The 132619-nt window shown below is 43.9% G+C and overlaps 12 protein-coding genes across 26 annotated transcripts; 2 read left to right on the top strand and 10 right to left on the bottom strand.

The window, feature by feature from the left end:
- Window positions 1-32196: 32196 nt before the first annotated feature.
- foxd7 (forkhead box D7) lies at window positions 32197-37058 on the top strand. The gene has a single exon (XM_067478369.1). The coding sequence runs from the start codon at window positions 32389-32391 to the stop codon at window positions 33403-33405; it is 1017 nt and encodes a 338-aa protein (XP_067334470.1). The 5' UTR covers window positions 32197-32388; the 3' UTR covers window positions 33406-37058.
- Window positions 37059-57336: 20278 nt separating this feature from the next.
- Window positions 57337-60097, bottom strand: si:dkeyp-69e1.8 (uncharacterized protein LOC100001340 homolog). The gene is made up of 3 exons (XM_067476703.1): window positions 59939-60097; window positions 59522-59670; window positions 57337-58742 (listed from the first exon to the last, which is right to left on the bottom strand). The coding sequence occupies exons 1-3, from the start codon at window positions 59961-59963 to the stop codon at window positions 57924-57926; spliced, it is 993 nt and encodes a 330-aa protein (XP_067332804.1). The 5' UTR covers window positions 59964-60097; the 3' UTR covers window positions 57337-57923.
- Window positions 60098-61157: 1060 nt separating this feature from the next.
- hmgxb4a (HMG box domain containing 4a) lies at window positions 61158-66771 on the bottom strand. 3 transcript variants are annotated; one of them, XM_067476690.1, is made up of 13 exons: window positions 66701-66771; window positions 65938-66043; window positions 65563-65699; window positions 65403-65478; window positions 64712-65311; window positions 64269-64472; window positions 63156-63334; window positions 62957-63038; window positions 62807-62871; window positions 62574-62670; window positions 62327-62490; window positions 62060-62182; window positions 61158-61843 (listed from the first exon to the last, which is right to left on the bottom strand). In XM_067476690.1, the coding sequence occupies exons 2-13, from the start codon at window positions 65972-65974 to the stop codon at window positions 61799-61801; spliced, it is 1809 nt and encodes a 602-aa protein (XP_067332791.1). In that variant the 5' UTR covers window positions 65975-66043; window positions 66701-66771; the 3' UTR covers window positions 61158-61798. The 3 variants fall into 3 exon arrangements, with proteins under 3 accessions (XP_067332791.1, XP_067332790.1, XP_067332792.1); XM_067476689.1 differs by lacking the exon at window positions 65938-66043 and having other exon boundaries at window positions 66701-66766; XM_067476691.1 differs by lacking the exon at window positions 66701-66771 and having other exon boundaries at window positions 65938-66687.
- Window positions 66772-67650: 879 nt separating this feature from the next.
- ankrd54 (ankyrin repeat domain 54) lies at window positions 67651-73198 on the bottom strand. Of its 2 annotated transcripts, none has more exons than XM_067476700.1 (8): window positions 72511-73198; window positions 72010-72057; window positions 71805-71936; window positions 71343-71414; window positions 71074-71121; window positions 70610-70734; window positions 70008-70115; window positions 67651-69819 (listed from the first exon to the last, which is right to left on the bottom strand). In XM_067476700.1, the coding sequence occupies exons 1-8, from the start codon at window positions 72899-72901 to the stop codon at window positions 69745-69747; spliced, it is 999 nt and encodes a 332-aa protein (XP_067332801.1). In that variant the 5' UTR covers window positions 72902-73198; the 3' UTR covers window positions 67651-69744. The 2 variants fall into 2 exon arrangements, with proteins under 2 accessions (XP_067332801.1, XP_067332803.1); XM_067476702.1 differs by having other exon boundaries at window positions 71838-71936; window positions 72511-73190.
- A 712-nt stretch (window positions 73199-73910) lies between these two features.
- Window positions 73911-81965, bottom strand: foxred2 (FAD-dependent oxidoreductase domain containing 2). 2 transcript variants are annotated; one of them, XM_067476688.1, is made up of 10 exons: window positions 81772-81965; window positions 80432-80625; window positions 80038-80343; window positions 79708-79959; window positions 78520-78840; window positions 78092-78258; window positions 77711-77876; window positions 77094-77320; window positions 76247-76417; window positions 73911-75326 (listed from the first exon to the last, which is right to left on the bottom strand). In XM_067476688.1, exons 2-10 carry the CDS (start codon window positions 80620-80622, stop codon window positions 75094-75096), a joined length of 2034 nt encoding a protein of 677 aa, XP_067332789.1. In that variant the 5' UTR covers window positions 80623-80625; window positions 81772-81965; the 3' UTR covers window positions 73911-75093. The 2 variants fall into 2 exon arrangements, with proteins under 2 accessions (XP_067332789.1, XP_067332788.1); XM_067476687.1 differs by having other exon boundaries at window positions 80432-80628; window positions 81772-81964.
- Window positions 81966-82942: 977 nt separating this feature from the next.
- On the top strand, window positions 82943-86265 carry hmox1a (heme oxygenase 1a). 2 transcript variants are annotated; one of them, XM_067476705.1, is made up of 7 exons: window positions 82943-83040; window positions 83135-83272; window positions 83370-83419; window positions 83499-83610; window positions 83741-83956; window positions 84906-85178; window positions 85367-86265. In XM_067476705.1, the coding sequence occupies exons 3-7, from the start codon at window positions 83370-83372 to the stop codon at window positions 85523-85525; spliced, it is 810 nt and encodes a 269-aa protein (XP_067332806.1). In that variant the 5' UTR covers window positions 82943-83040; window positions 83135-83272; the 3' UTR covers window positions 85526-86265. The 2 variants fall into 2 exon arrangements, with proteins under 2 accessions (XP_067332806.1, XP_067332805.1); XM_067476704.1 differs by having other exon boundaries at window positions 83360-83419.
- Window positions 85745-90906, bottom strand: mcm5 (minichromosome maintenance complex component 5). The gene is made up of 16 exons (XM_067476681.1): window positions 90557-90906; window positions 89836-89962; window positions 89630-89758; window positions 89121-89293; window positions 88878-89033; window positions 88600-88769; window positions 88347-88518; window positions 88145-88256; window positions 87900-88043; window positions 87749-87814; window positions 87490-87666; window positions 87290-87402; window positions 87058-87186; window positions 86817-86959; window positions 86403-86530; window positions 85745-86084 (listed from the first exon to the last, which is right to left on the bottom strand). The coding sequence occupies exons 1-16, from the start codon at window positions 90727-90729 to the stop codon at window positions 85983-85985; spliced, it is 2214 nt and encodes a 737-aa protein (XP_067332782.1). The 5' UTR covers window positions 90730-90906; the 3' UTR covers window positions 85745-85982.
- A 778-nt stretch (window positions 90907-91684) lies between these two features.
- gcat (glycine C-acetyltransferase) lies at window positions 91685-97482 on the bottom strand. Its single transcript, XM_067476699.1, has 9 exons — window positions 97216-97482; window positions 95645-95775; window positions 95451-95552; window positions 94271-94417; window positions 93697-93851; window positions 93507-93589; window positions 92900-93071; window positions 92598-92719; window positions 91685-92034 (listed from the first exon to the last, which is right to left on the bottom strand). Exons 1-9 carry the CDS (start codon window positions 97433-97435, stop codon window positions 91883-91885), a joined length of 1284 nt encoding a protein of 427 aa, XP_067332800.1. The 5' UTR covers window positions 97436-97482; the 3' UTR covers window positions 91685-91882.
- Window positions 97483-98216: 734 nt separating this feature from the next.
- tom1 (target of myb1 membrane trafficking protein) lies at window positions 98217-107055 on the bottom strand. 6 transcript variants are annotated; one of them, XM_067476695.1, is made up of 16 exons: window positions 106168-107052; window positions 104400-104484; window positions 104239-104317; window positions 104010-104159; window positions 103804-103938; window positions 103582-103716; window positions 102604-102690; window positions 102261-102394; window positions 102112-102154; window positions 101881-102019; window positions 101517-101568; window positions 100790-100859; window positions 100574-100639; window positions 100175-100237; window positions 99642-99681; window positions 98217-98882 (listed from the first exon to the last, which is right to left on the bottom strand). In XM_067476695.1, exons 1-16 carry the CDS (start codon window positions 106217-106219, stop codon window positions 98788-98790), a joined length of 1425 nt encoding a protein of 474 aa, XP_067332796.1. In that variant the 5' UTR covers window positions 106220-107052; the 3' UTR covers window positions 98217-98787. The 6 variants fall into 6 exon arrangements, with proteins under 6 accessions (XP_067332796.1, XP_067332795.1, XP_067332794.1 ...); XM_067476694.1 differs by having other exon boundaries at window positions 102261-102391; window positions 102574-102690; window positions 106168-107051; XM_067476693.1 differs by having other exon boundaries at window positions 102574-102690; window positions 106168-107048.
- A 311-nt stretch (window positions 107056-107366) lies between these two features.
- On the bottom strand, window positions 107367-112200 carry mfsd6l (major facilitator superfamily domain containing 6-like). Its single transcript, XM_067476692.1, has 2 exons — window positions 111754-112200; window positions 107367-111120 (listed from the first exon to the last, which is right to left on the bottom strand). Exon 2 carries the CDS (start codon window positions 111102-111104, stop codon window positions 109395-109397), a length of 1710 nt encoding a protein of 569 aa, XP_067332793.1. The 5' UTR covers window positions 111105-111120; window positions 111754-112200; the 3' UTR covers window positions 107367-109394.
- A 138-nt stretch (window positions 112201-112338) lies between these two features.
- pik3r6b (phosphoinositide-3-kinase, regulatory subunit 6b) lies at window positions 112339-120590 on the bottom strand. Of its 5 annotated transcripts, none has more exons than XM_067476682.1 (19): window positions 120392-120588; window positions 118984-119079; window positions 118607-118719; window positions 118406-118474; window positions 118160-118295; window positions 118007-118076; window positions 117750-117927; window positions 116731-116878; window positions 116557-116649; window positions 116089-116431; window positions 115877-115973; window positions 115650-115805; window positions 115120-115230; window positions 114139-114229; window positions 113983-114059; window positions 113805-113895; window positions 113646-113698; window positions 113206-113306; window positions 112339-113124 (listed from the first exon to the last, which is right to left on the bottom strand). In XM_067476682.1, exons 1-19 carry the CDS (start codon window positions 120405-120407, stop codon window positions 112980-112982), a joined length of 2184 nt encoding a protein of 727 aa, XP_067332783.1. In that variant the 5' UTR covers window positions 120408-120588; the 3' UTR covers window positions 112339-112979. The 5 variants fall into 5 exon arrangements, with proteins under 5 accessions (XP_067332783.1, XP_067332784.1, XP_067332785.1 ...); XM_067476683.1 differs by having other exon boundaries at window positions 115671-115805; window positions 120392-120587; XM_067476684.1 differs by lacking the exon at window positions 113805-113895 and having other exon boundaries at window positions 120392-120590.
- An 89-nt stretch (window positions 120591-120679) lies between these two features.
- On the bottom strand, window positions 120680-130910 carry LOC137099613 (phosphoinositide 3-kinase regulatory subunit 5-like). Its single transcript, XM_067476680.1, has 18 exons — window positions 130720-130910; window positions 128530-128632; window positions 127981-128081; window positions 127811-127879; window positions 127590-127728; window positions 126600-126669; window positions 126304-126475; window positions 126046-126217; window positions 125863-125931; window positions 124962-125785; window positions 124332-124457; window positions 123772-123903; window positions 123575-123668; window positions 123425-123501; window positions 122366-122459; window positions 122204-122286; window positions 121987-122105; window positions 120680-121913 (listed from the first exon to the last, which is right to left on the bottom strand). Exons 2-18 carry the CDS (start codon window positions 128627-128629, stop codon window positions 121766-121768), a joined length of 2589 nt encoding a protein of 862 aa, XP_067332781.1. The 5' UTR covers window positions 128630-128632; window positions 130720-130910; the 3' UTR covers window positions 120680-121765.
- Between the last annotated feature and the right edge of the window lie 1709 nt (window positions 130911-132619).

The following is a 132619-nucleotide window of genomic DNA, read 5'->3' as shown; positions in this document are numbered from 1 at the left end:
AACACACTTTGTTGTGGTTAACATAAAGTTTATTATTTCCAAAAAGGTTTTTAAGTTTGATTTTAAAGCCTTTAACATTTTTTCAAGGCTGCAGCTAGTTTGCATCCATTTAGTTGTGTTTTTTCATTGTAATTGATTCGTATCATGTCGTGACATCGCTGGTGATGTAAAATGAACACGTGCTGTCGTTTATTGATTGTTAGCAACTTGCTATTGGAAAAAAACGGATGATAGTGTTTTGGAAAATGGAATTTGAAGTGGATCCGTCATAACAGGAGTAAAATTCTGTGTCTCCCTGCTTATATTTGAGGCCTGTTATAATCTTTACATTTTTCCGCAGTCGTTCCAAAAACAGCCGAGCAGAAAGCCGTCATTACGAGCGCCCTCTGTGGGGTGTGGGCCCATCCAGGGGGAAGCAGCTGGCTGCTTGGCTCAGCCAGACCATCACAGAGGCCAGACTGGGGTTGTTTCACTGATCCTGTACTTAACTGAAACCAAAAGTATTGTTATTCCCTCTCTGGTTTCATGTGTTTCTGTCATAAAAGATGAGAGGGGGAAAGGGAACCCTGGCCCATCGGGAAGCACTTTGGATAGATTAGAATTTTCTTTGTGCTTCAACCCTTTTTTTTTTTTCTTTTTTTTTTTTCATAATTACTGGGTTGTATTTGGGAATGTTTCTGGTTGCGGGGGTTTGAATGAGGGTAATTTTAGCCGTGTGTGTTTTGTTGCTCTGACTTTCCCCTTCCTATGTCATTTCCTGTGCCTGGAGCAAGTGTGTGTGTGAAAGTATTACTGCAATCCAATAACCTGGTGCATGCAACCAGCAGAACAGGTCATGTGTCTTTGGCAGCCGTAGCGCTGATAAACCCATTTCTACAGGAAGTGAATTGCTTAAAAGAAACATTTAGTTTCTTTCTTGTGTTTTTATTGGCTCCCGCAAATCCAACCTCTGGAACCTATTAAAGCCGGCCTGGCCTGGCGCACACACATGATCATAAAGTGTGTGCACTCACGTCGTCACACGTACTGTACACATGCAATGAAACACACTTTGTGTTGCTGTGTGAAAGCTCATCTGCAGGCTGCACACTCGAGTCAGACTCCAGTGTGATTTGAGAAACTTCACATTTATCTGCAGATCGTCCAACTCAAATCTCACACCCACACACTTACCAAAATACCCATTCTGCCTGTGGTGCATGTGACTCAGATGGAGACCTTGTGAAGACAGCCATGCAAATTTCAGTAATATTTGTAAGTGAAACCATGAGTCATATATTTACGATGATCAACCTATATCAGAACCTGCGCAGCCTGATGCATCCTATTCCTCTGGGCCACTGAGCTCCATTGTTCCATCAAACTGAAGCCATCAAAGTGTGTTTCTGCACTGTATCACCTTTTGCCCAGGTCGCTACGATTCAAAGTGCTTCACGGATGATTGAAAAGGCAAAGCAAGCACCAAAGCAGCGAAATCTCCTGTGAAAGGATTCGTTTCTGCATTTATTGTTTTTAATGTTTGTCATTTGAAACATTAAAACCACGTCTTAGCATAACGAGCCCCAGTTCCAGCTCAGTGAGAAACACACACCACAGTGAACAGTAGATTAACACCCGGCTTGAAGCCGACTGATGCCTCAAAGTGACACAGCTAAATTCATCCCCACAAATGCCCAACTTACTGGTTTTAGAAGCTTGTTGACGTAGAGGCCAAACCTGGGGATGAACGGCTGCAGCTGCTGACAGGCTTCACGGGTGTGAATGTGTCGGTGTCGATCGTTTCATTCGCTAAAGACGGATTTTTTTCCTTTGTTTTTAAAGGTTCTCACAGCTCACACGCTGCAGTTAGGCAGCTTCTATCAGCCAGAGTATATGAGCAAAGGAGAAACTCGGTGACACAGTCATACAGAGACAAAGTTGGATGAGTGGGTCAAAAAATATCAGAACTTTCCCACAAGAGACCAACGTTTGATTCCAGTGTGAAAGTTTTGTGTTTTGTCTGTGAGCGTCCTACGTTAACCCCATATTTATTTTTTGAAACCACAAAGAGGTTTAGAGATAACTTATTATAACCCAAACCACCTACGGTTCCATCTTTAAGGCCACTTCACACAGCATCGCTGATGGTAGCTTACTGCAGCGGGTCTGTGACGGCCGGAGCAGAGACACTGTGGATGTCCAGACAAAAGAACTGCGATGTGACCTTTAGGTCACGTTCCTCAGTCCACTTCAACAAACGGAGGCTCCTCTCTGCTGCTCCTCACACGTCTTTAGCAGTAAGCAAACGTTTTTTTCACTTTTGAGTTGTGTAGAACAGTGAAGAATAATAATAACAGTGTGTTTCCTGTCTGCTCCCTTCACATTGATCTGTGCATCAGTGCATGTATCACACATTGTTCAGAAGCACATAAAGTCTTTATTTTTAACTCGTCTTCACCTTTACATTATGATTATTATATATTCAGACTGGGAGTTTAAAGACAAGAACGGGACATCGCTGTCAGAAACTTGTCTTATGAAACACGAGGGGCCAATCTGACTCCTTGCATTGGACAGTCTCTGCTTTCTGTTCCCACAGAGCCAAAACTGTCCACGATCTACCTCAGCTGGACGCTTTCAGAGGTACGTGTCACAGCTCCAGGCAGTCGTCTTGTGTTACATTCCTTGGGTTTATGTTCGGTGGAATGTTTCTGCTTCCTGAGCAGTTTCATGGCGATTTAATGTTTGTTATGATGAGCTGTTTGCGGTGAAACGAGAGCTGTCACCGCTGGAGAAGTTCATTCACTTGAACACATGGTTATTGTTACCATTATCACGATTAGCTCTTAGTGTGATCTTCTCGGAAAACAGCTCCACTGTCTTCATCTTGTATCCATTTAAGCCAATTATCCCAAATCCCTTTCCCACTGTCCTCACTGTGAGTCACATGTTTATCCGTGATCCTCCCACCACGTTTCAGGCAGACGCCGCTCTTAATCATTGTAACCAGATCATTGTGGTGTTGAGCAAGTTTCAAAGATCAGATTGGTTTTACGGGAAAGCTTATGAGGGAGATGATTGAGCAGTGGAGGAAGGCTTTTAGTTGAGTTTGGATAGCAGTGGTTTTCAGGAGATGATGATGCTTCCAGCTGTCTTAGTCACTCAGAGACCCCGCTGCCATTTGTTAGGACTGAGGGATTCTGGCCAACAACAGAAAAGGTCTGGACGCCACATGTAGCCTGTCTTTGAGGGAACCGTCCCGCTCGGCCGAGGCGGCAACAACCATCTCGTGTTGGGGAAACTTTTCTTTGCAGCGTGCAGGTCATCGGTCACCATTCTCCCAAGACTGTGTCCCACACAGACTTTTCCCCCCAGTGAGGTCTTCCTCTCCATCCAGCTCTATAAATATTTGACCCATTTGCTTTGCTGAGGCCTGTATATCCCTGTCACAGTACTTGGGATCTGTGGTGGGAAATAAGTGCTTGGTAATTAATGTTGTACATTGTGGTTTGTCAAAGACGTTGTAAAGCCATAAATCAGCGCGGCTGCGTGCCTGTAGGTAAGGAAGTGTTTCCATGAGCGCTTCAATGCAGCTCCTGTGCTTGTCAGGCCAGTTCGCTTCACTGTGAGCATCAGCTCCTTTGTCCACAGATTATAGACCTCTTACCTTGTTTGTCCCCCCCCAGGGAAATTTGGTTTTGGACATGAAAACCCCCCTGTAAATGTAAAAATTGTGCCTGGGAGCTAACGTGCTCAAACAGCTGCAAATAACTTGTCCTGTTGTGTGTTTTATGTTACATGTGGGATGTCGCAGTAATTCCTCAGATGTTTGCTGCAGATCCATCCTTTGCGTGTGTTTCCTGCAGCTCCTTCACGTTGGACATGGGAGATAATTACAAACTGGATGTGGTGGATAAAATTCTTTTAAAGTCCGATAAACACCGTCTAATTTGACAGTTGCTAATCACCTGCTTCAAGCGAGACCTGAATAAGCTGAAGAACATGTAAAAGTGTCTGCGCTTTTTGTCTGTCTCCCCCGCGACGAAGCACAGAGCCTCCAGTTCTCAGCTCTGTGAAACTTTTGCAAACTGTGACGTGGGTATTTCCTCAGGAAACTGTGGCAGAGAGAGTTTGAGGGCTGCTCAATTCTGTTATTTGTGGCTTTACACTAGTGTTTCTGTAAATGGAAGGAAACACAGGAGAAACACAGACACACCACAGGTTGATGCGTTTTTCAGAAGAAAGTCTCCTTTATTACATATTTCATTGTTGTTTCACATACTTGTTGTTTCCTCAGATGCAGAGAGACCACAGACGCTTATTCTAGACAATTCCAATCACTTTTATTTCTTTCAATATTGTTTCACCAGCTCCACACATACAGTGAGGTGGACATTTATTGACCTAATGCAAAGTCAGTTCTCCGATTTCTTCCTTTGTTATGTGTTGGTGAAGGAAACAAATATCTAATAGTTAAAGGTTTCAAGAGGATAATTAACTGGGTTATTAGTTTGTAAGCTTATGGTTAAACATGAATAACTGACACTCATTTATGACAGTGAGTGAAATATGATAGTATGGAATTATTGTGTTTGTGAGAGAAAAGATTAAACTATAAAATGAAAGGATGAATTAAATTAGTATTGATTAAATTATTATAAATCTAAATATTAGAAAAGAAGAAAGAAAGAAATTATTAAGAAACTATTTTATATATATTTATGTAAGAGACAGAAATTGTTCTTGTTCAATTTCCTTTCTAATATTTAGATTTATAATAATTTAATTTAATAACAATGTAATTAATCTTATTTATTTATATATATATATATATATATATATATATATATATATATATATATATATATATATATATATATATATATATATATATATATATATATATATATAAAATTTTATTTATTAAATTATTATAAATCTAAATATATATATTTACATTTATAATAATACAAATTTTATTTATTTATATATATATATATATATATAAATAAAAATTCGGTACTGTAAAATGTAGGTAAGCTGCTTCCATTTTACATGGTACTTACTTGCAGTGAGAAATGTTTCAGGTTAATTCCTAACACTTCCTACCGTACTGGAAGAAGCTGTTTACAGACTGCAGAGATTATTCATCTTTTGTCTTGTGCATTTGGAACTTACCATAACTATGATTACAGATGGAAAATACATAGGAGGCCTCCTGATCAGAAGCCTGAACCACCTCACCTTCCTCCTTTTGACTCTGAACTCCATCAAGATGACGATTACGAACTACTGTTGTGTTGCCTCCCACTGACTTTGTGTCTGGGCTGACCAGTGGCACCTGAATGCACCGCAGAGATGAGTTCCTGCAGGTACGTAGCATGAAGGACGTGGGGCTGCGTCTGTACACACTGTAACCAAAGCAGCACTAGCTCAACATGTTCACACCACTGTCACTCACCACAGAGGCTTTATAACCACTTTTTATTGACAGTGTGTCTAAAGAGAAGTTACAAGTTGTGCTGGCGTTTGTAATTCCACTCATGCACCGACTGGCTAAGCGAAACAGCCAATCACAGTCGTCTGATGCTGAAAACCCACCGATGAGGTTCCACCTGTGCCAACAGCTGCTCAGCCCTTAAATAACCCTGTGACGCTGTGACTGCTGGCCAACAGGTTTTAACTAAAGAGCTCAAATGTGTCCACACAACCAAAGAAACGCACGCACTCGTACAGTCCAGACTTGCAAACATACACCTCACGCAGCAGTTCTGTTAATTACTGCTGACTCACAAACTGGTGTCACAGCTGGTAGAGTTACACACACACAATAGGACAATGACAAATCTTGGAGCGAAATGTGTAATAACAGACACACCTGTGCAATGAAAAGACCGAGAGCAGTGTGAACCAGGCCGCTGAGTGAGCACAAAGGGAGGATTTGTTGTTTTGTCTTTGTGCCAGTGAAAGTGGGTGAAATATTTACGCGGCGCAGACTGGGCCCGGCCTACACAGCCGGAGATAATTAGACAAAACCAGAGCAGTGCTCTAGTTTTGTCCCATAGCCACAGATGTCTATCTGCGTGTGTCCCACCTGTGGTCATTTACAAAGGTCAGGGTGTCACTGTGGCACCGGTGATGCTTTCACTTTCATTATGTGCCTCAGCAAAACAATGAAGAGGCAGAAAGGCGCCGATCCAGAGACCAAATGTAGAACAAGACATTAACACTGAAGCCAAAAGTTTGGCTGGAAGCAGAAAATGTGTGGGTTTCAACTCCTTGACTTGTGTGTTTTTGCTTCAGGAGTTTTAGCTTTGCCACGTAGCTCAGTGTATGTTAATGCTGGTGGTTCGATTATAAGAGCTTGACAAAGCCCTTCTCTGAGTCTTTACGGGTGGAGAAGGTGTTTGTTTGTGCTCAACCACAAAACATCACACTTAGATCGGCACTTGTGTTTCTCTTGTATTTCTTCAAGTGTGTCAGCGTTTTGCGATGTTCTGACTGCTGCTCAGAATGTCAGAAAATTAAACACACGACTGACACGAGAGGTAACGTTGGAAAAGTGGAGGTTTTAAAAATTTAAAACGTTTTGATAATTATTATTTGAATAATTTAGCTATTTATGGAGCTTTTTGTTGCATGTGGGGTAACTATGGAAGCCGGTTTCTGCCTGTAAAAGAAAAGCTTAATGACTGGGGGGAAAACTGGTGAGTAAAATTATAACATTTCCAGGTCAAAATCACAAATTAATCTTGTCATTTTTATTTTGACATATTTAACGTCCCTTTTTATTGCACCCGTGAAATAATAGCAGTGTTGTTATCTGTGAGTGTGGACCAGCTTCCCCTCAGGGCGCCTGCATATCTGGTGTTAGATGAGCCAGTATCAGCGTGTAATGTGAGCACACTGTAAAGATCCACGTCTTCCCTGATCTGCACATCTTCACGAGTAAAGGAGCAACAGACACTGTGTGTTATCAAATCAGAGTTTCCTGCTCTTTCAGTGGGAAATTCCTGATGTTCCTGCAGACAACAGAAAAAAGTGTTGCGTGTTCTTTGTTGAGCAGCTTTGTCTTCAACACCAAACAGAGAATCAACTGACTTTACATAAAATAAAAAGCTAAAAAAAATGGATTCAGGTTTTGCACTGCAAACAACAATGAGAGAATCCTTATTTTGGGGCACAAAATAAATAAATGTGCATTTATTTAATGAAGTGGGTAATTTAGACAATTTATTAACAGTTTATTAACATTATATTCAATACAACAATTCCACTGCCTTTGACAGCAGCTGTAAAAATATAAATTTTAAATAACTAAAATAATAAATGTTTCATTAGCATTTAATAAAGGATTATAAAGGGTAACTTTCTTTCAGTGACTAAACTTTGTTCATTTTCTAAATTAATTCTATTTTCTATTGGCACATTTCTTTCAATATTGCTCAGAGTTATTTTACCACCTCAAACAATTGAAGAACAGAATGTAATATCATAAAATTACAATAAATGTGCGTTAGGACAGAGTGTAGAATTGAGGCAACATGTCGTTTTCCTTTTTTGTCACTTTTTCAGTGGTTTGCTTTTGTCATAATGAAACTGTGTTGGCCGAGAAGCACACAGAGCTGCTTTTTCCAACCGCCGGTGGCAGCGAGCGAGTTTTGTGTACATGGTTTGTTTGTGCCCCCTCCTCTCTGCGAGCGTGAAGCACATTTCAGCCTCCACGATCATCACTGATACAACCACAAACAACAAGACTTAAATATGACACAGGCACTGACAGAGGCTGAGCGCTTTTTAATATTTTAATTATTTTTATTTGACTCATCAAACCCTGAAACACCTCAGCCATTAGAGGCAGCAACAAGCTGAGGCTTGTGGCTTGTTTCAGATTGTCATTAAAACTATTGTAATGCGCCCACACACTGTGGTGACACAGACAGAGCAGCACGGGACTTAAACCTTAAACCTGTGTTTTAGCTGAAGCATGAAAAGTATTAAAATGAAAAGCTCAGTAAGCGCCCTTTGTGGCGGCGGGGGCCTTCGTGTCTGTTTCTAATCCTACATTCCAGTGCGGAGGCTTTGCTGGCCCTGGATGCCTGATTCCTGAAGAAGTCGCACTCTGCTGCAGGCCGAGGTGGGTGTGTGCACTTCTTCCCATGACTTCACTGCTTTCAGTCGTTGCGTTTTCAGAGGCTGCCCACATTTGGACATCAAGTTGCATCACAGATCCCCCCTCCCTCCCCCTCCCAGCTGTATTCCAAGACTATATATAGCATGTGGAAGATGAATGCATATTTAACCGTGTTGTTTAGAAGATTTGCTGGGAGGGAGGCATGAAACTAACACTGTGCTGCTGAGGCATGTGTGTTTTTTTTAGACTGTCACCAGCATCTGAAAATAATTTCCTTTCTTAATGCAAATGTAATGGCAGTATGTGCATCCTCCCACCACAGTGGTCAACACCAGTCTATTCTTACAAGCGTGTTTGCATTACTGTGAATATATTTGCATTTCTCTCACCTACCACAATCATGAAGTTGTCACATTAGGATTTGTGCTAAACTAGCGAGCGTTAAACATTAGCTGTCGTGTGGACTGGTTTGTGTCGAGAGCAGCGGACACGCAGTGGGTGGTTAACCATGTAAAGGTTCTCACTTTGCACAAGGTTACAGTAAAGCTGCAGACGTCCACATTAGCCATCACGTGCAGCATTACACAAAAATAGCCATTTTTCACAGAGGGGCCCACTTTTAAGCAGACGTAGAATTACAGCAGGGTGGGGTGCAGCTCAGGCCATGTTCAGATCGGTCGAAAAAAATCCCACTGGACCACTTTAGGAGAAGAGAGACTTCATCTATCACTGTTCCTACTAGTGAGTTATAATGTTGGCCCTGCAGTTGCAGGCCTCTGGGGTCTGCTAAGTCTCAGATCTCTTCTGGGGGAGCCAACCCCCCCACCCCCCATCCCCAGCTCTGTAATTCTAAGGCTGCTTTATCATCCGTGTCTCTCACAGAGCTGCTGGAGGATTCAAGTCTTTTGAGGATTATTAAAGACCTATTTTAATTTGCACAGATGTGAAGTCAACAGCATCACAGCTTTGAACGGGGCTGTAGAAGATGGACACGATGTTTTCAGTCCCGTCTCATTAAACTTCACCCAACATTAAAAACATGAAGGAAACTAAAGAGGCACTGTTGAGTGGCAGCCTAATGGCTACAGGTTAATTTACACCAATCACCTCACTCTGCACGAACTTCAGACTCTTACAGAGTGATGCCTCTTACCTAATGAACCATCTATGGTTTACAGACAGCAGTGTTTTACTGAAGTCTGTTTTCCCACTGACTTGATTACACACACACACACACACACACACACGCTGATAAAAGAGCAAAAGATAAAAAATTGCAGCAAAATCTTAGATGCAGGTGAATGTAACCTGGACTATATTCACAGAACAATGCTCCATTCAGGTGAAGCTGTAGTTACTGTAGGTTTGCCTCAGTTTGGACGTCATCAGTCGCAGATACCAGTTGTTTAAACAGTCTTGGTCAGAAGGACTGGCAGAGAACGGGACTTAGGACCAGGACCTTCACACAATGCACACGTAACGATTGGCTCTGCAGACTAAGCCAGACTGGATCTCACCTGGACCAACTAGCTTCTACCCGTCGTCACGACCAAGTCACGTTCATAATTGGCCGTACAGACGTTAGATACGGGTACAAAAGAACATTGTAGCTCGCTCGTTAACAGAACAATTAACACAGGTGAAGTTGACACAGGAAGGAGAAATCTGTCATTAACTAACATCCACTGCATGTTAAAATAATCCAAATAACCATAAACATAATCAGTAAACTCCATCAAGCTCCTTAAAGACTCATAATTAAATGTACAAACCTGTTTATTTCACGCTGAATCTGGCACCACTTCCCCCTCTTCCTGTTTGTGGCTGCTCTTTATGACTAACAGCCCAGTTCCACTTGGGATCTTGGACATGATTCACTGTGATTATTTTACAAGGCTCCAAGAAAGATGAGATGGAAAATTAAAGGAAGCAGTAACAGTTTTGTGCGATGCATTTTCCCAGGAAGTCGTTATTTACTAGTTTCGCTTTGTTGCCAAAGGCCTGGAATGGCGTGGGTGTTTCTTGACCCGCTAGATTTTAGTGGTGATACTCTGGAGCCCTAAAATCCCCCCTTGACTAAGAGTAGTGAGGCTCCTTCGGTTTCTCTTTCTCTGCGAATGTTTTACTTAATGCAAAGACAACTGGGATCAGATCTGAGACCCGGTAAACAACAGCAATCACAGGTTTTACCCCTGACAATCCGCTCAAACAATGTAAAAAAATCCCCTGTCCCTGCTCAGTGTTTGCTGTTTTGTCCAGAGTCACTTGAGCAGCAATTAACGCTGCATTGTTTCAGCGGGTGATACCACCGACATGCCTTGTGTGTCTAGACACAGAGATACAGCTATCTAAATGACTGCCAGGGTCCTTGTAGAGCAGAGAGCGAGATTCCTGAGCCCATTGTTTGGAGGCCAGTGTGAGGCCTTGATGTGAGCTCTGGGAGCAGATAAATACCTACAGGAGGATGTGTGTTTGCTCATTATTGAAAGCCGCTCAGGAAACACATGGCCTCGCTGACCACCGATGAGCCCTCTTCATTTCCTCTGATTGCACAGGAAACGGGCCAGGTACATAATGTAAACCGGAGTCATTTCTTCATGAAAAATATGATGAACAACATCAGCTTGGGCTATTGTTCCTGATGAGGCTGAAGCCGAGTAAACAGTAAAAAGTTCTTGAGGCCCTCGCAGGAAGGGCAAAGACTGGGAAGGTAGAAGTGTAACAGCACCTAAACTAAGTGGTCCCTGTCTTCAATTATGTAGAAATCACCGTCTGTTAATTTCATATTATATTTAGAGCTATGACCAAACACTCAGTCACTGGTGACAATTTCAAACGGTTCAGACAAAACGAAAATCACAAATTACCACTGGAGAAGTGACGACTCTGGCAAAACATTCCCGAATAAAAACTAAATGACAGGAGTCAATGAGACAACTGCACGTAGACTAATGCTAAAGAACAGTGACACTTCGTTACCATAGGAACATGAGAGCCGTGTTGTGTTACGATCATCGTTCACGCGCACAAAATCTCGCACTACAGTCGAACCCTGGTCTCCCGTGTCTTGTTGTGTCCCGTCCACCACCTCATTACACTTTTTCACTTTTTCAGTTCCCATTCTGTTGTCATGGATCATCGGCCCTAAACGTTAGCATGTAACGCTAAAGGACTAGACAACGGTCAGTAACATTCTGGTCAGACGTACAACATGAAATGACATTTACTTTGAGTTGTATAGCTGCAGTAAGGAGAAGAAACTCCACCACCTTCTACCTCTGCAGCCTGAACATTCAGTGATCTCTATAGGTTCCAGTCATTAGCTGCAAAGAGTATTAAAGCATTAAAACGGACTAATTTGAGCTCCTCAGCTCAGTGCTCATCATGTTGGACTGACCTTCCTAAATGCAGGCTCAGCAGCCTCAACCCCCATTATTCAAAAAGCTGTCAAAGACAACTTCCTGTTTACTGTGTAAACTATTAAAAACTCTTATCTTGCACCTTTTTGCTACTGAAACATTTCCTTTCATAGCACTGTGCTTTAACGGTTTAGACTTTTGGCTGCTTTGTACTTCACTTGTACTTCACTTTGGATAAAAGGATTTGCCCAACAATTAATGCAAAATGTAGTTGATTTGTCCAAATACTTTTAAGCTCATTAAAGCAGGAGGGTGCATGCACGTAAAATCCTTTGTAACTCCTGCACACACCAGTCCTGAAGTTAAAGCAGACGTTTTTAGTACATTGATAGTTTCCATTGTCGTGCTGATTGAATGAGCAAAACTCTGGCGGCTGCTAAAATGAACACTGCTACAGATGTGATTATGGCTGTGGCAGAGAACTCCATGAGAACTCTGCTGTGATTTGCGTGTATGGGGTGTAAACAATTTGTAGATCTGCGGCCTGAGGTCGACCAGGAGCAGAGAGAGTCCTTAAAAAGCTCCCAAACAATCAGTGCAGCAGTTTATTTTCAGTTGACATTGAAACAACGGATGACAGAGCGACTGGGAAACCGGTTATGATGCAATCACCCTCGTCGACAGTTGGATGAAGTTAATGTTCGTCCTTGCAGAGGCAGAGGACTTTAATATCAGTGGGACGGAGGCGCAGACAATAGAAAAACCCTTCAGTCCTTTTCCTTCAGCTATTCCTGGTTCTGTTCCTTGTCTCGGCCTCTGCAGATCGTTGGGGTCCACACCTGAGCAGCCTGAGCTGGAACCCCAGTCTGTTTCTGCATGAGATCTCTTGTGGGTTTCTAGCTACAATAGCTCTTCTGGACACATGGTTGTCAAAGATGAGCCATCATTCATGTTCCCCAGTGAAGGAATCTTACTGATGTAGGTGCTGCTAGTGCCTCCAGCAGGTCAAACGTGTTAGTTATCCAGTAAAAAGCCTTCACAGCTCCACTTGCATGTTGGTGCAGACATTTGTTTCAAGTTGTCTGATTTTTCAGACTCTGAGTTTTCCTGATAAATTTTGGTTCATGAGCAAACTCCTGCCAAACTGTTTATTTTGTTGATAAAGGCTGATGCAAAGTCCACTCAGCAATTTCTATTGCAGCTTCATGCACCAGCCAGCAGCATAGGTGTATATCCGGGGGTCTGATACTCTGCAGCCCTGCTTGTTTTCCAACTGTCCCTGGGCAGCCCTTACAGTATCTTCCAGCTTCTGATCGATCGAACACGCCTGATCCAGGTAATTAGCAGTGTTGGGAAAACAAGTTCGAGAGCTTTGGTGTATGAGAACTCTGTTGTGTTTAGTGACTGCTGCTGGTGCTCGAAGCTGTGTTCACCATCTCTGAGTGCTGTTCGTGTCTACGTGTTTAAAAGTGCCCGATGGTGACATAAAACTAGAAGAAACAGGAATAAAACACCAAACAGCATCATCAGAGTGAAAGACCTGAATTAAACAAAAGTGTGCTCAAAACCAGCGAGTGGGTTTTCAGCGTGATTAGACTAAGACGTTTGCTAAGAGTAAAGTGGTAAAATGGCAAATTTGAACAGTTTTCAGTTCTCTCGTTTTGAAGCATTGCAAAAAAAAAACAAAAAGGCAGATGGACCTTTAAGACCTAAGTACTGCTGATTTAGGGGTCAAATCATGTCTTTTTGTCCTTGTTTTACTGAATCAGCTGATACTTGTGTAGACGTGGGTCTTGATTATCAGAGAAACTCCTCCACACGTTCACAGCTTCAACAAAAATAGAAAGGCTGCAAAGATCAGAAAAAAGGAGTGAAAAGAAAAAGTCCAGCTCCCCTTGTACCCAGAACACCCGACACCTCCCCCACACACTGAGACCCTTATCAAAACTAGTCATCAAACACTCATATCCTCACATTGTCCCAGAGGGAAGCTGGCCTCCCAGCTGCAGATATAAACTTGATCCAACCCGAGTTCCCCTCCTCCTTCCAAGAAACAAGGGCCACAGGGTGACAGGGCAGAAACATGGATCCCTGAGGTGAAATTTGGCCTGTAACAAGTCGACGTGTAGTTTCTGAAACTGGATTGAGTGCTGTGCTCAGCCTGTCTTCACCACCTCTGACCTTTGTGGCCTCTTTCTCCCCAGATTTGGGATGCAGCTGTTGCCTTGTGTGATGTCTGGGGCTTAGTGGATCAGTGGTGGGGTCAGGCACAGACTGAGGTGTTGTTTTATTTGTGTACGTTGACTTACTCTTGTCCTGTCAGTCATCTCTAAAACTAAAAAACTGTCCCTGTTCACCTTCACCGATGAATTATAGCGTGTCAGGATTCTTGGGTTTTATGAGTTTAGCTGTTTTTACAAAAACTAACCTCTGAACTCTGAGACAGGCAGAAGGGTTTTTGCTGCTCTTATTGAAGCCTGTTTTTGTTCATGCCCTTGACCAAAGTGCCATTGTCCCTCATCAGGTTTTCATTATTTAATCACGTCATAGTTTCAAGGTCTAATAGGAAAACGTCTGACCTCCCTGAACAAGTCATTTAACCGTCTCTACTGGGAAGTTCCCGGTACTTTTCTTTCCCGGGATACGTTCCAGAAAATTGTGATTTGCATTTCCAGATCACGGTCGAAGCATAATGATGTGCTTTGTCATTGAGATGCCTTGTGGGTCCATTGCTCCAGAAATGTCTCTGCTGCTTCATCCAGATTTCCTAGGGAAGGAATCCAAACAAAAGAAGAACCCTTCTGCATAACTGTTTAAAACAGGTGTTTGCAATGCTGTTCAAGGTTTTGCCACTAACTGGGGTTCAGAGCTGGACATCAAATCCTCCATAGTTCCTGGGCCTTCAGAGAGTACTACCCCCTGAGCAGGGAGGATTTTGAGTGATCGAGCTATGGCTCCAGAACTGACTTTAGACCCTAGTTGCCCCAGTGGCAACACACAAACAGGAACTAAGTTCCTCAAAACATTCCTTCAGTGGAAATGGACATTTAGTTTTGTGTTGGATTTAAACTGAAGTGCAAACCTCATTTTACATTTCCATTTTACATTCAGTCATTTAACAGATGAATAACTGCTCTGAACTCACCTACAACTAAGTACTGTTCATAATACGTGTAACAACAGAATCCAGGAAGATCTCAAAGCCCAGTTTTGTAAGTTGGAGGAACTTGTGCTCATCAGACCAGAGCTAATTGTTCAGAATCAGCAACATCATTGCAAGAAACTGGAACCAGTCACTGTTGCACATGAAATATATAAAGAACCAACACAGTTTGAGGAAGTTATTAGTTGCAAATGTAGGTAGGTTGAATATGTGAGGCATAAACTGTACAGTGTCTGAATGTCAATGTGTGAATGACTTGTTTGTACTTCCCATTCTGTTGTCTGAGGTCACAGGTCACTTCTGCACTAAAGCTCTCCGTCACATGCAAGACCACAGTGGAAGTCTGGTCTTTAACATGTGAGACATGAGGTCGTTTCGTTGACTGTGTCAAATAAACTTAAATTAAGTACGTTTGTGACCTAGAAAAAACAAATCGCCAAAAACAACTTTTTACTACCCTGGTTGTGTAACAACATGTGAGGTTTAGGAATGTGTTTATTTTTTCCCAGTGCAACATGGTTTACTTTACTGCATAGCTTTTTATTGCTGCAGCTGAGATGCCCACAGTTTTCCACATTCCTGATGGTTGAGTCGTAATGGAACAGTGTGTGTGTGTGTGTAGAGGTCAAATCCCAAATACTTTTAACCTCCCTAGTTTAACAACCATCGGGCCAAATGAAGTGCGGCTTCATTTTTTTAATTTTGATGTTTCTAAATTGGCTGTGGTCCTTCACCACTATGTGACCAACAGGGCCGGGAGGGAGACACTGCAGCATTCAGGCAGCTAAACAATTTTCCTCATCAGTTTTTGTGGTTTGGGTTTTCCATCTGTGACGTACTTGGAGCTCAGTGTTTGTGCTGTGTCAGAATTTGCCAACAAATTGAAAAGGTTTGTGACAACATGGTTTGATTTGATTTTCCATGACAAATAAGCCGATTTCTCTTACCTATGTATTTGTACCATGAATGTGAATGTGAATCTATGGTCTTGGATTTACCTGCTCTTTACCTGAGCGTCTTTGCTCACACACTTCTTTGCACGCTGTGTGTCTATCTGCAGGATTAAAACATGTAGAAACCAGAATCAGGCCTAAACATCCTTGTCTGACGACAACATGTCGTCCTCTGAAACACTGGAACAGGCTAATGTTGAGATCAACGCAATGTAAGTGGCAGGTATTTAGATACAAGTAGTTGTTAAAAAAGATTTTCCTCAACACTTTTGACTGTTGTGGTAATAAATCACAGGGGCTGCTGAGGCCATTTCATGCTGCTCGACCGGCCGTTCGCAGGATTCCATCTCGTGTATTCTAGTCGAAAATTTCAGATGATGTGCACGACTGATAACCAGTTGAATGCAGTTTACATTTACATTTAAATGTAGTCATTTAGCAGACGCTTTTATCCAGACTGACTTACAAGTGAGATACAAGGCAGCGCAAAGTGTTCACATTTCATGAGATACAAGTGGAGAAAGAGCAGAAGGGAAGTTTTTTTTGTTTTTTTGTTGTTTTTTTATAGATTTAAGTGCATAGAAAGATGAAGAGTTCTGTTTTCAGCAGTTTTTTGAATATTGGGAGTGAGTTTGCTGAGCGAGCAGAGTTTGGTAGCTCGTTCCACCATCGTGTGGTGCTGGGACCACCAGACGTCGTTCGCTGGCAGACCACAGCAGACGGGAAGGATTGTAGACTTGAATGAGTGAGTTGAGGTAAACTGGAGATGTTGAGTTAACCACCCTGTAGGCGAGAGACAGAGCTTTGAAGCTGATGAGAGCAGCTACAGGAAGCCAGTGCAGAGACCTGAACAGTGGGGTGACATGGGTCTTTTTGGCTGATTAAAAATGAGGCGAGCTGCTGCATTTTGGATCATCTGCAAGGGTTTGATTGTGGATACCGGTGACCCCATCAACAAAGCGTTGCAGTAATCAAGACGAGATGTGACCAGCGCCTGTACAATGAGTTGGGTCGTATATTCCGTGATGTAGGGTCTGATCTTCCTGATGTTGGTAACAACATGTAAACAGCAGCTTATTTACAGCTCTACACTCATATAAGCTGAAAGCCGGTAGATATCTTTCAAAGTTAAGGTCCTACTAGTGTAAAAGTTCCTCTTTGTGTTTCAATTGTAACAAAGATGGAAAATGTCCATTTAATGTGACTTATTTGGAAGTTGGAAGCCTTTTAATCCATTTTTGCACAGAGGACTGTGGCTCCCTTCACTTACACAGGAACCAGCTGTTCCTGGGTCTCTAGAAGCTTCCGTTTCAGTTTCCATTTGTGCACTTGACTGTAGTTTTAAAACAGAATAAAAACATTGCTGCACCGTCCTTTAATTTGGAGCTTTGGTGGAGATGTGTGTTGCATCACTGCAACCCCGTGTAGTGACAACAGCTGCAGACAAAAATAGGTTTTTGTGGGGAAAGTTTCCTATAAATACAGTGAGGATATGTTGAGAATTTGCATAAATATTGCGCTTGTGATTATGTTAACTGCCGTGGTGTAATTGTACCATTTTGGCAGGTTGGCGATGACTTAAATGTGAGGAGTGTGTGCGTTTTGCACGCTGTCTTGCTCTTTAAAGATATTTAAAAGGACACAGTCGCACGCAGACTGCTGAGGCCTGTGGTAGTTGTGGGTATCAGGTCAGCTGACAGCGGTGTCACACAGGCATCCTTTGCTGGGAACTGTCACGGCCATAATCAGGTCGTTTCTTGTTAACAGCTGCTAGCTGCCACAGACCTCCATCATCTGTTGAGAAGCGTGACGTCAGCTGAAGTCTGCATCCTTTAACTCAAGAACTGATATTTGGGAGATGAATGTCGGACTGTAGGAAGCCTGAAAAAACGAGGAGCTCTTAATTTAAATGTTCTTATGCAGCAAAGCACTTCACATTTTCCTTTGTGGATTTTGAAATTTGGGTAAAATTATGGATGGAGACCCACCTTGATTTCACTAGTGTGACCCCGTGCATTTACTCTGAAAATCCTGGGGGCTGCTTCCCCCTCCTGCTGCCTGCCTTTGCATCATTATATCACCAAAGTATGTAAAAGTAAAGTGCGCAAAGTGTCAACCCACACGTTTGTAACACGGAGTCGAGATTGTGCGAGAGCTGAGACAAAGTGTTTGTCTCAGCTCTCAGTTTGCTATTAGCAGCTTTAGTGTCTTTATGCTTTTACACTTATGCAAATCTGGTGGTTCCAGGAAAAACGAGAGTGCAGAAAAACGTTGCCCAAAATACAAGATGAACTTATGTCAGATAAAATTATACTACAATAATACAACGGTTTGATGCCACCAACACGCTTGCACAAAAATGGTACGTTGCATCATTTCTTCCTTTAGCAGTTTGGTTTCAGAATTCTTTGCATGGTAGAGATTTAACATTTGCGGCAGCAGAGACGAACTGTGGTCACTGAGGATAGTTTCTGAGCCCGTGCAGTGATTTCCACGGCAGACTCGTGTCTGTTTTTATTGCACCAGTATTGGTGTTGGTGTCTTCACTATGGGATTGTGGCCTTGTCCCTTGTGTAGCGATTTGTCCCGAGTCTCTGAATTCCTACTAAGTTTATGTTGAGAAAATCCATTCTTAAGTCTCTGAAATATTTTCTTGAACCTCGTCCCAAACAAAGACTGACTTTTCATACCCAGTAATGTGACTAAGTTGAAAGGTTCGAGTCTTCTACTGACTTCAGATCCACTTTTTAACAGGCCTTCGGACAGAGGAAGGTCTGTGGATTTTTTCAGAAGGATTAAACCTGTTTCAGTGTTTCGGTCTGAGCCTTACGACCACATCAGATCTGGCAGGTGAGGCCTTGGGGTTGCAAAATACACTGTAAACCTATTTTTATGCCTTGTTTTTACTGGGGGACCTAAACGGATCATGTGATTCCTGATAAGATAAGTCAGCCGACCGGAAAGTCACGTTTCCCTTCAGGAACAGGGTCTCCTCACTATCACGTTTTCTGTCTAACGTCACAGCACCTGACAGGAGACGCCACCTCCTTCACTCTCAGTTTGGTAAATATGGGGATTACGTTCTTGAATGAACCGTGCTGATTTATGCGCAGTTAAGAGCCTCTGCGGATTACTGCGGCCTCCGTCTGCAAAGAAACGACGAGCCGTCGGCTCACAGAGAACCAGAAACAGAACTCTGGTCTTTGTGGCAGCGGCAGTTTTTGTTTTCAGCAGTGGTTTGGGTCTTGGCCTCACTCTGTGTTTGGATTCCCAGCATCACTGCTGTGATGTTAATCAGGGGGTTGAACTGGGACATGTAAAGGGGGGCGGTGGTGGCTGGGTACAGGTGGGGTGGTGGTTTCCTGCTGCTGCATAAAGTACTTCCAGTAAAAGTTGTAGATACTGTGACTGTTTTGGTAAAGTTGCACATGCAGATCATTTAGTTTAAAGTGTACATGAAGGAACTTGTTGGCAATTAGGTCGAAGGGACTTTTTAAAGTCCCAAAAAGCAAAGGATTTTCCCAGTGCTACAGTACTTTCTCTTTTTTTGGTGTGGAAGGCGACTGACTATCTGTGGTCCTACGTTTCATTTGCTTACAGTTACTGATAAGATTTCACTTTTCCAGCAAAGCCAGTGCAAATGTTTCTGCAGTTAAGCAGCAAAGCTAAAATCTCCCTGTAATAATTAGGTCGATGTGTGTGAGACCTGAAGAGGAAGTGAGAGTGGATGAAGAAAGTAGATGAAATAAGTCAAGTGAGGTAAGAGTTTTTAAATATCACTAGGTACGAACGCCAGGAAATGGCTGGTTTATGCGGAGAAAATACGAAGCCCCTCAAGAAACAGCCAAGTCCAGATTTAGGACTTCATGTAGCATGTAGCATAGTGGAGCCGCACAGTGTGACTGACACTATAAATCACAGTATTACTTCAGACAGTGTTTCAGAATTAAAGTGTTTCACTGGTGTAAACGCGCTGGTAGTTTCGCAGGGTGGTGTTAGGAACAGCAACTGCAGCCGCGGGGTGCCGGTTTCTGTCTTTGATAGAGATCTGTCTCCTGATGTTCACATGGCAGCTTGGTTGAGCTGCAGCCCACTTTACCCCCCTGATTTTGAAAAGGCCCCTGTTTCCTGTGTAAACACTGCCCATAAATGCCTCCAGCGCTGCCCAACAAACAGTTTGTGTCTGAGCACCGCGACGTGTGTGAGATGATCCACACTGATTTGTGTCATTCTTGCACATTTTCCACACAGTGGTATAAATAATGGCCCATGGTTCTCTTTGTATTCTTAACTGGTTTGCAGAGACTTTGGGGGCACATGCAGCAATGAGCTGAGGTTTGACCCAGATTAGTGTTTCAGATTCAGTCACTCTCAGCCACAATTCTTCGTCTGATGACAGACAGCGTGCCATTTGGCTCTGTGGTTTGTCTGACGGTGGCAAGACGGCCCGGTCTTGTTTTTCCTCTTGTGTACGTGTGTTATACCATTGTTTCAGTCTTTGTGTTCTACTTATGTGTCGACAAGTCGCCCAGGAGCCTGTGCAGGCTGCACATCTGCCCCAAACGCTGCGTCTTACTAAACTGCATCTCTGATAAGGATGAAAAAATATTCTCGCCCTGAAGCTTAGTTAAGCAGTGCACGGTTGATGAACGTCCCGTCTTCTCTTTCCCTTCGCAGCTGGCACTGTGTCTTTTCCCACACAACCTAGTGGGAGGTTCTACTCTCCTCGGAGAGTTCTGGGGCAGTGGGAGTCTGGAAACTGTTGTGGCAGGAATGTGCGGACTGAACGTGGGCCGTGTGTTCGAATACGTGTTGGACGTAACCAGAGCTGACTTGGCCTTCGTTCCTTTTCTTAGAAGTGGGAGAAGTGTCAAATCTTTCCCCAAAACACAGAAAGTAAAAAGTGGAAAACTTCACTGGCTCCTCCTCTGCTGTACATTCACTTTCTGCACATTACTATGTTTTATTTGGCTCCAAATGGAACTTTGCTCATCAGTCTGCACTCAGCAAGTCAAGACGTTCTTAGGAATTTTTGCAAATGAATCGAATATCAAAAGTGTGATTTGAGTTCTGCACAGAAGCTCCTGTGGCATCTTCTTCTAGTAAAAGGGTCTGAATTCTTCCTGAGTTTAATGTCTCACAGCACTGCATGATGTATGTGTTGTTGACAGCGGAAGTGTCACCTCGGGTTTAATTCTATTGTTTCCTGTCCTCACTTCTCTCAGCTTTATGTTTCTGGCCAATGAGTCATAAACACGACTGTCAGGCTGAGTCCCTGTTGATCTGGGGGATTCCGTTATTATCTGTTATTATCATTTTACACCTGTTGCTGTTCAGCTCGACGAAGTTTTTCCTTTTGGTCTTAATCTTCACACAACCTTGACCCACTAATTGTCGTTTAGAAGCCGGGAGTCTCCAGATTTTATCCGTGGAAAGTGCCTCAGTACAGCAGCAGCGGTTGGTGTTTTAGTAGCAGGGTCTCACACGCAACAGGAACATTTTCATGTATTCATAATTTGCATCAGGACCATTTCTGTGGCTTTGGGTAAACGGCCTCGGCGCAGAGGACAGACGCAGAAGCTATCAGGCCTCAGGGTGTGAATCTGCGCCTCTGAGCCGAACAGAAACCCCGTCAGCCTGACGTGATGTGTGAAGTGTTGAGGCGCTGCTGTGTGACAGCTCGGTTTTTATCACACACTGAAAATCTTTCTCAGCTCGAAAACTAATAAATGCGACAAAACCTTAAATTGAGAGTAAGTGGTGGAAAGTGTGTTTATCGTCAGAGGGAATTCTGATGCAAAGCTCGAGTAAAATGTGTAGCAGTGACACGTGACTGTTTAGTGAAATGATAACTGTGCTCATTTAAAAAAAGCTTTTTTATGGCAACAACGACATGTCTCTACTCCAGCTGAGCGTCTCTTCTGTCCAAACACTAGCAAAAATCAGACAAAACAGACAAAACTTCCTTGAAAAAGTTCATGAGTGAGTGAGTTTCCACAGTGAGATACATTTCTGCTTAAAAAAAAAATGCAAAAAACATTTGTACTGATGTTTAACACAGCTTTAACACTGAAGTAAGAGCATTTGTTCTTCTGACAGAATCAGACCACAGTGATGTTCACCAGTCAAAGTGAACACAGTCTGTCTTCTCTCCAGAATTGTTCTAACTGTTTTCAAAGCCAAACCTCAAACTTCCAGCCTAACGGGCTGGACTTCATGCATCCCGACAGTAATTTTATCGTTGTTTCCTTTTCCTCCACCCTTCTTCTGATGGTCTCCTGCCTCCACAGGGTGCCCTGGTCAAACCAGGCCCTGGGCTGTTTGTGTTACGCTGGTGCCTCCCTTTCAGGGTGGCTGACTACTGTGGGTGGGAAACAGTGAGGGGGGGGAAAGGCAGAGAAGGAGAGAGAAAAAACAGAAAAAGTGGGAGTGGGAGCAAGAGGAAAAGGAGATGCCAAAGAAAGTTCAGCAGACATTCATCTACTGGAAAGTTCATCCTCGAGGTCCAGATGGAGGACAGAGTTTGCTAGCTGTGTCACACTGAGGAGGGGGGGGGGGGGCTGTTAACTCCACAGACACTCATGAGGGGTTGTGTGAAACGGGCGCCTCCCTCTCCCTTGGTTGTGCGTGGGCAGGAGGTCACGGACCCACCCTCCTCGTTGAGAACACATGCTGATGAGGGGAAAATAACAGGGTGAACTAAAAGGTCCTAAAAAGGTCCATCCTCCGAACTATGAAAGCCTCCAGCCGACATCAACCGAATTACAAATGTCCTCCCGATGACATCATCTGAACTGAAAATGTCCCCAGATGACCGACTGAATTACTGAAAGTCAGAGCATTTATTCAAACGTTGGTTAAAAATTTCACGACCAAGTGTTTAGAAATGCAGAAACACGGCTGCTCCCTGATCAATCAGCCGGAAACTGAGGCCTGGAGAAAATATTATTGCAGTGATGGCATCAAACATGTTACTGCTTTCCCAACACAACCTGGCAGCACTTGGGCCTTCAGACAGACCCCTGAGATTGAAACATCGCTTGTGAGTCGCTGAACTGGGGTCAGAGGAAATTTTCGACACTGCTGATTTACGGCCAGTCAGACTTCAAACAGGTTCTGGGCCTGTTTTACTCCTGTTTCACGTGACTCCTCTCGTAAAGTCCAGGGTTTAGAAACATAGAATCAAAGACTTTGTGGCTTTTCACAGAGCTCAAGTTGCACAAAAGTAGGAATTCAGTAGTAAAGATGTAGATCTGGTGCAGTGTGTGAAGGATTTTGGTGTCGTGTGATTGAAGCTTTGCTGCCGAGCGCAGAAGGAGCAGGAGGCGAACAGCTCACACCCTCGTTGTTGTTTGAACAGCGTAGCTCAGGTTGATTTATGATTTTCTCCACTTCCATTTCAGACTGTGACCCTGCTTCACACTCTGTGACTATCATCATCTCCTGGAAGATGTTTGATTCCTGCTCAGGTCGTGTCCTTCTTTTTTGTCTCAGAGCTGAAACCTCCAGACAAGATTTATATGCAGCAGAAGTGCAGGGGGACCAACGCTCCACTAAATGTCTTCATTGTGCTGTGAACACGTGTCCTGAAGGGGGTACGTGGGGCGACCTCAGTCCCCTTTCTAAAGGGATTTAAAGGGCAAAGCCCACATGTAAACCCGAGGAACATGGTGAAATGTGAATGAAGAGCTTCTCTCTGATGTTTGGAGGTTAGACCGTGACATTTAAATGATTGGGGGCTTATTTCTTTAACAGATTATAGACTCAAAAAATAGGTTCTTGAGTCTTTCATCTCTGCGACGGTGATTTGACTAAACTCCATGACCAGATATTTTTCCGTTTAACACTTTCTGTGTCATTGTGGCTTCGTTTCAAAACAAAGGTGAGTTTATGTTTTAGCACATTTTAATGAGCCGGGGAAACTCAAGCTTGTTCACAGAAGCACAAAGACCAACAACGTGCCAGCAAATACATTTGAAAACAACAAAACGTGGAAAACAATTGAACAGCTGCTCAGTAATTAGTAATTAATTCTCTGATCTCTTTTCCCACCTCTGACGCCTTCAGCTGGATCAAGATCAGGACTTGTCTACAGTTCTTGATGCTTTAGAGGGTCTGGATCATGACCCTGAGACAGAGTCTCTGACACTGGGCCATTTGTTCGTCTCCAGAACGTCTCCATCTTCTTCTTCTTTCACTGTTTCCTGCAGTGAAGCAGCTCCAGAACAGACCTGGTCCTCCTCCCTGGTCCACAGTGGGGATGCTCTTCTCTTCTTCTTCTTCTTCTGTCACCAAAAAACTCTGTTTTTCTGTTTCATTGTGGCTCATCAACCTGCATTTTCAAGAGGATCCAACTGCAGACATCAGTTCTGAGGACCCAAGGTCTGCGAGCCAATCAGAGGACTGAGGGTCCAACACATGAGCTGCATCACTTCAGATTCAGGAAAAAGTATCATGGATAAAACAGCACGACTTTCATATGTCATTTGCACCTTTTCAACAGAGGGTAACTGCGTCTTTTTGTGTAGAAAATGTTCTTCTGTGTGTGTTTCAGAACAGAATCCACTGCTGGAGACAACAGGCTGATGGAAATGTCTCTTCAGTCCACTTCTGATTTGGTTCTGGACAGTTTGGATGATCTTTGTAGGTTTGATGGCAAAAAAACATTTTAATTTCAAGACTTTTGAGTATGATTTGGTCAGTGGTTCGACTCCCCGTCCTCCTGGCTACATGTCAAAGTGTCCCTGGGCAAGTCCGTGAACCTCAAAAGGTGCTAGTCGCTTTGGATGAAAGCTTGTGCCGAATGACTCCATGCCACCTGCGTCCTCCCAAACTCTTCCTGATTGTCTAGTGTGAAACTGTCACGTGAAGCCAAATACAATAAAGCTTTTATGTGTAGGAAAAAAATAAAAACCTGCTGGACTGACAGCTGGTTTCACAGCTTGGAAGACAAGAAAGGACACAAGTTCTTCCCTTTTATTGCTGTTGTTCTTGTTTGTGAGCCGGTTGGACCAACAACAATCAGCTTGGACACCGGAGCCTTTGGGAAACACTTCTTCTATCGCTGTTCATTTCATAGGCGAGTTCACCATTTTCCCACAGACACGCGGCCTGTAAAGCTCACAGTCAACAAACAGTCACAGCCATAAATCTTTCTTTTATTTAGCTTCAGACAGTTCAAAATGTTCCTGTAAACAATGTCAGGTCATGATGCCAACGTGCAGGGCTTGTCCCAACCTGCCTGCTCTCTGTCCCAGTTATTGAAATGACGGCGTCGGTTTGATGAGTGGATACACCCACAGGGCTTTTATTCCGAGAAGGTTGCTGCTCCTTAACTGTACTTCAGCGGCCTTTAGAAATCTTCTCTCACATTGAAGTTTTTTCATATTGTACTTTAGGTTTAAAAGTAGCAGCTTGGTTCCCTGGGGGCTGTGCGTGTGTAACTACGTGGGTACAGGGGATGAGTGGGCAGGTGACCTGGATTTCCCATCATAGGACACTCTTCCCCAGGAAGGACCAAGGGAAGCTGCGGTGCGTCCGTCACTGATGGTTGACACATTGCGACTGTTGCAAACGCACGTCGAGGGATTTGCTGGAAAACGCGTCACTTTGGTCTCATGTGATAACAGGCCTCGTGCTATTTTCAGAGTTTTCCACTGTCTCCACAAGTTCTTCACGCAGATAAAACCAACGACAAGTTCACAGACACCTTTTCCTCCTATTATAAGATGCTGCTCATGCAGGTGATAAATGATCAAAGCCACAGACTCTCTGCATACAACACAGGACAATATAATGCTCTGTGGATGGTGCAGTTCTTTTCCAAATGATATTCAAAGCTAAATGGGGGAAAGACCTCTGACCTCTGACATGTCTGGGACAGTGGGACTTGCTGACACAGAGACCACAGGCTGCCTTCTGTGATGACACGTCAACGAAGAATGTTTCTGCTCTGAACTAGTCCAATGGGAATCACCCCTGGAATGTTCGGCATCACAGCTGAAGGTGTCAGAGTCAGTTGGCAGACAGGTGTGTGTGTGTGTGTGAGTGTGTGTGTGTGTGTGTGTGTGTGTGTGAGTGAGTAGCCTGCCTGACTTAACTAGCAACAAGCAGGATGTTGGATTCTGTGTGTGTGCACATGCAGTGAGCCTTTCTAACAAGTTAGGTGGTGGATTTTAGAAAGACAGACATAAATAATGTGATGTAAAAAGATCAGAAAGCATCAACAAAGTAGCTGATTCTCCTGCGTGTGTGTGTGTGTGTGTGTGTGTGTGTGTGTGTGTGTGTGTGCTGATGGATTATGAACAACACCCGGCCTCACCTCTGAAATTTGCCCCAGCAGCTTCGGGTCATGATCCCTGTGGTGTCCTGGGGCCAGTTGCTGTGTGAGGCCCCCTCTGCTCCGTGCATGTGATGGAGCCACTTGCTTCAGATGTCGGCGAGGTATTTACTGCGGCGCTTGAACGTGGCGGCAGCGGCTCTGACAAATGTTGCAGCTCCTCACGAGTGAACAGATGCTCTTCAGGTCACAGAATCAATCAAAATCATGCAAAAACCTCAAATGAGACTTTGTGTAAATTTGGGCAAATTGTGCAGGAGTTTTTGTGGTTTTTCCACATATGCAGCACTGTTTTAACATAAGTAACTTAAGTACACATTCAAGGTACTTGTGCTTTGAGAAATACTCTACTACATTTATCTGACAGCTTTAGTTACAAACTTTAAATACAAGTAGATCTGAAGTAATCCGAAGATTCACATATAGATAAAATTAATTAGTAACAGTTTTTTTTTCCTTTTAGCTTCTCAAATTCCTTTGAATCATTTTAATGTTGTCTTTCTTTGAGAGGTGGACACTGTGGACTCACTGTGTCCTGAACAACTGACAGAGAAAATAATCAGCTGATTGTTCATAAAAAAAAGGTGCTTAAAACTTCACATCGTGCTGCATGAGTGTTAATAAGCCACTGATGTATAATATACATCATATACGACCCCTGTGACAGGACATGAGTCTGCAGCTTCATCATCGCCCAGACGTCACACAGCCCTGACACTGGGATCTGGTCTTTTTGTTCCCTCCTCGTCCTCAGGTAACTCGTCCCCGTCCCCCCCCCACCACCACCACCCCACCCCACCCTCCATTCAGATCCTCCCTTTTGGACAAGTTGTAACTTGTTGTCAAACTCAATCAAACTTACAAAGGTGGGAGATCAGCTTCCCATCTGCAGAGGACAGTAAACAGGAAGCCGGCTTTGTAATCAAGTCACTTTCACTCTGTACACAGTGTTCACACGTTTTAGCAACTTGTTTTTGCTCCAGCATCCTGACCCCCCCCCCCCCCCCCCCTCTCTGAAAAGGATCACTTCAGATTCTTCTGAAAGTGCAACACTGCTCAACTTGATGCTGGTGATATTACAAATGTACAGGTTTAGTGCAGATTTGTTCCACGTGAGCCTCATAAAGAAGTTTTCTGCAGAGAAAACCACTTCAAAAACCCAACGTCTACTAGTTACTGTGACAAATGTGCATTTATTTCATTTCCTCTGTTCACTAACTCAGCCTTTAGTTAGTCGCAACCAAAAACATTAAAAGTTATAATGTAGTACTTGAGTCTGTTTTGACAGTTAAGTAAACACAAGTACCTCAAGATTGTACACAATTATACATAAACTACAATACTTGTCAACAAAGCTAATAAGTTCATTTACTCAAATACTGTACTTAAGTGTAATTTTGCAGTACTTCTACTTGGAGTATTTGTACTTTAGGCTGCGTTTCCTTCACTACAATCATGTCACAGATTTAATCACTAGTTACTTTTTGCAGGTGACAATTCTTAATATAAATTCTGCTGTGTAATTAGAGATTAACTGCCTGTCAGCTGCACATTAACAGTGGCTCTTTCTTTTGTCACTTTTTTTTCTTAGTAGTTCTCAGTTTTCTTAGTTGGTTATCAACAGCATCAAACTCCGTACCGGTTAAAAATCATTAGTACTTGTACTTTTTGTTTGTGTACTTGAAGCATTTCTGCTTGGAAACAAGTGCCCTCTGTTAGTTTGTGCACGTGCAGCTCAGAGCGGTGACTCTGCAGGCGTCTAATGGGTTTGACAGTTACGGTCTGTGAATGACATGTGAGATAAAAGCAGCATCTACACAAATCTCCCATATACTGCTACTTCTCCTCTACACTGGTTTGATAACTGTAGTAACTTCTCAGAATCTCAATCATCAGACTTACTGTGATTACTGTGCTGTTAGCAGCAGGACATACAATCATATTAGATTCTGATCATATGATCATCCAAACAAATCAGTGATCAACACGTGAATGCATCAGTAATTGGGATCCAATAAAATCACGAGACATTCTGCAGAAACACTACTTTTACTTTTGCTCCTCAAAGTTTGGTTTGACGAAGACATTGGTGTTTTTATTAAGGTGACAGAAGCAGGAGTGTTTCTACATTGTGGTACTTTTACTGTAGTAACAAACCGGCGCACTGCTTCCACCACTGACGTTTGTCTCAGAAAGCAGAAAGTCATTTTTGGCGTGTTGGCTCCCTCTGTTGGAAAAGTTAAGGAACTTCTTCAAACTTCTTCAAACTCCTTAAACGCTAAGGAAGATTAAAGTCTGGGGGGATTTGGCCCCCTGGACGTTTCCTCCCCGGTTCAGTGTTGACCGAAGTACGAGCTCAGCTCACTGCGATGCTTCGACATCTGATACTTGCTGTTACATTTGTTTTTTTCCCCCAAAAAGTGGCCGTTTACCATTTACACACACACACACACACACACACACACACACACACACACACACAAAATGGATGCTGACTTTGTGCTGTTGTGTAGTTTTCTTTTTAAATTTTCAAAAGCATTTTAAAATGTTTAAGAAGTGAAAAATAAAAATATTTAAAATATGAATTCAGTCTTGTGTGGACAAAAATATAAAACAAGTGATTTTTTTTTAAATTTTAGCATAAAAACACGGGTCATTTTTGAGCCACTTATGGATGAGTGTGAGGTCCAGACACTAAGGAAAAAACCAACTCTGAACACACTGTGATAAACACATTTAGGAAGAAATAACAAACCTTCGACCTGTGAAAAACTCCTCTGTGTCCTACCAGACTTTTGGTTTACAGTTTGTCTCATCTGCTGTGGACACAGTGTCCACTCTGAAGACACAGAGTTCAAACCAGTGAACACACGCGCTGAAACTAAAGCTCACAGCTTGTGCTCCAACGTTTACTCTCTTTCAACCAGTAGAAAACAAACTACAAAATGAATCAATCTCCCAACATGTGATGGTGATTTTACCAGAGAGATCAAACCCTGCTGCTTCTGCGCCTGCACTTTTCTCACACGACCTGCTGAATAAGACTTGTCTTGATTCCTTCCTGTGTGCAGGTCTTTCTGCATCCAACTGTCTTTGACCTGCAGGAGCCTCAGTGAACATGCAGACTGCAGCCATTCAGACACTCAGTGTGACACAGCACGTGGACTGTGCTCGTTCTTTAGTGGAAAAAAGGGAATTTCACCTAAAATGGGATTTTTATTTGTTACTGTGCTGCATCAAGTTTCATTCTTTTTCCACATTGTGCAAAGATACAGACAAAAACAAAGAAACCAAATCCAAGTTTAGTCCATCAGTTGTCATGTTCTCATTAACATCACACTGTTTCCCCTCGTCCGTGATCCAGAGAAACAGCAGCACAGACGAGCATCACGTGATCAGAACCGATCGCTGATTGGAGAATTAGAGGGTTACACACATTTGAGCCACTTCTATCAGCTGGAAACGTGTGTTTATCTTCAGGTCGACACAGTTCATGCAACAGAGTTCTGGCTTTTTAAAAAACGAGGTAAAAACTGGGTGAAACCAGCGGAAAAGTGAGAAGATTTCTGCGGAGCTAAGAAGGTGATGATGAAGATCAAGTGGATCCAGTCTCATTAAATGCATCTTAGCAACTGAGAAAAACTGTTTTGTTGTTGCTTTAGGCGTCAAATATTGGTGCACCAGCGTTTCTATTGAAGTGCACCGAGTCTTACTTTAAAGCACCAGTTGTGATTTTATTGGACCATAATTACTGATGCATTCGTGGGTTGATCACTTTGTGTCTCATACCGGTGCAGAGACGTGTTTTGATGTCTTAGGGATGGATTCGAGCTGGTGGTTCCTGTCTTGAAGCTGCGGTAACATTTGTCTGATATAGACGATATGGGGAGGAGGCTCGTCCCTCTGACCAATCGGAGGAGGTTTCTGCAGCTGGACTGAACGCTGCAGATTGTGGCTTTAATGCTGTCAACTGAAGACAAAGACATGCTTGTAAAAGTATGTTTCTGGTCACTGAACTTGATGGTGCGTTTCATTTTCACGCCGCCAGATGCCGCCGCGGTCCACAGTGTGCGGACGATAAGCTCATCACACACAAGTTGGATCAGTCTGTGTGTTTGTCAGCTCGTAAATTTTCAGCTAAGGACCAGTTCAGCTCGTGAAGTTTACACACGAATCTTTCTCCTAAAGTCCGCTTGTGTGTGTGTGTGTGTGTGTGTGTGTGTGTGTGTGTGTGTGTGTGTGTGTGTGTGTGTGCGCGCGCTTAATGCAGAATGATTCACAATACCTTAAATTACACGTTACATTATTGTCCGCTGCGCTGCCAAGACTTTAAGGGAATCAAGATGAGATGGTGGGGGTGGGTTCGGGATGGGGTGGGCTGCGGGTTCTGGTTATCACTCTGCGGATCCTCACTGAGATAAGAAAACATTTCAACTGAAGGAGCCCGGAACAGCTTCATCCAGTCCCGTGTGACCTGCGCGGATGTGGCCTCACTCATCCACACTGATCCCAGTCAGATCCTCGGGGCCTGATCAGTTCCTGCCCAATGATGTTATTACACCGAGTCCTCCGTGGCTGCTCGCTCTCCCACTTCTTCATCTACAACAAGCGTTTGTGTTGCTGAAACGTGCCTCAGGTCTCATCTGGGTTAAAAAAAGGACTTATTGTGTGAACGATTCCATGTTTCGCCTGTTTCAGAAAAACACTTGAGTGTGAACCCAGACTGGATCTTGCGCAGCTTTTATGGCGGTCGTTCCTATAAAATTACCAGAGCTGAAGTCGGAGGTCACATGAGGAAATGTTCAGCTGCGTCTGTGCAATAGTCTGGTGCTTCATCTCCGTGCGTTCAGCTCTGAGCGTGTCATCTCACAAACGACACCGACACGTGTCTTTGGGGTCAGATGCTCCAGCCTTAGCGCCATATACCTTCAGCGTTTGTGATTTGACGCTCCTGCTCTCGCCTTTATTGAAACCACACAGCGCGCACGGGCCTGTTTCCAATCTCAAGACATGCGTGATGAATTTTGGAAATCATCTGCAGCTTTGCTGGTACCGTATAGCCCACCCAGTCCGGACCCAGTCCCCCTCTGCCCCGGGGAATCAATACGATTAGAGGCAGGAAATGTGGGAATCCCGAACAAAGGGCTCCATCATTAAACACAAACACCCAGAGGCCCCCGACAACACCAAGCGCGCCCCGCTCTCCTCGCTCCGCTTTCATGTCTGCGCAAGTGAAAATCTGTGACTTTCATCCAGATATCCCCGCTCTGCGCTCAGCTGCCCGTTATTAAAGAGCATCAGCGGGACTTACTTTGCCCTTTCACAGACCTGAGCTCCAGTGGAGCTTCTGCCTCACACGTATCAGCTCACATGTTTTTTCGTTCACTTCACACAGGCCGATACCATCGGAGAAACTAAAGTGCAACGTCTGTAAAGAAAGAAAACCGTGTATTTCTTATCAAGTGCTTGAGAGAAGCCCCCACCGCAGCGCAGGCAGCAAATTATTATTTTCACAGCAGCGTAAAATCACTCGTCCCACTTTTATCCGTCTGAAAACTGTAATTGTGCGTCAAATGTGTGCGTAAAGTGCGGCTGCAGGAGGCTTCGAGTGGGATTAAGACTAAAGTCCCTGCCTCACGTAGAGACGAGTTTGGGGATTTTCCCCCAAAGTGTTTAATTTCAGGGCCTGTCCTAAAATTTATTAGAATGCGTGTTTGTCGTGTGTGTGTCCTTATCAGCGCTGCGCCTTTATTTTTGTGTTGCTTCATGAAACGTCCTCGACTTTTCATTCGGGCTGAATATAGCAGCGTTTCTCCCGCTCTTCATTTTAAGATCAATCTGCTTTTAGGGCACATAAATATTTTTTTAATAATTCTAAAATCATAACTGATTAACTCAGCAGTGACCTGAAAAAATGTGATGTATTATAATCAGTTTATAATCAATAATAATCAATTATAATCATATCTAATCATATAATTGTGATCAGCCTGTTTGTTTGTTTTATTTTTAATAATTGTAAACTTTGGACACAAAAATGAAATGGACATTCTAAATATTACGTTTGTTCTTCTACAAAAACTAAACTAAAATAAAACTTTTTTTTTCTGAATGGATCCCTAACGTCCGTGTCCACTTGGCACCGATGTGCCGGTGATGGGAGCGCACTTGGAGGCTGGCACAGGCCTTATTCGTCGTTTTCATTGGTCAGGATCCTTTTTCTCGTGCTTCGCCGTGACATCACATCCTTCCGACCCACAGGAAAGCAGCAGAGATTACAGATGATGCTGGACACCTCGGAGGACGCACACACTTTTCCGCATTACGCACGGACTCTCTCACTGTTGTTTTTCGCTTAAAGGCAGCGAAAAAAAACGGATTTCAGCAGCGATGTTTTGCGGTTTTGAGAGTTTGTTCACCGAGAAGTGAAACGAGGGTCGTGCTCCTATTTGAACTTTTTGATGAATGGAGATGGTTCGTGCTTAAAACCTGTCTGTTTGCCGCGCTTAAGAGAAGAGCTGTCAGCGTCCCACCTGTTGGCAGGTGGTGTTTGGCTTTACGCGCGGACATCTACTATGACCTTGGGTTTGGACATCATGGAGGATATTGTTATCGACGTAGTAGGGGAAGGACCCAAGGATGGTGGAGAGGAGGAACCTCTACCTCTGGCTGAGTCGCGGAGCGAGCAGGAGCGCAGCACGGAAACTTCCAGCAGCCAGACACCGGCCAACACCAAAGGTCCTTCCTCCGTGAAGCCTCCGTACTCGTACATCGCGCTGATAACCATGGCCATTCTGCAGAGTCCAAAGAAACGGCTCACGCTCAGCGAGATCTGTGACTTTATCAGCCACCGCTTCGCGTATTACCGGGAGAAGTTCCCGGCCTGGCAGAACTCGATCCGACACAATCTGTCGCTTAATGACTGCTTTGTCAAGATGCCCAGGGAGCCCGGGAACCCCGGGAAGGGCAACTACTGGACGCTGGACCCCAACTCCTCGGACATGTTTGAGAACGGGAGTTTCCTGCGGCGGAGGAAGCGATTCAAGCGGCAGCACTTTCGCTTCGATCCGCTCAAGGAGCAGCACCTGGAGCCCAGCGGACTGCGCGGCTTCGCCCACGGCGCCTACGGGCTCGGCACGGCGGCTCTGCAGCTGCCCAGTCTGGAGATCTACCCCTACCTCCATCACCCCGCCACCATCCCACCTGTCAGCAGCATCCTGCCGGCTCTCTCCAGCTTCTTCTCCCGCGGCGCCCTCGCAGCCAAGGCTTTCCTGCAGGCGCAGCCCGGAGTCGACGCCTTCTCTCCGGCCCAGTGCGCTGCGTACTCCCCTCCTCTGACCTCCGGCGCTGCCTACGCCTCCCCCGCGCTCTTCCATCCGGCTCCGCACTTCCTCAGTTTGCAGCAGCAGTATCAGAAAGTTCACACCCAGCGTGGCCCCGCGGAGCTGCTCAGACACATCGACACTAACAACGAATAGTCGTGTCGAACTCTGAACTCGTTTTCTCAGGTAACGGAGACACATGACGCAGAAGCGGTGGAAAGTGGATCTGAGTTTTACAAACCTTTTTGTGTGATCCTGAATTATATTTAATTGACGACTTTCCTACGATACTTGTCTCTACAAGGAAATAAAAGTGATTATTTAAAGCTTTGCGCACAGTTACAGTTTGTACTGATCCACTGTGGCGACATGAGACTTTAGTTCGTTTATTGGATCTCAACAACAGACTGTTTTTTTTTTTTAATCACGTGTTGCTTTTATTTTCTGGATTCTGACTATTTAACATTAAATCCTGATTTATAATAATGTTAATAACCCAAACAGACCTGTGTTTAAAATGGTTAAAAACAGACGACACAAACAGTTGAAGTCTCCTGAGGCCTAAAAGTGTTTCACCCGTGTCTAAAATGATCGAACCCCAAACGAAGATTAGATATTAAACACGTGTGATGTGTCTGATGGTGTGAAGCATATTTAAACAATAAATCGGCATCAAATGGCTCATAAAAAAAGATAGATTAGATTATAACGCCTTCTTTTACCACAACAGAAACATTACATTTAATTTGTGTGTGTTTGTGTCATTGTCATGGCTGCACACACACACACACACACACACCAAACTCATATTTTCCATTCAAGTAATTTATCGTTAATATTTTATTGTTGTTGTTGTTGTTGTTATTGTTGTTATTAGCGATTGTTGGTAAAATATGTTGAAAACTACGTTTTTTTTTATTTGTCTTAAATGTCCTATTTGAGCAACAGTTTGTGAATTTGAAAGAACATTTTAATTTAAATAAGCGAAAAATATGTTTTGTCTCACGTACATTTTAGCAACAATTACAAATCTGATGTATTTTGCTTTAAAAAGAAAAAAAAATCCATCTGTTAGTGTGTGAAAAATATAAAAACAGAAATTGTCAGGACACGATGCAGGTTTTACTAAAGTCTCCGGACCCTCTTATATTTGCAGACTGGGTGTAAATGTCTCAATGGATCAGTCACCTACAGTCTGATAGATCAGTTTGATGTCTCTGCTTTTCCTGCAGCGTTGGAGTCTCAGTATAAAATAATTGTGGGAGTAATTGTCCAACTCCAGGCTGAGTCTGCTTAATGCGGACGCTGCTGCAGCTGGTGGATCAGATTTTGGGACTGAAACAAATGTTTCAGATTGTAACCTGATGGCGAGCTGTTCCACTAAATTGCTCCTGAAAAAAGAAACACACACACACACACACACACTTTCCCCGTTGACTCGTCTTCTTTTCATTGAGGGGATTTTCACACACTCGCCCAGTTTCTGATGCTCTGATTTAATCCAATCTGTACTGAGGTTTTCTCTTTTTTTCTGCAGCCAAGTGTCTAATTTTCACACTGCTAATCTTGGACAGTGCGGCAAAAGCTGTGGTGAATGTGACGCACCACAGATCAGATCTTCTCTGCTGGAAAAAGCCAAAGGTTCCATTTTTCTTTAGAGTCTCCACTTTCTGCAGGAAAACTCAAAGTACCTGAGCCTGAAGTCAGGATTCACCTTCTGCTTGATGACGTTTGATGACGTCGGCGTAAAAAAAAGACTCCACTTCTAATAATAAACAGGCTCGTGATTTTTATTCACAAAAAAATAAATAAATAATTCACATGTTTTTTTTGTCACCGTCTAAGAGCTGGAAGTTTGTGCTTCTTTAAGCTCCGCGTCTCTGTGTTTTCAGAGAGAAACTTTGTGCGTAAACCTCAAACGACACAGACAAACATTCTGCACGATAATCTGCTCGTCCCACACTGTCACAGACACAGGGATTCCAGCTGGGGGAGGGGGGGGGTGGTTAGGTGGGAAGCTAGTGCACCTGATCAAATAAGCAAGTCAGACAACCGCCAGCTAGTGTGTGTGTGTGTGTGTGTGTGTGTGCGCGCGCGGCCGAGCGCACATCGGTTTTCCATCCTGAGTCTGTTTCCTTTGTGCGTCATAGTTTATTAAATCTCCACTTGTGTTTTGAGTAAAAAGTCTTTTGCTTAACGATTAGCAGCAGCGTGTTCCTGTCTTGAAACCTTGAACGTGTGAAACATCTCAAACTTAATGTAACCGTGATCATTTGAAACAAAAGCTTTACATTTCCCTGTGTTGCGTTCACATGATTTATCACATGACAAATGTGCGTTACAGTGACAACCTGTCAGTGTTTCTGCTGCGTTACGACTTCTCATAACTCACGTCCCCGCTCGGATGGGGAGCTCAGTTCTCTGCCGGTGCCAAACGGTGCCGCCGTAGCGCGCTTTGCTTCTCCACGTGCACACGCCAAACCAAACAGTCAAAATAAAGTCCAGAGTGAGGCGGTGCATTCTGGGATAACCTTTGCAAGTTCAGCCAAAGCAGGAGAAACAATGTGCTGCTGCAGAGAGTCTGAAATGCATCATTTGGAATAAATGTCCCTCAGATAGTTTCCCTGTCTTGTAGCCTGGCGGTGTTTTCGTAGGTGGAGGTTTGAGGTCACATACGAAAACAGCACACATGCAACATAGCTGTGGCCTGTCTGCACACGCTGTCTGTGTTTTCTCCTACTGGTGTTACCGGATCAAATAATCTGCTCAGGTGATGACTTATCTTGTTTGAATGTGATGTAATTCAATACGGAGAAACGTCACATTTTACATCAAATAAAAAAGGCAGAAATTGTGTTTAATACGCCACAACTGGAGCCATTGTTTAGTTTTGATTTATCATATCACTGTTTGGTGCCTGGGTCAACACAGCCTCTGACCTCTGCTGGGTTGTGTGTGTATACACACACTTTAATTCCTGAGGCAAAATCTGAACAACGTTCCTGTGGCCATCGAGGGAAAACTGGAGATTGAATTTTTATTCCTGTCGCTAATTTTCAAGTTGCATCTAAAAATCCACTGTTCAGCTGCTTGTAACCACGTTGTCAGTGATTCTTAATGCGTTCAGAAGGTAATTTGGAGTCTGCCTCCAAAACCGGCTCTGTAATTCACCCCTGCACATGATGGAGGCTTCAGGCTAAGTGGTGGGGGGGTATAAGGGGGGCGTGTTGAGCCTTTGTCTTAATTTGTTGTGTGTTAACTTGCTGTTATTATCTGGATTCTGATTACTTCTGTGCTTGTTTAACATTAGACCCTAATTTGTAATTCTGTCAATAACAGAATTCGTTGGGCTGGAACCGCCGGGAAAAGGGGAATCAAAGCAGTGGGGTAGAAATACTTTCCATGGGTAGAAAACTCCAATCAATACGTTGAGCCAGGTTTAGATAAACAGCAACACCAGGTTCCTGGATCCACACTGTGTCTTGGTGGTTTCTGCTCATGGGGACTGTTCCAACTGGGTCAGTGTTAAAATACCTAACAATCAGACACAGAGAAAGTTTTATTTTTTATTTATTTTTTTGCTTGTATACAGAAAAGGTGGCGCCTGTCATTATTTAGCCAATTTAGTTCTTATTAATAAACTGTCATTTTCTCCCTGGTAGACGTTGTAAACAGACTGTGTGTTTAACCTTCACAGCTGTGAACGAGAAGCCGATTTAACCTCCTGCTATTTTATTTTTTAACCCTGACAGGAGACATTACATTAAAAAGAGCTCAAGTCCATGTCGACGTAAACGTTTGCTCACAGACATTTGTCATTTTTAGATTCGTGGTCCTCTGACTTTCCAGGGCTTCGGTGCTGTACGCGCTGACTTAAACCTGGAGCATCGGGCCCCCGCAGCAGTGTGTGTCTGCAAAAACTGCTGCACATCACTCGGTGCGACCAACAACACATCTGTGTTTCTCTGTAACTGGTCCTGCTGGGCCTGGTTTGTGTGCTGCTGTGGGCTCCGTTTGGACGCAGGGCGTAAAGGCCTTTCACGTGTGGTTTTTCAGTTATCATTAGTAAATCTCGCACCTTTCTGCTGAGGCCGATCACGGCCGAGGTTTTCTCTCCTCTCACTTTAATGGCTGACTTCCACGGGCCTCGCTCGCTGCTTGGCGTTTGCTTTTCCTGGCAGGGCCAATTCCCACTGCCCTGCTTCGGGGAGTTATTCAATTATAAATCTTCCACCCTTCTTTTGCTGCACCCCCCTCCCTCCCTTCCCTCCTCCAACCTTTCACCCCACTTTCCCTCCCTCACCGGTCTTATGTGTTACCCTGCCAAGCCCAGTAAAACACGCTGCTCCGCCGGTGCACCCCTCTGCGCCCCTCTGCGCCCCTCTGCAGCCTCGTGCCCAAGAATTTATTATGCTCAGGGTGGTGAAGCGGAGTGCGGTGTGTTTTTGGAAAAGGGACCCCCCTCAAGCCTCAGTGCCAACAGATGACAGTGACATATAGCAGGAAAGCCACCCAGAAGGAGAATGATCTCACACCTCAGCCACGCGCACCGAGGGAGTATGGAGAGGAGAGATCTGCAGCTGGGAGCGGAGGGGACAATAAAATCAGGATGAAAGGAGGCAAAGATGGAAAAGGTGGAGAGAGAGGAGGAAAAAAAAACAAACAGCAGCAACTGAAAGCAAACAAAGCGGGAAAACGCTGCGACGTCACTGCGAGAGAAGTTCGCCAAAAAACATGTCTGCTGAACGTGAACGTTGTGTTTTATTCATTTTCCAAATAACTATGTTAAACCTCTTCAATATTCTGTTCTCTGCCCTCAACTGTGGCTGTTTCTGCCAGGAAGGATCTGGAGGAAATGCCCCGCTTCATTAGGCATCTTAACTCTGCATCCACTTTAACTTCGTTCCACTCAGAAAAGAAAAAGAGACAAAACACATACGTCAACTGAGTAAAGCTTTCAAAATGTAAAACTGGTTTGAGTTATCTGAACTTGAGAGACACGTTTTTTTTTTTTTTGAGGGCCCACATTAATTCACAGGCCCTTAATTAAAATTGATACTAAATGCAGCAACTCATGTTTTCAGGTTCCAGAAAGGTCTGAAAATGAAGGATGCACTTAAACTGCAAGCTGATGTATTTACCTACTGATGAAGTGTTTGTGGAATCCTCTGACTTCCTGTCTGACATTACACAGGCTGCAGCTACAGAGTTACCTGTCAGCACAGGTGCACTGCCAGCTGCACCAGCAGGTACCATCCAGTGGTGCTCTGTGGCGGGTTCACCAACGCTGAGCAGGCCCAGCTGGTTCTGAGTGGGACCGTTCTCTCCAACATGGAATGAGCGAATCTGTCCCTCCGGTAGAGACTTCTTGCCGTTCCTTAGGTCCAGCCTGTGTATCACCGTGGACAGTATCCTCAGGTAAAAGGCCCCTGACTCAGCCCTGCTTCCCCTCCCACATTGTGAATGGACCTCCTGAACCCTTACACACCCTTCATTGTGAATCTGGTTCTTCGGGTCATGCAGCTTGTGACCACAAATATAAGAACACGTCTCTTCGTCCACTTACTGTAGATCCGATTCACAGCCGTTCATTTGTCCCAAACTACCTGAGGAGCTGATTAAAATGTATTTGTTTGTGGGGTCATTGGAAATGTTTTTGTCAAACGAGCTGTGGATACATGTACTTTATACAATAATCACATGCTTATCTTTGAGGCTGGAATATAAAGTAAAATGTGAGCGGCACAAGCTGCGGCTAAGTCTTTACAGGCATGAGATGAAAGGCAGCGGTGGTGTGATGTCACCCACGACAGCCCCTAAACCACTTACTGCACTAAATGAGAGCCATTAACCATCCAAACAAAGACTTACAACTTTGTGTCATTTAATCAAAAGGGGAGCAGGAAGCACAATTAACATCTGGGCCAACATGTGTCGGACAGGGGTCAGGTTATAACCGAGCCTGGCGGTCGGCGTACGGCCTAATGAGAGTCAGTAACCCCAACCTGGCTGCATTCCGCCCGCTCCGACTGATCTCTGAGGAAGATGAAGTGGTCTGCCATCCACAGCAGGTTTGAAAACCAGCCAGTTAATAGCTGGAAAGCTCGTGCCCTGCCTCTCTCTCTCTCTCTCTCTCTCTCCATTTACTCCCCAGGTCTCTCCACCTCTCTCCCTCATTACTTTTGGGTTTCTCTCCTCAATAACGTCTGCAGTGGCATATTACAACTTGGAAATGGATTTTAAAAGGCGAGTAGAGAAGGGTGCCAGAATGGGAAAAACATAGTTTGGCAGATTAAGCGGTCGTGCCAAACCTCACGCTTTGCGAGAAACAAGAAACAAGCCGCTTTTTACATTAATGCGCAGACTAGAAAAGACCAACCACAGAGACGGAGGGAAGTCAAAAATCCCACCCTCCTCGAAAGAGAGAATGAAAAATCCAGGCGGCGAATTGTCACCTCATACCAAATCCCTCTTTCTCCTCCGGTGTCACCGGGGTGAAAAGAACCAGTAAACTGCAATAGTAATGTATTTGTACTTACAATTGCTTATTAAGTGTAGTAAGTGTACACACACACACACACACACACACACACAGAAATGAATGCAACAGTTGGTGTCAAGCTTTATGAAATTACAACTGCTGAAATTCGGTGGAAGCAACAAAGTACATTGCATAGAAGGACCTGACATTGCAGCTAGAAAACAAAAGGATTTTTATTTACCATCCACTGAATCGCTCACATTATAAACTAATGTTTTTAAGTTGCTCCCATCAGTTTCTACGTCAAAGAAAAAGCTCCGACACATTTGCGTCTTTTATGTCTCTGTGTCGTGGACAGCAGCTCCTGTAACACACTGTCTCTGTTTGTTTGTTGTAAAGCGGACAGAGGAAGGGACTTCAAATCTTATTCAAATTGAAACTTTATTTAACACTGATGAACGTCACATTTTGAGCGTTGATGAAGTGACCAATAAGCTGCTGTAATTACCAACAGTATTTCAGTGCAACTCATGAAAGTACGTTTTCAAATGATTGTGTATTTTAGCCAGTAACGTCGGATTGGTAGCTTGGAAACACACATTTAATCACTCAGATTTACTTAAAACCACGGCTTAAACAATTAACGTAAAAAAAAAAAAACACGATTTATTCACGATGTTCTACTTTGGTCACGTTGTCTTAGGTCACGGTTTGTTAAAGACGCCGCCTCACAATTTATGGATGTGCGTTACTATTGTAATAATACTACCCTGTACCACGATACTATACCACTGAGGTAAACCCTCCCTCCCACTTCCCCCATCTCTTCCCTTTCTGTGCTGTGAAAAAAAAAAAACTCTTCTTGCGTCAATTAGCTGTAATTATGCAGCACTCAGATCCCTCCCACCATAGTGTGAAGTCACTTCACACTGTACTGCAGCAATGTGAAATATATTTTAACTTTTACTGCCTCTGGTTCCAGCAAACGGCAGCTGTGGACAGAAAAAGCTCAACGATCGGCTGCACTTGGCCGATGATGTGCACGGTGGTGCTTTGACCCCGTTACCACTTTCCTACACGTTGTCCTGCAGACTTAAGCCCCTTCGTGCCATTGTTTGATGTTGACTTCCTCGAGCGTTGTTTCTCCTTGAAATCCACTAACGTGGGCAACACTAGGCAGAAGTGCGTACTGTTGATGACTAACATGAGGCGGGTTACTGTGGGACAGCTATTGGATTCTACAGTGGGGTGTCAGGCGGCAGACCTGCTTTTTTTTCTCCACGCTGCAGGTCTGTGTGTGCTCAGGGAGCTGTGAAGCCAATTCGCAGGCCTGCAAACATCCTGTAACAGCAACATAAATCCACTAATTCAGGCCTTTGTGTTTGGTAATGGTTGTTGTGCCGTACTATGTAGATGTGATATGATAGGATTGATTGCTCTGAAGAGCACTGAGGCTGCTTTCTAGCACCGCCCTGCCACCCAAACTGTCGGCCAACGAGCCGTTCATCCCATGCTGCCTCTGTTGGTGGTCCCTGGTGTAAGCTATATTTTCCCCTCGCTGCTCTCTCTCTCTCTTTCTCTCTCTCTTTTTTATAGCTAACACAAAATTGTTCCTAATTCGCTGCTGCTAGAGGGGGGTAATTTGTGGCTTTTGGCTGAGTGTCGCAAGCCCCAAATTTGAAAAAGCTGCTGAGTTGAAGGCGTTCTGTGAAACTTGGTAGGAGCAACAGTAGGGAGAGGAGAGAGGAGAGAGGCCCTAAACTCAATCAGTGGAAAAAGAAAAACAGCAAAACATGATAAGCCTCAAAAGGCTGAAGCCTGCAATGCAATAATAACTGTTGGGTAATGTAAGCCCACCAATAATTATGGTTCTTTTAATGAAATGATTGCGATAATGTCTCCTCTTCCATTCCAAGTTAAGATGATTTCTGTTTCGCCTAGAAAACACACACGCTCCAATCAGTCGATGTTGACCATAATACTGTAGCTCATATCTTATCTGTGTTTACTTTGCAGCATTTCCCTGCAGCCTTTTGGTTCTTCTTAGTTCATGTGAACTGATCTCACCTTTTCAGAAATGCTGGCATGCTGGGAGCTGCCTTTTTTTGTGCTTTGATAGTTTTTTGGGTCTGTTTTGGTGCCTAATTGTCAGCAGATTGGAGATAAATTTCGTTTTTAAACCAGTTTCTTCCAAGAAGCAGTACTGTCAGATGGCAGAGGTAGAATGTTACTCAAAGGGAGAAGCTTCTTATTAATGGTTGTGCAACAGGTCGAGCAGCTAAATCAACGTTCGAACGACAGTTTGTGATTCCACACATGTTGCAGGTGGTTGAATAAGATTCATATCCTTTTTTGCATCTTGCATGTTATGGTTTAGTTATTTGTTAAAGACAAACATTTCATCATAGCTCATATTTTATTTAGTTGTAGAGTCTTTGTCATGAAAAAGTTTTCATCAACCTGTTTGTTGATGAAATGAACAGTGTTCTCCAGCGGCTGCAAACAGTCATCTGCTGTTTCCTAAAGGCCATTTAACTTTCATTTTGTATGTATGGCTCAGTGTAACCAGTGGAGAGCTTCAAGGTTCTGTGCTGGGCCCACTTTTATTTTCTCTTACACGTGTTGTTATGCAGAGGATGTAGTTTTTTAAAGCTCTCGGTCCAAGATGCATTTTTAGGTCTCGTCCGGGACTGATCCATTACCATCCACGACTCAGATCAACACCCCATTAAACATTTCTTTCATTGTTCTTGAGCCATCGATTATTTTCACATTAAACTTTTTTTTTTTTTTGCTCTTGTCTTTTGTCCTTTCATAATTATTTGGGGAAGGGGAAATGGGCATTAGCATGCTAACGTTAGCCCTCAACAGCCCCAACAGCAAAGCAAAAAACACAGCCACAGCTAAAAGCTACAGCACAGCAGAAATATCAGGAGAAACAAAAATACATGTACAAATCTAAATGTCTGTCAGTTTGTCCCCTGGAAACATTGCTCGGAGACTTCTGGGGGACACTAAAAAGTGACGGACATAACTGGGACGCACTTGCTGCCATAGAGTCTGACGCACAAATTAACCGAAGCTGATTCTTCCTAAGTGGGTTGGAAAATGTTTAGTTTAGTTTTTTTACTATGTTGCTGATGACTACTGTTAGCTAGTGTTAGCGCCTTGCTAATTATTATCCTGTTAAAGTAATTAATCTCATGATTAATTACCACCGGCCTGGTGAGGATCCAACCTGACAAGCTCACAATAAGGAAAACAAATGAAGTTTGCAATAAATTTGACATGAAAGAAAAAATCTACATCTTCATGATTTTAATAAATCCACCTCACTATTATTTAGTATTACTATGGATATATTTATTTTAAAATTGTATATATTTTTTTTTAAAATGTGAAACAGCTACGGCAACACAAAAATGTCCTTTCTGGGACTAATAAAGCATTTTTCTATCTTTCTATGTATCAGTCTAATCGTGCTTTAGTTTCTCGTATCTGAAGTGCAGCAGAGCAGGTCGAGGACGTGGCTTCGTCCACATCTATAACCTCATTATATGAACGTTGTAGCTGGTTTTCCTGTTGCCCAGAAACAGAAAAAGCCCTGGACGCAGCTAAATACTGAATGAACAACAATATTAGGCAACAAATCTCATCACACAAATAGAAGTTACAAAAGAGGCAGCGTTTTCCAAGGCTGGAGTTTGAGTTATCAGCAATTTTATCTCAATGGGATTGGAAACGGGGTTTTCTTACCTCTGGAATGCAACGCGGAAGTTCTGGTTCCACTTTGGCTCTTTGTACAGTCCACTGCTAATATTCTGCAGTCTCAGCTTATTAAACCCAAACTTGGCTGAATGCAGATAAAACAGAGGGGAACAGATCACCCAGACTGGCTTTTCTGACTTCGACACTTTAGTTTAATACTTGTTAATGACGGAGCTTTGGTGATGTTATCGGGCAGCTTCAGTAATTGTCTTTGTGTTTTAGAACCGTGTTGAATCCGTGTACAAGTGAACCGGCACCTCTGAATCCGTTCAAAACAGAAACTGAACATTATGAAGTTCATAAAGGAGGATTTATGGCAGGGCTGTCGGGTCCGACTGCAATGTTCCCAGTTTGGTGTACCAGATAAACTAACAACTGACTGCAGACCATTTATTAACATAAGGCTGAGACTGAAGTAAGGTTTTTATTTTAGAAGTCAGTCCCGTTTTTCGTTTGAAGCTCTGAGAGGCCTTGTCGTCACCATTTTTTCCCCCTTTTACCAGCACTTGATTACAGCGACTTGTTGAATGAATGTTTGATGAATGCTTCAGCACAGTGTCTCCACATGTTGAACTAATGTTTATCATAGCACACAGAGATTTGTAACCAAATTTAAACCAACTCGTACAACACAGTGCTTTGTGTTTTGGAGTTGGGAGGCCATTTCTGTCTATACTTCAATTGAGTCATCTGTGTATATTTATTTCTGAAGCCATTCTGGGCAAATTACCATCAGACATCTGTAAATGTGCAAAGACCGTGGAGTAAATTTGAAAAACCGGAATTGCAATTTAAAAGAGCTTGAAAATGTAGTTTTGATGTCGAGTGTGTGAAAATGAGTCAGCGACTGAGCAGATTCGTAACTGAACTGGGTTAAAGAAAACAGCCAAATATGAGCCGAGAAAATATGTGCAAATATTATAAATACAACGGTAAAAGGAAGTGATAAAAATACAAATGCAAACTTGACAAAACAACCTGACAGTTCAGTTGTGTGGAGAATTAATCACGAACATCCACTTTTATATGACTAGTAGGGTTACGTCTATGAATATGTAATTAAGAAAACAAAAAAGCACATTAGCCACATGACTGTTCTCATAAAAAGCCAGCGAGCTGGTCTGACGTGGTGGTTGAGAACGACTCAAACAAAGTTCAGTGATAGTTTATTCTGGCCTGAAGTCCAAAGGATCCCGGAACGTGCAAACGAGAAGTAACTGATGGAACGTCTGCAGATGAGGACGTTGCAGGAAGTGAACGGGGCTCCTCTGTGTCTCCGTCAGTACGAGGTCCCCGAGATGTGCTCATTCATTTTGATTAACAGGGCCTTCCTCACTCTCATCCCATCCTCTGTGGTTCCCTCTCGCCTCAGGGGTGGGTGGAGCGGGGGGAGGGGGGGGCAACATGGTTTTTCACTTCCGCAACAGCACCTCATTGCCCAAGTGTTTAAACACTTAGGATCAGTTGAAAAAGAGAGCGAGGACGAGGAGGAGGAGGAGGAGGAGGAGGAGTGCAAAAACACTCACGAGCAAAGAGCAGTTCTACATTAACTCTGTATCACCCAAGGGAGCTGTAAAGGCTGCCCCCTAAGTGAAAGGAATAAATGTGGCTGTTGTCAGATGTCTGGAACCGCTTGAGAGGGTTTCAGGATCGGGGCAGCCCACCATGCTGAAATGAAGGGTGATAAGTTTGGGCGGCCCGAAGAATTAGACGCTACAACTTGCTGAGTGCCTTTGACTAATGAGGGCGGCTTTGCTGCAGGAGGAGAGCAGCGTTTGATCCCCAACAAGCCGCAGCTTTCTGAAAGTCACGCTGCCTGTTGAGCTACGGGTGGAGGGAACAGCAGCAAAACTCAGAGGAGGTTTATGATTTTATGCAGGTCCCACGTGAGCTGCCTCTGATAGCGACGGTCCTCCCACGGAGGCCTGCGTCCTCAGCAGTCAATCACTGCACCAGGGACAGGCGCTGTCAGTGGACCCAGCTCGCCTGGTCCGTGTCACCACTTCATCGGATTCAAATACGTCCTCAGATTCTGTTTGCGGAGGTGTAGCTGCGGCTCTTCCTCCACACGTCGGCCCCCGAGGGAACCAGCAGAAAATAAAACACACGAGGCAAAGCAGTAGCAGCTGGATGAGTGTTTTTCCAAGTTAGAGCAATTGATCAGTGAGAGTCCAGAGAGTCCTAAAGGGGAGTGGGTGGAGGGGAGGAAGCTGCAGGTGTGGGGAAGAGAAAACACGGTCACATCTCAAGTCAAACAAATGCGTCCGCGCTGATGGAGATGGATGGAGGGTCAGCATTCCAGTCCACCCTGGAGATCCCCACCGCTCAGCCCCAGGCCGAGGAGGGCGAGCTGCCGCCGCTGCCGGGCCAAGCGTCCGCACAGGGAAAGGCCCGCCACCGAAGCGGGTCATCACTAGGACTCGACACATACGAGAGGAAAGTCGCTCCTACATGGACAGAGACACGGTGGCAGTTTTCTCTCAAGCTTTGTTGGAGTAACTACGCTTCCACCCATCTTCAGTGTGCGCAACTGGGTCAAGATGCCAGAATGCAAACAGAATCAAACTCTTCTTGACAAAGTGTTTGGAATCGGGAATCAAACCTCTGACGTACATGAGTGACATGAGCTGATGTAAAACCTACTAAGGTCACATCATACACAGCTGTGTCTTACAGAAGTCCATGCTGGGGACTGAAAAGTGTCCCTTGGCCCTTTGTGTTCTGTCCAACATCAGGTCTAATGGAGCTGTAGGGACGTTGGACTGGAGGAAACCTGGTGGCTGCTCTAAGGGTCCGTTAGTTCTTTTTGTGTTAGAATCTCGACCAGTCGTCACTGAGCACAGATGCACTTTTCACACACGTATTACAATGAAATTCAGTCCCACTCGAGGACACACCTGGTGTGTGGGCTGGGATTCCTGACTGAAACAAAACCAGGAAAAGCTTTTCAGATTTGAATGAAGAGCAAGCAACAGTGAGCAACTTTGGTGCCATGAATCGTTTGTAATCCGATATCCACGTCTCTTAATATGTCCATGGTTCTCAGTGTTTGGAGCTCTATTTTTTCATAAAGACAGTAAACACATCACCCAGGTTTTTTTTTTGTTTTTTTTTCCTGCCGCAACCATCGCATTTTTTCGACTCAATCCCACACACCAGCCAGGAAATGGCTCCAGTTAAAGGTTAGGACACACGAATGACTTTTAGGTTTGGATTAAAAATGCTGCACCGAGTCAGACTGTCTGATGTCAGCAGGGAGGTTATTCCAGAACCAAGGGGCACGACAGCAACAGACCCCATAGAAATGGACTCCACTCCGAGAGCGATGGTGATGCAATTCATCATTGGTTTTAGTGTCTTTATGGGATTTGTTAAAGACAAATAAGGAACTCATCGCTCTTTTCCTTTAAATCTCACTGAAGACAAATCAGATCTGTCTGCAGTGATGAAAACATGAAACAAAAGCCAAATTTCCATTGTGTTTCTCCTTTTTTTTTGACCATGTGAGGATTTGGCTGTTTTATTTCCTTCTTCTTTAACAGTTTTATGGCACATGCATTCATTCATATTTTCTTTTGCCAAATGTCTTAAAAGTCAGTCAGATTTTGTGCAACATTTGAATGGAAACCCACTCATCTGTGACTCGAGTTTACAACATGATTAAATAATCCTGAAACAAAGGAAGCGGACACACACACACACACGCACACACACACACTGCAGGAGAGAAAGTTTCCATGAAGAGTGAGAAAAGGACGGATGAAGTGAGGTCAGGAGAGGAGGTGAAAGATGTTGAAGGAAGAGCCATGTTTATCTTCAGAACTCGTGTGGAGGAGGGAGCCCACATAAGTGAGTTTGTGTCTGTGGGGGGAGAGTTGGCCCCCTCCTCGTACCTCCTCTCTTCACTTCCATCTGCTTCACCTTATCCCAACATTTTTCCAACATCTTCTGAGCTGAAGGTCAGAGGCATCTGAAAACGGAGCCGCGTTGTGCCTAATCCTGCGGCCTCCTCGCTCCTCATGTCCCTCAGGGAGCAGGAGAAACTTTGCTCACTTACTCTGTTTCTGCCTCCTTCCTTTGTGTTTTCCCCAGGAATCCTATAAAAGCCTGCAGGGATGAGCTGCAGCTCATAAAGAGAAAACTCGCAGGGCACCCTGAGGTCCTGGGCTCTGTAAAAAGGCAGCGGCTGCAGCTCTGCCGGTGGACACGAACACGCCGTTACACACACACACACACACACACACACACACACACACACACACACACACTACACCTTGGGAGTATTTGATCCCTGTGAACGCTGCACGGCCTGGGGAAGACACGCTCTGTAAATTTCCCCCCCGTGTGCTTCGTCCTCTGTAACAGCAGCCTGAGCTTGTAAAAAGAAAAGCACACACGACAGGTGCCAGGGTCAGGAATGTAGTAAGAAATGAATGATGAAATACTATCGTACTTGTTATTTCTCGATTTTTAATTTCACTTTTCCTTTTTTCTGGAGGCAGGTTTCGCCAAAAAAAAAAAGGCTGTTTACGAGTTTGTGTATTGTTTGTGTATCATCACCAAAATGTGCTCAAACTAAAACCATTTTTAACTTTGTGTAGGCAGCATTTTACATTTCATCCAGTTTAAACTATTTTCCAGTTTCTAATTTAAACTATTGTGGTTCGTTACTAACACCAGGTTTTTATTCTCGTCTTTCTTAGATTTTCACACAAATGAGTTTTGAAACTGTAGTTTTTTTTTCCTCTTTTGTATTTAGTTCAAATACTCCACATGTTCACCTTAAACATCTGCAAAAGTCCCTCGTGTGCTACAAATACACCTGGCTTGAAGCATCACTGCCTGTAAAGTCAAAGAAGTAACTCAAACAGTCAAAAGAATGAAGTAGGGGAGTGGAGTCCAGTAATTTTAGTTACATCCAACCATCGCATGCATGCACGCGCGCGCGTGTGTGTTTGTTTTCACTGCTGGTGGCACAGTGCAGGATTTATTTGAACAGATGTGAACTCTCAGTGCCAGGGTGACCTAAGGTCCTACTTGGCTACACTGCAGCTGATCTCTCCACCCTGGAAAAATAACACTCGGTTTAACAGGCTGACCCGCGAAAGAAGAAGCTCACAAACGCACCGTGTAAAACCAGGAATACGACTACATTTCCTCCCAGAGACGGACTGAGTCTCAGCGTAACCTTATCCGAGCGTCTCCTGCTGCAACGCGGGGCGCGTGTCGTCAGTTACAGTAAGCAGACAGTACAGTAAAAGCAGAAGTTATTTTCCTTCCAAAGACAGATATATGGCAGCGGATTTATCCTCTCATTGACCGAAAATAGAGGGTTTTATACCAAATGCGCTGCACATTAACGAGGCCGAGCGTGAGTTGGGGGAGTGCAGAGGTTGCTGACACGAGCTATAAAGGAGTTGAATTTATGTGTCAGCGTGATACATGCAGGAGGTCAGAGGCAGAGTGAAGTGTGGAGGGTCGACAGGGGATAAAGAGACGGCGGTGTTTGGACAGAGGACAGGAGAGAGCGGTGCTAATTTATACCCCGCTAATTGGAAACAGCAGAGTCCTGCACCTGAACCGCATTCTCGGCCCTGTGGCCAGGACGGGGGACTGGGCAACGTGGGAGGGTGATGAGGGTCAGGGGGATTGAGAGATGGGATGGAGGTTAGGGTCAGTGTCAATAGCACCTTTGTTGTTTCTGTCCCTGCAGACGGGACGGAGTTTTTGGCGTGTGTGTGTGTGTGTGCGTGTGCACGTGGAAAGTCCAAAGAATCTCAGGTCTGCCTGTGCGTGTCTGAACAGAATTAGTGTGTATGTTAGAGATTTTCCGGGGGTCGTGTTGTTGTGACAATCTCACACACACATGCACCGCAGGCCAGAGCCGGAGCGAGGACCACCCTGTCTCACCAGAGGGAGAAACAAAGGGGGGAGCAAAAGCCGCTTAATGTGTCATGGTCTCGAACTGACACGGTGTAACATATGACAGGGCTGGACGTCAGCGCTCTGAGCTTCCTAGTTAAATAAATATGACAGCGTCCTCAGATAATTACCGCGCCGTGGCCATGTTGACTCATAGCATCCGTTAATTATTAGCTGGGGCCGTGTGAATACGTGGATTCATTCTTCGAGTCCCTGCCGCTTGTGTGTCTCTGATGTCTGTAATATTTCAGTGAATGATGGTGTATTCAGATGTTGGCTGTGACTGGGGTCTGGCATTGTGCTAGAAAATGAAGTAATGGTGGAATTTAGATTGAAAAAACATTGACGGTGCTTGATGTGCCTCATATCTGCACGATCTGTTTGCACTGCTAAGCCGCGAGTATTAGTGTTTAGGCCCATTTAGGCCGGCGACTCCCAACGAGGGGAATTTGTAGCACAGAGGGGATCTGCTGCAGCCGGTGGAGCAGCTCCATAAATCTGGTGTTACACAATAAATAGGCCTAATAATCATAAATAAATGCGTGCGAAGGTGCTGTGGACGGTGAGAGAATTAAACGCTACGGACAAATACAGGTTAACTTGATGCAGCCAGTAGAACTCAAGTGTGCACTTTTGTGTCATAAGAGTTTAGTGTCTAATGCTGATGAGGTGCCTGAGTGGATCCGGAAAGGTTAGCAGGCCAGGTCGAGGACGGAACCCACAGGAACCGCGGATTTGGGCCTTACTTTTGGAAGCGTGCTTCTGATAAAACAAGCCATCAGCTCAGCTGTCAGCATTCAGGGTTATATGGAGCAAAGAGCAGATACATCGATATGTGCCCAAAAGCCAGATTCCCTGGGAAAAAAAATGAAAGAGTGGACTTGGACATATGGGGAACATATTGGTGGCAGATCACACAAGTTCCCTCCTAAGAGAAGAGACTGCAACAAGATTTAGATGTGGTGGGGGCTGTTTTGTTTCCCCTTTAAAGGCGTGTCAGTTGTCTGCTAGAGAGAAAAAAACCTTCTTTTGTACTTCGTCACTCCCGCAGTGATTGACATCTCGATCGTCTGCACACATGAGTGAGGGTGTGCAAGCTATTTGCGAAATTACAGCTCCAAAACACGCGCGCACACACGCACACTCTCTCCCACTGTAGTGGTTTGCAGAGAGACATTTGTCCTATGATGCTGCACTTTTTTCTCCCACCTAGTATCTATTCTGAGGGCCAAGCTCCGAGTGCACATCAAAACCACCACAATCTGTCTGTGTCCCTCAGCATTTGTCTCTCACACACTCCTTCTCCCTCGCAAACCGTGCACAAACTGAAACACATTTGAGTGTGTTGTGGGAGGGATTGCACATATTCTTTGATCAGGGTTCATCTGACGGCAGATCTGCTTCATGATTCGGTTTGGAAGCAGGAGTGATTTACTTTTTGACATTGAAGTCCTTGATTTTAACAAACCGTGTTTCCTTTTCTTTGACAGATAATGTTATTTAAGGTTAGTGCACTTGTTAGTATTGTTGCCTCACAACTAGGTTCTGGATTTGACCTACCCCACCTCTCGTCCGGTGTTCAGCCTTAGATCCCAAGTCTTGGGGGTAGATTGACGTAATGTTGTAATGGGACCGTAGAATTAGGAATAATGTTTCTGCCAAAGCATCATTTGGTGAAGACCTACCTGCTCTGGAGCAGAGAGGAACAAGGCTTTTTTGCGTAGTGGTCACTTTTGTGTTCAGCGTGTGATCACTGCAAAGAGAGCAGCCGTGAGTCAGTGATCACATGTTTCTGACTAACAATAACCAGCAAATGTATTATTTTCATAATCAAAATTTGATCCTTTTGCTGCTAAAAAAAAATAAAATCACAAGATTGTTTTATTTTGTCCATATTATGATGTTAGTGGGGAAAATCACCCAAGTGCACGAATGGAATCCAGAGGAATTTGTTTCGGCGCATGTGCTGCTCAGCATCTTATATAACAATGAACTGGGGACTTGTTGCAATCTGCAAACCAGTTGTTTGCAGATCCAGTCGATGCTGCCACACAGTAGCTGACCGAACTCTTTGAAGGCTTTTGTCAATCCCACGTCCACTGTGTTGGACCTCAGAGTCGTCCTCTCCCTGATAAGCGGGGATCACTAATATGGTTTGAGCCTTACAAAATATGAGCCGGCACCAACGTTAGTTCACGTCCTTTTTGACACCAGCTCATCATTTCCACATTGCGTCCACTGCCCTCTCAGGGCCAGAGCAAAGCCACTGCAGCTGCACATCTTAATCTCATTTCTCCTCCATCCTGCCTGTCATGTTTACTTGATGTTTTCCTTTCTCCTCCCTTTTGCAGGATGCATGGTTTCAAAGGGACCACAGAACAAATCAGAGGCCCGTCCCTGTGCACCGATGGCCTGTCTCTCATTCGGGATGGAGATTGAAGGGCATGTCTGCCCCTGGGGCGTCAGTGTGGGATCGGGGGGCCTCAGTAGCACCCGTCGCCCCAAGGGCCTCTGTGTTTCCACAGCGTGGGAACTGGACCGTGGCGCACAGCAAACGTCGAGGGCTTCGTAAGTGCCTCAGCCCCACCAGTCGCTGGAAAAGCCCTGAAAGCTTTGCATGCGCCCCTTGTTAGCTCAAGGTTGTGTGTGAGTGCAGTGTGTGTTTTGGGTTTGGCTTGCTTTGAAAAGATACGACAATAACGAGCCCTTGAGCAGGAGTTATTATGTGTTTGGCTGAGCCCGGGAGCTTGTGTTGCTGTGATGGAAGTCGGATGCTTTCCAGTGTTGTTTTGAGGCGCTTTGGGTTTGTTAGTCAGAGCTTACTGTAAAGTGTCTCCTAACACGCTCCTATTTAGGCAGAGGATGTGTGAGGCTTGCGAGTCGGAGAAAACAACAGGGCGGCAGAAGATCAATTCCAGGTTGACGGCCCGTATTCTATCAGAGCGAGACATGGCTCCAATCTTCTCGCATGTCTGTCTCCAGCTCTAGTCTCGCTCGGCCTCCGCTAAGCTCCCTCCGCTTTCATATGACGCAGCGATAGCCGTCATAAGCTGCATGACAGCATATGGACCTGAGTGACATTGGATGTATGTGGCAGGAGTGAGTGCAGCTCCTCTTTGTGTCTCCCATTCATGTGGCGAGCGCAGGATTAAGACGTGATCCAACAGAGCAGGAGTGGAGGAGAACCAGCCCGGGTCAGATCTGCCTTGAATTAAGTCAGTGTTGCAGCAGGAATAATACAGTCACCTCCCCCAAAGCCCCGAAATACTACTGAAGGCTCTGTGTCTGTGTGTGTGTGTTAAGGTCTGTGTCGAGGCTGCAACCAAACCACAGGCTGGTGTCCTTTACAGAGAAGAGGGGTCTCTGTTGACGGTTCAAACACAGCTCACGGCCCCAGCTTCAAAAGGCCTCCCAATCATCGCACCCACTTAAAGCCAACGGCGCATGTCACTTAATGTGGACCACACTATTCATCAATTATGGGGAGCTCGGGGGACATCCAACACCCCCTCCACAAGTAGTGAGTTGTCTTCTGTTCTGACTGAAGCCCCCTCCTGGGGTCCTCAAAGCCTATCTGTTGCAGGAGGTGCGGTGTCAGACCGCTAACTCCGCAGCGCCGCCACACTAACAGCACTCCGGCTTCTTTCATGCTGTGCTGTCCACCACAACTCGGAGAAGCCCCTCGCCCCCCTAAGCCTCACAATAGCTCACTTCTTTCCCTTCCTTATGTAATTATCATGCTCATCGTCCCCCTACTCATCCCACAGCGGGCTAATCCACACGCCAGTGAGGCGCACACGAGTCGACGACCCTCCCACTCGCTGTTTGTCTGTCCCTTTGGCAAGTGAACCGAATCGACCTGGAACCAATTTCATGTCATCCGACTCTGACATGTCCATGGGGTATTTGTTAAACCCCAATGCCTCTTTGCTGTCCAAGTGACAGAACGTGTGTTAAGGTTGTAAGAGTGAAAATAGATGACACCAATGTGGCGACCATATTTGAATTTCCCTGTAAATAGACAGATGACATCAGGGAGCCCAAACCTGAAACAGACCACGCAGAGTCATCCTGGTCTCGCTCCTCCTCCGTCCTCTTCACGCCGCCCCGCTCCAGTCCCTGTTGTTGAGGGGACTTCCTCTGTCACATGTGGCCGGGGTTCAGGTCAGGTCGGCCCAGCGTGAGGGGATGAGGGGTGACTCTCCTGCTGCCTGCATCAGCCGCGGTACCTCCACGTCCTGTCCCTAAAAACAGTGGAGCTGCTCATCTCAGCAGCTGTGTGCAATTTGGATTCTGTCTGGGTTTTTTTTTTTTTTTTTTTATCTTGCATGTTTTTTTGTTATTCGTGTCTGTCCTGACACCACTTTCTGCCCCGATCATGGATGGAAGCTTTATATCAGCTGCACTATTTGAATTTTCATTTAGTTTCACAAGGCAGAGAAACAATGAGGAATTAAGTTTGTGAAGTTTGGGAAACTAAAATCTATTTAAGTCAGAGTTTTAGAGTCAGAGCATTAAAATGTGTTAATCCTTACTATTTCTGCAGATTCATATTTGTGAATGTTTTGTGGAGGTGGGGAAGAGTTGTCGGGAATAAATCAAATAAACTACAAATAAATAAACAATTGTTGAATTTAATAATGTATTTTCGGATACTGAATTAACTGTATAATTAACAGAATGTGTAACATTTGACACATAGCTAAAAGAGTTGAATTAGCAAATACAATAATAATTTGAAATAGATAAAACTTGTAAAAAAGTGGTTGACATACAGAAGAGTAATTTGTTTAAGTTAAAATTATTTTGTTAGCTGAAAGTGAAAGAAAATAAAGGTTGAAAAAAGTTCATTTATAAATGTTTTAAACAAGCTACAAAAAAAGATTTAAATACTTAAAGGTGGTTTCTATAAATGGTTGGACCAGTTCAAAGTGGTGGAGAAATGTTGGAAATTGCTTTAACATTTACTAAAGTCATTAATAATTGTTTACAATAGCTAAAAGTAACTGCTGTTAAATGAAAGTACTGACAAAATTTCTGAAATGTGTTGAATAGTTACATCCAACACATAATTGGTTGAAATTGTGAAAAATAATTTCAATAAACGGTTTAAATAAAATGTCTTTAATCCAAATCCGAAATTGCTAAAAATGATGAGCTAATTGTTTTTCCTATAGTGAAATGTCAAAGGTCAAATGGTTGCAAACGTTCACAGTGAGAAACGTCATTTAACAGCTTTAGGTAACAGAAGCTGTTGACAAAGTGCAGCAAACCACTGTGCACAGTGACACTTGTGTCACCGGGTTGAGCCCCTGCTTCAAAGACCCCACGTTAACACAAACAAGTCCACGTAAAGTGCCGTGTAGTAACAAAGGATCAATGCACTTAACCGATGCACTGTGTGATTGGCTGCACGAGTCCGAAAAGGACGCACACACACGCACGGACACGCAGTCGCACGGGGCGAACGCTGCTTCACAAACAACTGCAGCCACACACGCTCGGGCGAGGAAGGAACATGAAAACAGCACTAATGGGAAAAAGATGAGAGACGAGCAGAGAGCAGGCTGCTGGACGCTGCTGCCTCCCAGACATGGAAAGAGCTGTGTGTGTGTGTGTGTGTGTTTGCTGTGTTGATGTGTTGCTTCTCTTTCTGCTCCTTGGCCCAGTAAATAAGGCTACGCGCACACGCACACACACACACACACATCACGGTGTCGTGGCATTGCTATATTTCTACGTTAGCGTGCTTCTGCTGTCTTGTCAGTTTTCAGCTATTAATTAAAACATTTTTTGGTGGAGCTCTCTGGTAGAGATCGTAGCCGCAGCGTCCCAGATTCCAGCTGCACATCACAGACCCCCTCTCTGCTCCCATGTTTCCTGCCTATATCTTCACTTAAAGCCATCAAATTAAAGTTGTATTTGTTTTGATAAACAGCTAAATTAAAAGCCTTTTTAGGGCCTTTCTGAACACACACACACACACACACACTGCACTGAGGCTGCGCAGCCTCTGCCATCTTTGCAGCTCCCGACATTTGTTATTTCAAAATCAACTTTTAAATTCTCATTTCAAACCGCGGACCATGTAATGTGGCATTTACTTTCCTTTCATTATGAAAAATGACTCATCTTTCCGAAAGGTCTGTGCGCCATTGTCGCAGTGATAAAGTGGGGTCTGTGTGTCGTCCTGCTTGGTTTCCAGCCCAACACCAAAATACCGCGGCCTCCTTGTCTCTCAATCCCAAAGGGGACCACGGGACCCTTACAACATTTTTGCTCGGAGCCTGATTCTGGCTTCATTTCCCCTCATCTGTCGTGGTCTCATGGTATCAGCCACCGCTGCAAACACTGTGTTTTGTGCTTCTCTCATGTCCCATATTTTCCTCAGTCGTTTCGGCTTCATAATGCCGACTCTATCGCTGCTCTCTTATCCGTGATGTGGATCCACTAAGACTGGATAATATTTGGACAGGTGTTCTTTCATAAGCATTAAGTTCAAGGCTTGTAGCGGGCCGTTTCCCTGCACTTTCACAGAGGGAGAGAGAGAGAGAAAAGGCGGCACATCCTGGCCGCTGGATTCTAAAGCTGGTACTGAATACTGTATTCTGTTCTGTATGTGTAATCCCAACAATAAAAAACTGTTTAGCACCAATTTTCCTTTACTTTTAAAACCTTTTTTCCTGTTTCAGACAACTGTGGAGGCCACATCTGGAGGACAGATGTAGTCCCAGAGCTTGTTCTCTGCCTTTGGCTCTCTCTCCTACACTGATTCGCACTCACTCTCTCTTTCTCGCGTCGTCCCCTCCCTCCCCTCTTGTTTTTTTGGGAAACATGAGAGCCGGGCTAATTCTCTCCCTCTCTCTCTCTCCCAGTCTCTCCCACCCCGGCTGGACCACCCACATTCGGAAACGCCTAGCTGTTCCTGAGGCAGAGCCGCCGGCAGCTTAGAGAGACAGAGGGAGAGGGAACGAGGGGGATGTAAGGATGGGTTATGACTGACGGTTTTAGCAGAGTATCAATTACATCAATGTCAAAGCCATAACCTGCCATTGTGTGAGGAGGAGAGACACTGCAGTGCTCAGCGGACTTTGTGCAGCATGAATCCCTGCACCACAGCTATCTATATCCCCTCACTTCCTTCTCCAGCAACACGACTTGACCATAGTTTCTTATAATAATCCATCGCAGAAATTACATGTCCTTTTGTTGCGCGCGGGATAAAAGTGTCCAAAAGTCGATCGCGCTCTGTGTGTGAAGATGAGTCAGAGCTGTGACGTGTTCTTGAAACAGCGGCTTTTGTTGACTCGGTGCGAGCAGTGAATACGTTTGTCTCACTTCAAACGTTTCTATTGGTCCAACGCGGAGGTCAATGTCTCCTCCTTGTGGACGTTTCTTTGCATTGTCTCATAATAACGAGTGTTAACCTGCTGCATCTAAAAAAGCCCCGAAAGCCGTAACATGATCACATTAACATTAACAAACTGATTGTTGAAGCAGTCGTGAGCACAACGTTGGCCGAGCTGCGGAGAATCTTTGCTGCATTCATCATCTTCTTCTGTATTAATAAGCAAAGCAGGAGAATAACACAGTGCACATCCAAAGGCGGAAAATCGGAGGTGATGTCAACTAGTAACTAAAGCACAAAAAAAACAATCTGGTCTGTGAACGCAAATCAACGATTATCTGGTTCAAATCAGCACAAAGAGCTGAACATCAGGATAAAAAGAAATTTGGATTTGAACAGCGACAGTGTGCAAACAAACCCAAACACAGCTGTTTGAGTTTCACCTCAGCTCCAGACTTTTGTGTTTTCTCCTGAAACTTAAAGGATTTTAAGTTGACAAAAAGTCACGTATTAAAACAATAACCCGGTCCACATACGTGGGCTAATAAATCACACATTACTTCAGGAATATTGTGCTTAGAGATTGTTTATGATGCCCCCAAGTGGCCAAAGACAATGGAAACTTACACACACACACACACACGCGCGCGACACAGTAATACAATTCAATACAGCAGCTCTGCCATTATTACGACTTTTACTTTTATCGTTTCTCAGTTTGTTAAAGGTGATAAATCTGTGTTTATTACTCAGGTCAAAGTGGGTAGTGGTCTACAGTATATTTAGAGGTGGTTTTAATCTTTTGGCCAACTGCTTCATTTTACATGCAGGGGCCCAAACTTTATTTACTCACAGTTATAATTTGTAAGATGCTGAGCCAGCACAATGAAAACTCACACTAAAGGAACAGACGGAGCATTTTGAACTACAGCGAGATTTCCACAAACCAAAGGAATTTTTCAAACCTGGCACCCAGAAGTTGTTTTTCCTCATGAGTTGCTGCCATTCGATGAGGCGTGATCTGATTTATTAATAACTCATGAAGCCACACGGACAGTTTAACACTTTCTGACATAGAAAATAGGTCTTAGTGTTCAAGCATCAACAGTATTCTGACAAGGCCACTTCACTCATGATAAATTACTCTTTTATCTCTCATTTGGTTTTCTCGGTTTTTCTTCTCCCCACCTCAGTAGCCACCGACCCCACAGTGGCCCCCACCATACCTCCAAAGGGCCCACCGACAAACAGGCCGACCAGGGCCCCGAACAGGGACTCCCTCCTCACCAGTGCGGGCAGCCACTTCGTCCAGCCCGTCAGCTTCTCCCACAGGCTCCAGAGAAACGTGGGGGCTGGGGCGACGGCCGTGGGGGGGTAAATACTATCGATATCCACGTTCAGGTCTCCTACGCTTCTCTCCGCTTCGTCCCGCACTCCTTCCATTTCTTCTTCTGTCGCGTTTTCCTCTCCTCCCCTCTCCTTGACCATCTCCACCTGCCTCTCCCTCACCTTCTCCTCGGCCTCCTGGTACAGGGGGCAGCTCAGGTGGGGTTCTCCGCTCTCCCTCACTGCCCGCTCGACCTTCTCCAGGAGCTCCTCCACCACAGCTTTTTCATCCTCTGCTTCCCCGCCGCGGGTTTCCAGGGTGTGGTAGCGGCCGCCACATTTGTCCAGCAGCTCCTGGAGGTCCTTGCGCCAAGTCACGAGGTACTCCTCCAGCTGCTCGTCCTCCTCCAGCTCCTCCGTATGGGTGAAGAGTACGATGGTGTGTCGGCTGACCGCAGAGGGGCCGAACAGCTTCTTCAGGACAGCCAGCGCCTTGGCCTCTTCGTCAGCTGGCTCGTTCACAGGGAGGCACAGCAGGAAGGCATGAGGCCCTGGGCTGGATAAGGCGATGAAGGAGGAGATGTGTTTCCTCCTTTCCTCTGGGTTGCAGCCTGAGCCGAACCAGGGTGGACAGGAGACCACCGCCACCTACAGGGAGGTGGCAACACTATAAATCATGATGCTAAAACAACACAGGACAAGTAGGACTTTGTGTGGATTATGTTTCTAAACTACATGAGGCACAAAGATGCAGGAATGTTTGGCAAGCAAGAGAAAAAAAAATGTGTGTATTCAAACTGTCCAATAGCTGAGTATAATAAATGAATGTCATCAGTTAAAAGAATCAAAATAATGAATCAGTTGGAAGGGCTGTCGTCCACGGACCACTATCACCTCCAGCTGCTGCCAGATGTGTAGTGCTGGTGGGATTAACTTACAAAAGTGTTACATATCCAATGAAGGGTGTGTGTCTCTAAACAGCCACAGGTTTCCAGCAGCAAAACTAGTGAACCCACCATTACTAAAAATCCTTCTGACACTGCAGGAACAGCTTGTCCACCCTAAACCTGCCAACACATTTTCTATTCAAGGTTCTGCACACAGTAAACATACTAAACCTGTTTTATGTTATTTATGGCACTAAGTGCTTTTTGTCCACCACACCACAACAAACATTATTAGTTGGGAATGTGGCCAATTCGGAACAAGAACAAGCAAATCAACAGAGATGGATGGCTTTTTATTATTATGATTATTTTCCTTTTTATATATACATTAAAATTAAAGGTTCCTAAGGTGTTTTTATTTTTTACATAATATGAAAACGCATTTTTTCCACACGTTCTTGCTGATGCTGCTGTTAACTAGAGTGAATTAGTTGACTGAAACTCTGGGATGTCTTGGGTTAGAATCTCTGATCAGCTCACCTTCCTGCCTCCAGCCTCCCCTCGGTGTTTGATGCACTCTGTGGCCGCCGCCTCTGTGCCCTGCTCGGAGTCTCGCAGGCCCAGGATGGCGCAGACTGCGCATCTCTTTCCTGCCCCGGTTCGGCCCAACACCACCAGCCGCAGGTCTCCTGAGCAGGAAGAACAACTCAGTATCAAAAATCCTGCTTTTCTTTGTGCGCTGTACTTCATTTGTATAAAACGCTATTCTGAGTGCGGAACTTAAGGGTTTTCAGTCTCTGAACACTGGGAGTTGATGCTCCACGTTGTTTCTTGTTTTTCTGTCTGGAGCCAGACGCGGCAGCGCCCTGTGCGGCTCCTCTGTCCCCCAACACCCGCACACTTTCCCCCTGCTGGCTCTCAGAAACACGGTTCATTTAAAGTTCACTTGAGTCTTACCTGAGTGTGACGCAGACGCGGACATTTCTCCGCCGTTTGTCCTGGAGTTTCGCCGCCGTGTCGGGGATGAACGCACTTCCTGGTTCCTGCACACTGACTCAGCCTCTGCTGGTTCTGGGCTGAACCTGACTGGCAGCTCCAGGGCCGAACGCGGAGCTTCAGCTGTGGAGGCTGAAGCCCAAGTGAGTTTCGACAGGAGATCTGAAGAGTTAAGTGCCACAGTTTTAAAGTATTTTCTCTTCAATATTTTATTACTGCTTATTACTACTTTTACCTGACGAGCAAATAACTTAAGTGATAGTGATTTATGCAGAAGATTTAGATTTATTTATTAGATTATAATTATTGATTCATTAATGTAATATGTAATGTTACAATGATTTGATGAATATTAAATGTAATAATATATAATATTTATATAATAATATATATAAGAATGTGGTTATGTTTTATTAAAATGGTTCTAGTAAAGTAAATGTAGTAAGCTGCCACTTCCCACCACTGCTGCAGTAAAATGTCCCTTAACTTTATTAGATCACATTTATTACATTTAGAGAGAATTTAAATTTAAGTGGCTGAAAATGTGCAGATTAATTGTCTGAGCTATTAATTCTGTCTTCTGATTTGAGATTTAGACCATTTTAGTATTTTTCTCTCTATGTATATACCAACAATGGAAGACTGACTTCTTAAAAGGTCAAACGTCTCCTTTGGACCATGTTCCATCAGCCACCTTTTCATTTTAAACTTGACGTTGATCCCTGACAGACACTTAAGTGAATCTACTCACAAAGACAACTCAAAGTGTAGCCACTGTACTTAGGTGCAGTTTTGAGCTACTTTACCTCCATGGTCTGTCACTTGTGCTTCGTCTGCATCCAGCACGTTGTAGCTCTGTATTTGTTGGTGCTGTTGTTGTTGGCCTGCTGCTGCACCAATAATTGGGGGAAATAAAGTGGTTTACTGATGTGTCCAACATTCTGACAGCAGGGACTTTAACCATGTAAATGAGGTTTAAGTAGAATCTTAATTTCACATTATTTATTACGTTGCCGTTTTTTTTTTCTTATTCTTATTTCTATGCCAAAAATACTGATTTTGTATATGTAAAACCTGCAGGATCAGCAGTTACGAGGCTTCGTTCTCTGGCCACCTTGAGCGTCTGTACAGCAAAGCATGAGAAGGGTGTTGTAGAACAAAATCGGGGGACAATTTGAAGAGTTTGGGAACAAGCTTGCATTTTAATGTTTTTGACCAATTTCAAGCTCTGGCAGTGAAGACACGAGGCTAAATTGTTGACATTCTATAATACAGTCAAAATGTAAATGCACAGTAAAATATCAAATGCATAAAACAAAAAAAAGCACGACAACAAAGAAGATTAAGCACACGATGAAAAAAGAAGTCAAAATCCCCCCCAACACTTTTACGGATGCTCTGATTCTCTTCTGTAGATACCAGCAGTTTTTACATGGAAAAAGAAAGAACATGTCAAATATATTACATTACTGATCATGATGAGCAACAGACACGTTTTGTTCCTGTACATTTCAGTAAAAAACAAATCTCCAATATGCAGACAGGACACGAACATCCATTCTTACCACAGCAAACTGTACAGTAACAGTAAAACTATGCTGACAGGCCGAGACTGAGTGCGTTCAGTAAAATGTTTCAGTTGTATAAATGTGACAGTTACAAAATTAAAAGAATGACGTTTTTTCTTTAAAAAAATACACTTTAAAAACATGTTCACACTAAAAATATTTTAAGATTACTGTTCGCAAACAGTGGCTTAAGTTAAAGTCCTGTAAAGAACCAGTCCCGTCAAATGCATCAAGAGGCCTACTCAGTCCTTCCTCACAGTCCAGGCATGATGTAGGCGATGTTGTCCAACGTGTTTGACTGATGCAAAAAAGAAAAGAGACACATTTGTTAGAAACCTGTAATAAAAAGTTTAGAAACACTATCAACAAAAATGAAATTATTTTTCTCACTAAATAGGCAAAAGTCAGGCTCATGACGTTTTTTTATGAGGCACGTGTGAGGAACAAATTGGGACTACTACACTTTTACTAGTACTAGTACTTCTGCCACCTATGTACAAGGTCAGCACCATACCAGTACATTTCGAGGACATCCGTTTAACTGTGGTATCTGTGCTGTGAGACAGGTCAGTGGTCCCAGTGCACACAGGATGGAGTCCAGAAGTACCGACAGGCTCCCAGACACTGCAACCATCCCCTGATACAAAGACACACAAGTAGCACAGACTCCGTTATTTCACTGCATAAACTGTTACACATTTTAAATGTGTGCTTAACCACATTAAACTGTGTGTGCATGTGTGTGTGCATGTGTGTGTGCGCATGTGCAGACTTACTGTACCTCTGTTTCTTGCAGTCGATGGCCAATCAGAGACAGGGACTCTCCCAGTAGCTGGAGATGAGCCGCTGCATCGATGGGATCGACGTCTGGGACTCGTGCTGGGGACAGGGACATGGTGCTGGGAGTCCTGTTCGGCGACACCATCCCAGCTCCCGTCCCTACGACTTTCACGACGAAACACAATTTAACACAGGACTAACGAGATGATGAAGAGATCGTCTGAGGACACTAAGGGGCTGAAAAGTACCTTTGCTTTTGCTCTCGCTCGAGCTCTTGTGTTTGATTGTTGTAGCTTCGGCTTTGTTCTGTTTGTGCTGCAGATACTGAGCTTTCTGCCTCCAAACCTGAACATAACAAACGTTTAGTGCGGCACCACAACTGCAAGAAAGCAACACCATAGCAATGACAGTCCTCTGTGAAGTCACACGTTCAAAGCTCGTTTCTATTTCTATATGCAAAAAAAAGAGCAAGAAATAATACCAGCTTGTCTTTTTCAGGCATCGCCTTCCAAACCTCTGCCAACTTTTTGCTGAGCTCACCAAAGACTGCAGATTAAAAATGCAAACACATTCTTAGAAATACGAGACTATAATTACAGGAGACTTATACTGTGTGCTGCTCTTTACCCACCTAATCCAGGCTGTTCTGCATTTATGTTGACCCTGTACTCCTTACAAAACACCTGATACGCTGTTGTGTTCTTCTTCTTGGGCTAAAAGAAAACCAACAAAGCTATAAGATACATGGAACTTTTATGACGGTTGGTCGTCTGCATTAATAAATTACCTGCTATCAACCTTATGAGACATGTGACCAATCAGTTTTTCACCTTATCTTTCTCCTTCTCGTGCTTGTCCCGATCTTTCTCCTCCTTTTTCTTCTTCTTCTCTGGTGCTCCATCACTGGGTGGATGGTGGTGTGGAGGGATGGGGGTGCCCATGGCGTACATGGGACCAACAGTACTGTGAGTGACAGTGGGGTGGGAGTGGCTGTGCCCCCTGGAGGAGTCTGAACAAAGTCACACAAAGATAAATAACCTGAGTGGACAACTATTGCAAAAGAAATGTACAATATGGACGACGTTCCTTATAAACAGATGTATTGAAAACTGATAGAGTAACAGCAAATTAAGTTATTTATCCCCCACAGACAAATGTGATATTGTTTTTTTTGTTTAAATAATGGACTATGTTTCCTCTCTTTTTGTGATCACCACTACCTCTGCGAGCCCTAATATATTTAGAACATTTTGAAATAATAGCCTAGACACAAAATAGGTGTATGCAAAGGGCAAATACCAAACGGAGTACACTTGATAAGGGAGGATGGCATATGTATGCTTAATGCTAAAGTAAGTGTCTAATAGCATATGAAGGAGTTAAAAGGCTGGAGAAACAGAAAACTCCCTGATATTAAACACATGTGTGTGATGTCCAGCTACCAGATCAGATTTATTGCTAATGGAAATAAGACTCAATGCTCTTTAGAGAAATTTCTATATAAGCAAATGATTCTAATTTCTCTGACTTTGCATTTGCCCTGAGTTCATTTCTCTGTTATAACATACTTTCATCGTATTGCGTTTCCTATGTTTGTAGGACACATGAGCTGGGCTGTAACAAAGTGTATGTTAAAATTTGACAGGTAACTTAAAGTTACAGCCTGCAGCTTTTTCTTCATAGTATTATTCTCCATAACTCATCCCGTGATGTGGAGAGCAGCAGTGGAAGCCTCCAGCGGAACAGCACTGGCAGCAGTGCAGAGATGTTACCTTCTAAAAGTGTTTTGAACTAGGCTCCAATCAAAGGACAGCAACGATTTCTCCTTGAATAGTGAGTTTGACTTATTTAATGAAATAATATATAATAATAATGATAATTATGACTAACTAAAGTTCTCCTGCTTCTCATACAGATTCTGTTTAACGAAACAGTAAACTTACCTCCAAACCCTTTGCTGTGCTTCTTGTCCTTCCCACTTTTATCTCTATCCCGGTCTTTCTCCTTGTCCTTCTTCTTCTTGCTTTTCTTGCTCTTCTTCTTCTTTTTTGACAAATGTGTGTATGAATCATCTATAACCAGTTCCCCTGCCTCCAGCTCGCCCCCCGACGAGGAGCTATCATCACCCATTCCACCTCCATAATGACCTGTGTCACAGAGAAATCTGTTGCCACACTGTACAACAGTCCCTTTAATCCATTTAAAACAAAGATTACAACCCACAACACCTGAACAATATATCAAATTAATGGTATATATTGTCTGGCCCTAACAATCTCTATCAAAAACGATCAAAACTAATTGTGTGAATTCCTTATCTGTATGTGACCCAGTGTATAAAAATTTCAGAGAGAAAGATAACTTGCATCCTCTGGAGCATCAATACCTTCCACCTCCACCTCTTTCCCCACCACAGGCAGTGGATCTCTGCTCTGCTGCTGTTGCTGCTTCTTCTTCGGTGACTTTGTGAGATGTGTCCTGTCTCTGTCCTTCTCTTTCTTCACACCTCCTTTGGAGGAGTGCAACGTCAACGGGAAGCTCTCTGCTTCCTCTTTCTCTGGCGACATGATTAGCTTCATCTTTAGCCCATCAGCCTCTCGCAGCGTCAGCGGCGGCTCCTCTTTAGCAGCTCCACCGTGGAACAGCGACAACTTAGATGAAGAGGAGGAGGAGGAGTGCTTTTTGGAGGAAGAAGAAGATGATGAAGACGCAGGGCGGGACTGAGGAAAGGAGTGACTTCCTTTATTTCCACTAGTGCTGCTGCTGTCGCGTTTGCGGTCCTTAGAGGAATGGGAGGAGAAAGATGGGTAAGAGGGTTTCTTGTGCATGTGGGGGCTGGGGTCAGAACCCGTAGCCAGAGGGGAGGTGATCGCCTGCAGGAGGCCCATTGCTGTGTCTGTGGAGGATGAAGGGGAAGACAGAGGCGGAGAGCGGTCTGCAGACTTGTGCTTTTTCTTGTGGGGAGGAGGACCTGAACCATCATGGTCTGATACAGGGAACAAAGGGGAAGAGAATAAGTGATCTGAGTCCTAACTGTGTGAAATTATCAGATCGTTACGACACAGCTCTGCTCTCACCTCTGTAATAGTAGTCATCACTGTGTTTCTTCTTCTTTTTGTGCGAGTCTCCACCCAGCATAAAATGTTCTGCATCCTGATTTGTAATGACACCAGTTTATAGACATCTTTGACGTGTAACAGAATAAAAACTTTTCTGCTGAAGTCAATCTTAACTTACCTTGGGCCTCTTCTTGGAAGACTTGCGGACCTGTGCAGCAATCTCCTCCTCCTCTCTGAGCAGATCCTTGTACGACCTCCTCTTCTCTCTCTGGCTCCGACCAGCTGCGAGGCCCATTTCTCCCTCCAGCCCCATGTCTGAAATACATGAAAGTCTAATTACACTTTGTAATTCTTGCCTAAAAAGAGAAAATTAAACATGCAAATATGTTCCATCCTCTTTCTGGCATGGTGCAGCAGCAAGTACAGCTTTGCCATATGGTTTTATCCATGATATACACTTCATTCCAAATAAAATAAATGTTTTGAAATGGTTTGGCAACCAATCCGATGTGCCTCAAACATCTATTATGTGCAGGTTGTTGGAAGACATCACCTATTCCTCCTTTGCCTTGGATTTCCTCAAAAGCCATGGTTCCTCCTTTGTCAGCACGTTTACTTGTCACAGGACGTCACTGACACCATGCAGGCAGGATAATGACCTGTTAGGTGCAAGATTTTAATTACGCACTTTAAGGAAATGAATTTCTCTTAGCCTACATCTCTGCCGGTGCGATGAGTGAGAAGCAGCTTCTTGTTACACAGAAACAATGAGGAAATCTTAGTCATTTGGATTCTAACATTCCATAGACGTCACCATAGGTATTTACACCCAAGCAGTTATCGTGGACACAGTCTCTGTTCGTCCCCCTTGAGAAGTCCACATACTACTGGAGCTGTAGGAAACCTGGACACAGTCAAAAGTGGACAGCGGGTCATGATGAGCCCCTGAACTGGTGGGAATGATGAGGTCTGTCACCTACAGAGCGCAAACACTTCTGCTAAACAAATTCCCGCCTACTTTTTGGAAAGACACACAAACACACCCCCTCTCCATTCATTTCGGCTCCTTCGCCTGCCAGCGCTTCCAACACTCCGGTCCGTAACGCCGAGCGTGTGCTCGGCTGGCCGTTAGGAGGACTAAGGAAAACTCGAGGCTTTCACCCCACGGCCAGGCCGTGGTCGCCTCAAGTGGGAAAAGACTGTGTTAGAAATGCATTTAATACTATGTATAGCTTCAGACAATCTGGAATAATCGGGATATGTAGTTTACAAACTCCGGGATGAAAGGAATTAATGTGTTTATTAAAAATTTCTACCTCTTTGGCATCTCCAGTTTACGCGGGTCCGGCCGCCATGTTTTATTACCGGCGAACAACAATACGCTTTGTGTAGGGGAGGGGCTTGGGTAAAGCAGCCAATCATCGCAGGGGGAAAAATATCCTCCAAAATAAAAGTACGCTCCTGTTTGCTCTGTTTATTTTGAAATAATCAGAAGTAAACAAACAATCTCCAGTGCCAGTACTATTAAAGTACTATTAAAGTACTACTCCAATGCTTTAGTCGAGTCCAAGGCACTCAGCTGCGCACCACGGGCTCAGTGGTTCGATTCCCGGTCCCTCCTGGCATACGTGTCAAAGTGTCCCTAGTTGCTCCTGGTGGGTGAGGGGACCACCGTGCATGACAGCCACTGCCCCTGCTGTGAGTGGGTGAACGAGAAGCTTCATTTTAAAGTGCTTTGGACAAAAGTGCTATATAAGTGGCCATTTGCCAAAGTCCAGTCCAGATTTGTTCCCCGTGTCCCTCATTAAAAGGTTTCTGAAGGAATCTAAAATGTTTGGCTGCTTCTTCAGTTTAATTGGTGAACAGTCAGAACAACTTGAAAAACCTGATTTCTGGATATTCACCATTAATAATAATCAACAATCATTCATTTTTTTCCTATTAGTTAGTGGCAAATAAAGCAACTGTTGGGCATTAGGAAATTAAACTTATGTATTGTAAACTAATTTCAAATTTCTGAATGTGAAAGAACAAACATTTAGTAGTTATTAATAAATAGACATTTCCAGTAAATAAAAAGTTCATGCTCGGTTACCTGGTATTGTAGTTGAATATATACAATTACATTAAAAGTAAAGAGCAAGTACTTTAGAAATTGCACTTACACTTAGTATTTATATAAATGTACTAAGTTTTACAATTCTAATGTATTTCATTATAGAGGCCTGGATAGATAAGGCCATGTTTTGACGAATACACTAATATACCCAAAGATAATGATTTATTGATCCACATGTATCCATTTCCCACAGCAGTCAAAGTAATTTTTACAGTACAATTCAAATACAAACAGAACATGCATAATACAAAGAGGCTGTAAATAAGAAAACCAAATACATAGCTGTTTTCATAAGATTTCATTAGAAATGCATATATGCTCAGTTGTTGGTTTATTAGGTCCAAAAGGCTGAAGCTCAGTGTAATCCATCAGTTCTGCACTAAAGCCTGCTTAATGAAGGTGATAATGTTCCGCGTCCAAGAATCCAGTAGCATTAAATATATTAACACATACATTCCGCAGGGATACATTTACTTTTTCTCCATGTAGTCTCAGGATTTTTCCCCACAGTCCAAAACAGGTTTGATAGCTGGCTACACTAGATCGGCTGCAAAGTATGAATGTGAGTATGAATCGACACCAGCTGCCATTGAACATTAACACAGTCACGAAGGATTTAATGCAGGACTGACTTAGTTTAACCTTAGTGTACCTAATAAAACGGCAACATAACGTACCTGTCCATCACTGATCACAGAGCTTGGCTAATATTGGTCGGCAACAAGATAATACCGCATGTCAGCATACACATTAAGGCCATTTCATACTTTCCGTGTCTGTCTGCTACAGTATCTGTGATGTAAATATCATCAGTAAGACGCTGAGATTGGTGCAGACTCCATACAGGTGCTCATGTGTCTGCAGCCACAAGGTGCCGACTGCACATGTGCTCCAAAACTGCACTAGGTGCTCATTTCATGCATTGAAGCTACATAAGGTTTACTTCAACTTCCTTGGCACAGTTTATGCAAAGTGGTTACAAATACGTCTTTTCACGTTGTAGTGCCCACGTAGTATGTAATAAAAGCACGTATGTGTCGAAAATGCAAGTACGCGTTTGTCAAAGGGCAAAAAAAGCAAATAGGCCCTTAGCCTAGTAGTGAGGATCCTCGTTAGCATACGCAGTTTGTTTGGCCCTTCCTTTAAGCCAGCCGTGATCCTAACATGAACCCTTAAATACACACGCGCGCGCGCACGCACTGCACTTCTGGATGAGCTTCTGAGCCACTTGATTCCCTTTATTACCCTCAGAGATTTCTTGTAAAAATCTTCTAAACAGCAACAATTTGATGCTGTCTTCTGTGACTTTGAGCTAAATGAACATCTACAATTTTACGGTGCAGGATGTAACAATTAAACAATCATCTAATTTAAATTAACATTGCAGCATGATACTGCTCCCACACAGACAAAAGAATTACTTAGTTTCTCATAACAGGAAATCGCTCTCATTTCTGAAAGAGCCTTTTACTTTCTAAAGAAATATGTTTCACTTTATTACGACATCAAGTTTTTAAGACAGCATTTTTTTTTATAGTGAGATGACACAAAATATGATCTTAGGAGATACCAATGTATTTTGTTAAAAATTTTGAAATTATTACAGCTCGTGTGTTACTATACTGATATGTTGTTATAAATATGCCTCATGAGCACAGAATAACTTAGTAACTTCTAATGTGAAAAGTATCTCCTGATAATGAGAAACTGAATAATAACTTTTTTTTTTGGTGACAGCCATTTGCTGTACAACATAAAAATAGTTTTGCTTTTTTTTTTTTTGTTTATTAGCCACAAGCTCCTCAAAATGTCATCTGAGCTGCAGGTGATTGCCAACAAAAACCCATCAAAATCCGCATGCTGATTTGGCACATTTTTTACGCTGGGTGACCTTCCTGATGCAACCCTGACCACCACCGTATGCCTGGGGATGGGGATGGGCTGTTGGGGGTTCAGTGTCTTGCCTTGGAAGTGCGGGGTACAACCCTGTGACCCTTACGTCGGTAGGCGACTGAGCCACTGCTGCCCCCCCAAAACAAACAAACAAACAAAAAAAAAACCCAAAAAACATCACGGTCTTATGTTGGTTAAGAGAGAGTCCAAATGTTACTGTTAAGTACCACAGTATTGTAGATAAACATGTAGTAATTTAGAATATTGATGGAAATGTTTGTCAGAACTAGTGCAGCAGAGACATGCTGGAAAAGCTGCAGGACCTCAGCTCTGGTGACACTTTATCTTCTACCTATCCCCAAAATTCTGTTTCTGTAGACTGAGTGATGTAAAACTGGCCAATAAATCCGTCACCTCATCGACCTGGAATATAAAAAAATATTCAAAAATATACGTACATGTGAGTTGGAGAAAAATAAACCCAAACAAGAGCATAATAAATATGCAAACTGGTAATAGATGAATTTGTCAGTTAAATTGTGTCATTATTGATTTTTTCCTCTATGCATGTGAATCTCACACACACGCACACGTGCACACACACGGCTCACCTGCTCTTTGGTCCGTGTTTGCTGCAGCTGAGTGGAAATGTGTTCCAGCCTCTCTTTAGCTTCACTCTGTCCCATTAGATTCAGATACTCCCTCAGCATTTGAATTATCTATTGAAAAATGTCAACATATAAAAATCTTCAGGTGATTCTGATGATATTATATGTGCTACAGCCTACTTGGACAAGCACAAATGTCCTGTTTGTTTAAGGTCGGGGCACAAATCTTCTTTATCAATGTTACGAACTGCATTAGGCCCTGGCAGCTGTTTTTTTCTCATCTGACCAGACAACCATGCTTCGAAAAAAAAATCATTGTCACTTCCAGTTTACTTAAGGCAGTGACCTTAGAGGAGGTAAACGTTTGACTCACTGTAATTCTGATATAAAAAAAAAAACACTCCAACTGTCTTTGAACAACTGTGGGACAAAGGCTTTTGTTTGACAAAGTAGAAATCCTAACAGACCTGTTAAAGACACATATAGTGACATCAAGTCTTTGGATCAGTGATGTTTTTAGTTTATAATATACTATATGTTCCGACCTCAGCTGCCTAAGCTCAAAGCCAGGATTCTTTAAGCTAAACAGGTAGAACCTTCTGTACCTGTGTGACCTCCCCTCTCAGGGTTTCTAAGCTGCGTGACTCTCCTTCCTGCAGAATGTTGAGTTTGGACCGTGCAAGGTGCAGCGGGGTCCTGCCTGCTCGGTCCAGGGCGTCCACACGAGCTCCTGAACAAAAGCAAAGTTTTTATTATTATTTTTTTTTTATTATTAACTCTGAGTAATCAGTACTGAAAGACTATTTTCAAAGTAACTGATATACATGTGAATGGCTTGTAAGTTATGCAGCTTCTTGTCCATTAATTTCAGCACATCTCAGATCAATACACTACTGTAGTCACTCGTGTCAAAGGGATTTCGTGTAAAGATATGTTTGAAAAGATTTGCATAAACTGAACCCTGTTATTCTGACCAACACAATAAAATGCTGGACACGTTCACTCATGTCTGCTAAAGCAAACTGCATTACTCCTATTATAAACGAATACATAAAGACTTGACTCTCACCTCCTCTCAGCAATGTGGTGATTACAGGCACATGGTTGGTACAGGCCGCTGCAGAAACACAGAACAGCATGGAACCAAAACAATAATAAAAAAAAAAAAGCTGTTTTCAAATGTTGAATGAAAAAACATCCCTCACACCAACTCATTCTGCTTTACATCTGTACATTAAACAGGTGTGAGCCCAAAGCAGCTGCACAGTTGTGCACTAGAGTGAAACCACAAACATGTGCACTGTTGACCACACGGCTCCAGGTTTTACAGGCTCTTACCCAAATGAAGAGGGGTATTTCCCAGACTGTCTCGCTGGTTGGGGTCAGCGCCGTGGCTCAGCAGCAGCTGAACTACAGACAACAGGAAAAAATACAAATAAAATTGTTAAAATTCAATATTTTGGCAGAGCCACATACACCAGGCCTTTATACATCGTGTTATCTACATTATTATGTTTTACAATGAGCCATGACAGAGTTGGCAGTTTTTCTTTATTTTAGCAATCGCTACAAAAAATGTGATTAAAAAATAAATAAAAAATAGGATTTTTATACAAAAACTCTTATAGGTAAATAAAAAGCTTATTTTACATTTACTTACATTTTGTCAGTATTGATTTTATTTTATCTTACTGTATTAAAAGTAAAATATTAAAGCAAACACTGTAAAATAACTTTCCTGTTTTCTGCCACCATCTGAACTAAATAAAAAAAAAAAAAAAAAAAAGGGAAACATCTCACTGATTTTCATCCAAACAGCTGTCGTCCACCTACCAATGTTCTCATTGCCATTGCAGGAAGAGAAATGAAGGGCTGTTCTTCCCTTGTCGTCTGCTGCGCAGGGGTCTGTGTCGTCCTGCAGGAGCTTTCGAACTGGAAGAAAACTGCTTTATTAGCAAAAGCAACTTTCACGGCTCAAAAGGATCCATCACCTCACTGCTCATACCTGTATCAATGTCATTGCTGTTTGCTGCCTCCCTGAGTCTTTTGCAAGCTGTGGAGATAAGTGACAGCTATGTAAATACTGATCATGATGGATGAATGGGGTCAACGTGCTCAGCATCAACAAACAAAGACACTATTCACAGGCAGAAAACGGATGCAGCTTTTCATTAGTGTAACTCTGACCAGGACGAGAACTAAAAAAAAAAAAAAAAAAAAAATAGACACAAATGTAGCTAAATTCGACCTAAACAGTCCAAACAAACATAAAAATAAAACGACCACACAAAGATGAACAATTACCCAAACTAGACACAAACTGTAGAAAGATGCCGAGTTACAAAACATGAACCATGTTGAAGGATTCAAACCAGTAACGGGGCTTTTCCCTGTTACCCGGGGACCCGTTCTCTGGAATTCCGCCCAGTTCTTTGCACACACACGCGCACACACACACACACACACACACACACACACACACACACTTAATGTGACAGTCTCTTACCGTAAATATTTTTACCGATAGGACCGAGGTTCCGCGCGGCTCTGTGGTGTCGCCTCGCCCGGCTGGCCGTCACCTTCCCCGGCTTGCTCGCTACTCCACCGCCGCCGATCTCCGCTCGCCCCGGCTCCCACAACAAATGCAGGTACCGCAGCTCTTTGTCGTCCGTCTGTCCGACTCGACCCAGCACCACTTTGCCCTCACCGATGCCACTTATTCCGAAGCCGACAGCAGCGGTTCCCCCGTCGTCCATCCCCTCCGCGCAGCTCCGCTGCTGCTGTCTGTCCGCCCGGTGTTCCTCTTCCTGGGGTCCAGGTTCGACCATGTACTCCCCCTCGGAGCTGGATCGGTCATTATCCGAGCCTGTTGCAACGATAGGGCTCCACCCGTCCATGCTTTACCGTGACGTATGGAACCTGTTTACACTCAAGTCCGTGCTGCTCCTGCCGAAGCCAAAAGGAAATAAGGCGGACAGTAACATCAGGAGTCGGCTTTGGGTTTGGCTTCTGCACCGTCTGCGAGATGTGGGGCCATTGCACGGAACATAAAACACAGCAGCTTCCCCGTTAAAGTCCGCCCATGCTGGGCTAAATTGGACCGTCTGAACAGTGGACAGTACCGTCTTCTCACGGTGGCAAAATGTCCCCTCTTTTATATTTCCGTGTCATCGGGCAAAAGCAGTAAATAGCGCAGTCATTGGACAACAGCTGCAGCGTCACAGCGCTGAGCACCAATCACATCCTCTGCTGTCGCCTTTCCTCTTCCTCCTTTAAGTATCCAAAGCTTGTTGCACTACTGCCCTCTGCTGGCTGGTGAACACTGGCTTTACTGTTTCCACAAACGTTGGCACGCTGTGTAAACCTACTGTAACAAGTCAAATGCTGAAAGTTAGACTCCTTTGTCGTATTTTTCACTTCATAATAAAGCCGATAAACATAATAAACGTGGCACCCAGGCTCTTTTACTATTGAGCCATGCTTATACCATCAGAGACACTGGCTTTTGACCTCTGGGTTATAGGTGACATGGTTCCTCTCCTTTTATCACGGGGAACTCAATTTCAGAGGCCACCAGACAGTTTTCCACTTCAGTCCATATTAAAGTACTTGTGGAAGCAGAGACAAACTATTTGCCCATGTGGTGTTTTCCACCACAGAATCCTTTTTCCTACCAATGCAGTGGCCCTGTGGGGCCCGAAGGTCATGGCCATTAACAGACTGCCCATTGGAGATGTTTGCTTTTTGGTTTTTTTTCCTTTTCACGTCTCGTTGCCCCTGTCCCAACTTTTTAAAACACTCTGGCATCAAAACCAAAATGAGCAAACATGTCCAAACATTACCAGTTTTAACATTTGACGTGGGTTTGTGTTGGTTTGGAATCAATTAAAAAACATGACTTGCAAATCATCGTCAATTCTCTTTTTATTTATATTTTACAGTGTCCCAACTTTTGCTGGAAACAGGGTGGTATGATGACTTATGAAGCAAACTATTTCCAATAAAATCAAAATTTTACCTCTTTTAAAAATAAAACACATTGGAGCTTCCTGTTGCTGTTGACAGTAGCTCTCTAATGCTTGTATGATTTCTTCCTGCTCATAAATCAATAAAATTCTATAAAACAGTTATTAGAGACTAAAAAAAACTAAATGTATGTTACAGGTAACATCACATATGTTTTATATAACTTTGTGACAACACCACCTTTATAACTTTTCATAATGTAGATTGATATGACATGAACATGGCACATTATTCTTTATATAAATATTCTGTGAAGACTAATAACTCTGCCCCTGCAACCTGTGGCTTTGGGACGTCAAGAGGTGCAAGTCTGAGCAGCTGTGACATGAGGAAATATACACAGATGTGCGTCTTTTTCCAACTTTGCCCTGTTCTTTGCTTTTTATGACTGATTACTAGATAATCTTACTTCTTCTGGATTCATAAACATAATTAAAATAAATCAAAGGAAAATCTGTCTTTGGCTGAAACAGTCATGTAGACGTACGTCTGGTGATGCAAATTTTAGGGCGTCACAAGCTAAACATTTGGGATCCACACTATAGGTAGGATAAGGGGTGTTGGAGGTAGCAAATCTGAGGTGGAGGTCTTCAAGTGTCCATTTGGTTCTGAGGAACTGAGACCAAACAAAAGAAATAAGCCGGGTCCAAACCTCAGCAGGGTTTAATTTTACAGCCACAGGTCTGAGGACGTTATGTCGCTGGACTGCTGTGTGGCACCAGGCTTGGTCTGAGGTCTGCTGCAGACTGGTTTATTGTTGGTGCAGGAAGTGAACAAAAATAATGAATTTAAATTTGTTTTTAAGCTTATAAACAAATTATTTTAGTTTCTGTTACTTTGCAGTCATTCATTTCATTCAATTGATAATTAAACTAATTAACCAAGTGACTCTTGTGTAGCTTGTGTTATGGACCCACATTGGATCGTGCCTCTGTTCGGAAAAAGTATTTATGTTTTTCCAGGTATAAATGGGTCCATTTTAAGTCAGGTCCTGAATGTTTGACCCATGAAGATCTGTACCCTAAAAGGACCTAAACAGGATCCCAAGTCATAGCATTAACAATCACAAGTCAAGTTTCAGCCCTGAAGTAATGGAGGCTCCAGCTTGTGCCAGGTAGTTGGGAAATGCCGGATCGGTTTCTGATGTTCTAGCCTCTTGCTGATCCGGCCTCGGTCCAGCGTCATGAATGTGCAGCGACAGCCGATTGCTGCGAGCAACACCCTGCCTCTTCAAGTATCCGTGCTGGCAGAACAGTGGCGGCTTTCGATGGGTCAGGGATGAACGGAAACACGATTCTAAGAAAAACAAACAGGGAAAAAACAGGAATGATTTACATCAATCTCTGCTACTGAGGGATCCAAACGTTCTGAAGCACTAAAACATGATGAAGCAAATAGAGGAAACCATTAAACAAAATCATGAGAATTACATGATATTTAACAAGATGCTGCCTGTGTGTTTGGCTCGTCGTCTGTCGCTGCTTTGTTTGTTGGTCCTGTCTTTGACACTTGTCTTTCATAATGTCAACTCTCTGCTGGTGTGTAGTCACCAGACTTTATTGGATCTTAGGCCACCTGCAAGCAATCGAGTGTAGATCACGCAGGACGGGCATAAAACGTTGCCCCATTACTAAGGGGAATTCCACGTCCCCGTAAGAAACTCCATCGTCGCTGCAGTAAGTTCAGTGAGAGGCTGGTTAGGCTGATTAAATAAGCAACAACCTATTTGAGACTCTTCAATCTGGCTTTAGAACGAAACACAGTGGAATGAGCTCCCTTGCACATTACACAGGCGTCATCCTTGCCTGTTTTAAATCACTTCCTTAAACTCACTTGTTTTCACTGACCTTTGACAATTTTATGGGGTTTTTTTGTTTTTATTGTTTTTTTGTGCTGCTTTTATTTATGTTCATTTTATGTTTTTAACCTATACAGCACTTTGGTCAACCTAGTTGTCTTAAAGTGCTCAACAAATAAAGTTACAAGTTACAAATGAAGACATCTGCTGGACAAGCCTTTGATTGTTAATAATGTAATTATTAAAAGTGTGTAAAAGGAAAACTGGTCACTTTTTAAAAAAAAAAAAATCTAAAATGAATTTTCTGGCACAACACAACACGCGAACACACTGTAGTTTAACAAGTTGCTCTTTTTCCCATTATTATGAGGGATAAACATTCTGTGTCATATTTCACCTGGTCAACAAGCTGCTTTACCTGCATAAAAAGCCCTGAGGTCAGTCTGGACACAGTGCTCCAGGAAGCGGCGCAACGGCTGGACATGAGACATGGGACCATCCCATTCTGTGAGGAAGTCCTCCACCATGTGATGAAGGGCCTTGGGCCTGGGTAGAGACCAGCCATGGGGACGAACATGCATTTCCTCCTCTGGGGTAAAAACGTCAAAGAAATAAAAAGCAAGGTCAGAGGCAATTCAGGACCCGCGGCCATCACACAGCAGCTGGATCAACCTGTTTTTGTCTCTAAACTAAGAGACGGACATTGAGTAATTTAATTATCTGACACAGGTGCAGTAACTTTAATAATTATTTCAGTGTTTAAGTGGCCTGCAGCAAACTCCTGCTCAGACTCAGTACAGTACCACTGAAGCATTTCAAGTTTTATTCATGAGTTCAATGAATTGCAATAGTATTACTGTAATTAAGCATGAAGCCCCCCAGCCAACCCCCTCCCGCCCCCCCCCCCCCCCCCCCCTTGTTGTACTCAGACTTTCAGTTACTGCTGAATTTTCAGATTTTTGAGCATTAATTAATATTTAGACCTGTATATTTGGGAGGCTGCAGGTTATAACTGTCCTCTGGAGGCTTCACAGTGCTTCATGTGAAAAAAAATTGTCCTTTATAAAATAAATTTTAAGGGTAGTTTCACTAAAATTACAGGAAATAACATATAGAAATAGCATAAAAACACGGGGTTATAAAACCCCTGATTAGCACCAAGACTGATATAATCAATTTCCTTAAATATGATACTAATTTTCATGCTCCCGTAAAGAACGGCAGTATTTCTATAATAAACAAAGTATAGGAGCAGTTCTACTCACCAGTAGGAAGTGTGTCATAGTAGTATAAAACAGGGTGAAGAAAGTTGGATTTAAAAGCTTTAGTCCAGTCTGTTTCTGCCCTCCTGCGCCCTAGATAGTCAATCTTGTTCTTCCCATACTGCATAACCAGAACCAGCAGTCCATGGCCGGAGACCTCGTGGCCCGAGAGGGCGGAGAAGTGAGCCAAGGCCTGGACCGGAAACTCCTCCACATATTCACAGTGATCGCTTTGAGTCACAGAGAGGAGGTGGGACCAGAGATTAACAGACAACCAACTTGCTTCCAAATAAAATGATTTGGGGATTCTGGGCTTATAAAGATCAGCACTTTACGAGTTTACACATATAGAGAGTGTACAGAGGATTCACAGTATCAATATGAGGTGAAACTTATAGGATTAATAATGTCCAAGACAATTTGGCCATGTCTGCATTGCTTGGAAGGATATTTGATGCACATTACTTTCATTTAAGCCAAATCTATTTCTTTACTGTTAATAAGAGAGAATTATGTCGTTAAACATTGGATGCATCTTGACTTCACCAGAAGCAAGTGAAACAAAACTTTTTAGAAAAGTCTAGTTTTCCTGGTGACATCTAAAAAAAACATCTGCTCACCCTCTCAGAAGAACGACATCCCCGAGCACCTCAAACATTTGGTACGGTCCAGAGGCCTCGCCAACTCGCTTCAGGATCCAGGACTGCAGCTGTGTTGTCAACAGTGTTCTTGATGGCCACGGGTTGCTATGGTAACGATGTTCAAGCACATGATGTACAGCTCGCACTGTGGCAGTAAAGCCGTATGGTTTAGTTGTATCACCGTGATCATACACAAAATTAGCTTAAAAATCTAACTTTATTTAGATTCCCAGTTTATTTAGGGATGAGGTTTATAATAATTAACTATTAAACTGAACCGTGCACGTTCTTCTGAGCCAAAGGGTTGCAGGGCTTTCACAGACAGGTCCAGCTGTAGCAGCAACATACAGTATGTTTCACCTGTGTAACGGAATCCGTGGACGAAGCCGCCGGCAGATGAGCGGTAATCTCTGGAGTGAGCAGCTGTTCCCAACACAAACAGGTTGGGGGTGTTCTTCCCTTCGTACCAGGCTGTCACGGCGGGCAACCGGCCTTTTGCATTGTCACTGTGACGTGGGCAGGCAGAGCTGGCGAGAAGTTTCATAAATGTAGACATTTTAACTTTCTAAAAAGGAAATTAGCTTTTGGATACAACATTCAATGACAGGACATCAAGTGTCATTAATACATGGAAACGGAAACAATGTCAGTAAAAGTACAAATTCCCAAAAACTGGGGAAGATGTGCAGAAGTAAATAAACACAGAAAGCAATGATTTGCAAATCACTGCATTCTGCCTTTATTTACCTTTTGGGAATTGGGGTTGAACCACAGTGTTACACGTGTACCTGTCGAAAATGCTGAAGTTGAATCTGAATCCGAGGCATCGAATCACGCGGTCGTACGGTTTACGTGTGGGGAAGTTGTCGATGTGATACCCTGGCAGTTCTTCTCCTGTCACATCCGAGCTGTTCGCACCCTCCTGTTTTTTTTGTAAGTACTTCTTTAAAGTCAGGTATAACTTAGTCTTTTGCTCTTTTGTCTTTGCGCCTGTTTTCCGTTTGCTCTGTTCTTTTCTCTTAGTGATAACTATTTTCTCCACACGTGCCTCCACCAACCCATCAAGAGACTTCAGCTGATATGTGTCCAGCAGGTCATTATTCACAGCTCTGAAAAAATAATAATAGGTAAAAAAAACAAAAGACAGAAACACTTTGGTCAGTTCACATAAACAGACATTTACACTGATCTCCAACCAGCAAATATGTGCAAAGTGTAAATACCACTATCTGACTTGAAAAATATAATTTGTGACTTGATTTTTGAAAAATGTTTAAAGAAAAACAGAGATAATCAACGAGAAAAAGGTGGAGTTGGGCTGCAAAAAAAAAAAAGCAAAGTCAGAATCAAACAATTAAAGGTTTAATTTTAGCTAATGATTGCAACCTGTGGTTAAAACAGCTGAAAGTAACAAACAGTCTAACTGGTAATAAACTAAAAGTTTGAAGCATTTAGCTACAATTAATAAAATCAGTGAATCTGTTAATGTGTTTGGGGTTCAAATAGTTAACTAATAAATACCTGAAAGCTTTAGCTAAAAATCCCATTAATGGTATTAGAAGCACTTAGAATAATAAGAGTATTAAATTGGTGAAGAACATTAGCTAAAGTAAGAGTTGATGTAGTTACGAGCAGTTAATGGACACAGGGCTGGAAAAGGTAAGAGAGACTAAAGCTGACTAAGTTGGAGATAGAAGCAAAGGATAAATGCTGAGTTATGTAAAAATAATAGATAAATAATTTGAATAGCTTCAGGCAACAAATAACTAAAACCATTTGCTAAAAGTCTGAGATATAAGAATAGAGAGAGTTAAGAGTAATGGGTAAAGAAATCGTTAAACCCTTTAGCTAAAAGTACGGTGGACACATCTGGTATTTGTGAATCAAAGTAATTCGAAAAAGTTGGCATAGAACTGAAAATTAACTGTGGAAATGTAGGACGAAATAATATTCATATTCATGTGAAACAAATTCACCTGAGATCTCCAACGTAATGTGTTTGCCAGGCCAATCGAACGGGGCTGGAACTGAGCATGTGAACCCGACTTGCTCTTCCCAAGATGCTCTGGGCCGTTTCAAAAGCCGAGTTCCCTTTTCCCAGAATCAGTACGGCCTGGTCCCGATAGTCCTCTGGGTTAGTGGAGATGGACTCGTAGCCCTCAACCAGGTCAGAACCGACAAAGTCCACTGTCTGAGGAACCCACAAACCTGTGGCTACCAGAAGGACACTGAGGGACAAAGGACATAAGTAAGTGATCCAAGCAAATGTAACATTTTCACGTCAGGTTCCGTGTGATGCAAAGTACCTGCACGTGTATTCGGAGGCGTTTTGATCAGTCAGGATGTAGCTCCTGCCAGTGGCTGACTGCGCCGCCCTGATCCGTCCAATGTCCACACCGTACTGGACCCTCAAACCAACCCTCTTCACAAACAAGGAAAGATAGAGCGGGAAGGCGTCAGCTGGCGGGTAAAACTCGCCGCTCACGCTCTTGAAGAGCAGATCAGGTTTATGGCTCAGCAGGGAGTTCCAGTCGTGCCGCAGGTTGAACTCTCGGTTCCGCCTTCCCGTGTGGACCTTGTTGATGCTAATGAGCTTCCTGTGCCTGGGATACCTTCACACACAGAACAGAGCAGACAAGGTGCGTGTCACAGGTAAGTCGGGAAGTGCACCGCACAACAGGTCTTCACAAAGTTACCTACCTGGTAAAAAAGCTGCCTGGGCCCGAGTTCCTCTCCAATATGATGTAGTCTCGTTTGGCCCTGGAAAGGAAATATCCCATCTGCAGTCCTGCAGGCCCAGCTCCAAGCACACAGTACTCATGGTGGAGGTGGTCGCCTCTGACGCAGCCGATCAGCACCGCAAGCAGCAAAGAAACAAGGCTCAAATCCATGGCCTGCTGGACGTGGAGGAACACGGCAAACGTGAGTGAGTATGCGAATAAGGATTTAATATAACAGTAAGTGGAGCAGCCATCAGTTCTGCTGTCAAAGAAAATAATGGATTCCAGCAAATGTTGATAACCTCACTGAAAACTTTGGAGCCAGCTAATTACGACACGGCTGTAATGCAATAATTTAGTGACTTGAAAGTGTGGCGTGGTTAGCAATGCCAGCTCACAGCTAGAAGGTTGGCGGTTCGAATCCCTGGCCAGCTGCATGTTCTCCCCGTGTTTGCGTGAGTTTCCGCCAACAGTCCAAAGACGTGTTGGGTTAATTGGTGACTTTAAATTGAGTGTGAATGGTTGTCTGCGTCTCTCTGTGTTGGCCCTGAGACAGACTGGACACCTGTCCAGGGTGTCCCCCCACCTCTCACCCACTGACAGCTGGGACAGACTTCCACAACCCTGAACAGGATAAGCGTTTACAGACGAGTGGGTGAAATGGATTAAAGATGCAAATGACCACAATTTAGAGCCACAGCAAAAATGTTTGCATATGAGGTTTTGGTTTTGGAATTTTACTAAAAATATATGTTTTCACTTTGTCCTGATGGATTTTGGAGGGTAAACTGAGGGACAAATTAGCAAAAGACGACTCAATTTCTGAATAACTCCACATGAATAATATATCAAAGCTGTTAGCACTTAAAATGACTTTGGTTCAGACATATTCGAGGATTTGGGAAATTAGGGCAAAATCTCTTTGGCGTTTGGTAAAAACCTAATTCATTTTGTAAACTGAGAAAGTGACTTTCATGCGCAGAAAGTCAAATTAAACATCCAACATCCCAAAGTGTGGAAAAAGTAAAGGGCTGCATCGTGTCGCGGTTTTCCCTGATTCTGATGGTCGGTTCCTTCCTGTGTGGTTACGTGGGCCGAGCTTTCTCCCCACCGCGCCGTCGACTCTGTGCGGGGGAAACAGTGAAGCTAAACACGCCCAAAGTGCTCACGTCCACCAGCCCACCGACACCCAAGCCCCGCTAACAGCCCACAGAACCTCCGGCTCTCCGTGAGCTCTCCGGGCGACGTTGTGTCGCTGTGCTGCGGATGCGGCAGCTGCCACCGCCCGCTGCCCTGATCCAGCTGTGGAGCCTACGGTACCTTCTAGATCCGTCGATCGCTGCACATCTGTGGGTTAGCGCGTTTGAAACCGCTCCAGCCTGCTCCGCGTTTCACATGTGGCATTTTAAGCCCGGTTCTCCTCTGGGAATCCTCCACCGCGTCCCCCGTTGGATTGAAAACCCCCCACTAGTGGAGGTCTGCTGCATTAGGGGGCGTGATTAGACGCCACCATGGAGGTTGAGGGGCGGGGGTTATTTTGGTTTCAATAAAAATGTGTTTTTACATTTGATTCTACGTGTGTGTGTCTTTAAATCCACACGATAATAGTTCAGGAGAATCTTGTGTGTTGTTAACATTTCAAACTGTCTAAATGCTAAATCTTAAATGGTAAATCTACTTTGTAGACTTCAAGTGGATCCATTTTCTTCACTGTTGCTGATAATATTTGATTCAGAGTCACCGACATCATTTAAACTTATCTCATTTTTTGTTTGAACAGTTCCAACGAAGCGTATCAGTCTTGGTTTATTGAAGTGTCTGACACTGGCTGACTGTGAGGAAAGTACCAACAGAACTTTGTATAACTTTCTTTGACTGCAAACAAAAACCTGATGGTCAGAACACAAAGCCTTTACACAAATATACTGCAGCATGTTCATTTAAATTTAGCATATCTCTGTATGCAAAGATAATACTCTTATGTAAGAGTAGAAATGCTAGAGTCTGAATTGGAAGTGATATCTAACAGTTCAAACACACAGTATTAACAGAAAACAGTTTAAAATTAGTATTAAAATTAAATAAGCAGAGTTGTATTTTATGACTCTCCTATCATACTTCTGATGAATAAAGTTCAAAAGTATTAGCTCAAAAAAGTACTATGTAGTACTGGATTACAATTTCTGACTTTCAAAATGTGTTTTCAATGTAATAATTTGGACGTGAACTACTTCCTGTACTGCTGTTTAGCTTGTCTGATTACTGTACTTATATTAATCAGATTCTGAAAAGTATATATAGTTGCTGTAGTTTGTTTGACTAATAGTTAGTCAAATAAATGCAGCGGAGTGAAGGAATAATATTTTTCTCTGAAATGTGGTGAAGATGAAGGATGAAGTGGCAGAAAATGAAATGACTCAAGTAAAACAACCTTCAAATTATAAGTGAGTGCAACCAAAATCAGACTTTTTGCTTGTGTTTTTTTTTAACTTTGCAGGTTGAGGTGCCACCACATAAAAGTTTACGGGGGCCTGGGGATCAGTTGGTACAGTAGACATTGGACTCCTGGTTCCCCCTGGACCCCCTACAGTACGTTACTTTAACCGTGTATAACCTGAGTTTTTTCTTTCTGCCTTATCATGTTTTCTGATTGTTTTTCCCACATGTGCTTTGTCACGTTAAGGCAGAGGAACGTGAGTCAGCTCTCATACTTCCCCTTTGACTCAGCAGCCGGAGCACATATAAGAGAACCTGGAGTGCACTGCTCACACAGAGGACGCTCCGACCAGCGTAACGGAGAGAAGACGTCAGGCTGTTCCAGGTAAATAAAACACGTCCCAGGCTTTGTATTCGTGTCTTTTCATTCATGTAAAATGTTTATTTAAACCAAACTAACCCGTCACTGCAGTCGCCCACAGATGGAGAACATGAAAAGCGCAAGAAAGGATGAGGGAGGGGAAGTTGGCAGGTATGAAAACTTCAGCTCGCAGCAGATGGCTTTTAAAGCAGCATATGATGTGTTTTCATGCTTTGGTGTTTGCCCTCAGGGATTTATCGGAGCAGATTAAAGCAGCCACAAAGGAAAACCACGTCCGAGCTGAAAACACGCAGCTGATGCTGAGCTACCAGAAGGGGCAGATCACCCTGACTCAGTACAAGGTAAAAGAGAGACACCGTCGCGCGTCTGCGCTGAAAAGTAAAACTAATCTTGTTTACTTAGGTTCTGTACTGAAGTGCCAACATTTGTTTTAGTCAAACGTTCCCCTCTGGATGTTTGTGTGTCCGTCAGGTGCTGCTGTGTTCCCTCTACGAGATCTACAAGGCTCTAGAAGAGGAGCTGGACAGAAATGCTTCCCATCCAGCTGTTGCACCCATCTACTTCCCTCAGGAACTTGCACGTCTGGAATCACTGGAACGTGATCTGGAGCACTTCTTTGGGCCAGACTGGAGGTCGAAGGTGATTGTTCCTGCAGCCACACACAGGTACCAGCAGAGGCTTCGAAAGGTGAGGAAACGTGTGAAATGGTTGGTCAGTTCTTTCCAGCAGTGCTGTGGGTTTGGTTGCTATGTCATGGAGTTTAGTTTTAGGGCAGAAGGTGAACATCATCACTATACTCAGCTGAGTGGCCTCACTGGGGGTTTAATCTGCCTGGAGTTCCCTCTGGCTCCACATCACACCCCACTACAGCTCCTCTAACTCCCTTTGAGCATCATTGTTAACGCCATCACACAACAGCAGGATCGATATGTGCATCTGCAAAGCGACAGGATCTGTGTACACGTGGCTCCGCATCAGTAACTGCATTAAATACTCAGATCTTCTGTGCTCAGTTCATCTAAAGCCTTTTTGCACAACAAACACATAATCTGCAGCGAAATCCTGGTGAGCTCAGGATGATTATGAATGTGTGTATGTTCCCCCAGTTTCAGTGGGACCTACAACTGTTTTAGTTTATTGTAGTTTCTGTCTTTGTAACTTATGCTAAAAGGTGGCTTCAGGTTAATGTTGCAGCTGGTAGAGTGTTTAATGACTGATCGTTTTAAATCTAATAATTCTAATGCAAGTCAGGTAGCTGCTTGTACCGTATTTACTATTATGAATCATTCTAATAAATTCATGACATAGTTCTCAAATTAATGTAGTGGAGTAAAAGAATAAAGCAGCTGAAAGTGGAAATACAGCAACATTGTACTTACACTACTTGATTACTTTGTTACTTATCACATTACACTTTGTCAAAGTGATGCTAAAGGTCCTGTAACATGAAGGAAGAACCTGCACCAATATTAAAACAAAGAGGTGGTGTTAATACTTTAGATTGGAGAACTGTTTTTTAACACAGGGAGGGGAACAAGGTTTAAATGACTAATGTGCTGTAAATAATTTTCTCCAGAACCAGTCAAGTGTCAAAAGTCAAACAGATCATAACCGTGATCTCTGATCCTCTTTTCAGATTGGACAGGAGAAGCCAGTGCTGCTGGTGGCCCACGCCTACACCCGTTACCTTGGTGACCTATCAGGGGGTCAAGTGCTGGGAAAAATTGCTCAGAAGTCTCTCGGATTGAGTAGCAAAGAGGGGCTTTCGTTTTTCTCTTTCCCCAGCGTGAGCAGCCCCAACCGCTTCAAGCAGCTGTACAGGGGCCGGATGAACAGCATCGAGGTGACGGAGGAGGAGAGGGCGGCGGTGCTGGAGGAGGCCGTGTCGGCCTTCGAGTTCAACATCCAGGTAAGACAACAGGGAACCTTTTAAAATACAACCCAAGTACTTCAGACTCAGTACCTGTACCACCAGTTACCTTCAGGCTCGTGCAGAACAGATTTACTGCCGACCGCAGCAACATTTGATACAAAAGTCGGTTAAAGCAAGAAAACGGGGAAGTGAATCTGACTCGTCACCAACTTGTTTTCCTGCAGGTTTTTGATGACTTGCAGAAAATGTTGAACGCCACAGCAGAAACGGTCGAGCAGTCGCAAAGCATCACGGCCGGGCTCCTGTCTTCACCCATCATGCAGTTCGCAGTGGGAGCGTGTGTCGCACTGGCAACTGTGGGGATGGGAATGTACGTCCTGTAGCTGAGGGTTCTACGATCTGCAGAGATCAAGATGGACTGAAGTACAGTACACTGTAAAACCTGCGCGGGACGTTACTCAGCAGACGTAATCGATTACTCTTAGAAAACAGTATGAAGAGCAACAAATTACTATTGATATGAATTATTAAATATATGCTCTTGAAAGAAACTATGTGCAACATATTTACAATGTAAGTGTTCAAACGAATAAGCCAACCAATCAGAATTCAAAACTTTATTTTAACAGATTACATCTTTCTATTTATATGAAACATCAGCTGAACATGGCAACATGTTTTTCCATTGTGACACGTTCAAACGGCTGCAGCCGTGAGTCCAGATCCAGTGAACGGTTTTCACCCTCAGGGATCAGAAATGGTGAACGCATCACAACAAAAGGGGAAAATCTATTTACAATCACCAACACGGTCCAATTGTGTGTCGGAGCACAGTTTGCTCTACTTGACCCTGTAGAGAACCTTTCTCTGCATGCGGTGCTGCAGCTCACCCCTCCTCAGCATCAGGTGAAGAACCTTGTAGATGCCGTGTTCTGGATACTTCTGTAAAGGGGAGGTCACAGTCAGCTCTGCATGATTCACATTTTCTTTGAAGCAACGTTGGCAGAACTGGTTTCAGATATTAATGGACCTGATGTTTTTGGTTATTTCTCCTGTCACTTGTCTGATTATGGATGTTTTCAGGTTTTTTGTTACTAATTAATAAAGAAATCCATAATGCAAACCCACACTGTGTGAGTTACACTGGTTTTACCAATGAACAGAGAAAAGCTGTTAACGCTCAACCAGCATCACTTTGTACTTTGTTAATTTGAGCTCTGACCGATAAAGAGAATATTCGGGTTTGTGTCTCACGCCGACCTGTTTGGTGAAGTCCTGCACGATGCTGTGCTCCGACACTTGGGAGCCGATGGCAAATCGTCTCTTCAGCTGCTTCTCGATACGAGAGATCATCTCCTGGTCCTCCTGAGAAGTGAAGCCCTCCACTCCTACACACAACATGGATGAAGTGAGGTCACAAACACAAAGCTGCCAAACAAAACTCTGCTCAACTATTTTTAACAGTAATATCATTCAAATAGGGAAATTTTTTTTTTTTTCTACGTGAGAAATTCCTCTAAAGTAATTTTTCGTTTATCTGAATTCAGACAATTTTATTCACCGTCTTTATAATTTTAAAAAGTTGTACTTGAGTGAATCTAGTTACTTTCCTCCACCCGATGCTTGTACTTTCACATATTTAAACAACACTCGAGTTAATCCACACAAACGTACCTGAGAGGCTGCCAGACAGAGCAGCATCCAGTGTGGAGACCTGGAAAAGTCTCAGCGCCTCATCCACCTCCTCCTCTCCAGCCACAGCCTGAAGCTTCATCTTGGCCAGAGACTCTGCGATTCGCACGACAGCCTCTAGCTGCCTGAGAAACGCAGACAGGAAGTGTCACTAACAGTCATTAGTGCTCTGGAGACGGGTCAGGAGCAGACAGTGATCCTCTCTGACAGACGTTGAACGTACCTGACAGTGATGGGGATGGAGGGTCTCTTGTCGGACTCCCTCTCGTGCTCTCTGGCTCCGCTCCTCATCACCACGTATCTGTTCTTCAGCTTCTCGGCAGCGGCCGGCGACAGCCGAGGGCCACACTTGCTGTAAAATAAAAATAAAAATTCACATTTACATTCCAGACGGCTGAGTGCAGGAGCGAAGCCGACAGATGATCAGGTTAAACGTGAAATTCAGACGGACTCACGCTCGGGCGTAGGCGATGTACTTCTTAAAAGTCGCCAGAGGAATTTCCCCCTCAACACCTTCAGTTTGAGTCAGAGCGCTCAGGTGAACATTCATCACGTGACGAGCCAGCGTCTGCAAACACACACAAACACTGAGCAATGCACCTGTTCTACATCAGGATCTTTACTTGACACTCAGAATATAAACCTGCCTGCTCACCATGTCTCTCTGATGGTCGTGGTGGTCTTTAATTATGAAAATCATATCGAATCGTGACAAGATGGTGGGCATGAAGTCGATGTTGTCCTCTCCCTTTGTGTCGTCCCACCGGCCAAACACTGAGTTGGCTGCGGCGAGCACGGAGCAGCGGGAGTTCAGGGTGGTGGTGATGCCGGCCTGAGAGGACGCAGCACATTAGTCACTCCTGTCAGTACGCAGAAGATGCTCTGCTTCTTTAAACTACGGAGGTGAGTGGTACCTTAGCGATGGAGATGGTCTGCTGCTCCATGGCCTCGTGGATCGCCACTCTGTCGTCCTCTCTCATCTGAAGAGCAACAAGTTCTAGCTTTAACCGTACGGTTCGCGTGACTTGAAATACACAACCTGCTGCTGCTTAACATCATTTGTACCTTATCAAACTCATCGATGCAGACCACTCCTCCATCAGCCAGCACCATGGCCCCTCCCTCCATGATGAACCCGCGAGTGTTGGGGTCCCTGAGCACCGAGGCGGTCAGGCCAGCGGCACTGCTGCCTTTTCCTGATGTGTAAACCTGAAGACACAGGGTCGAGTTTCAGAACCAGGTGCCAAATTTACACCTTAGCACAGATTTACTTTAAACCCTTAAACGTTCAACCAGAGATTGGTAACTACCCCGATAGGTGAGCATCTCTCAACAAACTTCAGCAGCTGAGACTTTGCTGTACCAGGGTCTCCGAGCATCAGCAGATTGATGTCCCCCCTACGAGTGAGACCATCAGGCAGCCTGAGGGACCGGAAACAACGTATGAGGGAAAGATCCACACTGACCTGTTTTCATTCTGAGCAGAAGGGAAAAAAAAAAAAAAGGCTTCACCTCTTTCTGGATCCTCCAAACAGCAGAGAGGTGATGGCCTTTTTCAAGTCATCGCTGCCGTAGATAGACGGCGCTACAGAGCGAGCCAGAGACTCGTACACGTTGGGGGAAGCAGCCAGTGCTCGCAACTCCTCCTCCTCCTGTGGAGACACTGACCCAGTGGCTCCACGACCTGCAGCAGATGGAAAAGCTCAACACCCAGTTTCTACAACAAGTTAAAATCAAAGACGTGAGTGTTTAAATGCATCTTCACCTGTCCCCTCTGTGTCCACCTGGATGCCGACCACTCGCAGGTAGGATGCACGGATTCCCACGCCGACACCTTTCTCTTTACCTTTTGCCTTCGCAGCTGCCATCTTCTTGATGGAGTAGATGCCCATGATGGTCACCCTGTTTCCTGGGACCACGCGGTCACACAGATACCTGAGAGGAGGACGAGGACATGAAACTCTCAGGTCTTCTCTCATAATTGTCGTTGGCTAAACTAAAGATTTTCTGAAGCTATCATTTCTTTCCTGAACATGTCCTGACCTGTCGCAGTAAAGCTGTAAATGTCGGGGCATCTCTCCATGAGGCACAGCATCTGGAGACTCCTGCAGTCGGAGGGTCTGGAAGTCAACACAGACACAGCGGTCCGGAATAATGAAGTAGGGATCCACAGGACACTTCATCCTGCCAGTGTTCTCCCTGAAAGAAAAAACAGACGATGCGTTGAACGTGATGCTGTTCGCACCGTTTAACACGAAGGAGGTCGCTGCTGCCCGTGATACTCACGTGTTGCACTTGCGCGGCAGAGCGTAACCCTGCAGACCTGGGGGCAGCGGGATGTTGCTGATGACGTTACGACAGCCGCGACACTGCAGACACACCTTGGTGGCCTTGGCCCTCACAGCCGTGGCTGAGATGATGATGCCGTGCACTTTCACCATACGAGACACTTGCTCAGACTGCAGAGGACAGACATGACACAATCTCACCAGGTGTCTGTGTTTATACATCCAACACTTATTGTTTGCAGATAAAAACGTGAGTGGAAAAACAGAAGCAAGGGCAAAGAAACAGACTCTGTAAAAGAATCCATTAAACGTCACTGAAGTGTTTTCTCATTTTTTCCCACCATTTGAGGCGTGATGTGAGGTCTTTAGCTCTAATTTTCAGCAAACCAAAAACAGAGCAGTAGTATATTAAGGCAGCGGTAGTGGACGGACATAATTTTGTCCTCCTTATGGGACTTTTATCTGAATTCTGGAGGATTTGAAAACCGATTTATGGGACTTCTGTACCTTAAGCGTGCGAATGGAAGCGTGGTGGGCGTCACTCTTTAGCATGACCTGCATGTCCTGCACCGTCTCCTCCCCTACGGGCCGAGGACGGGTCACCTCGTCAGCCACGTCTTTTGCAGCTTCCTCCAGCTGGACATGAAACCACAACATTAAAAGAAGGGAAATCCTAAAAGATGTTGGTAAAAAGAACCAGTCAGTTCACTCACAAGCGGCAGATTCTCAGTAGGCAGCTTGTAGAGACAGTCGGAAAGATCTTCGTCAAAGCTGGCAAGGTCCTCCATCTCCACCTCCACCCAGTACTCCCCCAGGGTGTAGTGCCTCTTTAGCTCATCTCTGATGAGAACAAACAAAAGCTGCGGTTAAAATATCCAAAGTTTGGAGAAACAAGTGCCCTGAAAAGCTACGGAATTATTTAGAACATCAGATGAAAATACGGCCATTTCTTTATTGCCTTTCTACAAAAATTACAGAAATTGGCAACAGCAAAACTGTGTGCAGACAGTCATTTCTCTGTGTGCGCTCCGTGAGCTGGAGCCAAACAAAAGCTTAACGAAGCACAAAATGCTTTTTTTCTCTTTATTACATTGGTGCCAACGTTTCTGTGGGAAATGTGTAATGGTTCACTGTGCAGTAATGGTACTTTAACTTCTTTATGGTACTTTTAACTACTTTAACCACCATCTTGGATGTTGTCTTTCAGCTGCACTTACACTCACCTGCCTCCAGGTGTCTCATACACAGCCACACCGACCAAACACACACAGAAAAATGGCTTTGTCCAAAATAAATGAAAGGGTTGGATCCCTCCACAGGCATTTTTACAGAGGTTTTCTGACTTAACTTAAAACACATCACAGGGCACTTTCGACACAGATGCCCGCCACTTCTTACAGAAGCGTGATTAACACAGTCAAACCGTTAATTTACCTGTATTTATATGTGAACCCGGTGCGGTCCGTACCCACTCGGAACTGCCGGAGGAACTCACGGAACCGTTTCTTGATCTGAGTCCGCTTCTGTCCGCTTTCATCCGGGCCGGGTCCCTCTCCGCCGCCGAAGCTGTCACTGTAGTAAACCCCTGGGTCGTCAAAGCCAGACATACTGAGACAGGTCCGTCCTCACAGCAGCTGCAGCTCAAAGAAAAGTCCGTTGACGGCGGAGAACTTCTTATTTCAGAGGAAAAGCTACAAGATAAAAAACGGACGAAGACCAAACTGCTGCTTCTCTGCTTCGCGGGAAATTCTGAACCCGTTTTCTCCTGTTTCCCGCGGGCAGCTCGTTGCGTGGCCCCTATTCTGTCTTCTGATTGGCTGAAACAAATGCCGCCTGGTACTATTGGTCGAACAGGTTCACAATGGGCGTGTCTTCGCGGTGTAAGGTGGAGCTTGTTGGTCCTAGTGGCGCGAAACAGACAAGCGGAGGCGGGGATAAAGAAACATGGAGAGTGAATGACAGCAACGTGCGTCAAAGAAACAGGAATAAAAAAAGAGTTAAAAAGAAACTTAAAAATCATAAACACGGATTACAGCAGATTTACAGTGCGGTGTATGATGTTTGACATATTAATAGTCAAATACATTGGTGAAAAAAGTACAAAGAAAATAGTGTAGTGAGTATATACCCGGTTAGAAGTTAAAACCCTGCAGTCAAAGTATTACTTTTAAAACTACCAAGGTTTCAGTACTTGTACCAAATGTAAATGTTATTTGACTGTTGTATTATTGTGTTCATCACTTTAATGTTGTGGCTGGTAACAATGGAGCCGATTTTAATAACTTCATGTGCTTTTATAAATGTAATAATTATAATGTGAATTGCAGATCATTGTGCATCTTTGACAACGTTTTTAATCTCGTTTAGATTTTTGCGGTATTGGGTTACTTTGTGCATGACTTTGTTCCATGGTTTTAATGAATGCGGTGACAGTTGATTTTAATAAAGGTACGTATCCGGTTTTTCCTTACAGTCATTAAAAGTGTGTCACACTAACAAACGAGACAAACTCATCTCACGAAAAACAAGAATGCGACAGACACATTTTGTCCCTCATGTAAATAATTTAAAAGCTGTTGTTAAAGTGCCAGCACACTTTAGCCAAAGTGTTTTATTCAGCCAAGCAATCACAAAACACCATTAAACTCTTGTTGACCTACAAACGGAACAGATTAGTTACATCATTCCGATCAGGAGTAACAGGCAGCATGATGTGCAAAGCAAAGCAGTTTGAGGTTCTTCAGTGATTCGCAGTCCAGTTCAGGAGACGACTCCGTGCTTCCTGCCAGTCTGGATGAAAGCCTCCACGCAGCGGTCGATGTCTTCATCCGTGTGCGCTGCTGAAATCTGAACTCGGATCCTGGCTTTGCCCTTGGGTACAACTGGGTAGGAGAATCCGATGACGTAGATTCCTGTGGGGTGGGGGGCTCGTTAACACTGCACGAAACATGTTCTGTGCTTTGCAAAGTCTTTGTCATTAATTCCCTAATGTACTACATTAGTGGTGGAAGTACTACCAAGACCATTGACGGTAGTAGCAATACACACCGAATACTCAGGTATTAGAATTAAACTGCACTTAAAATACAGTAGATAAATGTACTAATTATAGAGAACAGTTATTTTATTTCATATTTTTAGGTTGATATTACTCATTTACTGATGTGAATTCAGCATTTTACTGCCGTGGTTGTTTAAAACTGAACTCATTTTAATTTTACTTTATACAGGATTATTGGCAGCTTAATCTAAAGCAATGCATCATATTCTATAGGATCCTCTCATAGAGTTTAACACTAAGTAACAAGTATCTTGAATATGTGCTCCAATACAGTAATTGTACCAAGGTACAATATACTACTGCAGTTTTCAAACAAAGATGTTTTTCAAACTGAACTGAACAGCTTGGGTTCAGGGCTGCGTACTGATACTGCATTGTAATTAAAACTACTCAAGCTTTTTTTTTTCTTCTTACCAAGCTTCAGCATGTCATCGGCCATAAGGGAGGCGAGCCGCGCGTCACCCAGCATGACGGGACAGATGGGGTGAGCTGAGCCAGCGATGGTGAAGCCAGCCTGCATCATCTTGTTCCTGAACCTGGATAGATAAAAAAATTTAAGTCATCATCATGTAAGACATTAAAGTACAATCACAACACAGCAGACTACACTACTACTACTACCACCAATAGTACTACTAGTCCTACATATGAATGTCTCCTTTAACATTAACACAGACTAAATCTGCTTCTGTTGCATCCTCCTTTAGATCATGCACCTCGTGGTTTTGGCCGCCATGCTCTGTGCGATCTCATTGGAGGCGAGCAGCAGCTCCACGGCCCGGGTGGCACAGCCCACCACGGGAGGGGGGAGGGAGTTGGAGAACAGGTACGGCCGCGAACGCTGCCTCAGCAGGTCGATGAGGGGTTTAGGACCAACTGTGTAGCCACCTGAGTGAAAAAAAAAGGCAGAGAGGGTCTGAGTTAGTGTGACATAGCCAGTGTGTTCGCACCAGATTCCACTCGCACGTCTGTACGGTAAATATGAAGCTACATAAAAAATATTACACACCTACCTGATGTTTTCCTCCCAAAGCGACAAACACCACCGCTCATCGTACTTCACAGAAAAACTAATAAAGAATTATCCCCCATTCATTGTGTCTGTCCAGATCATGTGACTAACTCGCTCAGTACAACACACGGCCAGAACTCCAGCTTCACCGGAGCCCAGCACCAGATATACACATATACACTTCGAATCCGTATGTGTGACGTAAACGCTAATGTTGCTTTGTGTCTGCTAATTGTGCACAAGTTTGTCTATGTGTTCCCCACAACACATTTGTTAATAAAATGATATCTGAGATGCTGGAAAAAACGTACCAGCCGCTCCTCCCAGTGCTTTCCCCAGGGTGGAGTTTACAATGTGGACTCTGTCCATCACACCCAGCAGCTCGTCTGTCCCTCTGCAAATCGTGCAGAGTTAGTTAGATAAAGAGAGTACTGTCATGCTGCTGCTGTTTTACCAAACATAAATGAATAATTAATAAATCCGGAGATACGTTTTCCTCACCTGCCCCGTGGCCCCAGGAAGCCAGTGGCATGACATTCATCTATAAACACCATGGCTCCGTACTGTTCAGCCAGTTCACAGATTCCTGGCAAAGGAGCCACGTCTCCGTCCATGGAGAAGACTCCATCTGTGATGATGAGGCGCATACGGGACGACTGAGGAGGACAAAAAACAGAGTCCGGATTACAGTGCTGTCAATACTAGACCCTGATCCTGACACAGCGTAATGAGGAACTCAAATGATGTGACACGGAACATAGACGCAGATAAGAAACTGATTATTATCTCAATAACCTGTTACATCTGTGAATAAACTGTCACTGTGGTTCAGGCTGAACTATGTCAACTTGTCAAACTACTATTAACTGCAATTTCATTTTCTTTGTGTTTATGTTATGGTAACATTTGCACTTATCTCCTATAAATGAATCATGAATAGAGTCAAAATCATCACTATCCAACTGTACTGTTACATTTCGTGTGCAAAAAGGAAATTATTTCCTTGATTCTGATGAAAAATTGGGACATATCAGGCTGTATTTTAGTATGATTGACCTTGACTGCACATTTTCACCTGAGACTCTTTGAGCTTGTTCTCCAGGTCATTGAGGTCCATGTGTTTGTAGCGCAGCCTCCGCGCTCGACACAGACGGATCCCATCGATGATGGAGGCGTGGTTCAGCTCATCAGACAGCACTGCATCATCTGGGCCCATCAGAACCTGGTGTGACAGTAACATCAGCCTCAGCAAAATTTCTGTAATGCCGCTTTTGTTGAGGTTCAGTGTGTGTTAAAGACAAGTGGAAATGATGAGAGAACAACTGGAAAAATGAAACTAAGGTATTAGCAGCGGAACAAGGACATTGTATTGAGGAGATGGTGGAGACAGAACAACATCTGGAGTTTTTTGGTTGGTTCACCTGAAAAGGTGGAGGATTGTTCCTACACAACGTGTTTCTGCTGCCCCCAAGTGGCCAGAAAGAAAAAGTCCTTATTGCATCTTTAAATTGTAGAATTTAATTTGTATTACATGTTTAAACAGGTGACTCACTAATGAAGTAGCTGACTGTGGTGCGTGGTCGGTGTTTTCATTTAGCTAGTGTTTGGTCTGAGGTAGTGAGCCAAACAAAACACCCCCCAGTCCTTATTTAGATGGTTCCGGCTTCAAGAAGAAAAGTCGGTGCCGACTGTAAGCTGCAAAGAGTGAATTTGTTTTTTACATTTATCACATGATGTACACTGGGTCCAAAAACCATTTTAGCCCATAGATCAGAGGTTCCTGTTTTCCCAACTAGCCCTGCACTGTGTGATCAATCATGTAATTATCCCCACTTATGTTTGCAGGGAGCCAAGAGGCTCAACTAGAACAAGATGCTAGTTTCTTTACCGGCCTGAAAATGCATGAAATATCCATGTCATTTTTACAGCTGAACGCCAGAAGAATGAAGACTTTTTCCATGTATGCTCCACTTGTAATCCACAATCTACTTCTCCATAATCTATGGAAACAGGATCCGAAGCAAACCGATGGGTAGTGTCACGGTTCACTTTATATAACGCCTATGGACAATCCACGTGACACGTGACATTTTTTGTCTGTTTAAATTGTATAGATTTAAATTTTGGTACCAGTTGATAAGCTGTAGAACCTGCAGTGGAGATGTGAGTTTTATCTTTGCTGAGCTTGTTTGTGGATGTGTCATCTTCGTCTCTCATTGTTCTGCTGGAAATAGCAAGTGTAGACCATGACATACCTCAAACAGTCCAGCATTGGCATCAAAACAGCTGGCATAGAGGATACAGTCCTCTCTCTCATGGAACTCTGCAATTTTCTGCTCCAGGTTTTTGTGTATGTCCTATTAACACAGTGTAAATGTCACTGAAATGAGTTGTGTGTTAGGTTAGTTAGATTCGGTGTTGGTGCTGTGCGGTGCACTGCTCAACACACCTGTGTCCCACAGATGAACCTCACGGAGCTCAATCCAGCACCATAGGACCTCAGAGCATCAATCCCAGCCTGCACCACCTCAGGGTGACTGGACAGACCAAGGTAGTTGTTGGCACAGAAATTCAAAATGCCTACGAGAGAGAGTTTAGATGGTCGTTTGTTTTAAGCCTTTATCTACAAAATGAACATCTTCCCTGAGACAATAGCGAAGCCTGCAACAAAAACTTCTGCATTTGTGCATTTCTTTGATAGAAAGTCCAACAATACGAGCACAAAGAAAAACAAAGCATGGGACTGTGGGGTCAAGTGGGGTCTGCAAAAGTGAACCAGTACGTGAATACGAGGCAAAAAAAACCAGGAGAGTTTGTAAGTAAATAGAGCTTTGTTAAGTATTAAACTGTAATATAATAACATCACTTTGTGTTGGATCATGTTCTAGAATAAGAATACACGTCATTTTAATTTCATCCCACATTTACTTTAATTGTTACGGCTTTTCAAATCATGTTCAATATAAAATTTTCTGCAGTTTTATTATTAGTATTATAATAAACAAAATAAACGAGAACATAAGCTGGGATTTTTAAAATCACTCATTTATTTTAAGAACCTACGTAAACATAATCCGATTTTTGCATGTTAGATGTAGAGCTTATGTTTTTCACCACCTACATCCCCCCACAACAACCACACCTGCAAATGTGTATGTAGTAAAATATAAATACATACAAACAACTCAAATATATGTATTTATATGTCTATGGCTTTTGGCCTGTCCCTTCAGGGGTCACCACAGTGGGACGTGTTCCGCACATTGATTTAGTTTTTACACCAGATGTCCTTCCTGCAGCAAACCTGCCATTTTATCCAGGCTAACGACCGCAGACCAAGGTGGCCCTTGGTGGCTGGGCGGGGCGGGCGGGGCCACACCTGGCGGGGTGGGAGTCAAACCTGCAGCTTTTGCATCCCAACCCAAAGCCCTACCAGTAAATGTCCCTTAAAATATATAGATTTATACAGAATTTAAATAGGAAATAAGTGAATACAAACAGTATTTGGTATTTAAAACATTTGTTGTGTTTAATGTTGACATATTGAAATAATTATATTCTGCAGTTAACACAGCTTGTTAAAAGGTTTGTCTCATTTCATAAATACATAATCTGTGTGAGTTATTAGATGTTATAGCAACAGCTCGGGGGCATTTGACATAAAATGACCCACTTTTACTGAACTCACACCGCGTTTCTTCAAAATCTCTTTCCCCTAAAAGTTGAGTCTGCAGTTCCAGAATGATTATTACTACGTATTGGTGCATTTTGCATTGTAAGCAGGTTTTTGTACTCACAGCTTCAACCATTAGCATTTATGAGCTGGTTGTAATCATCTCCAAAGTACCTAAAAGTGTTAGATGCATTGAGTGGAGGTAAAAGTACAATATCTCACTGTGAGGTGTCGTAGAGTTAAACGAGTATTAACCGGAGATGCGCGTGGCCTCCTGCCTCTGGATACTGGTTTCACCTGATAACTAATCTGTTCACTCGTTTAAGGTGACGCTAACTAGCACTCACTGCCGCGGCTGCCGTCCACGCGGATCTGAGGACCCTGCTTGGACGTGATGACCCGCTCAGCCTTCCACGTCCCGGCAGCTCGGATAGCTTCCAGCTCGTTCTCCAGCAGCGCTCGGGCTTCCGCGACGGCGGTATAGGTCCGCTTCGAAGCCGGGGCCAAGGGCCGCAGAGTCCCGCGGACTGATATCAGCAAACTTCGAACAGCTTTTCCAACAGACATGACGGTAAAACGTCCAGGAGAAGACTGGCGTGGCTGCGTGACGCAACGGCAGTGGGCGTAGGGACGGCGGACCAATTGGATGACAGAGCACGTGGCAGGTGCCTTGTTTCGTCCAATCAGATGTTTAAATCGCTTCACTGACGGCACACGTGACAAATCACTTCAACTGTTGTCCTCAGTTGTGAAGTAAAGTACCACAGAAGTGTACTTAAATACAGCACCTGAGCAAGTGTAATCTTCTTTATTTACCTTGATTGGTGCCATGTAGTACTTGTTATTTTAAAAATTAAATGATTGCACATAAAACACATGACTAATACACAAAAAAAGAATCATTAAATGAATCGCTGATAATCTGCTGTATTACCTGGAGTTCTGTACAACAATGTTAAAAGTAGCTGCACCTAATGACACTCCGACAGAAAAACACACGGGGACACAAAGCACTTCTACTTTAAATGCATTCTTCTTATTATATTTACAGATTTTACCTATTTCAGATTGCAATAAATGTAGGAAGAGTATTTTCACAGTATACGTACTTTTATTTAATGATCTTAAGAAATGTAAATCTTAAAATGGTTCTACAAAAAAACTAAGTCTGATAAACAGGAAAATGTACTGCCCTAAATATTTAAATATCTTTCTGTGTCCCCCCCAAGACCAAACTCACAAGTCAAAGCTCATTAATGGGACGAGTAAAGCGGTCGCACACTTGCAGAGCCACAACCTGCCTCATAGAGTAAGCTGCACTCTGAGGTCAGAAAACAAACACACAGACTTCAGTTAATAGTTTTAGTTTAATAAATGACAAACATCCATCCTGAATTTGTTACATATCAAGTAGAACATCTTCATAAGGAAAAGCTGGATGTAAAAAATTCCATTTGCCTTCATCAGTATTGATTTGAAGCATCAAATGCTCCACGTGACTGAACTTCTCTACACACAAGTTTACAGTGTTTGCTACGTTGACAGTTTGTAACCCATCGTCATGTGACAATATATATATATTTAACAGCAATATAATACATAATCTATGTTGCAAAATGCTTTAGTAACAATATCCCATCTCCATCAACAGCAGGAATGTAACCATAGAAAATGTGCAAATGTTTGCATTCTACACACTGACAAACCCTCTAAAAACCTTGGTCCTTCATCAAATAATATTATTTTTATCAGTTAAAAGTCAAGTTTGATCTGCAGTAAAGCGCAGTAAACACGACGTCCTTCCTCCAATTTACGCTGAAATTTCCACGTACCATTGAGCAGTTCATCAAACAGAAGCCCCCGTTTCAGGCGACGGGGCAGAAGCTTCACGAGTGACGTTAGTTTGGCAGGTTTCGCTTTTAGGACTCTGAGTGGTTGGTATCCTCTGAGGAAGCTCGCACTGATGGCAGGCGCTCAGCTGCTTTCACTCTTCCTTCCAAAAACCTGTTAAACTCTGCAGAGAAAGACAAGCAGGATTATCAGGGGAAAAGTCTTGAATCGAGTCTTGAATTTTTTTAGTAATTAGAATTTTTTAGCCTTCTTTTTGTTCAGTTACTAAAACCATAAATAAAACATTAACATCTCTGGACTGAGAGGACAGATTGGTTTAATTGGCAGATTAATGGATGTTCACAACCTGCAGCTACAATAAGACCTATTTGTGCCAAAGATGCTCAGCACACATGAATAAATGCACAACAGCAGAAGACATCACATCCTGATTAAATATGTCTTTTGCAGACGAACACAATAATAACCCATTTTATTTTCCATCCGGTGACCAATTTAACTACCGAAAACCCTGATTCTGGGCAGTTTTTAACGGGGAAAAGTTTCTCTCTGTGGAAACTGATGGTTTGAGAAGACGGATGTTTTACAGAGTGATGCCTCTCACCGTCTTTAAACCACCTTTGATTTACGCACAGCCGGCCGTCATTAACATTAACGTAGGATCCGACAGGCGGCTCGATACAGGAAGCTGAGCTTAAATTACAACAATCGCAAACTGATGGTCACCTAGACAAGGGAGGTTATGCCACCACTGGAAATATCTTTCAAAAGATTTACATGATTCACGCGTTTAGACATAAAGTAGTTTGCATCCCAACTACCTGCTCACTAAATCCACCGATGCTGCACACGAACACTAAATCATACTGAATGGTGAAAGCAGCTCCTTCAAACTAATGGAAGTAAAGGTAAAGACCCTCACCTGCACTGGTGACACCGTCCGAGTCCTCGTAGTCATCATACTGTGTCACAAACAGAAAACACACATTTGGTTTGACGCACAGACACACAACTTGTGTAATTTAGAAATATATTCAAAGGATAATTCTGGCAGTAAGATTGTGTCCAAAATAATGTTACTAACATGTTTTTACATGCTTTATTTATTTGTACTCATTTTATTGGTACTTGGTTTTTTGATTTTGTTTGTTTGTTACATTTACAGCTGATATGTTTGACACAGATGTCTGTTAAAGACACAAAATAAGCATAAAGAGACAACAAATAACCTGAAGAGAAATTCATAGCTCGGCATGTTTGCATGGAACACAAACTCCAGCAAGTCCTGGAACAAATTTAAATGTGACCTGATGCTGGCACAAGATGAAAGGTCCATTTTGTGCAGCTCCACATTGATTTAAGGTTTGAAATTAACCAGAATTATCCTTTAATGAATCACGAAACGAAAATAAAACATATGTTCGTGTGTTGAGCAGAATGAAAAGCGTCACCGACCTCATCATCTAGTGCTAACCAGGTCTCTATGTCATCCATGACGCTGGACTGGTTGACAGGAATCTAAGAAAGAAGCAGCAACAGATGAAGAACAGGCAACAAGCTCCATGGAGATGTAACACAGCTACAAACCACCAACAACACAAAAGAACGACCACGTGTCAGCAAGCAAAGCCTTAAATAAAGAGAACTGCAGGTATGAAAACAATGTGGTGGATCCAGACGGTGCAAACCACACATGCTCTGTGGAGGGCGTAGCCACAAACTCCAAGTACACCTTAATGACCTCAGCACATGTGAAAGCAAACCACACCACAAAAATAAAAGTCAAAGTGAAACCCAGTGACCAAACCAGGAGACAGAGGCTTTGCAGAGCTGAATACATGGACACAGACCCACCATTCCCCTCTTAACCATCCAGTCTAACTTTGGTGAGGAGCTGCGGGTGGAGGCTGGGCTGTCGTCCTTCAGACACACAGTTTGCATGGAAAACCACATTCATGATACACTGAGCTGTTTGTCATCATTTGCACACTACATCGTGTTATGCTGTGACTTGTTTTTCAAAAATAATTTGAAAAAGTACATCCGACTGAATAACATAACTGTGCTCACCGATCCTGGGGTTTGTAGCTGGCTGTCCTGAGCTTGAGCCAAACCGTCCACCGTGACTTCGCTCTGCTCGCTGAAACGCAACATTTATGCCTCGGTTAACTGGTCATAATGCAGGTTCACACAGAGGGACACATCTTAGTCAGAATGAACTCCAAAGCCAAGATCAACACCTCTGCTAATGTTCTTCTGGCAGCAGTTGTTCTAGCTCAGTGGTTCCAGCTGTTTTGTTTTAAATCCTTGTATCTGCTAGTTTTTCACCTTTTTTCCATTGATAGCCAACTGTTTTAGCGACATACTCAGATTCTCAGATCTTTTCACCATTTATCCAATAATATCCAATGTAATGAAGCATCACAGTAGAGAACGAGTTGTGCTAAGGAAACTGGGCCGCCATCTTGTGAGGTATGAAACCTCAGATTGGTTACCAAGTGTTACCCGTGGTTTTGTTTGACTAAAGGTCGTTTAAATCTGGTGGAGGTTGGGCACAGTTAAGGTGGAACTCCTCTAATGTCCTCATGTGGCGGTGCATCCTCACAACATGGTGCCCGGAAAACATCAGTTTGACGCCTATTGTTTGTCAAATACTATTTTAAAAGTTTCTCTATTACTGCTGACTAACAATCTTTCCACGTAACCTCCTGCAACTGCATCCTCACAATTACCACCACATATAGTGAACTTGGGTTTACTGTCAACATCTTAAAGGACAGGAAAGGTGCTTTTGTACCTTGGCCTTTGATGAGTTTTCTGTGACACCGTGTCGTCTGATTCACTTGTACCTGCAAGAAATTATACTTCATGTCAAGACATTTACAAGGTGACACACAACAGCATAAAATATGAACATCAACTGTTCTTACTCAACATCCTTTCAGCTTTCAGTGACAGAACACAGACAAAGATGTAGGGTGACTTTCATTTTCACTTTCCTTCAGCTCTCATGACTTGGAGCTCATTCTGTTTTCTCTCTCACACACACACACACACACACACACTCATTACCTGTTCATGGGCATTATGTACTCACCTGTGCGTGACAGTTAAATAATTTGTAAAGTACCAACGACACAGAGAAAATGGGTCAGACTCACTAAGTTTGGCCAACTGACTGGACAAACTGTCCGACTTTGAATGGCTGAGTGAGCTGCTCCTGGTTCCCGATGCAATGCCCGACGAGTCGAGAGACTCCGCTGTGAGATCGAAGTCTGGTAAGTTGACATACGCGTGGCTCTATGGAACAAACAGCAATTGATTAAAAATCCACCACGTGAGAAAAGTAACCAGTGATGAGCTGGTGCGTAGATTAACACCAAACTCGTTACCTTCTGCGCAGCACTTTGACCATTTGTTACTCGCCTTTCAAACCTGTAAACAAGAGCAAATGGGTGAAACAGAGACACGTGATGCTCCTGATTTGTTAATGAGGAGGCTGAAGAGTAATAATAATAATAATAATAATATTGTCATCAACCTGTGGTAGCGAGTAAACGCCGTGTTCATCTCATCGTTCGTGGCCAGCAACTCTTCGATCAGCCTCTCCTCGGTGAGTCTGGGGAGGATCTTCACTATCCTGTCTTGCATTTCCTTACACACTGTGTATAACTGCTAATGACACAATCAGACAAACAATGTGTGGGTGGGGGGGTGGGGTGATTGAGGGGCCAGATGCATCACAAAAATGCAAACGGCAGGAGATCAGTTAAGGATAACGCAGCTTTACTCCACAATATTGGATGGAAAGAGCACAGGATATTTGGAGTTACTGTAGTTTAGTGTTTTTTTACCTCCAGCAGCTCCATGTCTGCTAGTTTTACCGTGACAGGATCCAGTTGACTCATCATGTCTGACATCGTGGTCAGGTTGCTGCGCACCACTCCCAGCTCCGTCTTCAGCATTTTCACCTGGAAGATCAACAGGGTTTCCTCAATTTCCACAGCGTTAACATTCCAAAGACAAATGGTGGAGTAGGAGGCAAGAATGAATAAAAGGACAGATCCACTGTCTTTCAGGTGTGCATATGGACATGAATCAGGTTTTTCAGACATTCCTCTTGTTCCTACTCGCCATGAATGCATGAGGACGAAATCCAGGGAGCTAATTTTGTGCAGACTGGTTTTAGAGTTTGTTGTGTTAACCTGCAGTGACAGAACAGGAACTTTGTTCCAAAGTGGCTGTGGATTTAAAAGTTATCCAGTTAATGTGGGTGATTTGGAGTCTTGTGTTGTCTTCCAAATAACCTTTTCCACAGAGTGAGGACCGTGGATTTGGCCCCTCACCTGCATTTTTACTGGAGGAACCAAGCTCTTCTGGGCTGAAATTCTACCTCCTGAAAAAGTCTGGGGTCAGTGTTTTTTGACAGATCTGGAACCTTTCGTTTCAGGGCGTTTCAGATTTGTTCTTTTGGACGTGGATTAGAGCTGTAGTGGTCATTTAAAACAGACAGTAAGGAGTAAATAGATTAAGTTGGAACAGAGGGGGGCTACGTGTTAATTTGGGCTTCTGCCCTGCTGAGGGGAAGCAAGTTGCTGCATAGGAGTTTCTTGGACTTTAAAGAACCAAGAACTGTTTCGGTTAGAAACGCAGGTTGAGGCCTGTGTAAGCAGGGCGGTTACAGGGGACAGTTGTCAGAAAGCAAAACCTGTTTCAGTCACATGGGAACCTGACAATAGTTCAAAGACACACTTGAAAGTGTGTGAAGCTATTCTGTAGGAGGACACTGAGTCAGGAATCAAGAGCACAGTGCAAATAAGAAATGTTAAAGCTTCCCACTGACGAGCAGCAGGGCCCTTCACCTGGCTGGGAGTGAGGGCACCTGATCCCTCTAGGGCCTGTTTCAGCTCTGAGGTCTGAGCTGGGATGAGCGGGGGTTTGGAGGAAAGGAGCGCAGCAGGCAGAGAAGTGACAGCAGGCCCGTTCCCAGGCACAGTCTGGCAGCCGAAGGCACAGAGAAAAAGAGCAGAGGTAAGAACCCAACTACCAGCAGGGAAACCATGGGCGTCCGCTTGCCTTTGCACCTTTTTGGGTTCTTGCACTGGTGAGTATCCATCCAGCTCTATCATGGGGAACTCGAGTCCTTTCCTTCGCAGGTCTTCGTAAACCGACACCACCCCCGTCAAGTCAGGTGAGCTACGGAATGCATCAGCCCACGCCTTGACATGAGACAACCACAAATTACTACAAGAAAATCCAGCGAATTGTTGCACGTGGCCTCGCGCCCTACCTGTATGATGCTGAGCACCCGGTCATGCACGACTAGTGGAGGGTTGCTCCTCGGGATGATCGACCGGACCAGAACCCCTTCTATAAAATCCCGGGTCGTCACCAGCATGTGAAACCTGTAGCCGCAGTTCTTCACACAGGTCTCCAGGACCTGACGCCCGAGGGACACAACAAATCAAACCACATTTTGTGTCCGAGTGACAACAGGCACAGAATAAAACTGAACTCACAGTCAGTGACAGCATGACCTCCTTGAAGTTCTTGTTCCCTATAATCCGTTTCTTTATGGCTCGGACAGCGTCTCTGGGTCTGTAATCACAAAATGTTGCGTGAGCTGCAGCGGACTAGTTAGTTCCCAATGGACACAGATAACACACACAAAGCCACACACCCTTCCTCTGAGCTGTTGATGGCATCACAGATCTCCATGTTGAGGGCCCAGTCTTCTGACGGCAGGCTGGAGCAGGTCGCACGCTCTGTCACGCGACAAATGAGAAGCAGTTCATTCATTAGAATCATTCGTTCTTGCACTTGATATCAGATAAAAACTCTGATCCTCGTGCAGAAAAATTCACAAAAATGTACTGGTTCAGCACATTGGTCCAACTCCTAATCGATTATCTTATCGATGCCGACACAGGTTTGCACCATCTCTTTCATCGTCTCAGAGTCTGAACGCTCTCCACCATGACTCCAGTCGGAGTCACAATTTAGAACCGGTTCTCCATTGCCATCCTTAACCACAGCAGCTGAGCTATAGCCTCAGTAAACACAGAGCACAGTCAAATGTGCAATAGAATTTAAAACATATGCAAAGTAAGACAGAAAGTGTTCATCTGCTTTGGAGCTGCAGAATCAGGACAGCAATCAAAGTTCAACGTATCTTTTTTTTGACTACATTGGATCCACATGGATCAATCTTTGCATCTTTACTTTAAGTAAAAAAATGTGAGCTGTCAATAACACTGAGGGATTTGTTATTTATCGTGGCTCTCGAGCTGCTGTCATGTGTTGTTTTGTGCCATTGTGTTCTGAGTATGGTGCACGGACTCAGTTGCTCTCTTGTTTTGTCCCTGTTAGAGCTTTTTTGGAGGAGGTTTCCCTATGTGACATCAGGGTCTAAAGACAGATAACTACTCTGAGCAGTTTGTTTCTATGAGCGGACAAATTTGCTGTTTAGTTTTATTTTCCATGCTGTTAGTGAAAGCTCCATCTCTGTGTGCTAAAGCCTCTGAATCCAAACCATAGTTTATGTACAAGATCAGGTTCTTCAGCTTTGTTAGACAGTTCTAAATGCGTCTATAAACATGTAATTACATCTGCAACTTTAAAAGCATTGTACTGTAAATGTATTATAATGTACTTTACCGTTACTGCTTCTACTCTGGTGTCAAAACATTTACTAAACGTGAACTGCAGCCGGTCGATATGTTAGTTTCTCTGGGCTGTTTTAAAGCTTTATTATCTGACACTTTTTATTATTGATGTGATTGTTTCTCTTAGTCTTACTGCATTCAATTCAATTAAACTTTATTTATAAAGCGCCAGTTTAAAACAAAATCATCTCAGGGCACTTTACAGAATTAAGTCAACATTTTTTAGCATTTGAAAACCTTTTAAAATGATTTCAATATAAAATTCCCAATACAGATACATAACATTAAGATAGAATAAAATGATCCTGCACATATAGTGTGATATTGCACATTTATTTATCAGTAATGATCTAGTGGACATTTAGCAGCAGAGTGTAAAGGCTTCTAATGGACCTGTAATGAAACGTAGTCACTGATTTTATTGACTAACCATCAGGCTGCAGCCCGGTGTAAATTAGATTTAGGTCAGGAAGATTGGCAGCTCGAGCCGGCACTGCAACAGCCAATCAGAGCGAGCACGCAGCGTCTTGCTCCCGCCCCCCGTCACGTCATTGCGCAGTGGCCGCGTCAATCACACCCTAAGTCCTGTCCGACACTAATAAAAAAGCAGACGTGTACGTCTTATTTTAACGCGTCGCCATCGTGAAAAACGAGGCAGACTCAGAGGAGCCGGCTGCAGTGACCCACAGGTGTGTGAGTGAGTGTGTGCAGCAGAACTAGCTCAGCCCCGCGGAACCGGGCTGCTCCTACAATGTACCGAGGTGGAATAAAGCGGCAGCTCACCGATCCGCTGGCCCACCGGCGTGCTGAACGGATTCCCCATCAAAAACTCCATGGCGAGCGCAGCGACGTCCCCGGGCCGAGCCGTGCGCTCCTGCAGCTGCCGCTCCACAGAGTGCGGGACTGGGTCTGCTGCGTCAGGCTTTAAAGGGAAAGTACCCGACACATGGGTCCCTGAGATGACGGGAGTGCGCCGCGTACAGGCCGGTTCTTAGTCCTGCGGCTGCTGTTAGAGCTGTGCATCAGTGGGAATCAGCTCCACCTTCTCCCTCCGTGGCCACGCAAGCACGGGGAGAAAACGCAAACTCCTGCAAAGGAGGAGGAGACGCTGTGTCTGAGTCCGCTTAAATGAAGAGATTCGTGTCTCACTAGTGAAATGTTTTCATGAAAAAAAAAACAGAAAATGTGCTAAATTATGTTTCCAGCAGCCAGGTCCTGGTGTTATCAGCCCCACAGACCTGAAAGTCTGTGCTGAGCAGCTTAGTGAGGCTCTGCAGCAGCTCTTTAACCTGAGCCTTAGTCAGGAGAAGGTGCTGGTTCTGTGGAAGACATCTGATTCCATCACCAAAGAAATCCCCTCCATCTGCCCCCAGTGACTACAGACCATCACACCTCATTCGAAGTTCTAGAGAGACTGGTGGTGGACACACACACAGTCTCCACCATCACCGGTGAGCATCCAGGCAAAGGACATTGACAGAGTGGACTCCCACAAAGGCCTGGATGTTCAACTAAACCATAAACTGGACTGGACTTAAAGGGACAGCACACTCTTTCTGCTGAGGACACTAAGATCTTTTGGCCTTAAGGCCGATTTATATTTATGTTGACTTTTTGTTTTTCTTGTGTGCAGAAATTCTTGCTGCACATTTTGCACTTTTGCTGCTGCAGTAACATGGACATTTCCCCCTGTGGGACGAGTAAAGGTTTCTCTCATCTTATCCTATTAAATCTTCATTAAAGTTCATGTCAATTATTAGTTTCTGGCTTATCTGTTTTTAAAGTTTCTGGACAATAAAACAGAGGTTTAGTGTCTGTGAGGAGGATTGAAAATATAATTAATTTAGGAAATAAACTGATCATTTAGATTTATAAATTAAACAATCAACAGATAAATTGTCCTGCAGAAAACTGTTTACTTCTACAAAACGCAGCCAAAATGCAGGGGTTTAAAAGGTTTTTCTTTTTCCATCACGAATACAAAATATTCTAAAGAAATATGCAAAAAGGCTGAAGTGTAACCTCGCAGCACGGTTCAGTCCAGGTCCACAGTGCTGGTTCAGGTCTCGGTTTGGACCAGTTCGTGTTATTGGTCTCTGTTTCCAGGCGCCACCTACTGACAGACACAGACCTGCGCAGCAGCAGTGGAGCAACTATTCAATCCAAGTACTGTACTGCACTGTGGAAATACTTCAAATTCTTTGAATAAAAATATGTGAGTATAGTCAGAAAAACGCATTTAAAGCATTAAAAATAAAAGCACCATCATTATCTATTATAGCACTGGTTTATTATTGCTCATGCATTTTCACAAAGTGAAGTTTCTTTTTTGAAACAATTTGTACTGTTAATAAAATTTTTAGGCTTAAAATAAAATAATTGATTCTTTATTTTTAAAATTTTTTAAACTTTGTTAAAATAAAGACAGGAATCACCGACATGCTCACTGTTTGTTTTGTCCAAACCTCCAAGGTGATAAAATATTATAATAATTAAAACGGAAAAAAAACAAACAAAGACGAAAACTGAAATTGAACAAACATACATCCAGGAAATATTGGTGTTTCTACATAAGATTTTCTTTACAGATGAATTAAATAAACATTTCAGATGTACTAGTTTTCTCTGTTGGTTAGATTTATTTATACCAAAGCTGCAAACATTATAAATTCTGCTTATTACTGATGTGGAAAAAGTAACTGCAGCTGTCAGATAAGTGTAGTGGAGTAAGAAGTACATTTCCCTCTTAACTGTAATGAAGTACAAGTGAAAATTATATTAGTTTGTGATATTTTTGAACAGACATCAAGTTAAACTGTGTTGAAAAAATGCATGTGAATACATTTACAAGTAAATGCTAAAATATAATTTGTGCCTAAAAGAAGTTTCATAATGTCCAACTCTCTGAACTAAAAGAGGACAAAAATGGGGATTGTGCACAAATTTTGTCTGCTTCTCCTGTTTCCTGTCTACATCTTTACTCCACACTATCAAAATAAAGGCATAAAAAGCCCATGAAAATATCTTGGAAAAACAAAAAAAACAGGAACAAGGACAAACTCAAATCAAAAACTTCATTTCAAAATAAAATTGTCCTGTGCTGTTTCACAATAATGCAGTTTCATGCAGCTCGACCCCGGAGGAGTCGGCCAGATGTTCAGCCACTGCAGCGTGCATCCGTCTGCCTGCAGGAGCTTTGGTAACGACAGGTGTCCTCAAAGATCCGAGTAGTGCAGTAAGAAACTAATTTCTCTGACTTTGTTTTTTTAATCAAAGTGTTCAAACACAAGTGAACTTGATGCTTTTGAAAGTACGAGTCGGGTCCAGATTTGCTCCACAGGTGCCTCAAATAGTGTAGTGGACTGAAAAGTAGATTTGGATCCAAAGCACTGGTTTTTGCGGCTGACTGCACCAAGTGGCAGCTTCAATACTGTTTTTTTTTTTTTTTAAATAAAAAAAAATTATAAAGTTTTGACACAATTTAGTTTATTCTCCGCAGTTGTTTGGCCTGCAACAGGTTGAAAACACACAGAGTTTTGGACAAAAAAAGTCAGCAACAAGTGATAATTTCACCTCGTGGATTGCAGCATATTTATTGTGTGACTCCTCTCCAGGTCTTTAGTCCTCAAACACAGCAGCCACCTCCCGCATCTACAGCCCACATTCATAAGAAGTTTAGACAAAGGCCCAGCTGTGAAGCAGGGCAGTCGCCTGCACTAGGTAAACAGGCTGAACCTCACCTTGTGCACACACCTTGTGTTCACACTTGTCTCCTGAAGCCAAGAGGATCCAATGTTTTTATGTACAAAGCTGCTGATCTCACCCCCTTTAATAATCCCGCCACCTTGTTTGCTTTACACAGAAGAAGGATTGTTTAAGCACGTTTGTAAAGGCTGCTGCACACTGACAACAGGACAAACGGCAATAAAAAGCAAACAGATCTGAATCAATCGGGGCAGGAAAGACGAGTTTCAGCCTCCCACGTCCTTTTCACCTCGCACACTCTGGGGCTAAGTCGTCCAGCGGTTTACCCTCCGTTCGTAGTTGTTGTTGCTTCTGTCGTCTTCCATGGCTTTATTGAGCCAGTCTCTCTCCTGCTCCGACTCCGAGTCGCTGGCTTCACTTGCATCAGCCGCCAGCAGACGAGAGTAGTTAATCCTGCGCTGGCGAGGGGCCTTGCACTGCAGCGCAGGCAGGAACACACACCACAGCATCAGCACCACCGCTGCTCCTCTGAACAGCCACGTCAGCCCGAACCTCTGCACCACAAAGCCCCCAGCGAAGCTCCCAAGCCCGCTCCCCAGGTGCAGAGAGAGCGCACTGTAGACTCTCCTCACACTCCTCTCAGCCCCTGGTGTGGCCACATCCTCACACTGGACCCTCACAGCCCACCAGAAGGCTCCTCTGCTCAGGCAGCTCAACACCTGAGCAGGCAACACAGCCCACGGCCCCCACAGGAAGGAGTAATAGAAGCACTGTAAGCTGAGACTCGCGGCCCCCACCGTGAGAATCTTCCCCGGGCTGAGGAGTTTGGACAAGCGGCCTGCCAGCAGAGGAAAGGCGGCCTGCGAGAGCAGAGCGGAGGCCAGAGATAATCCCATGTGCAGCTCGTTGCTCCCGTGGTCCTGCATCTGCCACAGGAGGAAGTCGTCCACTGCCGAGCCCGCCAGCCCGACCAGCAGGGTGGTGACGGCACAGAGCAGAGCGCGGGGGGAGCCGCGCACCAGCTGCACGGCTTTCAGGAGCCCATTGGCTCGGTCCCGCTTCTTGTTCAGGTAAAGAGGCAGGTGGGTGGACACAGGCAGGGCGAGAGCTGCCACAGCAGCGTAGCAGTAGAAATGCACAGCGCTCCGAGGGGTCTGACCAGCTATGACACAAGGTAACTGGCTGACCAGCAGCCCCGCTCCCCCAACCCCACACGCCGCTCCCAGTACAGCCCAAACCCCGCTGCTGCTGAAGCGGTCGGCAGCATCTGCAAAATCTAGATATTCATACAAGCCGTCCTCTGTGGTCCAGTCCAGAGGAGCCGACACTAACTCCCACACGGAGACCACGATGAGGATCAAGAAGAAGAGCTGGTGCTGAGTGTCCATCACCTTCAGGCTGCCCAGGAAATCAAAGCGCATGTCCTCCTCTGACCTCTTACTCCTCTGTGGTGTTAGCGAAGACCTGCTGCCGGTGTTTGGTTCTACCTCCACGGAGAAAGCATTTAGTGAGAGCTGAGTTGGAGCCTCGTCATCAGCATCATGGTGATAAAGGGAAGTTTTGCTTGTCACAACAGACTCAGGGTGAGGACGTGTCTCTGCAGGTGAAGAGACACCAGACTGAGCGTTCAGGTTTATAGTGGCTCTGAAGCTACTTTGGGTTGGATGCACTCTCACGTCAGACACGTTGCAGGCGGACGTCCGTGCGTCCACACCTGCAGACGGCATGAGCAGCAGAACCAGAGCGACTGCTGCCGAACACGCAACGGAGCCGCTGATCACCAGCCTCCTCTTGTCGTAGCGCTTGGAGAGCAGGCTGGCCGCAGGGCTCCACAGCAGCGTTATGAGGTGTTTGGTGCCCAGGACGACGCCGCTCATCGCTGGAGTCAGGCCCAGCTGTCTGAAGTACAGGGTGAGGAAGGGGAGCAGGCAGCACCTGGCACAGGAACGCAGGAAGTTAAAGGTGCCGGCCAGAGCCAGGGCACGAGTGACGTCAATCTGTTTGTTCCTCTTCATCGCGGTGTCTTCTGATCTGAGAGACACGACGGAGAGAGACGTGGGGATTAATCCGTGCTACTCACCCACACAATCAAAAATGAAAAGCTTCCTTTGTCAATCGTGCAAAAGACAAGTTAATAAATGTGAAAAAAAGAAATTTAAAATTTAAATCACTTAAAAAAGTGATACAATACAAAGACAAGCAGCCTCACGTTTTATTTTTATAATTATTGCTGTAAAATTAAAATGATCACAGTAACAGCAAGTCATTATTTCAGCTTCTAATGCACTTTAGATTCTTCCTCACATAAAAACATTAATAACAGCTTTGCCAAATAACAACAACACCAAAGTTCTCTCACTTCTATTTTGATGACATCATCATATTATCACAATGTCGTCATGTCATTAAAACCAACATATGTTTAATGGTGTTGATCTCCAGCCGGTTACGGTGGTAAATAAATGCACAGGTGTCACTGACTTCACTCTCTGTCTCAGCTTTTAGCCGTTGATCCTGTAATGCTGGTGAATTACAGCGTAAAACTGTGGAACATGACGGGCAGGAACACCTGTCCGGCTCGATGCACCTGTTCCTGCAGGGCATCAAAAAGGCCACGTCACGTTAATCAGATTTAAAAACTAGCAAAAAAAAGTTAAATCTCACCTTTTGTCTTCCGCACACTTCACACTTTATTCATTTCTTCCACAAACGTTTGTGTTTGTGCGCTAACAGCGGAGGACACCTGTTGACACCTGTTGACATCCGCACGGTGAATGAGCTCCGCTGTAACACGTGGAGCGGTTTCCATGACAACAGCGCCCTCTAAAGGTGCGGATGCCCCTTCCGCGACGCAGGTAACTCGTCCAAAGTTGGACACGTTACTAACCATGTAGTGTAGTTATGAAAGCAGTAAAATGAAATTTAAAACAATTAATAAAATTTTTTTCAAGAATCCAACTGGCTGTTTGAGGTATAAACCTGTTTCCAAACTTCGTTATTATTTAAGCCAGAGTACAAAGACATTTACAATGTGGGGAAATAAAAGGCAATTTAACATAATTAACTTATAATAACTATTTTTTTAAGCATCAAACAACTTTTGTTGGCTTTGTCCCAACTCTTTTGAATCGTGTGCACACAGCTATGTGGCTAAAAAAAAGCTATGCTGGGATTTACAGTACCCTCCAAAAGTATTGGAACAACAAAGCCAATCAGGTTAAAGATCAAAAGATGGATATGACACGGAAGTTCAGAATTGGAGCTTTTATTCAATTATTTTTAGGCCCCGTTAGGCTTTGATGAAACAAACCTTTTTAAATTAGGTCACTGAGGCCTTAGGTGAGCGAAAGGTGACGTTGACCGTTTGAACAATAAATAAAAGTTTTACCTGTGAGGACCAGTTTAAAAAAAAAAAAACATGAATCAACAGCGAAACCTGGGAGCTGTGTACGGCAGAATTGGGAATTTTAAGTTTGAAAAAACAACTGTGAATGTCCTGAAACGGAAGGAAACCATTGGTGTACTGAGCCACATCCGCAGGACAGGTCAGCAAAGGAAAACAACAGCAGCTGATGACAGAAAAGCCCCCAAACTACAATCATCAATCATCAACCTCCACAGAGCAGGACTGAAAGAGCTGGGAATTTTTAAAGTTTGAACAGTTTGAGCCTTTTAACCTTCATTTCCACCTGTATCAGCTTTAGCTTAGTGTATCTATTAAACTGACAACTGAGTCTATATGTGTCCAGAGTGCTGGAGAAGGAATCCAGTGAAAAAGCTGCTGTATTATGAAGCATTACCAAAATAAGAGTCCCCTAAGGCCTGAACATTACATTACATTACAAACAGCTGCAGGTGTGTGTAAAGACGAAAAGTACAGTTCGTGTCCCTCAGGGGGTCACACTGCTGAAGGTGTTGATGGGCAGCGACAGGACTTTGTCCAGGTACTTGCTCAGCAGCAGCTCTCGCTCGCTTCTGAAGCTGAACCTGGAGCGGATGTTGCATCCAGGGTCCAAGCACGGAGAAATTTGTACGCTGTAAAGCAAAGACATCGCTCTGTATCACGGTCTCAACTGGAGTTAATGGCAAATTATGAACAAAGTAAACATAAGTTACTTTTGGACATTAGTGTATGTCCTGCGCGAGTCTTTGTCCAGACACACAGAGAGAGTCCGATGTTCCAGTGTCTTGATGCTGATGTTCTGGGTTTGGATTTTCTAACATCAAAACAAACACATTCATTTATTTACATTGTTGGATTTCAGGGATGAATTATTACAAAGTACTGTACTGAAGTACAAAGTTCACTTTATACTTTTACATTTCATAGATAAATATTGTACTTTCTACTCCACTAGAAAACTCATTCATTTTAATAGTAAAAGAAAATAACAAAGGATGATAGTTTAGGTTGGGTAAGATATTTCATCCACCCGAGATCAGGTTGTAAATAGAGTAGTTCAACTGTAAAAAGTATCATATAGCAGATATCCTATATACTGTGTAGTTTACTATAAACACTGATGGCAAAAATGACGTAGAAGTGAAGAACTTACTGTGTTGTATCCTGAGTACAAACTGTCAAACCGGACAGTAAGGAAATCTTCACCTAAACAAAAACAAGAGCAATACTCAACATGTTTCAAGGACCTTTTTTTTTTTTTTTTTTTACATTTACTTCAAAGTTGTTAACTGAAGATAAATCCACGTGAAACCTGTGATCACAGCTGCCGGCTCAGATGTAATCACCACGCGACTCGTCATCAGCGCCTCTCCCTTCACTGCTTCTCGTTTGCTTAGAGACTTCTGTAGAGAGGGTTGAGGTGACCAGTGACTGCAGCACTGCTGTTGACACTAAACTTTAAAGTTTGACAGTTCATAAAGTACAAGTACCTCTGTGTAACTGACTGTGATCACGGCTCCAAACACATCCCCCTTTGGCCTCCGTGTCCTTCGTGCAGAAGGTTCCTCTGTTGAAGAGAACGGCTCACAGGTGACACATTCTTCTCCACATGCGCAGAAACATGAGAAAGAAACTCAGAAACATACGGCTTTGTTTAAGGTGTCTGAACTCTGGGACTTCTGCCTCCAGGTGGGACACAAAGACCTCCTCCACCAGTTGACAGCTGGAGATAGTCATCTAAACAGAGCAGGAAGTAGGTGGGTGGTATCAATTAATGACTGACAGAACCTGAACACTGCACTGTGGTCTACGCAGAAAATGTTCACTTGTTAGGCCACTAGGGGGCGTCGAGTCACGCTTTAAACTACAGCGACTTCAGAAAGTTTTCAGGCCATTAAACATAGAAATATCCCCTTTCAGAGTCTTTTCTATGTCTCTAAGCTGTGGTCAGGTGTGTTCTCTTTGCTTTATTAGACTTGGACATGACTGGAGTCCACCTGTGGCAAATGTAATGGATTGGAAAAATACAAGTCTTTGTAAATAAGATCCAACAGTTTACACTGGCAGAACGAAAACCAAGCTACAACATCCAAGAAACCCACTATAGACCTCTGCTGTAAAAACGTGGCCAGTCTATAAATCGGGTAAAGGGAATTATAGTTACTTAAAAATTAAATTTTTAAACCATGTTGTCAATATTTATAATGTTTATATTACATATACAACAAGTGTATTCAGAGTACTTCCTGAATGTGTACAATTAGCTGAAAAATGGCTCCAAATGACCTTTAGTTCAGATGATGTCATCTTGTTGGTAATCATAGTTTGCATCATCTGCTTTTTTCCAGGGCTCCGCCGGATGACATCATCTGAACTCCTGAGGAAAGACTTGTCTGGGTGATGTCACCTGGAGGAATTTTTCAGCTAGAAGCAGAAACATATTTTCATATACGGAAGTTTAACCGCACATTCTAGTCGTGAATGTGTGGATTTTGTTGAAAATAGTGGCCACTTATGGCTGGAAATCGAGTTCATGGGCCAGAAAATACAAAACAACGATTCTCCTACTTTCAGTAAACACGTTGTTTGTCTGAATCTGCACAGATTTATAATTAAAATTCCGGTACCCTAACACGGTAGACTGGTAGGTTGACTGGCTGTGTCCCACAACGAAGGTAGTAACACAAGTTGTCCAGTAGAAAGAGGTTTTGCTCTGGTGGTGCGCTGAGATGACAGTGCTGCAGGAGATAAAGAGGGAGGACGTGTCAACCACAGTAAATCATCAAATTTGCTTCTCATTAATCTGTTTTCCATATGCATTTGCAGAGTTATAGCAGCTTTTGCCAGTTTAAATAAAATGTCTTGGCATGAAGGTGGCAAATAATGTTCAGGAAGGTAACTTCCTGCCAACTTGGCTAAATCTATTTTCAACAGCTGAGTCCTTTATTTACTATAAGGGATTTCTCACTGGACAAAGATGGAAAAGGGGTCTGAGGGATTTGGACTTGGTTGTTACATCACACATGGATAGATACAAGGCTCAGGACTCTATAGATACAGGACATGGCTGTTGAGTCGTTATTCAAAGTCCCTCGGTTTCATTTTCGTCTAATCAAATCAGCATGTTCCACATCAAAAGCTTGCACATAAGCGGGACCTCATTTCTGTCTCTGGTTACCACTGAAGGCAGTGTGGAGATCGTAGCTCCCAGACTGTTGATGTTGTGGTTGTACCATGGATCCACTGTTCCCAAAAAGAAGGCGAGAGACAATCGCCCCTCAGACACAGCTTCCTCATCCAGACAGAAGCTGTCCTATGAGGAAAAGACATTAAATGGTGTCTTCTACACTCACACCTGTTTCAGTTTCTCTTTGAATAACTCACAGATGAACCGCTGGAAGGCTTCTCATCTGTGACTGGGATGTAGTACAACTTTAGATCCAGCTTCTTGGTCAAAATAAGACGTTTTGACTCTCTTTCCCTGTGAGGTTGGAAATCACAAGTGAGAAGCTGAAGCAGCTCATTCACGGAAATGCAGACAAGGTTTTAGCCCCACTTTGCTGCAAGACTATGTGAAATGACAAGCAGCTGCTCACCGAATAGAGTGGTAGGCGTTGGCGAGCCGTCCCAGCACGCGATCGTCCCCCATTACCAGCACCCGGGCCGTGCGACACTTCCTGTCCTCGTTAAGGACAGGAGTTCTTCCAGGACACGTTTCCATCTTCTCCTTCATTAGTCTCAGTTTATCTACTGTGCTTCTTAAAGCATTTCTCCGTGTGATTACTGGTGCAGGGTTTGGGGCTGGAGGCTGCTCTGCGTCTTCAGCCTCACGCTCCTTCAGGTCTCCTACTATCCCACTGTCGTCAGAGTGTCTTTTGTTCTTCTCCTGATCAACAACACCAAAGCTGTCGTGCAAGGTGAAATTTACCAGCAGATTCCCTTCAGAAAAGAGTTTAAAGTTTAAAATCACATTTCTGCAACATCTTTGATATTTACCTACTTCGAGATTGTGCATCAACCGAAACGTGGAATAAAGGCAGTTTTTATTTGTCTCACTGACTCACATAAATCATCTTCTTCTTTCCACAAGTGGAAACTGATCTGAGGAAATGGCATTGGACGGCTGCAGTCCGAGCTCTGATCTGTCGGCGTCAGTTCTGAGAAAGCACAGGAAAGATGCAGTGCAACAATCCTGTCACAATAACATGCTGCTACGGGACAGTGCAACACACACACACCTTCTCTATAAGCAGCCAAGATGTCTCTGTATATGTGTTGAAGTCTGTTCAAATAGTCTTCACAACCACCTGCACCAAGTTTTATACTCTGCTCCATGGCTTGAACCACTTCCTGGAAATACTTGTCTACCATTTGGTCTCCTGAAGCCTGAAATACACAAACGACACAAGCTCTGCTTAATGTAGTAAGCACTTATCAGCAAGACTAAAACTGTTAGAGACTCCTAATGTAAAGGTGCATCTCAATTGTTCTAAATTAGTGTAACTAATGAAACTCAAGTATTATAGATGAAATACACGTAAATTGAAACGTGAAGTTTAACTTTAGTTTTAACTTCATTACGGCAGGATTCATCCTCCATAAAGACACAGCGGCTCCAGAAAGTATTTTCGCCTACTTTAATGCTCAGTCTAAAAGACTTTCAGAAGTCTTCAGTAAGTCTCCATCAGTCCGCCGGCCAGGGGTCCTCACCGATTCTCCATTATTGGTGAGTGGTGATTTTATGCACTTTGTGTTTGTTATTATGCTCGTGGTGTAATTTTAATTGAACCCTCTGCTGTCCGTGCAATGATGTCTTACAAACCGGTCTGTGGTACAATTGCAAGTTGGGGACTGCTGCTTTAAAGGCTCTGAGGGGATAAGGACAAATGGTCTGTGGTCTAACGAGACCTAAGCACTACGTGTGGTGAGCTCTGTGTACTGATCATTGATAGTCAAGATTCACATTTTTAATTTGGCATGTGTTTGACGTGGGATGCTCTTCCTGACACAGCCAGACTTGGGACGGGCACAAGAAGACACTGGCTTGTGTCCCCTTGCGCTTGTGTATTGATCATTGATACCATCTGGTAAAGTGAAGCATGATGGGGGCAGCATCATGCTAGTTCATGTACATTTTCCATCCAATCTGACGCAGCGAGAGGATCTGTCAGGAAGAACGGGGTAAACTGCCCAAAGGTGTGAGACTTTACCATCTTCAGAGGTCACTTATCCTAATTTCTCCAAAATGTGTCCATACCTCCAGGGTCTGAACCAGTCGTTGGCATACCACCCCCATCCCCTTCTGCAGCACGCGGAGCACCAAATTCTTCTTCATGGTTGGTGTGTCGCAGACCATGTTGGACACCTCCAAGTAAGCTCGGAGTGTTTTTATCAGTGGAGCGGAAAACACAGCTGGGTCCGCGAGCACGAACACCCTGGAGGAAACCAGAGAACAAGCGGGAGGTTTGTGGTCAGTTGGTTTAGTGTCACGGGAAGCTGAACATCAACACTCACTTTTCCTGCGAGGTGAAATGCTCATTCTTCAGGTTCTGCTCCGCCATGACTCTCCTTTGATACAATGAGCCTGTTGGGTCAAGAATGAGTTTTTGTTTAACGATTTAATGCTAGACAGAGTGCGTGGTTTTGTGTGCAGCTGGTGTCATCAACCTGGTGTGTTCATTTCCATCTTGATGCTGCGCAGGGTGCCCAGGGCCACTGCCGAGTACGGCAGCGGTAATATCAGCATGTTCGTCAAACACTCGAACACGTGCTGGTAAAGGCTGCTGCGAACCATGGAGCCCGACTGGGGAGTTCAACAGAAACAAGACAGGAAGAGCCCTTATTGATGTAACTCCACTGTCCCAAACTATTTGCATACATATTAAACGTTTGACTCACACAGGTGTGTCTTACCTGAATAACCACATAGTAGAGTGTGTGCAGCAGTGGGATGATATGCATGTTCGAGTTTTGCTTTCTGGCCTGACAAAAAGTCACAAGTGAGGCTTTGCAGGCAGAATGAAAACAAATCAGCCTCGTCTACAAACACCAAAACACACACAAGCTGTTGCAGAGCTTGAGATGTGAAGGGACAGACAGAGTCTAGGGACGGACCTGCTCAGGCGTCTTCAGCTTCGCCCGCAGCTCTTGGAGCAGAACTTTGATCAGTGAAACGCTGCAGGACGGATCCATCTCCACCTTTTTCTCGAGACTCCACCTTAACCTTCCTGCAGAGCAAAAGTGGAAAGTAAATCAGATTTGGGAGCAAATGTTTAGGTACTTCTGTGTTTCTATTGTAGAGTAGAAAACAATATTCCGATTCCACTGCATCTGATCTAGATCAGGGTGTAGTATTAGTAATTATATCATCATCTAATCAGTCCTCACAAAAGCCCCATTACTTCTTCCTGTCACCTGCATCACCTGCTGACGTTTGAGTCTGAACGTTTTCCCTTGGTGACGATGATTAACTATGGATTAACTGTAGCTACCTGTCAGGGAGCCTCTTTGGTTGTTCATGTCTTTGAGCAGAGCCCGGACGTCTCTGCACAGCTGAGACTCTGCAGCTGAAGAGGGAACCACATCAACTGAAAAAGAACATCACAGTGTTTAACGCTTATTGAGAGAGTGACAGCTAGAAGGTCCCTGGTTTGAATCCCTGACTGGATGCAGCCTTTCCGTGCTTGCATGGGTTTGATCCCACAGTCCAAAGACAAGCATGTTAGGTTAATGGTGACCTTCAATTTTCTCTCTGTGTTGGAAATGAGACAGACCTGTCCACCTCTCACCCTGGGATCGACTCCAGTCCCCAATGACCCTAATGATGGATCATTCTCCTAATTTAGTGCTTCATAAAAACTTCTTTGGCAGCAGTTTTAGCTTCAGTCTTCTTGGTCCAAACCTGGATTTAGACGGTTTATCACCTTCTTCCTGATAGATCCTCTTCTCCATCTGATTGGACGGTTGGCGTCTTTGAACTGTCTCCTCGGGTCCCTCCTCAGATTTTCTGTGGCCACTCAAACACAGTCAGAGACATGTCCTAAGGAAACTCGTGTGTTCGCTTCACGTCATACTGTCCCCTCAGTCTCGGGTCTCTTCACTCAAAAGCAGTTTTTCCTCAATTACTTCTTTGTATCTATCTTCAATCATCCTTCTCTTAGTTCTGACCAGTCTCTCTGTCCCTAAGAAGTCCCCCCATATCAGCTGCTGTCCCCACCACTCTGTGCTATGGAATGTAGTTGCATCTCGTGAACTGTGAACTTTCTGATAGGACTTTGCTTTGATGTTTTTCTCCTTGACTTAGATTCTTGCTGCCTTGTACCTCACTTGTAAGTCGCTTTGGATAAAAGCGTCTGCTAAATGTAAATATAGTGTAACTGAGGTATTTGTCTCATGTCTGGAGCAAACCTTTCACGTTCTGGCAGAGTGACTGTCGGGTCACTGGTCACCTCCCTGACTAAGGTCCTTCTTGTCCCGTTACTCGGTTTGGGCTAAAAACCAATGGTAGGAAGAGTCGTGGTGGTTTCAGGTTCCAGTTCCAGAGGCATCTGTTCTCCTGGGGACAGTCCAGTAAACTCTCATTCAGTTCAATCTGCTGAGTTGAACTCCAGTCAGGTTCTAGACGTCTCTCTAGAATGCAAACAAAATGAACCTGGCCACAGTTTGGAACCAAAATGAACAGTCTGAATAATTTTGTAGTTTTTGTAATTTTTGAAAATCTCATTAACATTTCTAGAATCCGAGTTTTCATGTTGTGATTACGGGTTCTTGTGTGCAGACTGACGGACAAAAACAGCACTTACATGCTTTAATTTCCAAAAGAATAAAGTGCATCACATTTTCAAGCTTCTGTGCACCACAGTGATTTCAGAAAGTCTACTAGGAACCAGGAGGACTTACCTGCACTGGTTGCCATCTTCTCTTGATTTCTTATGGGGGTTAGAATTTTCACAGTTGTCACATCTGACTCTTCCCGTCAGCAAAAGGGTCAACGAACATCCCCGGTGTGGAATAAATGTAAAAGCCCCGAACGTTTAACGGAATATACATAAATAATGCACCAGCTGCCCCTCTGCAGTGAACTGCTGCTGCCTGTGACTAACACTGTGGTAATGACAGGTGTTTATTAGCACAGGGAGACGGGGCGTGTTTGACGTGTAGGAGGAAGTCGGAAAGAGGCAACGACTGTCTTGGAGAACAAAGGGGAATTTTTATTTCAAACATGACACATATGAAAGAAAAAACCCAATGAAACATCACTGCTATCATTTTTAAATAAATAGCTTATATTTTTTACAGCGTACACAGTAGTAATCAAGTCATCGGTTTAATGCAGCAGATACAGAAAGTGTGTCAGAGCCCTGCAGGAATCTGAGGGACAAACCTGAAACGCAGCCTACGTACGAGCACTGTGCATCTTCGTTTGCTTTCATTTTCATCATCTGTTGCTTTTCAAGTCTGTCTTGAAATAACAGTGCAGGTGTTGAAAAAAGTGTACACCAGGATTTCACTGGACTTTTTTTGTGAATGTTGAGGTGTCATGTCTCATTTCGTGACATCTTTTCGAAATAAACAAACAAACAAAAAACATATTTATGATGTGTTTTAAGTTGTAAGCTTGTGCAAGTTGGAGGTGATGGGTGTTAGATTTAAAGGTGCATCTAAAGCCAATTACTGTTTCAAAGTAAAAGCCTTATTATGTACAAAGTTCCTTCTTTGTGTTTCAGGGTCGATGCAGCGGAAGAAATAACTAAAAGATGAGATCCTGTATTTAAAATGAAGGTTTGAAGCCTTTGATTGTCTACAGAAAAACCTTTGAATATCCAGAGGAATAGCGCGAGATTTTCCTTCCTACGTCTCATGCAGTGTCTACGCGGAAAGTTTTATTCAGTCCAGCTGTCTGCAACTTTTGTGTCTGGTGTGTAAATGTGACCCAAAGTCTGTTGTCCTGTGTTCACGCGTTTTGATCGCTCCCAACATTTGGCTAAGCAACAATAGTGTTCAAAGATTAGATCCTGGTAACACTTAACAACCACGGACTCGTGGGGAGCAGAAAATGATGCCTAACTGATGTGTGGAGGCTGTTGGAGATTCATTACAACATGACAGACAAGGGACAGTTATGAAGACGTGGAAGAGTAAGAAAAAGTCCCACATCACAATTACAACTCATTTTTTCAGTTTTTCTAAACTCAGTGAAATAAAACGCAAGTTCAGGTTCCTTGACTTTTGCCCCGTCGCGCCTAAAGCTTTGCACACGGTGCAAAGTGTGTGTCAGGGGTGTGGGGCCGAGAAGGAGCTGATGGGGAGGCAGAGCAGAGAGCAGTAGGAAGGGTGCAGAGGCTGCACTTGGCCTGGTAGCGGCTTGTACGTCCTCCAGTCGGAGCTGCTGCCGGGTTTACAACACAGAGACACCTCACACCTGCAGGTACACAAGATACAGCATCAGTGCACGTGACTGAGAAAGGTGGCTGCACGTGGGGAGGCTGCTGTACCTGGTGACTTTTTGGATGAATTTCTTCTCATCCTGATCCAGACACACTGCAAAAGTCGTCCTGTCGTCTCCGCTGTTCACGTGCACCTTGTCCACCTTCACTTCTGACACTAAGATGTGCTGAACGTGGAGGAAGTGGAAGTAAAGTGAGAGGCTGCGTCAAAGTGCGCGTGTGCATGAGACTGGCTTTACTGTCACTGTGTGAAACCACCATTCACCTGGTTGTAGCACTTCTTAGACTTGGATGACTGCCTCTTCAGGACTTCCGTCATCGTCAGCTGCAGACTTTCTATTCTTGAATCTGGACGGAGGGGATTCGATTAGAAACTGTGATGCAAACAAAAACACTGAAGAGAGAAACAGGAATAAGAGTCACGCACCCAAGTGCTCCTGCGTCCTGCAGGCTTTGCAAAGATTGATGGACGTGCAGACTAACTCTGTCTGCATCCACTGACTCCGCCCACTCACAGCCACCTGTAATTGAGTGCAGACGAGTCAGAAAACAGCAGGATCGAGAGATGTAGCTAAAAGAATTCGTACCCTCACTGAACCTGAGTTTTAAGATGCTATGCAGGACGTACGGCTGTGTCGTTAACCCGAATCCACCTGCATAATTATATAGATAATTAATAATAATAATTGCAATATAGTAGTAGTAGTAGTAGTAGTACTAGTACCAGTTAGCTTAGTATTAAAGTTTCCTATGATAACAGTGATAAGCTTGTGCAGGAGGACTAACACAGGGTCCAGTCTTCTGATACTGAGAGGACATAAACCGTCTGATGGCCTGGGGGACAAAAGACCTTCTCATTCCGTCCATGGAACAGGACTGGGACAGCAGTCTGACACTGCCTGCCGTCCGTGGCGGACAGAGACAGAGTTTTATTGTCCACGAGAGTCTTTCTCTCAGCCACTGATGGGCTCCAGTTCTGTCCCCACACTGAGCCAGCTGTCCTCACATGTCCCACTCCATTGGCCTGCAAGTTAATCCTGCTCGGTTGGAAATGTTGCACAGCCACTGGATCAGAGACGTTCTCTGTAATGTGAAGCTTGAAAAACTTTTTTATAATAAAGGCTCCATAAGGACGTAAGGACTTATCTTCTCGCTCGTCCCCCTCCACTTGTTGTCTCCTTTATTTATTTCCTTTTAATTTTTTTAGTTGTTATTAGTACCTGGTACCAGTTGTCTGCTGTCTGTTGGGGGTTGGCCTGTGGTGGGAGCGGTGGGTGGGGGGCAGTTTAGGGGCATTGACATACAGTGGTGATGTCACAAGAATCACAAAATCTTCAATGAATATACTTTATCCTAAAGAAGAACAGAATTCTTTTTCTATAAAGATCCCAGGACAAAAATATTGGTTCCTCTCTGTCTTCACTTGTCATTGAGCCTGTTTAAATGAAACACACCACACTGACTGTGACCAAAGCACAAACTGTACCTTGTTGTAGGCGACGTTTAACGTCAGAGGAACAGCCTCTCGTTCTTCATCTATTCCAAACCTTTTGCTGGCAGCACCTGCAGAGAGAATAAGAGAACACATCAGTGTGTGTGTGTGTGTGTGTGTGTGTGTGCGCCGGGCATCACTCACCCATGGCCTTTACAGCTCTGGTTCCAGCCGAGTGCCCCAGCTCCAGGGAGTGAATGAACACCTCCCTCCTCCTCTCTCCTCCAGCCAGGGTCAGCTGTGTGGAGGGGAAATGAAAGGTGTGAGCGTTAAGGGATGGTGGCTGTGTCCCGTCACTCTGATTGCTGGGGGGGAAAGAGTGTGTGCGTGAGTCTGCTGACCTCAGCCTGGTAGAGTTGCACCAGAACGGGCTGGTCTGCGTGTCTGCAGTAATACAGCACCAGGTCGGCCAGCAGGGGGAGACCCTCCACGCTGCTGCTGCTCTCCGAGACGTCACCCTCCTTAGAGGCAGTCTGGGTCGTACAGAACACGAGTTTTCATGTGCATTTCAGAGTTTTTGTGTCGTGATAACAGCAGTATGTGCATACACACACACACACACACACACACACGTGACTATTACTGCTTCTAAATGCAATGAAAGTGAAATTGCTGCTTTTATTTACAAAGCCTGGTGGTTGGATGCAGAAGGGTTAGAATCCCACCCCACCAGGTGTGGCCCCACCCTCCCATAATCTTACTCTATGTGACTATGTGACACCTCTTGCACAGGCAAATTACACTAACTCTGGTTTCCCACATTGAATTTAGCAGCCATTGAAACTCTAAACTAGATTTCCAAACATCAGCGAGTCATTTGGGACATTTTTGTTTTGGCTAATTTAAGCTTCCATACGTTGGTGCTGGGTTTTATTAGAGCACGGTGTCTTGTGGGAGGTACCTGACAGATGACGTCCGAGGACAGGCTAAGCAGGCTGAGGACGTTCCTCTCGTACCAGGGATCCAACATGCCCAACATCTGGGCGATGTCAACTGTACTGTCCTCCGGGGCAGAGCCATTTGACTCCTTTCAAAATGAAGGATCAAAAGTTGTTACGACCAACTGGGAATATTTCATGTGGTTCACAGCTCTGTGAAGACCACGTAACACACACCATTACAAGGGTTTATACACCAAACTGTGAGTGATGGCGTTTATGCTTTATAGATCAGTTATAACCCAGTAAAGGAAAAGTCTGGCTGCCAATAATCTGTCAACAGAACAAGCTTCATGCTTTTTTTAATGATAAACTTCTGCATTTACCTCTGTTGTACTGGAAACAAAATCTCTCTCTCTCTCTCTCTCTCTCTCTCTCTCTCTCTCTCTCTCTCTCTCTATATATATATATATATATATGTGTGTATATGTGTTGAATATTGTAATTATTTATTTATAATTTATTGACTCTCCATCACTTTTAGCTGATGATGTAATAACACTTAAAATGAACTCTTTCCTTCAGTTACACTATTATAAACTGTGCTTCATCAGGAAGTGCTACGTAAACGTGTGACAGTGACACATTCTCACCGCACACGCAGCAGCTTTGGTTGAACTTCCGGCTTGTCCTTCAGAGGACGCGTGTCCTCCCCCCGAGCTTCCTGCACTTCTCCTTCTGGTGGGGACAAAGTAGAACTGCAGCTTGCACATCTTGGTGAGCCGAGGACAGACGCTCTCTTTTTGCTGCAGCTCGCTGTAGGCCCTCGCCAGCCTGCCGGCCTCTTTGTCGCCTCCAAATATCACCAGTTTGACCAAAGTGGGCGTCTCCCCCACGTCGGTCTCGTCGCAGCTCAGGATCGGCCGCCTGCGTACACATATGTGCTTCTGCAAAGAAAGAGGATCTAAAGCAGCAGTGGGGCCCTGCAGAGGGCACATCTGTCTGGGGAGGTACCTGGAGTGTTTGAGCGGTGACCTGGTTCGTTGAAAGTCTTTGATGAAGTCGCCACGGTAACCCATGCTCTGGGCGCGGCGGCAGTTGCGGGGAGTCTTGAAAAGCATGGAGAAGCGCTCGATGCCTAACAGGGACTTGGACTTCTTTTTGGGCTTCTTTCTAGGCTTTGGTTGGCTGTCTGGTCCTTCCTCTGTGTCCTCACTGAAGTCACTTTCTACACCCGAGGAGCCGGACGGCACGGACCAGCTGGAGGAGAGAGAGTAGCTGGAAAATGTGGAGTCCCTAGAAGAAGAGGATGCAGTGGAGAAGCGATGGTCCTGAAGGTCGTGGTCCACTTTGCTTCCCTCTAACTCGTCTTCCTCATCCACACTGATCTCATTGTTGTCATCCTCGTCTAGGTCTGTTTTCAGGAAACAGTCGGTCAGTGAGTCCAAGTCACTTGAGAGAAGGTCGTGAAGAATATCTGCAAGAGCATCAGGAAGAATCAGTGTGAGAGCAGTTCAGGATTCAGTTCATCTGTGATAAATAACACACAATTACCAAAGTTTTTGTTGTCCCAGGAGAAAGTGTGACATCTGGGAAAAGGCAGCGTGAAAATCTCCACAGCCCCTGAGGAGAACAGGTGGTACTCAGATTAGGGACTTGAAGGCAGATTAGGAAAACAAACTGTGCCCAACAAGAAACTGTGGATACTTTGGATATGGACCATGTTTTATGTCTTACTGGTGTCTGAGCAGACATCAGCAGGAGCAGGACCAACGAGACTGTCTCTGAGCCTCTGCAGGCTCTTTATCAGACCCTGTCTTGCTCGGCCCACATGCGCTGCAGAGGCGGCGTTCTCCATGTTGTTAGTCACTGTTTCCAGGAGCTGCTCCAACTCCTCCGGCTGCTTCGTCTGGAGGCACAAACACAAACGAGTTAGAACGCATCAGGAAATCAACAGGAAACAGGAGGAAGGTGGCAGCGGTGTCGGTCGGTCACCTGCAGGACTGTGCGCAGCTCCTCGTGTGCGGTGCCCAGAGCAGCCTGGAAGCTGTGCAGGATGAGGGCGACAGTGACATCTCTACTGGACTGATGGGAGCTGCTCAGCTTCTCAGAGACAGACTGGACCTCTGGAGGGACATCTTCATCTGGGCTCACCAACAGCACCGTCCTGTTAGGGACACATGCGCATTTAGTCCCGATGGGGTAATGATGCGAGACTGACGTCCGAAGGGTCTATTTAAGTTGTGTCATAGCATTTTTAGTGGCTGTCAGTAAGGTTGTAAATTACTTACATGGTTTTAGAGCTTTGAATCTCAGGAGAAAGTCCTTGTTCTGTCCTCACCAGCCTTTGAAATGAAATGCCTTTAACAACAAAGAGCTTTATTTAATTTTTCGGGGAAACACTGCCCCCATGTGGCCACAACCAAACTGACACCATTAACTTTGGGCTGTAAGTGGATATTATTCTTTTTTATATAACTAACAGTAGTTTGTACATGGTGGAAGCTGGTTGCAACCATTTAGAAATAGCTTAATAACCATTTTACTCATTTATTTATTATACTTTCAGATTTTTAGCTACCTTTTTTTTTAAAGCAGTCACACATTTTTGCTAACTTCTTGGCTTTACTAACTAGTTACCACATTCTTTAAGCTTTGCACTGCTGACTCAGTATGTTTGAAATATTGAAAATCATTTTTAATCAAATAATTTTTTTAATAATTTTTTTGTCCTTCCGAATTATCCTGTGAGTTCAGTGTCGCCACAGCGGATCATTGACCGCCTGACACAACGCTCCCCAATTTCTACCGGGCTTGGACCAGCACTGCACAGCTGCACAGCTGGGGAGGGGACTGGGTTGTTGGCGGTTCAGTGTCTCTGCCCAACACACGGAACCGTCTTGGCCGAACCACTGACCCTGTGTTCTACCCAACTTGTAGTGGCTCAGCATCCTTTCCTGCAGCGTTCTGACCAAGTTTTAATTATTTTAGCTTTAGCTTTGTAGCTTTTCTACGTCACGTTTAGACCACAGATTTTTAATTGTGCTCTAATTTTTTAAATAGCACTGTAGAACTGGCACCGTAGGATAAAGTCCTCACACGTTCATTATCTTTGCTCTCTCAGTTTTTAGGCCGAAAACAATACCTTCAGTTTTGCCACTTTAAAGTTTCAGGAAACGTTGATGCATCGAGGTGTTAACCTCATTAATACACTGCAGCAATGCACCTAAAACTCTTCTATAACACTTTTCTAAGTCCCGATTCTAGTAGTGTGGAGCTACCTGGTGCTCTGAGCTCCTGCTCGATGATGTTTAGCAGGCGTTTGCTGGCTGAGGAGCACGGCTCAGGCCAGGACAGGAAGCCATGGAACAACAGCCGGGCCTCCTGCAGGACGCCGCAGTCCGGAGCCACATAAGGAGCCTGAAACCGGCAGAACCGAGCGGTTAATCAATAGACCACCGTGGTCTCCACAAAGGGAAGCCAGTAATTTAGAGCCACTCACTTTTAGGAGGGTTGAGGAGAACAAGAGGGAGAGCGGCACCACCAGTTCATACTGACACTTCTCCAGCACCTGTAAAACAACAACAACCAAAACCAAAGTGACGTCAGCTGTGCTGTCAGTCGACAGAGTGGAAAATTAAAAATAAAGATGTTCGTTTCTCAGCTCTTTGCCTCTTTTGTTTTCCTCAGTATTTTCTGTAGAAGGATGAGGAAGTTGTGGGGATCTCTTTTCACAAGTTCCTCCAAACACCAGCGGTTTATGCACAGCCCAGCTAGTCAGACAGAAGGAAACACACAGCTTGAACCTGTGTTTATTTCTTCTTTTAGGTTCCGTTTGAATGACTGAACGTACAAATGACATTAGTCTACAAACAAACAAATTTCACAGCCACAGTGACACGAAAAGGGCTCCAGCACGTTCACTTTAATGAAGTAGTTATTGAGTAAGTGTTGCAAAAGTGAACCCAGACCATTACTCCCCCATGCCACCTTTTATTCTGTCTCTCGCCGTGTTTGTCACCACTTTCAGTTCCTTCTCTGCTCCATGTGATGGACAGCATGTCCATGTTATCTGCTTGGTTTTGACTGTTAATCTCATTTAAAATCATGTATCTTTGATCAGCAGCTCAGATTAACAGACCATCTACGCTGTTTGCTTTCGAGACACAATTTGAGCTCAAATTGTCACGTCGAAAGCAGATGTGGACTTGTGTCTCTCACCGTTCCAGAGCTGTTTGTCAGGCGTATTCAGGCCCAGGTCACAGAGGCAACGCTCGAGGATGTGCTCGATCCGATCCTCGGTGCACGAGCTCTGCTCCATCTTCTGCAGTGGCGCCACAGCGTCCGAGGACAAACGCCGAAGACGAAGCAGCAGCAAGGGCCAGAATAAAAAACAAGAATCACACTATTATTGTGTTCCAGGAAACAAGAGAATATGTCTCTTCAGTTGTCCAAACTTCCTGTTACTGCAGTTGTCAGTCAAACAATCGAACACAATCCAGAATAAAAGCCACACAGACACACACACAGATGAAAATGTGCATAGAAACGATGTGTGAGGCCAGAGAAGACAGCTGGCTACTTCCTCCCACAACCAGTGAGTCACTGACTGCATGAGAGGGCAACTTCTACTTTTTCATTCTTAAAATCCGCAGCGGACGCCAGATTTGCAGTGACTCATAACTGGGTTGGAAATAAACCCCTCACAGAAGGACAACTTCCTGTTTGATCCCAAGCCTAAGACCAAGTGCTGGGTGGTTCTGGATGAACTTTCCTTTGCTTATCGGGTGACTGCTGTGGTCAGCAGTGCACACAAACCACACAACCCAAGATTCATTAGGCCAAAGAATTCAAAAGTTGGCCAGTTATGTCACTAGTGTAACAAAATGACTTAAGCGTGTCCATGTGAGGGTAAACTCGGCTCATCTGTGCGCAGCAGAACAAGAAAAAGGCCCAGTAACATCCGAAATGAGCCGGTACTCGATAAGAACACTCGATAAGAAGCTTCATTCGAAATCTGTCAGTGTTTCCTTCAGATCCGGTCGCCACCTTATCAGATCAACTGGCGCAACCCATCACTCTCATCAGTCAACCATTTATCTGTTGCTCTTAACTTGGTTTTCAATGTTCTTTCATTTTTTGTTCCGTTTCCACTGTTAATTCCATTAGTTAACAAGTTCTGCTATTTCATCACTTTAGTGAAAACGTTTAAGTTTTATCTTCACTTAACTGTTTGAACTGTCTTTGCATTGTGGGTTTTCTAACTTCTTTGGCTTTAATCCAACCACAGCTATTGCCACTGTCTGTTACCTATAACACACTGGTTCAGCTCAGCAGTTTCACTCTTAATCGATCTTTGTTTGTGCTTTACATTAAGGTAAAAACAAGGTATGTGAATAGATTTTTAAAAAGACATTTAGATACGTGAAAATACATTTTTTTTTAAATGTTTAGATATGTGAATATATATTTCAAAAATATTCAGACATGTAAATATATATATTTTAATATTTAGACATGAATGTGTATTTTTTTGAAACATTTACTTATAAGTATTTTTATATTTAGATGGGAATATGTGTTTTTTTAATACTTGGACATGAATATATTTATTTTTTACATATTTTGACGTGAATAAAGTTTTTTCTTTCAAGTGTTCACTCACTGAGCTACACAGTCATTTCTCCAACTAATTGTACTAACAGCCTAAAGTCCTTATCGGCCAAGCTGTACATTGAAGCGGGAGCATGAGGAAATGTATTTGCAGCAGGGCTCAGACAGCAGCACCTGACACGTCCCCCTTCTACGAGCAAGCCTGCCCATTGTCTGCTGAGGAAACAGGTGTCCCTGTATATTGTCCAGGCCATATTGTGCAAACATGGCTGGATGCAAACTGCTGATCAGGGCTGAGTTTTTTTTTAACATTAAAATAAGGACTGATTTAAAACAAACCTATTTATATAGGCAGGTGTGTGTGTGTGTGTGTGTGGTCAGGCTAAATAATTAAGAGCAGCTTAGACCACAGGGTTCAGCTTAAGCTTGATGTTCATTAAAACCTCCAGCAAACACATGTCGTGCTGCGAGTTCCCTGTTTGGATTTGCATGTACGGATTTGACAGGTGCTTTCATCCAAATTTGCATTTGATGGCATGAGTTTTAAGAAGCTTTTAAAATAAAGGGAACAGGAAACCAGCTGCGTTTCAATGACACTCTGAAGTTGGATCTTATGAAACATGTGTAACAGGTTTGTTCTTGTTAGCAAAAAAAACAAGTACATGTGAAATGAGAAAATAATGCTCCACCAAACTGAGTTACTGAACGTATTTGATGCACACATGAAGCACATTCCACATATGAGAATTAAAAGTCAATAGCCAGTGGGGGGGGAAGACAAAGAGACTGAATTCTTACCTATAGCTGCAGTTATCAGTGTCCTAGATCATCCCAGAGAGACCACTTGTGAGACTCACCAGCGGTGGGAAGCAACACAGAGACCACATCCTCCTGTTGTGGCACATGTGAAATACGACCCTCCGATTGCAGAGAGCAGAGAGCGTGTGCTGCAAAACAGGAACTGAACCAGTCTTTATGCTGAGCTGGTGCTCAGAGGAGGAGTTGTCTGAACGACAGACGTCGTTACACGCGACTTCACAAGCTGCTCGACTTGCCCAGACAGTTTGTTTCATACTATGCTTCTAATGTCTTTGTAAAACAAAAAAAAAACAAACAAAAAAAACTTTTATTAAACCGTCCAATGGATTAAAACAGCTGACCTCAGTGCTGAGGCCCCTCAGCTCTGCGAGCCAATCAGAGGAGGCAAAAAAAAAAAAAAAACAAGAAAGAAAAAATTACATTTGAAAGAAAGAAGAAGCAGTTTTTAACTCAAATGTGACGTTTTTCTCGTGTTTTTGTTGCGTAATAATATCGTGTAACGTAAAAGTGCAGACGTGACGCTGTAGAAAAGCAAGAAAGCAACACAATCACCCAATGAAACTGAAGCTGTGCACATTTCATTTCAAATCAACGTGTCTTTACCTTCACACGCAGATGAGATTCATGCAACGTGTCGACTCACGTGTGTATTGTACTACAATAATCCTGCAAACTAGCGAGTACACGGTGTGTGTGTGTGACTCTGTGCGTTATCACATGACACTTATCTCACAGCTTATCTCACACTGACATTACTGTTGTGTTTGCTTTGAAACCATAAGATGAACCTCTGCATCTTTCATCTGCGTGTTGCTTTTTGCGTGATTTTACACGGGAAATTGTCATAATTGTCACATTTGTCTTGCAGTTGTTTTACTGTGGCCACAGATTCTTTCCTTTGCTGCTGTGTTTCTGTACTTTGCATTAAAATCTGATTCTAGCTTTTCAGGAAATGCTACAAATGTTTGTGCATCCGATTTACTTCCTCGTGTAAATGTTGCGACCTAAATAAACATGAACACACCGATGTGATGTGATGTATGTGTTACAGGCCGTTCACTGCCAGCGACACAGCTGATTTCCGTTTACAGACTTGAGTTTGATCTCAAAGATGCGGCTTCATGGTTCATCGTGAGAACAGCAGCAAATCAACTCAATCAGCTTTTTGATACGTGACCGATAAATATCCAGTCACTTTAACACAGAGACGGATGTTCAACTGCAGCTCTTCTGAATCCAGAGCAATGGAAGTACAATTACTCAAGTGACAAATCTAAGACACTTTGAGTATTTTCTTGTTTCCTGGGCACAGAGATAAAGGGCCACTACCCTTTATACAAGACCCCCAGCCTGAAGACCCAAAACGACCATTGAGTGGGATCAGTATCCTTGTGGGTCTAGTTTTGGTCAGTTTGTATCTGTTTAAGTCATTTTTCCATGGCGGTTTCCTGGTGCTTCAGTGGTGGAGCACTGGGTTGGAAACCCGTGGGTTCGAATCCAACAACGGCAGGTGTGGCCCCACTCATCCACCAAGGGCGACCCTGGTACCAGTCCCGAGCCCAAATAAAATGGGAGGGTTGTTGACGTTGAGCCACGTTATTGTAGCCATTTTGTGGACAGCTTTAGTCTTTTTCTGTGTCCCTTTGGACATTTTTCATTGCTTTGTGGTCATGTTGGGCCCATTGTGTTTTCATTGTGTCTTTGTTCATTAATTTCCTCACAATTGTCATAGTTGTCGCTCTTTTAAAATTGTTTTTTGGGCTTTTTTTTGTGGCTATTGAAGCTCTCACATTTTTCACTGTGTCAGCAGATTTTCTTTTTTTTTCCAGTGATTTGTCTAATAAACTAAAAATATCGTCACATGGATTTTTGAGAATTC

Source organism: Channa argus, chromosome 15 (assembly GCF_033026475.1).
Source record: "Channa argus isolate prfri chromosome 15, Channa argus male v1.0, whole genome shotgun sequence".
NCBI classification, from domain to species: Eukaryota; Metazoa; Chordata; class Actinopteri; order Anabantiformes; family Channidae; genus Channa; species Channa argus.
Note: the sequence above shows the minus strand (reverse complement) of the source record. Positions and strands in the feature narration are given on the sequence as shown.

Bases quoted from the DNA above. Each gene is read 5' to 3' on its own strand.
- foxd7 (XM_067478369.1), top strand. From the start codon at position 32,389: ATGAATGGAGATGGTTCGTGCTTAAAACCTGTCTGTTTGCCGCGCTTA.
- si:dkeyp-69e1.8 (XM_067476703.1), bottom strand. From the start codon at position 59,963: ATGTCCGCGTCTGCGTCACACTCAG. The intron at 59,671-59,938 runs GTAAGACTCAAG...CTTCCTGCTCAG, and splicing joins CGCGTCTGCGTCACACTCAG to GAGACCTGCGGCTGGTGGTG. The intron at 58,743-59,521 runs GTGAGCTGATCA...ACCTCCCTGTAG, and splicing joins GGGAGGCTGGAGGCAGGAAG to GTGGCGGTGGTCTCCTGTCC.
- hmgxb4a (XM_067476690.1), bottom strand. From the start codon at position 65,974: ATGGCTTTTGAGGAAATCCAAGGCAAAGGAGGAATAG. The intron at 65,312-65,402 runs GTGAGAGCAGAG...TCCCTGTATCAG, and splicing joins TGATGACTACTATTACAGAG to ACCATGATGGTTCAGGTCCT. The intron at 62,491-62,573 runs GTACTTTTCAGC...TCGTCGTGAAAG, and splicing joins GAGCGAGAGCAAAAGCAAAG to TCGTAGGGACGGGAGCTGGG.
- ankrd54 (XM_067476700.1), bottom strand. From the start codon at position 72,901: ATGGACGGGTGGAGCCCTATCGTTGCAACAGGCTCGGATAATGACCGA. The intron at 72,058-72,510 runs GTAAGAGACTGT...TTATCTCCACAG, and splicing joins TATCGGTAAAAATATTTACG to CTTGCAAAAGACTCAGGGAG. The intron at 70,116-70,609 runs GTACAGAAGGTT...ATTTTTCAATAG, and splicing joins TGAGAGGGGAGGTCACACAG to ATAATTCAAATGCTGAGGGA.
- foxred2 (XM_067476688.1), bottom strand. From the start codon at position 80,622: ATGGATTTGAGCCTTGTTTCTTTGCTGCTTGCGGTGCTGATCGGCTGC. The intron at 78,259-78,519 runs GTACACGTGTAA...ACTTCTCGCCAG, and splicing joins AACTTCAGCATTTTCGACAG to CTCTGCCTGCCCACGTCACA. The intron at 77,321-77,710 runs GTGAGCAGATGT...TGTGACTCAAAG, and splicing joins GATGTCGTTCTTCTGAGAGG to CGATCACTGTGAATATGTGG.
- hmox1a (XM_067476705.1), top strand. From the start codon at position 83,370: ATGGAGAACATGAAAAGCGCAAGAAAGGATGAGGGAGGGGAAGTTGGC. The intron at 83,611-83,740 runs GTAAAAGAGAGA...TGTGTCCGTCAG, and splicing joins TCACCCTGACTCAGTACAAG to GTGCTGCTGTGTTCCCTCTA. The intron at 83,957-84,905 runs GTGAGGAAACGT...TCCTCTTTTCAG, and splicing joins ACCAGCAGAGGCTTCGAAAG to ATTGGACAGGAGAAGCCAGT.
- mcm5 (XM_067476681.1), bottom strand. From the start codon at position 90,729: ATGTCTGGCTTTGACGACCCAGGGGTTTACTACAGTGACAGCTTCGGC. The intron at 88,044-88,144 runs GTAGTTACCAAT...CTGTGTCTTCAG, and splicing joins AGAGATGCTCACCTATCGGG to GTTTACACATCAGGAAAAGG. The intron at 87,667-87,748 runs GTACCACTCACC...GCGTCCTCTCAG, and splicing joins AGACCATCTCCATCGCTAAG to GCCGGCATCACCACCACCCT.
- gcat (XM_067476699.1), bottom strand. From the start codon at position 97,435: ATGTCTGTTGGAAAAGCTGTTCGAAGTTTGCTGATATCAGTCCGCGGG. The intron at 93,590-93,696 runs GTGAGGAAAACG...CACGATTTGCAG, and splicing joins TTCCTGGGGCCACGGGGCAG to AGGGACAGACGAGCTGCTGG. The intron at 92,720-92,899 runs GTGCATGATCTA...TTATCTATCCAG, and splicing joins ATGGCGGCCAAAACCACGAG to GTTCAGGAACAAGATGATGC.
- tom1 (XM_067476693.1), bottom strand. From the start codon at position 106,219: ATGGAGTTTTTGATGGGGAATCCGTTCAGCACGCCGGTGGGCCAGCGG. The intron at 103,939-104,009 runs GTAGGGCGCGAG...TCTCATGTCAAG, and splicing joins GGGTGCTCAGCATCATACAG to GCGTGGGCTGATGCATTCCG. The intron at 100,238-100,573 runs GTGGGTCTGTGT...CTTCTTTCTTAG, and splicing joins GGATGGTTAAGAGGGGAATG to ATTCCTGTCAACCAGTCCAG.
- mfsd6l (XM_067476692.1), bottom strand. From the start codon at position 111,104: ATGAAGAGGAACAAACAGATTGACGTCACTCGTGCCCTGGCTCTGGCC.
- pik3r6b (XM_067476682.1), bottom strand. The intron at 117,928-118,006 runs GTGAGTGTTGAT...GGTTTCCTCCAG, and splicing joins CATTTCACCTCGCAGGAAAA to GGTGTTCGTGCTCGCGGACC. The intron at 113,699-113,804 runs GTTTCACGTGGA...GTTTTTGTTTAG, and splicing joins GCCGGCAGCTGTGATCACAG to GTGAAGATTTCCTTACTGTC.
- LOC137099613 (XM_067476680.1), bottom strand. From the start codon at position 128,629: ATGGAGCAGAGCTCGTGCACCGAGGATCGGATCGAGCACATCCTCGAG. The intron at 126,670-127,589 runs GTAGCTCCACAC...TTGTTGTTAAAG, and splicing joins GCAGGAGCTCAGAGCACCAG to GCATTTCATTTCAAAGGCTG. The intron at 122,106-122,203 runs GTGAATGGTGGT...CTCCACGTTCAG, and splicing joins CTAAGAAGTGCTACAACCAG to CACATCTTAGTGTCAGAAGT.